The 142252-nt window shown below is 43.5% G+C and overlaps 10 protein-coding genes and 1 long non-coding RNA gene across 11 annotated transcripts in view; 5 read left to right on the forward strand and 6 right to left on the reverse strand.

Moving 5' to 3' along the window:
* The first annotated feature begins 13127 nt into the window (after positions 1-13127).
* On the forward strand, positions 13128-18341 carry LOC144898520 (uncharacterized). The gene is made up of 3 exons (XR_013627405.1): positions 13128-13200; positions 16405-16764; positions 17885-18341. It is a non-coding gene; the product is annotated as an uncharacterized LOC144898520 (long non-coding RNA).
* Positions 17844-18961, reverse strand: s100a1 (S100 calcium binding protein A1). The gene is made up of 3 exons (XM_078790726.1): positions 18799-18961; positions 18144-18304; positions 17844-18021 (listed from the first exon to the last, which is right to left on the reverse strand). Exons 2-3 carry the CDS (start codon positions 18282-18284, stop codon positions 17866-17868), a joined length of 297 nt encoding a protein of 98 aa, XP_078646852.1. The 5' UTR covers positions 18285-18304; positions 18799-18961; the 3' UTR covers positions 17844-17865.
* Positions 18962-19649: 688 nt separating this feature from the next.
* Positions 19650-31511, reverse strand: tlr18 (toll-like receptor 18). The gene is made up of 4 exons (XM_078790724.1): positions 30706-31511; positions 22807-23808; positions 21438-22620; positions 19650-20452 (listed from the first exon to the last, which is right to left on the reverse strand). Exons 2-4 carry the CDS (start codon positions 23796-23798, stop codon positions 20024-20026), a joined length of 2604 nt encoding a protein of 867 aa, XP_078646850.1. The 5' UTR covers positions 23799-23808; positions 30706-31511; the 3' UTR covers positions 19650-20023.
* On the forward strand, positions 19934-86701 carry ctsk (cathepsin K). Its single transcript, XM_058052784.2, has 10 exons — positions 19934-20263; positions 39826-39940; positions 80543-80758; positions 81736-81859; positions 83813-83935; positions 84007-84159; positions 85571-85789; positions 85974-86139; positions 86216-86324; positions 86399-86701. Exons 4-10 carry the CDS (start codon positions 81737-81739, stop codon positions 86496-86498), a joined length of 993 nt encoding a protein of 330 aa, XP_057908767.2. The 5' UTR covers positions 19934-20263; positions 39826-39940; positions 80543-80758; position 81736; the 3' UTR covers positions 86499-86701.
* Positions 33502-49933, reverse strand: LOC131105059 (semaphorin-7A). Its single transcript, XM_058052781.2, has 14 exons — positions 49688-49933; positions 46769-46908; positions 44543-44605; positions 42372-42467; positions 42190-42295; positions 39798-39905; positions 39452-39591; positions 39182-39360; positions 38960-39068; positions 38682-38889; positions 36754-36869; positions 36339-36511; positions 35949-36004; positions 33502-35106 (listed from the first exon to the last, which is right to left on the reverse strand). The coding sequence occupies exons 1-14, from the start codon at positions 49776-49778 to the stop codon at positions 34760-34762; spliced, it is 1932 nt and encodes a 643-aa protein (XP_057908764.1). The 5' UTR covers positions 49779-49933; the 3' UTR covers positions 33502-34759.
* Positions 55084-64151, reverse strand: lingo4b (leucine rich repeat and Ig domain containing 4b). Its single transcript, XM_058052783.2, has 3 exons — positions 63885-64151; positions 57670-57779; positions 55084-57571 (listed from the first exon to the last, which is right to left on the reverse strand). Exon 3 carries the CDS (start codon positions 57557-57559, stop codon positions 55748-55750), a length of 1812 nt encoding a protein of 603 aa, XP_057908766.2. The 5' UTR covers positions 57560-57571; positions 57670-57779; positions 63885-64151; the 3' UTR covers positions 55084-55747.
* Positions 86702-87480: 779 nt separating the features above from the next.
* Positions 87481-94956, forward strand: LOC131105414 (cathepsin S-like). Its single transcript, XM_058053491.2, has 8 exons — positions 87481-87924; positions 92832-92956; positions 93018-93140; positions 93242-93388; positions 93451-93675; positions 93771-93939; positions 94096-94198; positions 94564-94956. Exons 2-8 carry the CDS (start codon positions 92837-92839, stop codon positions 94712-94714), a joined length of 1038 nt encoding a protein of 345 aa, XP_057909474.2. The 5' UTR covers positions 87481-87924; positions 92832-92836; the 3' UTR covers positions 94715-94956.
* A 2174-nt stretch (positions 94957-97130) lies between these two features.
* onecutl (one cut domain, family member, like) lies at positions 97131-105581 on the reverse strand. Its single transcript, XM_058053487.2, has 3 exons — positions 105323-105581; positions 103927-105042; positions 97131-99026 (listed from the first exon to the last, which is right to left on the reverse strand). The coding sequence occupies exons 2-3, from the start codon at positions 104912-104914 to the stop codon at positions 98716-98718; spliced, it is 1299 nt and encodes a 432-aa protein (XP_057909470.2). The 5' UTR covers positions 104915-105042; positions 105323-105581; the 3' UTR covers positions 97131-98715.
* A 23192-nt stretch (positions 105582-128773) lies between these two features.
* On the reverse strand, positions 128774-133698 carry hormad1 (HORMA domain containing 1). Its single transcript, XM_078790462.1, has 14 exons — positions 133487-133698; positions 132959-133103; positions 132792-132855; positions 132499-132535; positions 131850-131870; positions 131698-131724; positions 131559-131626; positions 131145-131296; positions 130200-130357; positions 130058-130126; positions 129915-129972; positions 129790-129839; positions 129557-129640; positions 128774-129059 (listed from the first exon to the last, which is right to left on the reverse strand). Exons 1-14 carry the CDS (start codon positions 133517-133519, stop codon positions 128979-128981), a joined length of 1047 nt encoding a protein of 348 aa, XP_078646588.1. The 5' UTR covers positions 133520-133698; the 3' UTR covers positions 128774-128978.
* Positions 133699-134212: 514 nt separating this feature from the next.
* On the forward strand, positions 134213-139347 carry ensab (endosulfine alpha b). The gene is made up of 3 exons (XM_058052959.2): positions 134213-134418; positions 135810-135932; positions 136579-139347. Exons 1-3 carry the CDS (start codon positions 134362-134364, stop codon positions 136747-136749), a joined length of 351 nt encoding a protein of 116 aa, XP_057908942.1. The 5' UTR covers positions 134213-134361; the 3' UTR covers positions 136750-139347.
* Positions 139348-140769: 1422 nt separating this feature from the next.
* mcl1b (MCL1 apoptosis regulator, BCL2 family member b) overlaps positions 140770-142252 on the forward strand; it is a 2062-nt gene continuing 579 nt past the window's right edge. The window contains exons 1-3 of the mRNA XM_078790727.1: positions 140770-141389; positions 141676-141926; positions 142038-142252. The exon at positions 142038-142252 is cut by the window's right edge and continues 579 nt beyond it. Of these exons, the coding sequence (XP_078646853.1) occupies positions 140900-141389; positions 141676-141926; positions 142038-142154 (858 nt within the window). The 5' untranslated portion in view covers positions 140770-140899 and the 3' untranslated portion in view covers positions 142155-142252. The remainder of the gene's footprint in view (positions 141390-141675; positions 141927-142037) is intronic.

Consider the following 142252-nt stretch of genomic DNA (forward strand, 5'->3'; position numbering starts at 1 on the left):
TACACCCTGGACTGGTCGCCAGCCAATCACAGGGCACATATAGACAAACAACCATTCACACTCACATTCATACCTATGGACAATTTAGTGGCGGCAATTAACCTAGCATGTTTTTGGAATGTGGGAGGAAACCGGAGTACCCGGAGAAAACCCACGCATGCACGGGGAGAACATGCAAACTCCACACAGAGATGGCCGAGGGTGGAGTTGAACCCTGGTCTCCTAGCTGTGAGGTCTGCGCGCTAACCACTAGACCGCCGTGCCGCCCTTAATTGGATTCTTATTTGTCAAATTATTAATACGGCAACACTTAAGGTACACAGAATTACCGTAGTTAATGCGGAACAAACTTGTCAAACCCTAATGTTATGTTTCCCCTCCCAAGTAGAACACAAACTGGTGTTTGGTGTTAGCAAAGGTTGCTAAGGGGGAAACTAACCTAAACTGCATGTAAATCAAAACTGGGTCTTGGGTTCTAAAAGGTGGCACAGGAATATTAATTCTTCCTGCCTGTCTATCAAAATAATTGAAAAAAAAGAGTGGAAATCAGTGGACCAGGGTTGAAGGCCAAAACACAACTTCCAAAAAACGAAACAAAACTCATAACACCTCCCCGCTAAAATACAACAAATCTAACAAATTTGTTGACAAATACAAAAACAAACTTCCACTCCAATATCTCAAAAATAATGTTGGAGGAGCATCCACGTGGCTCAAGATGATTGAACGGGCACAAAACCATATCAAGTCCAAATCATCAACTTAAATAGCAAATACTCTAAACACAAGAATCTATAGGCCACTGTGCTCATTGGGACCTTCAAAGCAGCAGAAATGTTTCTGTATCCTTCCCCAGATTTGTGCCTCAAGACAATCCTGTCTCGCAGGTCTACAGACAGTTCTTTTGACTTCATGCTTGGTGTTTGTGCTCTGACATGCACAGTCAACTGTGGGACCTTATATAGACAGTTATTATATTTCCAAATCATGTCCAATCAACTGAATTTACTGCAGGTGGACTCCAATTAAGCTGTAGAAAGATCTCAAGGATGATCAGTGGAAAAAAGATGCACCTGAGCTCAATTTTGAGCTTCATGGCAAAGGCTGTGAATACTTATGTAAATGTGATTTTTTTGTTTTCTATTTTTAATAAATTCAAAACATGTCAAAAAAAAACTTTTTTCACATTGTCATAATGGAGTATTTTGTGTAGAATTTTGAGGTAAGAGATTAATTTAATTCAGTTTGGAATGAGGCTGTAACATGACAAAATGTAGAAAAAGTGAAGCGCTGTGAATACTTTCCGGATGCACTATATATAAAGATGCAGCAGATCCATTGATCCTTTGAACCAAGCTCTGTTAAGCTTTCCTACGCTTTGAGCAAAACTTTGATAAGCTTTGTGACGCTTTGATAAGCTTTAATACGCTCTCCCCGCTTTACGCAATTCGTGACAGATTGGCTCAAATTTTTAAACAGTTTAAACATTTTTGGCGCTCTTGCCGAATGTCCCGAATTGCTCAATCCTTTCTTACGCTGTATTACGGTCTTTACGCTTTCATTAAGCTTTGTTACGCTTTGCCGCCGCTTTGTTCGCCGATTTAATTCGCCATCGATTCGGCGTCGGTGTGAACGTAGCATAAAACAAAACTCCTAACCACTACTCATTAGTTCCTCAGTAACTATTGTATTTTTGTGTACCTTATTTTAAAGTGATACTAATGAATGAATACTAACTTTACATGTAAATAATAGGAGAATATGAGAAGATGCTACTTCGTTCACTATTGTCATGACGTTTTCAATTACTTGTTTTACTTCTTTTTCTTTAGCTTGCATTGCCAATTGCAGTATTTGTCTTGGTTGGTATTTATAGGTTATCACATGGTTTGTCTGGTATCAGGCCAGGTATCATGCCCCCAAGTGTCAGTATCTGTAGTAGTAGCTGATACTGGCACGCGGGGGCATGATACTGGGCCTGATACCAGACAAACCATGTGATGATCTTATTATAGATACTATTTAATCAAAAGACCATTTTGTTTCCAGAAAATGTTCAGTTTATTACATGTATTATATCTAAACAGTGTAAACACAACAATTGCATAAATATTTCAACAATAACATTTTATCAACAGTCTTATCTTATCAATGTCTGACAAAGTTCCATTAATCAAGTTTGGATTTTTGGTGACTGGAGAAGCACTAGGCACTAAGCACTCGTGCGCTGTTCTCTGATTGGTTGTTTCACAGGCACGATACCAGAGCAGCGCGCTCTGAGTGGACAGCTACGGGGGCTGATACTGGACATGGTTAAACTCTATATTTTATCAGTATCACTGCCCTGGGCTTTGACACAGTATCATTTCGGCCTTTTCCCGTATCATTTCTAGGTTTCTAGGGTACAGGGCCAATTAACACTGTAGTATGTGATAATGGTTGATATTGGTATCTATAATGAAGTGCTGGCCAATATCGGCTATTAGTAAGAAAGCCAATATCGAACATCTCTAGTTGAAATGCAATGATTACTTATCCTTTGTCTAAAACCAAAGTGTAAACAATATGAATTCTTTGTGTGTGTTTCTGACTGTGTGGGCCTCAGTGGTCAGAGTGGTGGTCACATGACTGACAGCAGCAAACACGATCATGTCTTCTTCTTTGTCATTAAACATGTGTTTGGTTCCGCTGGTCTCTAATGTGGCTCGCTCTTATTCTTTCCAGCTCGGATCAATTTTCTCTGACGCCGGAGTTCAAATGTTTGAAGAAGTCCAACGTGATTGTTGTTTAACTACTCAGTACTTTTGAGTACTGAAGAAACGTGACTTGGGTGATGATTCTAATTAGGATTATAATTAATTTGTGGAGTTTGGATGTTCTTCCCGTGCACGCATGGGTTTCGGTTTCCTCCCACATTCCAAAAACATGCTAGGTTAATTGGTGACTCCAAATTGTCCATAGGTATGAATGTGAGTATGAATGGTTGTTTGTCTATATGTGCCCTGTGATTGGCTGGCGACCAGTCCAGGGTGCACCCCGCCTCTCGCCCGAAGACAGCTGGGATAGGCTCCAGCACCCCTGCGACCCTCGTGAGGATAAGCGGTAGAAAATGAATGAATGAATGAATTAGTTAATTCTGCAGCAGCTTAGTTTGTCTCTTCCCCTTTCAAAGATGTCTGCCTGAGCGTGACTCAACCTGCGGCGCCGTACTCGACATCGCAAATTAACTGTGATTAGCAGAGGAGCGGCAGGCACCCAGACAGGCGACTGCAGGTTGGAGGACACACCAAGTTTCTCCTCATCTGACTCATCGAAAAAAAATGAATACAGTTAACCACTCCAAGGCTGTGAAATGCATTAGTGTTGATGGAGGACAACATCATGCAGGGACACAGTCATGTGGAGGCTGCGCTGGTGTAAGATGGTTTAGGACCTAAGAGGAACCTAGCAGGAACTTGAAATCTTCCACTTTCACTTTCCGAGTTTATCCAACGCTTTATCGGGTCATCAAAGCTTTCATCACCAGCAAACGACCACATGTACTTTTGTCTGTGAAAGGACCCAGACCAGTTTGATGTTGACGTCTGTCCCAAAGCCAGTGGACACACCTGCTGGGTCAAACTGACCCTGCAACACACACACACAAACACACACTTCAAAGCATCATGACTACAGGGCTGAAGCAGTCTAAATACAGTTTACCTTCAACTCTACTGACTGATCAGCTTCCTCTGCACTCACACCAGCGGAAACACAAAAACAAAACCTGCATCCTCATGCTTGAAAGTGATAATGGTTCTAAGAGTAAATGAAGGCCTGCAGAAACATACACAAGAGTTGCTTGTTGTTGTGCTGACAGCGTTTGGGATGTGCAACAGTCCATCCATTTTCTATGCCGCTTATACTCACGAGGATCGCAGGCATGCTGGAGCCTATCCCAGTTGTCTTCGGGTGAGAGGCGGGGTACGCCCTGGACTGGTCGCCAGCCAATCACAGGGCACATATAGACAAACAACCATTCACACTCACATTCATACCTATGGACAATTTGGAGTCACCAATTAACCTAGCATGTTTTTGGAATGTGGGAGGAAACCTGAGTACCCGGAGAAAACCCACGCACGCATGGGGAGAACATGCAAACTCCACATAGAGATGCTTGAGCGGGGAATCGAACCCAGGTCTCCTAGCCGTGCGACCTGTGCGCTAACCACTTGTCACGTACTAAAATGTTTTTTTGCACCACAAGGGATTTGGCACATTCTTAGAACAAATTACTATTAAAAATGCAGCAAAAGTGTAAAAAAAGGGTGAAGTCGAAAATGACTAACACAGAGCTGACAAGCAGGTTCTTTGTTTTTCTTTAAAATTAAAAAAAAAAATTCTAACTCTTATCGTATTATACTTCACATACAGTATTGAGCCCTGTGGGATCCCACATTCAGAGGAGCGGAGGAAGTTTCAGTATTGGCAAAATGAACTAAAAGCTTCTTTCTGACATGAACCATTTGCAAGAGGAGCAGTGCCACGAATGCCCACCTCGTGCTGTAAGCGGTAAATGAAAACATTTTTGAAAGCAAAGCAGTTTGGAAACAGGCCTAAAACGAGCCACCATAAAAGCATCCAGACCATGTTTCTTAATCAGGAGTTGAACTACAGCATGTTTACAACGTGTAGCAGCCACACCAAAAGACGGGCTTGTTAACAACGGTAAGAAGTGACTGCCATATGCAAGGGAAACCTTGCCTAGACTGGCATGCCAAACTAAGTGACGGGGGTCTGCCTTCAGTGAAGGTGGGCTGAGGGATGCCACACTCTTCAAGTGCATGAAGACTGGACCTGGTGAACGGGACTGAAGAACCAACATGGTCAATGGCCCAGATGGCAGCGGCAACAGAGTGTGTGGCACAAAAAAAGAAAAAAACCTATGGTTGGCTACCATAACGTGGTTGCTAACATCACCATGTGGACCAACAAATGCTATCAGAACTGCAGAACTGCTGCAATAAAGAGTGAACACACACACTCACAAACGCCCAGCTTTCGATTTAATTCGACCATCCTAATCATAGAAAACATAGCGATGTTTTTGTTCCTATTTTTCATGAGCTGAACTCAAACATGTAAAACTTTTCTATGTACACAAAAGTATTCTCCACAAATCTGTCAAAAGCTGTTTTAGTGTGGTATATCAAGATCCTCCTTAGCCAGGATGATGTTTGCACAAGTGATTTGCCTTAGCTTGGCCACAATAAAAGGCTACTCCAAAATGTGCAGTTTAACTGTAAAACCAGTAATTACCTGGTGTGACCACCATTTGCCCCAATATAGTTAATCTGCACATTGGAGTGGCCTTTTATTGTGGCCAACATAGAGTACACCCGTCTAGTCATCATATACAGTATATGATGGGAATTGTACCTTTTGTTTTGCCTATCAATTTGCTGATTATTGCACAACTGTGCCTTACCCTAGGATGGCCACAATAAAAGGTCACTCTAGACTGTGCAGTTTGACTGTATTGATGCAAACGGTGGTCACACCAGATACTATCTGTCCCCCAAATACAGTACATTTGGAATGTTTTGAAATGTCATTTTTTTCCTACCTCATTTAAAATATGAGTAAAAAAATGCGGAGATTGTAGATAAACGATGAGCTCACATGATCACAGTGGTGCAGCACTTGTCCCGTTTTTCCATCTCACTTCCTGTCTCATTTTACATTTCAAGACATCTGTGCTACTTCCTGTTTATGATTGACTTTCCTTGATCTTGTCATTCCTTTTGTGCTCTCATCGTGGTGCTGAAAACAAACATGACCAAGGTCATGTCGCGCCTCCTCATCGATGCTGCTCTTCTCATTCGTCTTGAAGTCATGTAATCAGAGGCTATACACGTGTGTGTGAAAGAGTGGTGAGTTACGGCGTTCCTAGCGGAGATGCGTCCTTGCTTGGAGATGAGTTGTATAAAGCGATGAGAATTGAGCCCAAAAAATTGCTCAGGAACCTTCATGGCGGGGTCATGGCGATGCCTGATGATGATGATGACGATGATGACGCTCTCTCTTTCTCGAAGGGTTGATTGACAGTGAGGGATGAAGGAGGAGGAGGCTGAAGGGTGAAACAGAAATGTAAAAATAACACACAGGTTTTACATTTACCTTCTTCCAAATCATGCTGCACAATAGTGTGATTCCCTGTCGCCTCCTGTGGTCTGATGTTGTATTGCAGGGGTCTCAAACACGCGGCCCGCGGGCTAAATGTGGCCCGCAGGTCACTAGTTTGAGGCCCCCGCCTTGATATGAAAGTTTAATGTTAGTGCGGCCCACGCAAGTTTGATATGGATGCTGTATGGTATCATGTAACCACAAAAAATATAACGTTTGATTAATGTTCATGTTAAAGGTTAAATAACTGTTAATAGTTATCCTCCCAATCCGTGTGGAAGTGGTAAGTTTTTGGCTTTTTAATTTTAAAGGAAATAACTTGGAGGCTACCGTTTAGGTCGCTAGCTCTCTAGTTTGCGAGTTAGCATGTGTCTCAAGACCCTGCAGTTGCGCAATATGTTGTAAATAAAAAGAGTATAAATGTGACTATAGTCGTGTTTTGTCATGTCTACAGGGCTCTAATAATGCTTTGTTCGTTTTAATCTGAAAAAAATAAGTTGTCTACCCACCAACTACATGTGGTTTCTTAATTTTTAATTATTTGCCGTTTTATTATTATTATATTTTTTATACTGATTGATTGATTTTCTTTATTCTTGATCTTATTTTGTGTAGAAAAATAAAAATGAAGATATTTGAGAACAGTGGAATGTTTTATCAGAGATTTTCTTGTAGAAAATCGGAACACAAGCAAAGTTTATTCATTTTCTGTTTTTAATAAATGCGGTCTTTTTTTTTTTTTTTTTGGAAAACCTGATGCGACCCAGCCTTGCCCAGACCCGAGCTCCAGTGGCCCCCAGGTAAATTGAGTTTGAGACCCCTGTTCTATTGTGGTTTTTTTTTGTTTTTTTGTCTGCCAACATCACTTTCAATTTCACAAGGCTTGCCAGCCAGACAGTCAGTCAGTGGATGGCAGCAGGCGCATGGTGCTTGATATCAGCTGACGGCATCATGTCTTGATATTAATGACTCACACACACACACACACACACACACACACAGTGAGTCAGGGCAATGGAGCAGACTTAAGAATGTAAACATCACAATGTGGGAGAACACGCTGTGTCTGTGTGGTGTTGCTACATGGACACCCTACACATGACACACAACGCATTTTCACCTGACTGACACACGAGTACACAAAAACACTTTTTTATCCTTCGCCCACAGAAAATGTCATAAAAACAAGTTCTTGTATGCCTGCTAATGATGCAGTTGTTTAACAACTGTAAACATTACAGCTGCACTTTGCGTGACAACTTTGTATCACCAGCCTCAAGAGGAACACGATCGGAGATGCTTGTGGTATCTCCTCAGGTGCAGGAACACTTACTGATTTCAACAATAGTAATAACAGTTGTTGGTCAACTTCCTGTGTGTGTGTGTGTGTGTGTGTGCGTGTGTGTGTGTGCCCCAGCAACATTGCAGGTGCTTCATTCATGAAAACAAGCTGCGTCGGAAAAACACAAGGAAGGATGTCGCACTTGCTCGCACAAAAGAATGGACGTATTGTGTAGCGCATGTGTGACACTTTTTCATTTGAAAGTGCTCCTCGGCCTCGCAAAAAGCTGACAATGTTGGGAAATGATTGACCGAGTCATTTCCACGGAAAACACAGCTTGAGTTTGCTCACAGGGTGCACACATGTCGTCGACAAGACTTTCTTCCACGGCAAGCTTGCCTTGATGCACTGGGAACAGAAAAGGGTCTTCCCCAAGTTGGAATTGTCCAAAATGCCTTGCTGGGAGTGACGGACAGCTAAGGACTTTGGTTAAATTGTGTATTTCTGTCCACACAAATATGCAATATGTATAAGTAATGGCGGTGCTGCAGCCATGTTTTTAACCAATCAAGCATCATGTCTGTAGACCACGGCTTCTCAAATACTGGGGCAGGTGCCCCTGGGGGGACGCAGTGAAGTATCTGGGGAGCGTGAGAGTGCTTTCAATGTTACTGCCGACCTGCCAGCATGTATAAATGTATCATACTCAACATGCAACTCGACTCTTGAATATGCTTCACAGCTTTCTATTTGGTTGCATTATCCTGGTTTCGGTTTCAAGTTCAGTCTGTACAGTACAGATAAATAAATACATATGATCTGTGTCTCAATAGTATTTCAAATCAGGGGGGAGTGAAAATATTTCTGTCCTCAAGGGGGCATGACAGAAAATAAATGAGAACCACTGCTGTAGACGCACCATAACAAAAAGACATCTATCAAAGATACTTTTCAGGAGTTTATTTCATTTATTTGTAAGCAAAATGTATTGGCTATAAAACTCAAAATGCATGAAACATGTTCTTTATTAAAATGTAGCCGATGTTACCTCCACAATTCATGCAGCACAATACAGGCATATACATTATATAGCAGGCAAGCTTTGGAAGTGTTAGGAATGGAATATTTTCCACTGTGTTCTAGTTTCATTAGGACCCACCGTTCTGTCTACCGGCTGAGCCGCCCAGCCTCTAAGCCATGATTTGGTTTGAACCAGATTAGACCAGTACACCAACAGTTAAGATTAATTTTTCCTGATCCTTGTGACCGCTTTCACAGCAGACATAAGAGTCATAGGAGCTCACTTTCACTTCAGAGACCGCTTGGACCGTGCCCTGTGATTGGCTGGCCACCAGTCCAGGGTGTACCCCGCCTCTCGCCCGAAGACCGCTGGGATAGGCTTCAGCACCCCCGCGACCCTTGTGAGGATAAGCGGTAGAAAATAGATGGATGGACCGCTTGGACCTCGCTAGACTTTGGCTGTGGGGCTGACCGTTCTCTCCAGTGCTGGCATTGCAGTTGTTTGTAGTATCTTGTATCTAGTTGTATGTATCTGTATAACAGTAACCAACAAACAAAATATGCCTTACTCTGGTTAAGATACAAAACTTGGAGATGCATATACGTAAATGAAAACATGGATAAGATAAAAAGATTTGAACCATACACATAAATCTGAAAAGTAGGACGTGACTCACAGTCTTCTGAATGAATGTGCCAATCAGACCTCAGGTGACTCCTCAACCTCACACACCCTCCCCATGATGATCATCAAGGTTTTGAGCATAAGTTCAGCCCGTGGCTTCAGGTGGCATGCCACCTAAAGCTATGCTAAGCTAACAACAGCCTGGAGGATTACAATGATGAAGCTGTAATATAATGCTCATCCACATGGTTGTTGCTTTTGGTTGGCTCCACCTCACTGATATACGTACACTGACTCATGTGTGGCGCCGCCACTAGTTTTCTCTCACAGCTGCTTCATTTATGTACTGTATATATTATTGGTGTGACACGCACTAATGGAATTATATTATTAAGAAACACACATACGCAGACACACACTCATGCCTCGCATGTCTAATAAACTGTGCTAAAAATAAGACAAGCGGAGACACTGAGTGTTACTATTATGGTTTATTGTTGTGTCGTTAGAAGATCCTGCAGACGCACAAACATCCCAGCGCTAATTACATCCTTTGTGCTCATCGACGACAGACAAGCACCTCCTCCTCCTCCTCCTTCTCCTCTTCAGCATCCACTGTGCATCTTCATTCCAGCACCTTCACCAGTGCGAGACCACATCCTATGAGCTTCTCAAAAGTGACCCGGATTGCTATCTGGGCCTGAGTGGGACAATGAGGGTCACGTGTTGCTTTGGCAACCTGAGTGGAGGAGACGCGTTCAATGACCTCCTTGTTTATGAGCATAAACACAAAATATGCTTTCATCTCTTTGACCGTGAAGAAAACAGACCTCAAAGTGTGCTTGTGTGTGTGTGCGTGGGGGGGTGCGTGTGTAAAGTGTAAGTAAAATACGCAAGGAATAAAAGCGGCATAAGTAGTCATGGAAGACTTGATAAGCAAAAAATATCACTTAATGATACACAAAAAACACGTGAACATGAATGTGTACATTCATGTGTGTGTGCGCATGTGTGTGTGTGTGTGTGTCAGTGCTCTCAGAATAACTCTGGAGCAGGAAGTCTAAATCCAGCCGAGAGCAGGAAGAAAAGTGTGTGAGAGGAACTAACAAATCAGGAAATCCTCCAAACCCCCCCATACCCCCCTCCCCACCCACCCCCCTTCTAACACATCGCACACACGTAAACACCACCTTGCCTATGAAGGGGGCTCTATGTACTCCACTCACCTTTACTGTCTTCATTTAATCAAGTTGATGTACTTCTTCTATAATTCAGTTTTCCTGTGTTGAATTGATTTGAAATAAATAAAGAGGCAAATACACACAGCACAAAGGGACAGTGTCAACAACTACCATTTTTTTTGGCTCTACTTCAGATCCTTGGGGTGCGTTCACACGCATACTTGGTTGGGTTTAGGGCTGTCTTCAACTAAGGATTTTCATCGTCAAATCTGATTTGATACATTTTGTCCATAGTCAACTAATGCTCAATACTCAATAGTTTTTTTTTTGTTTTTGATGATGCTCACAAATGATCCAAATATCTGATCTGACTCTGCCGAATCAAGTCGAATATTCTAAGACATTCCTATTTTATAATGCAAATGTTTAAAGGAGACCAGGGTTCAATTCCACCCTCAGCCATCTCTGTGTGGAGTTTGCATGTTCTCCCTGTGCATGCGTGGGATTTCTCTGGGTCCTCCTACATTCCAAAAACATGCTAGGTTAATTGGCGACTCCAAATTGTCCATAGGTATGAATGTGAGTGTGAATGGTTGTTTGTCTATATGTGCCCTGAGATTGGCTGGCGACCAGTCCAGGGTGTACCCTGCTTCTAGCCCGAAGGCAGCTGGGATAGGCTCCAGCACCCCCGCGACCCTTGTGAGGAAAAGCGGTAGAAAATAAATGAATGAATGAATGTTTAAAGGAGGCTACATGGTGGCCCAACGGTTAGCACGCAGGTCACACAGCTAGGAGACCCGACTTAAGTTCTACCATCGACCATCTCTGTGTGGAGTTTGCATGTTCTCCCCGTGCATGCGTGGGTTTTCTCCGAGTACTCTGTTTTCCTCCCACATTCCAAAAACATGCTAGGTTAATTGGTGACTCCAAATTGTCCATAGGTATGAATGTGAGTGTGAATGGTTGTTTGTCTATATGTGCTCTGTGATTGGCTGGTGACCAGTCCAGGGTGTACCCCGCCTCTCGCCCGAAGACAGCTGGCATAGGTTTCAACACCCATGCGACCCTCGTGAGGAAAACCGGTCGAAAATAAATGTATGAATGAATGTTGAAAGGGCTGGACTGGGGCCTGTTTTTGGTCCATTTTGGTGTGCATCAAGATTGTGATAAAACTAATCTAATCTAATCTAATCTAATCTAATCTAATCAAAAATAGCAGAATAAAAAAATAACCAACCTATGTACTGTATGCCAGGAACAGTCACACTGGAGCTGCTGTCAGCCACAACTCAAAGCAGTCACCCTGACACTGTTGGCCATGCTAACTTACAGCTAAATGTGCTTTTTCCAGTTTCCAATTTTGTAGTGGACAGCCGTCCACCCGAAACTGAGCTGAATCGAGCTGACTTGGTGCCAGAATGTTGCTTCAATATCGTCATAGAAATATGCAGCTATTTTTTCATTGGACATAAAACCATGTAAAAAAAAAACATTATTGTGAACACACACTGACACACTTCCTCAGGGAAAAAACCAATCCTACTTCCTCATCCTTTATGTGTGTGTGCATGCGTGTGTGTGAGGCAGCAGGTTCTCAGGCTGACCGGTACTTCCTCCTCCTCCTCCTCCTTCTCCTTGTCTTCTTCTTCTTCTTTTGTCGTTTGTTCCTCCTCCAGCTGCTCAGCAGACAGGAAACAGATGCTCTAACCTTCTTTCTTCCATTTCTCCCTCCCTCCCCCTTCTTTTTAATTCTCCTCAGTTCCTCCTTTTCTCTCCACGTCTCCATCCTTCATCTTTCCTCACTTACTCACCTTCTTCCCCCCCACTTTCTTTTAGCTTTAAACACTGAAATGTCTCCTATTGTGGTGTATGTTGGTTGTTGTTCACAAAGTTGATGAGAAAGTGACGTTTTCACTTGTTAACGTCTGACAGAAAGCAAACATCAACATCACTGAAGTTAAACAGTTTTTAAATCAGAGGTTGTAAAAAAGCTGACATTAACAGAGTGTGCCGCCACCTAGTGTTCATAGCTGTTCCTGCGTCACATCCCTGTTTGTTTTAATGCGTCTTTACCTCCACACAGCTTAAACACGTTCTTGTGGTAGCCAAATTAATTCATTCATTTTCTACCGCTTATCCTCAAATTTTCAACAAAAATAAATACAAGACAGATGTTGAACACTCTGTGATTGGCTGGCGACCAGTCCAGGGTGTACCCCGCCTCTCGCCCGAAGACAGCTGGGATAGGCTCCAGCACCCCCCGCGACCCTCGTGAGGAAAAAGCGGTAGAAAATGAATGAATGAATGAATGTTGAACACTATCCAGCTTATAGTCCACTCGGACAACAAAAAGGCTATCAAAACACTAAACATTTGTTCTGCTTTTAATGTTTTTATTTAATGTAGCCCATGACTGTTTTTTTCTCTCTTTGGTTTTCTGTTAATCATACTGTTTCGTATACTTGTTCTTAACAATTTTCAAACGTTTCTATGGTAGCCCGTTTCTTGTATTTCACCGAGTCAGCACATGGCAGACTGATATGTGATCAAACGTCCATCACGATGTGGATGAAACCAAAGACGTTTTGCAAGAGGGTGGGCCTCAGCCTTCGGGTTATTTGTAAGATCAAAAATGGAACTTACAACAGTAGTTTCTCAATTTAAAAAAACACAAATTGTTAATATTATATCATATTAATTATATTGAAGAACAAGAGTCTAAAACGTGCCATTTCACTTCAAAAATGTGAAATAAAAGGTGGGAATTGTGGGTCGATTTGAATTGGTTTAGCCTTGGCTGCTAGGTGGGTGACGTAGGAGATGATGATAATAGTGCTGTTCATTTGTGTCAACAAAACATGGAAAAGACAAAGTCAGAACCATCAGGTGCACAATTTAGAAAGAAGATGAGAAAGGGGCCAAAGGTAAAGGTATGGCGTTGTAACATCACTTTATGTACACCACATTATGGAATGTATATGATCAAATAAGCTAACGTCACTTGGCGGCCATAGACTATAACTGCTTTTCAATTGAGTTCAATGAGAGCTTTAATTGTATGAATGTGGATTTAAGTCAAATGCAATTTAAGGGGAGCTTGAGCTTGTGAAATAAGCACCTTTCAGTAGTTGGAAAAATGATGGACTACACAACAACATTATAATACAATGGATCCTCAGTTTGTGTTTGCCTCGGTTAGTGTGTTTTTGTGTTAAGATTGAAGATTTATGCCAAAATGCTGTCTTGGTTTGTGTATACTTACCAGATAATAGACAATATGGTGGCCAACTTGATGTGTATATGTATTTTTATCACATAATGTCCTGTTAGCAACCTCAGCTTGCTAACAAAATGGCTTTATTCTTCAATTATTTTTAATGAGCTGTGTGATATTGGTGATTCAATCAAATATGGCCAAAAGGGAAATAATCTGTTGGTCTTGTTGACTGTTTTTTTTTCGTAAAACAACCGTCTTCAGTACTACAGACAGTTCTCCAACTCACTTTATATCACCAGCTAAACCAGTCAAAGCAATCAGACTGATAAAAAAAACAGTCAGTGACTGATGCACGATTGTGTCAGATAATGACGAGAGGTACTCGTTTCATTGTTCATCGTTGACATTTTGTCACACACACGCACGCGCACACATTGGTGGCTGCTGTCAATTAGAGTGTGTGACCTTCCTGCTTTAGTTAAACATGTCAACATATATTCTCGCGACAACAACACCTCAGACACTCGCGTTTATCAGCTGACACTTCGGTTAGAACCTGAAAGTGTGGTGATGTCTGGGTGGCGTCCTCCATGAGAAGAAACTGATTCAGGATTCTCATTCAGGATTCACGTTGGACCTCGCTGGGACGATTCAATCGTCACGTTTAAAGCAAAAAGCCATAATGTAAAAAGAAGATGACAAGACATGATGTTGTATTTGCGTCGCTTGGCAAGTGGTGTGGTGGCGTCGGGGTTACCTGCTGGTCATCTCAGGGGCCGATGGCACAGGTCTCATACATCACGTCTTTATTGGGGGGAAGTCATTAGGCCTGTGAGGCGACCCAGCCATGACCCTGCCAGAGCGGTATTAAAAAACACTGCCCAGAGGTCAGCCTGTGGGGGCGGGGCCTCCTGCATGCGCCAGCCAATCACTGATTACCTGAACCACTGGTCTGCACTTTGGGCTGCTTCCAAGGTTTACTACTGTGGGTGTGTGTATGTGTTTTTATTAGGATGTGTGCAAGTGTGCATACACACTTTCACACTCACAATAAATCTTTTGAGCAAGAACACTGTTGATTTTGCTCTTCTTCTTGCCACTAGGACGGCAACTTTGGAGGTGGGCGGCGCATGTACGGGTGTCTGTTTGAGTGACAGGAGGCGTAATGTGGCGCCCGTTTACCCTCCTCAACTTCCCCTGCCCAGATCCCCTTTCTGAGGGTCAAAGGTCATTCATTAGGATGCCCCCCGGTTCCTGATAACATACTCCGAGTGTGTGTGCGGGTTTTAACCCATGCACCCCGCCAGGGCTTGAGAGCTGGCTGACAGCCACCATCAGTCTTTGCGCACACACACACACACACACAAACAAACTTTTACCCCTGGGGGCTTTGGTGTCCTCGTGTGCCCCATCCAGACGTACACTGAGCGGTCACAATGATGACAGAAAAGTAAGGCTGCTCAGCTTCAACAACCTCAAAGACTGAATTTTACTTACGGGCAAAATACACCCTACAATTTATATGATTGTATATCACTGTGATTGGCTGGACTGGCCATCAATCAATGAGTAAAGGAACCACTGACATCATCTTGCCTAGAAGAAAATAAAGACACAAGCCAAAAAGACTTGATGCAGCTTGAAGTCATCATCAATCGACAATAACAGCAACATAGATTATGCCAAGCATTAAGCAACACATTTCATTCACTGAATGTGTACAATAAGCGAATACTTTGCCCTTCAACTTTTTGTTGAAGTTTTTTTTCAAAATATATTGATCATAAAAAAGTCACTGGTTCATGGTTGACTTCCGTCTATTATTAGTGAGCAATTTAAGCAAATTTTAGGTACTTTACTTTTTATTTTCAAGCATTACATGGTTAAATGAACTGAAATACAAATAGGCACTCAGAAGAAATACTTTACTCCCTAGGGATGAGCGACTACATGACTATCTGTATTTAAGTTCTACATTCTCTGTATCTGTACTTGGAATTGGTGGGGCATAAACTGAAGTGGGCGTGATTTATATTTATTGTTTATTATTTAGCTATGTATATGTGGACTATATGTGCAAACATGGAAATAATCTGTCAACCTTGTTCATTGTAGTTATTTCAAAAGCACTGCCTTCAGTGCTGAGCAAAGTCTTACAACTGACAGCTAAATTCGAAGCAAACAGACGAAAAAAGAACTTGTGCATGAGTTTTCTCCGGGTATTCCGGTTTCCTCCCACATTCCAAAAACATGCTAGGTTAATTGGTGACTCCAAATTGTCCATAGGTATGAATGTGAGTGTGAATGGTTGTTTGTCTATATGTGCCCTGTGATTGGCTGGCCACCAGTGAAGGGTCCAGGACCGAAGTCAGCTGGGATAGGTTCCAGCATACCGGCGACCCTAGTGAGGATAAGCGGTATAGAAAATGGATGGATGGTAATTGTAATTATAGCACAGGCTAATAATCTAGCTAAAACTCAACTCTGAACCCCTGAGGTGACTTCATGAACAAATCCAACATCAAATGGACACAATCTAAAATATTGTAGAAAGTCTTTCCAGAAAAGTGGACACACACACAACACATGGTATGGACCAAGCACTTCAAGTGAGGAGCTAACTAATGCAAGTTAAGTGAGTGTTTACAATGTTGTGTAAACTCCGTTTCTAGGCGCCGATCTGTACAATTCGAGAAACCCTTCGCTAAGCAAGGTTGCGACTCAGTCTGACACTTTAACAAGCTGTTAGTCGACATAATTTAAGTTTGAGTTTGCGGCGAGTAGTCGTACGGCGCTGACGTGCTGATGACCTAAAAGATTTAGTAAGAATGGAAGTTGTAAAGGTTGCGAGAGTTTTTAACGACAGACTCATGTTGTTAAGCCTTCATTGCATTGTCGCTTCTTCCCGTAGGCCCGCGTTGCATCATCGTGAGGAGATCTCCTGGCGAAGAACTTCAGCTGCTCACTGAGGAAACAGGAAGGAGGTTGACCTCCAAGATAAGAAGCACACATTCAATGTTAGCTTATGTTTGGGATTAGCCTTAACCTCTCCGGAGGAGGTTAATGGTCGTTCCTCATCGACATTCCTCTGCAAGCCCGGCCTTCATCGCCGCTGCGGACTTTAACGTAACCTCACCTGTGTTTGGAGTTGGTGCGGTTTCGCCTCCTGCCGCGCGTCGGCTTGCGCAACATAAAAAGGCAATGCTAGCGAGGGGAGCGGCGGGGAGATTTCTGTTTGGGTGGAGAGCAAACTTGCGCTTCGATAAGGAAGGTGAGAGGTAAACATTGACCCGGGCGCTATCGCTGCTTGTCCAGGTCCATCTTTCACTGGGGAAACTATGCAAACAGCTTGGATGCACAGAGAACTCTCTTTCAGCGCCAGCACTAAAGTCCCAGGTATCGCCTGATAACACTGGCAAAACTCCAGCTGGAATAGTTGACCCTCTTTCAGGAACCATTTTCCAAATTTAGACGTTGTTTCTAAAACCCCACAGAATTGCTAACCCGTTAGAAAACATGAACACGACGCTTATCGTTTATCTTACTTTAACAACTCAATCAAGTCAGCCTACACACATTCAATTCAACAGGCGCTTTCTGTGAACAAAACCAAGATGGCTATCGCACTGGACAGCTACTTTTGTTCCTCAAAACAGCAACAACGCCCCTTTGGGCAACTTCAGTACCAAATTTAAAGAAAAGCAATTTAAAAACAAGAGAGGAAAGCAGTAAAACATGTTGACACGCTTCGTCGCACTAACTTTATTAGCTGCTGGTTTCTCTGTGCACACAGTTTGGATATTGAACATGCGAGTTGACCCACATCCTATTTCTTGTGCCCGTGGTTGCCCACCAACAAGGAGCATGATGGCGCCGCGGCAGCATCATGTTTGCCATGTGAATATGCCGCCATGTTGTTAAATACTGCATGTGAGGCAATGGGACACGCCAGACATAATTTGAGACGTGCATGCGCTTGCAGCCACGAGACTGGCAAAGTTGGCTGGGAAGTGGAAATTAAACATATTTTATTGTGGTCAAACCAGACAAGATGTCACGTGTTCATCTTTTGAAGAAAAACATCACGTGAGGCTGAAAAAAACACTGGCGTCATCACCTAGTCTTTGTTGCCATCTGCTGGCCAGTTGGTGTATTTCTACTGTAAATCCGAGTTTCTACTTTTACTTTTGAGCACTTAAGAGTTCAGTTTGTTCCCCATAAAGCCCAGTTCTGTTTCCTAGAATTCAAGTGAAAATAGATTGATGATGCAGTTTGTTAAAATACAAAATAATGACTTAACAGTTTAAATATATATTTTATTATTGGGATGAATGGTTATCATTAACATGGTGACCTGCAATTATGTTGACTTCTAGCGTTTGTTCTTGCAGCAACCTTCAAAGAAGTCATTGCAGGCAACCGTCAGCGCCGCGACCAGAACAACAAACTCCTGGAAGTCCAGTTGATGGTCCCCATTTTCATCCAGGTCCGTCATGATCTTGTCAATGGCTGCTGCGTCACTGCTGCCCTGAAGCCAAAATGACAAGAGAACAGTGTGGGTGATCAAAGGTTGGTCCATGTGGTCTCATTCAGTCCAGTGATTGTATTCTATAGTTCATTGTGAAGTCTGCTGGACCCCTATATACTCACAGCCATGAAGTCAGTGAGCTCCTCCTGCAGCAGAGTCTTCAGCTCGGCTTTGCTCAGCTTGTACTTGTCGCCCTCCTTGGACGAGTATGAGTGGAAAACGGTGATGAGGCCTTCGATGGCCTTCTCCAGCTGGGGGCTCATTGTATCGCCACGCTCGGTGCCTGCAGCACACAGAGAAGGATGTCATTATTCAGCAAAGCAAGGGATGAAGATTCACTGCAAATTGAAGCTGCATGTAAATGAAAGAGCATGTTCTCTGCAGCTGAGCTCGATGAGAGTGGTGAGTTTCACATGTGGGACACCTGAGAAGCTGCATTGTGGGGGGGGTGTGGATTCATTTCACCTCCTCATGACAATGTGCAGGATAGCAAAGTGACCCCCCAAACATTGAAATCCACTTTGAACTTCATATTTCATGAAGGTGGACAGTCAGTGGATTTTCAGTGTAATATTGTTTTGATATAAAGTCTAAGAGCACATCTCATTAGCTTCATTGGTTAAGCTCAATCAACTCGTAAAGTACATCTAAATGCTTTGAATGTCCAAAACAAAAAGTCACGCCATATAAAGGTCACCTCCACATAGCAATACATTGTTTTCAACTGTACTTTGAATATCCCGTTTTAAAGTCAAAGACAAGCGAGCATAAACTTACCTGACCAGGAAGCGAAGAAGTGCAAGTGTCTGCTGCTTTCATCTCATCAGGTGAGCCCCTTTCACCTGAGCACATATAGAGCTGAGCGACGCCGGCGCCCCCTATAGTCACTGGTGGTAACAGCAGCAGCACTGTCGCACAGGTGAGCTTCCATACTCAATTACGTAAAAAAATATCTTAAAGTGGCATCGAGCGATGTTATGTTAGTACTTTGACTAGCACTCGTTTGTAACAATGATTAGTACTGATAAGCCATGAGCTTCGCATCGGCGCTAAGATAAGCTAACCATGCTAGCAACGACTTTTAACGTTCACACAAAACTTGAAAAGTGGACATTGTTTAATGTTGGAAACATTCAGACTGATATTCACTCTCGGGTCTGATATATTTGAAGACAACTGTGACGTGTCAACAATATTTTTTTAATTAATTATTACGCACAATTAAAAAAAATGACGAATCTGCGATTGCGTAGAACAAAATGGATGGACGACATGGACATCTGTGAACGTGCACTGTGGTCACGTTTAGTCTACCATGTGTTATTAAAAGTGCTTTACAGTTGTGCTGAATCATGTTGAGAACTTTTCCCAATATTTTCATTGAACCTAATTTGGCTTGAAGTTTTGCTGTTGTATTGCATTTTATTAGATTAGTATGTGATCCGCTGTGGCGACTCCGTAATCGGAAAAAAAGCCGAAAGAAACAAAGTGTGTACCTAATGTTGTGGGAATGAACTTAAATGTAGCCATCATTGGCTATTTGATTTAAGTGATTTTGTGCTGTGATGCGTACAGTTACAATCTCAAACACAAGCATCGACCAAATTATGTAATAAAATTGTCCCCTTTTATTCAAGAATACTATAAAATATAAAAATAACAAATGTCCAGCATTTTGTGAATAATACATGATTTGGAAAATGATAAATGACTGAAAGAATAATAAATATGTATTTAGTGGATGCATAACTCTCTATATAATAACACTTCAGTCTTACGGAAATCAATTTTACAAATCATTGTGAACAAAACTGAGCTCATGAAAATCAAATTAAACCAAGACGATGAGATTAAGTGTGGAAATAATACAAAATGTTGAAGCTGTCACTCTGCTGCTTAAACAGAGTGCAACGTGGGAGTGGAAGCCTTTCAGCTGCAAGGGATCATGTTCATGTCAGATCCTTTGTGATGAGGCGGTCTCTAGGTTACTCTAGTTCAGGCTTCAAGCCACCACAGGGATTTGTCTTCCATTAAACGCTTCATCATCAATGTTCTCTGCTTCTCCAATAGGATTTGGCCTGCTGTTTTCTTTAGAGTACGAAGTCAGAGAATGGCCCCCCACAGACGAGTTCCTGCTGCGGACACTGTGCCTCCCTTGTTGGTCAGGCATGGGCTTGCCCAGGACGCTCCTCAGCTGGGCCCAGAAGAAGGCCTGCTGGTTGACCTGCTGAGGCCACTCTAGGTACGTCTTGGTACTCAGCATTTTCTTCAGCTTGCAGTACTTGCTGGGCAAGGAGCTGGGGTCGATGGGCTCCTTCACCACCAGGATGACGTCGCTGAATGTCTTCCCCATTGCCCGCTGCTGAGCGAAGTACAGCTCATAGTTGCACCACTCGCTGTTCACAAAGTGCCGCGAAAGGACAAATATTACCTGAACAGGGAACAACCACAATAACTATTATTCATACCATCTGTAAAAAGTGATGCTGCTGACAAAGGGGGCACTATGAGACTGCCCACCAGGTGGTGGTAATGCTACACTCATCATGTCATTAAGAAGCAGAAAAAGTAACCACTGTGCTGGCTTCACAGTCTTTGTTTGTGTAGTCAGCATACTTTAGGTGTTTTTAGCCACCCCTGACATTTGGGGGACAGAGGACAAGGCTGTGTTTCAAACCAAAATAGCTCATCTGTAGCATCAGCTCTTGTAAGGACCCTTACACTGCAACCCTAATCAGTGTGGCCACATCAGATACTTTCTACAGTAAACCTCGGATATATCAGAAATTCGCTCAGAACGGACAGATAAAAAAGAACCAAATTTTCTGTAATGCATTTCCAATAAAAATTCATTGCATATATTGGATTTTTTATAACGGATTTCGCCTATTTCGGACAAAATCTCCAGTCCCGTTCCAATTTCCCTCGCATATATCGGATGGCCGCATCGTGTCTTTCTCCTGGCTCCAGATTTAGGACAAATATAAAAGTGAGTGACGTCAATAATACTAGCACAGCAGTGAATGAGATCTTAACCTCACTATTGGAAATAACGTAGGCCTGACGGGCGTAACAGGGCCTAGCTTAATTAACAATTTGTTATGCTCAGAGTCCAATAAAGTTAAATTCTCATTACCTTACGTCTCTTTTCATTGCCCAGTCCAGGTACATTGGAAACATAGTCAAGAAAGTGCCTTTTAATAACGGATAAAATCCGATATATGCGTAAAACAAACATTTTCCGGTATACACATATAGCGGATTTCGCTTATATCGGACAAAACCAGTGGGAACAAATGAATCCGATATATCCGAAGTTTACTGTACTACTACTCTGAGTTTGCACATGACTGATGAGCACCACATTCAGACTATTCTTAGACTATTCTTAGATTGCCAAACAACAGAAGTGTTACCTTGTGGCTGTTCTCGATGTTCTCAATGATGTTGTCGATGATCCACTTTCCTGGCATGAAGTCCCTCTCATGTATACACAATCGGTAGGGGTTCCTTTTGTTCTCCAAACACGGCAGGAGCTGCTCTCTCACCCAGTCTGCATCCCAGTGACTGTAGGAAATGAAGGCGTGATAGTTGAAAGGTCCAGGCTGTCCCGCAGTTTTCTCCTTGTGAGCTCTGTATTTAGCCCTGATGATCTGATAGGTGGCCTTGGTGTACCACGGGAGGTCGAAAATGTAACAAATGAGCATCAGAATCAAGATGACGACTGTGGTGACGGCGACACAGATGATGATAACCAATCTGACGTCACAGGACACCTCACTCGGGAAGTATTGAGATATGACCGTGTTTAGAAACTGTTCTGGATGGTAACACTTGTAGTTCCATGGCCAGTCTGTCAGATTGACCTGACCTCTTTGCTTGGTGTCTTCAATGAAGGCGTGTAGCTCACAGGTGCAGTGGTAGGGATTGTTCCCAGCCCTCAGGTGAGAAAGTTCAGGCATATGCTGGAAAGATTCTTTGCTAATGAGACCAAACGAATTGCCATCCAAAGCCAGTCTCTGCAGTGATGGACTCTCCCACATGGATGGGATGAACTTGATTTTGTTGTCACTCAGCAGCAGCACTTTCAGATTGGTGGCCTTCTCGAAGTACGCCACGTCCAGCAGGTCCAGGTTGCAAGAAGACAGGTCCAAGAAGTGCACTGTGGTGGGTAGACAAGAGAGGGCTTCAGTCTTGAACTGATTGTGGTGAGCAATGATCCTGGTAATGTTTTTTTGCCAAACACAGTCCCGGCTGCTTTCGACAGAACCCAGCTTGTTGTTGCTTAAATCCAACACTTGCAGATTATGAAAATGTCTAGTGAGCAACGACAAGTCTCTTAAGCTGGTCAGCTCGTTGGTGCTCAGGTTGAAGGTGTGAAGGTTTGGCATGGCACCGTTGTAGTCGCACCGCTGGTTGAAGATGTAGTCGTTCTGAAGACGGTTGTTAGAAACATCCAGGAACGCCACACCTGCCATCTCTACCCAGGCGTCACAAGGTACTGAGTTGAAGTAAACGTATTGAATGGACAGCTCTTTGATCTTGTTGAACCAGGTGAAGCGCCAGTCAAAACGCAGTATATCGGGATTGCTGATATACCTGAAAGACACCACAGATGTTAATTCATTCAACAAATGTTACATATCTCAATGGAAACAGCATAAATCAGGACATAACCCTTGTCTTTGTCATACTTTATCCATGGTTTTTCCTAATTTGATATTTCCGTTTGGGCATCAGCAGGAGTCCATCATGAAAACCATGATAAATAAAAATACTCCTTACCAGAGATCCAGCTTGTCCAGTTTCAGGTCTGTGATGCGCGATTTGACCCCGCTGTCAATAAAGGTTGGCGAGCGTGCAAAGTCGATGTACTGCAACCTGACTGTATTGATGGTGGCGCCTTGTAGGTTGATCAATGCCATCCTAAGGAGATTCTCATTGAACTTTCCTCTGTGGAAGATGATCTTATAGGCTTTAATCTTTTTTAGACTCTGAAAGATGTCCTCGTCCCCCATGTAGTACATGAACTCAAAGAGGTTGCGGAACTGGATGGCAGTGAAGGTCTTGTTGGAAAGGTCGTGCAGTATGTCAATAAGGGCACCGGGTCGTTGGTCTATGGCCATGTCTAAGCCCATCTGCAGAGTTTGAATAATGTGGAGACTTCCTGGCTCGTAGTAGCTTAAGTTGGAGGAACACTTTATTGCGAAGCGTTGTAACTTGATGTTCTTCAGTGGCTGAAAATCCTCTCTCTTCAGACCCTCTACCAGAGGCCCACCCATGGACAGAACCTGCAATTTGACCAGCCTGGAGAAGCCCTCAGCCAGTGTCGCATGTTTGTAGAGGTTGTTGGACATGTACAGCTCCTTTAAATTTAATAGAGACGTCAGCACAATGGCTGGAATTTCCCGCAAGGAGTTGTTGAAGATGTCTAGATGTTCCAGCAAGCCGTTGTTTTTGAAGGCATCACTGTCAATGTGCGAGATGTTGTTGAACTGCAGCTGAAGGACGCGCAGGCGAGGGAGGCGGAGAAAGTCATCCGAACGGATAGCTTGAAGTTTATTGTAGGATAGATCGATGTTCTCCAGCGTGGACGGAAAGTGCTTCCATGGGACGCTCTCCAGTTGCCTTCCCAAGCAGTCTGCCGAGCGACCCGAGTTGAAGATGTGGCATGGTTCTTCTTCCATACTGGCCATAGTTGGAGCAAATGTACTCAAGATTGACGATGTCCGCCCTCCAATGAAGACCACGCTGAGGATGATGAAGGTCCAAAACATTGCGACACACCTGTAAAACAAAAACATATCAAGACTTGTTAATAACGAGTATCCGGCTCATCCCTACCCTTAACCCAGTATGCAGAATTTCACTGCCTTCCATAGCCCGCACCCTAAACAGCAGCTCAGAACGACACAATACACCCATAGCTACAGTAACATTACTGGCCCCTAGTGACCAGTGTACGTTACTACATGTCACATCTTAGATGCAGTTTCTGAGTGCCTTATATTTATTCATTCATTCATTCATTCATTTTCTACCGCTTATCTTCATGATATTTTCATTTATTTAACCATTTGCATGTTTGAAAATGTTTAATTTAAGCCAAGAATAGGTCGCATTTGCTTAAATATGCTATTTGTTTGCTAATAATATGCCGTATTCAACCCCATCACAGTGATCATTTCTTAATACATTCATTTTGGAAAAAAATGAAGCTGTGACATTTGAAACATTAAGAGGCAAAGCACGACTGTATTGTGGTATATATATTTTTGTCCATATCCCGCAGCATTGTTAGTGATAATCTAGAAATAAGATATCCAAGACAGAACAAAAAGCATCTTTTCATATTACAAATTCATATTAAAGAGAGTGTCATTGACAAACGCATAAAGAATTCTTACCCTGTGGCTTTCAGCTCCTGAATATAAATGCACTCTATCAGATGTTTCCTCATACTTTATTTATATTGCTCGTCTCGACGCTGACGAAACTCACGTGCAGAAGTTTTACAGCCTCTACACATCAACCACATGTCTCAGTTGTGTGTGTGTGTGTGTGTGTGTGCAGACAACTTACAGTGAAGAAAATAAGTATTTGAACACCCTGCTATTTTGCTATTTCTCCCACTTAGAAATCATGGAGGGGTCTGAAATTTTCATCGTAGGTGCATGTCCACTGTGAGAGAGATAAACTAAAAAGAAAAATCCAGAAATCACAATGCATGATTTTTTAACAATTTATTTGTGTGATACAGCTGCTAATAAGTATTTGAACACCTGAGAAAATGAATGTTAATATTTGGTACAGTAGCCTTTGTTTGCTATTACAGAGGTCAAACGTTTCCTGTAGTTTTTCACCAGGTTTGCACACACTGCAGGAGGGATCTTGGCCCACTCCTCCACACAGATCTTCTCTAGATCAGTCAGGTTTCTGGGCTGTCGCTGAGAAACACGGAGTTTGAGCTCCCTCCAAAGATTTTCGATTGGGTTCAGGTCTGGAGACTGGCTGGGCCATGCTAGAACCTTGATATGCTTCTTACGGAGCCACTCCTTGGTTTTCCTGGCTGTGTGCTTCGGGTCGTTGTCGTGTTGGAAGACCCAGCCACGACCCATCTTCAATGCTCTGACAGAGGGAAGGAGGTTGTTCCCCAAAATCTCACAATACACGGCCCCAGTCATCCTCTCTTTAATGCAGTGCACTCGTCCTGTCCCATGTGCAGAAAAACACCCCCAAAGCATGATGCTACCACCCCCATGCTTCACAGTAGGGATGGTGTTCTTCGGATTGTACTCTTCATTCTTCTTCCTCCAAACACGCTTATTGGAATTATGACCAAAAAGTTCTATTTTGGTCTCATCTGACCATAAAACTTTCTCCCATGACTCCTCTGTATCATCCAAATGGTCATATGCAAACTTAAGACGGGCCTTGACATGTGCTGGTTTAAGCAGGGGAACCTTTCGTGCCATGCATGATTTCACATCATGACGTCTTAGTGTATTACCTACAGTAACCTTGGAAACGGTGGTCCCAGCTCTTTTCAGGTCATTGACCAAGTCCTGTCGTGTAGTTCTGGGCTGATTCCTCACCTTTCTTAGAATCATTGAGACCCCACGAGGTGATATCTTGCATGGGGCTCCACTCCGATTGAGATTGACCGTCATGTTTAGCTTCTTCCATTTTCTAATGATAGCTCCAACAGTGGACCTTTTTTCACCAAGCTGCTTGGTAATTGCTCCGTAGCCCTTTCCAGCCTTGTGGAGGTGTACAATTTTGTCTCTGGTGTCTTTGGACAGCTCTTTGGTCTTCGCCATGTTACAAGTTAAAGTCTTACTGATTGTATGGGGTGGACAGGTGTCTTTATGCAGCTAACGACCTCAAACAGGTGCATCTGATTCAGGATGATACATGGAGTGCAGGTGGACTTCTAATGGGCAGACTAACAGGTCTTTCAGGGTCAGAATTCTAGATGATACACAGGTGTTCAAATACTTATTTGCAGCTGTATCACACAAATAAATTGTTAAAAAATCATGCATTGTGATTTCTGGATTTTTCTTTTTAGTTTATCTCTCTCACAGTGGACATGCACCTAAGATGAAAATTTCAGACCCCTCCATGATTTCTAAGTGGGAGAAATAGCAAAATAGCAGGGTGTTCAAATACTTATTTTCTTCACTGTATCTAACATGAGACTATAAGATTGTTTTAATACATAAATTAAGTAAACTGAGGTGTCCTCATTCAATGCTCTTAATTGTTTCCTCTTATTCAATTTTTTGCCCAGATTTGATTTAATTTGTTTGATTTGTCCTCCTTGTCTCAATGTTTACTGTGCCGCTGGCAGGAAACAATGGACACAGTGGTTGTGTTGATTGTTCCTGTCACAGGATGAAAATCGAGTTCAAAGACGCTGTAAGTATTACCTGGCCACAGACAAGCTGCAAATTCCATTGATTTTTTTTCCATTCACATTTAGTGTTCATTGTATTGTGTGATTTAGGCAATCATTGGATAAAACAACAGTCTTGATTAGTCTGTGTTTGCTGTGGACCACTTTCTTTTTTTTATTTTCCCACCATGCTCCTTCACCTGTAGTTGCCATGGTAACCTCCTTCCTGCTTATTTATTTCCTTAGCTGCATTCACCTCCATACTGCTTGCTTTATTTTGTTGGCCAGAGATGGCTGATTCCATTTAATATAGTACCCGACAAGTCTTGTTTCTTATCCAAGCTGTTGGAACAAAAAATGACTGCACTTGTAGTTGCTCATTCAGATTCAGAAATTGCGTGAATGAAAGGCAAAAGCTTCTATATTATGCTTATTACAACAAAATAAAGTGTTATATCATTCATTGAGGTTTATCATTTAATTAGGACAGAAAGGTCCGATAGACAAAAGTCTTGGACAAAAGTCTTGTTGCGTACCAAAATAATGTACAGTAGAAATTAGGGCTTTAATAACGGATTAATCAGTCAATTATTAAGTTGATTAATCGATTAATTAAAAATACATTTTTAATTTCCATAGATGAAAGTAGGAACGGAGATCGACTGGAAAATTGAGAGTTTTGCGTTTCGGCTCAGCTCCCTCTGACCCACAAAGGAGCAATATAGAGTTTGCATCACTGCAGTCGTCGTACCAATCCACCTGTCAATCTCGCATTCCAGTCTGCCTTCACTGATGAACAAGACCCCAAGGTACTTAAAGCCCTCCACTTGGGGCAGGATCTCATCCCCATCAGCTGAGATGGCACTCCACCGTCTTGCGGGTGAGAACCATAGACTCTGATTTGGAAATGCTTATTCTCATCCTAGCTGCTTCACGCTCGACTGGGAACCGATCCAGTAAGAGTTGAAGCTCATGGCCTGATTGTACCAGCAGGTACAAGATGCAAACCTGCAGCCACCAAACAGGATCCCTGCCACACGCTGGCTGCGCCTAGAAACCTGAACATTTCTTGGATCTCTGTAAGTGCCATCAGACTTATCATACGTATCACACCCATCCAAAACCTGAGAACTTGAGGTAGTCCAACTTTCATTCTGTGGTATGTTTTATATGAATACTGCGGATTACTAAAGAACGAAATAAGGTAAGATTGTCCCTTCCGGTGCCCAGTGCTACATGCTTACCCTGCCATCTCAGGGGCACAAGTGGTTTCAGTTGTGGTTTGATTCCTGTAGCTTTGTCCTTAAATGGTCCCACAGAGTCCAAGATCTGGGAACATGGGGAGTGTAGTTCTGAATAGGGATGTTCCGATTAGGGTTTTACGATCATCCATGAGTTAAATCGGGGACAACATTGACAGCAAAGGATTTTCCTTGTTAAAAATTGTGGTTACTGAGAATTTACAATACCAATCAAATGTTTGGACGTACGTGCACTTCTATGAATGAGGTTTATCCAAGCTGTGTGGACATCAATTTGTAATGTGATGAGAAACATTCAGGAAGCTTGAACTTTATGACCCTGGCATCCAGCTATGATGCACGTGAACATATTGACTGGGAAACAAACACAATGGCCCCTGTGACCCACTTTTTACAAGCTGACGGTCGGTTGACTGAAGCACAGTGTCAATGTGTCACTCAGATAAAGCACGACCAGGCCTATTACTGATTAGCAGCATGAATCACAGCGTAGGAAGGTGGAGACGTAAGAAAACTCCCTAATACAGACTTTACTACTGCTGCAGATATGCAGGGTCATAATCAAACTCAGCCAATGCAAGGACACAAAATGTAAATGCTTATTGAGACAGGAAACACAATTTGATAGAAGTACTTACACTCTCAGATTACTTTTAAACTGAATAACAAGGGAAGTTAAAGGGACTGTATACAACTGGCTCAAGATTGCATTTTTTCCAACCAAAAAACATACCACCACCACCAGCTGGCATGTGTTAACTTTAATAGTTTAAAAGATGATTGAGAAAAAAAAAGTCTATATTCTTCACAATTATGAGTTATTGTTTTCGTTTGGCTGCTAACGTGATCAGCTAAATTATGTAAAATCGCTATCTTCAGTTGACAACTTGTGTGTGACGCTGGGCTTACTTTGCATAGGATGGATAGAGGGTGGGATATAATGATTACACAGCACGTTCAAATGTTGGCAGCCAAAGAACCCGTTTCATTCAAACTCATAAGCTACAAATATATACAGTATAACAGTATCAAGTTCAATATATCAATATTCCCAGTCTAACCATTCATTCATTCATTTTCTACTGCTTATCCTCGTGAGGGTTGCGGGCATGCTGGAGCCTATCCCAGCTGTCTTCTGGCGAGAGGCGGGGTACACCCTGGACTGGTCACCAGCCAATCACAGGGCACATATAGACAAACAACCATTCACACTCACATTCATACCTATGGACAATTTGGAGTCGCCAATTAACCTAGCATGTTTTTGGAATGTGGGAGGAAACCGGAGTCTCCGGACAAAACCCATACATGGGTAGAACATGTAAACTCCACACAGAGATTCCCGAGCGGGGAGTCGAACCAGTCTAACAAGCTGCAGAAAGACCCTATCTCAAAACAAACCAAAACGAAAATATCATGTCTGCCGTGTGGCACTTAACGACCAATACAAGCCATGAAAACCATCTTGCGGGGGTAGCACATTAAAATGCTTAAATTTAGTACAGCATTTGAAGAACAATTACTTTGACAGATGTGACCAAACGACAGCTAGCGCAGCCATGTGGACACTCGTTTGTATGTGTGTGGCAGTCAGATGGCTAAGCTAATAACCCAAATAATAACTGATGAGATAACCAGACTTTCTCAGTGGTGGAAAACACCGGCTTTGCTGAGTGCTCTCATTCACCCTGAAGTCCTGTTAGAGCCCCACCAATGTGCATCCAAAGTCTCCTTAAAGAAGCCGTTTCATCCTCTGTAAGTTTCATGAGTGATATATGTTCTCTTGAAAAAGAAAGAAATATGTTTTGGTCTAAATTAAGGTGATTTTTTTTTCATATCATATGGCCAGTAGGACTTATAAATAAATGGAGAAATGTACAATTAAACCAAGTGATTGGTATCTGTATCTGCCGATTTCAGTCTTGGATGATCTGTATCAGAATACCTGAACCTGATCGGAGCATCCCTAATGATAATTATAGGTTATCACATGGTGATACTGGGCCTGATACCAGACAAACCATGTATGATCTTATTATCACATACTATTTAATCATGAGCTTATTATCACATACTATTTAATATTTACTATTATACTAATATTTACTATACTATTTACTATTTAACCGCTGACATGTTGACAGAGCACAGACGGCAGCAAAACAAACGCTGTGTGTTCACGCTTGTGCGCTGTTCTCTGATTGGTTGTTTCACGGGCACGATACCAGAGCAGTGCGCTCTGAGTGGACAGCTACGGGGGCTGATACTGGACATGGTTAAACTCTATATTTTATCAGTTACACTGCCCTGGGCTTTGACACAGTATCATTTCGGCCTTTTCCCGTATCATTCATGGGTGGTTTCTAGGGTACAGGGCCAATTAATACTGTAATATGTGATAATCAAATATATGAGCAATTGTGTAATAATATCGTGAGATAAATGTTTTATTTATATTCATATACACTGACAGTTCCAATTGTCACTTTGAGGGCAGCCATAACTGCGATGTGGCCCTCATTGAAAACAAGTTTGACACCCCTGTCTTAAAGGTTCTTGGACTCCAGTGCACCTTTGGAGCTTGGTACAGGAGTTAACCAATTATTAAATATCTTAAATAACCCTGACTGTGGCTGCCGGTAATGTGTTGTTGTTGCAACAGCAGTGAGTCACAAGCTATCCTGGGCCAAGCAGCACTTGATAACAGAAAGCTTCCTGTTCATTTTGGCTGTTAGAGTGCTAGATCGTTTCTTACAATCTCCTATGAGGTGTGTGTAGTTTTTCGTCAGCTTAATGAAACACAAGTTGAGCCCCTCCCCCCCCAGCTCTGCGTCAGGACATTGTAAAGCAAGCTGGTAGGATGCAGGGGAGATAAAAAGCGGCAGTCAGCAGTTGTCGTCACTTTTATCTCTGTGTTATTTTGTCCCAGTGTGAGTTGTGCTTACCTCATCGAAATCTCCATCACATGAGCAGCACAATTAATGGACAGAAGACATCTTAGAAAGAATAATAGTAACAACTCACCTGCAAAGGCTCTCCTCTTCTTCTGTTGTTCTTAGTTTGACCCGAGTCAGTCAGTGTGTCTCACTTCACCAAGCCTGCTCGGTTATGTGCTGACTTTCTCTCTTTTCGTGTGTGTGTGTGTGTGTGTGTGTGGCTCAGGAATGTGGAACGGCCTCCAAAACCTTTTTTTAACATGTTGACTTTACAGAGAAGACTTGAGAGAGGATTTGTTTCAGTTCAAAAGGCTGTCCAGAGTCTCTTTTTAATACATACCAAGGTTTCCCATGCATTCATTAATCCGCGGTGGGTCCACCACAGATACTACTTTGAGGCATCTACTGTTGTGCGATATTAAATGTACTTTATCTTTTTTAAACAGTGCACAAACAGAGCTCAGGAGACAATCTGAATGTTTTTGTTAATCACTCATGCGCGTTATAAGGTGCACCTCCCCTGAACCCACCACCAAAATTAAACAGCAGACTTGTGGGAAACACTGAACACAATAAACCTCATTAAATCTTCTTCCACCACTAACACACGAATCAACAGTCTCTCTGTGTTTCATCATCAGCGTTGAAAAGTAAGTATATTGAAATGAACGGGTTTCCTTACAGGATGTGATTTTAGGGTTTATTTGATTGTGGGATGATGGACGGATGCTGATAGTGCCTGAATGATGCAATGTAACATTCCTCTGAAGTGAGACAAGTCTGTTTTTTGGTGAGCTTTTTTGTGCTACTAAGATATTAGGGTATTCAATTTCACGCTTTTTATTTGTCTCCACCCTGCCATGATGCAGATCCAAACTGGGCTTGATGAGAGGGTAAAAAACAGAATTAAGTCACATGACCAAATCCCATTTTGACTTCCAGATTTGAAGGAATTCGCCTTTTTCCATAGTTACTGCTTGTGTTTTTGTTTCTCTTTCCTGACGTGACTCATGAGGCTGCTCTCTTGTTTCCACATCCAGGTTGTCTGACCGGTTGTCTTATTCTGTTAACTCTTTTGTCTCAAATGCACAATGGAAACAAGCTTTTGTTTCATAAACTGAACGGCAATCAGTGCAGATGTTTGTGTTGCTGTTCATTACCTCAGTTAATTAGCCTGTGACATTCATAGTTTCTGTGCTAAATGATTTAAAGACGAGCTAACAGAAGTGGTTTATGGTACACTATACTCTCTTACAGCTAAAAATGAAATATGGGGTACGGACTGAAAGGTTGGGTTTGGACATAATGGGCAGCCTTAAAGGCCAACATATTCTTCCGTCCAAGGTATTTGACAGAGATGTCTGACCTTCACCGACCTTTTGCTCCCGCCTCCTCTGGATTCGTTCAGTGCAACCATGTTGTTATAAAAAGTAGAAAATACCGCAAGATATTCAGAGTGTTCATCATCCATCACCCTCTCATGAGCATACACGTGTCGTCTGTGAAATGTCAATTCTCAAATAGTCAGCTCTCATGTCACATGACCTGAAAGGCTTTGCAAAATTTAGCTCGATTGCTCTGATTCCAGTCAGCGGGTGGCGATGTAACACACTCTTGCATGACGGGCAGCTCCCTAAAGACGGCGGCCATTTTGTGACCTCAGTCTGTATATTTTCTTCCATTCCATCTTGATGTTAATAACGATAATCAGAAAACAAATGTCAAAAATCCATTTGTGAATCATTAAAAAAAATAAATGAAAGCTTAGTGAAAAGAGAGCATCTCAATTTGGAATATTAATAGAAATGTAATTCATACAGATATCAGTCAAAGAAAATAGTTCTTTTTCTCCTGTTTTATTGGTTTTCAGCGCACATGTGTTGAACACGTGCGGATTTGTTACATGAATGATTTGTTACATGAATATCTATTGCACCAGATACTGTATATGACCTTCAAAAATAATGACATTATTAATATATTATGGGTATAATAGTGTTTGATTCATGACTTTTTAAATGACACAATGGCGGGCACACGTCATATACAGCACTCGAGACCTCAGAACGACACGACAGCGTGGGGCGGCGTTTGCCTTAACGGTTTCCTCAAGGCAACGCGCCCGTTTGCTGTGAACAAAGATGGCGGGCTGAATGGCGGACATATTGGTTTTCCGATAAGGCGACCGTTTGAAGGCCCACTTTAGGTTGAAGAAAAGAAGACAGAGGATGCTATTTTGCACGCGCCATAGTTGTGACGCAGGCCGCTTGGTGTGTAAAATCTTGTTCACCTAATCTGTTGTTTGTGTAGCAAATGTTTGTATTTAAATAACATGCAGGTCATGACTTGACGCTTCTTCCTGGTTGGAAAAAGCAGGAACTGAGCTGTGATGCTCTGTAGCTATAAAGGAGGTTTTATCAAAAAGTTTACGGTGTATATGAAGTTAGCTATAGGCAAGAAGGCGGCAAGTCCTAGTGGTAAGATGGCGGTTAATACGATGGTTTACTGGCTGCTGTAGTGTGCATGCATTGTTGACAAGGAAGGAAGATGTTGGCTCAAATCAGCTTTGATTTTGACATCTTTCTTGTTGTTTGTATCCGCTTGTCTGTGTTATCGCCTTGCAGAAAGCAAGCAGATCTGCAACCAGCAACGCTTGCCTTTCAGCTCCTTACTGCTCGTAAAATCTAACAGGACCACAATGAGCTGGATCCTAATTAGCTATTAATGATATGTGGGCCACAGTGGACAGCCTGACACTTCCAGATTGATGTCACATTACTGAATGATCATGCCGGAGCTCTGGAGAACACGCTAATCAGCTACACAGGTCAACGCTACAGAGTCTTCGGTTTTCTCTGGAATCCGCAGAAAAGATTATGTTGACGTTTTTGAACCTAAATATAAATTAAGGGAGACAGTCGGTTGTGAATACTGTTGAAACGTGATCTGACAAGTTAGTTTGTATCACAGCTTTGAGACTTGGTTAGAAAACATGGGTACATATCACATTCTAAGTATGGCATTAAAAATCCAAACCATCAAGACAAATCGTCACATAGAGAGGCAGCAATGGTAGAAATCAGCACTGGCAGCAATTAAATACAGAACATCACAAACCAAAATACAAGCATTTTTTTTTTTCTTGTCTGCCCGTGCGCTAATGTCTGCATGGCTTGGTTGAACTTATTAATGAGACACCTTGTTCACAACTTTATGCAGCGTTTGATGCTATTTGCTTTGCGTTCTGTGGCGTTCTACTAGTAACATACCGTCGTTATGATGCTTGGTCCACACCAGTTTTTCTTGCCTCAACGCTGACCCAAACTGACATTTACCAAAGATTCTAAGCAAGGCTCATAAAAGGGCAGTCTTAATTTGCTGCTTTCTGGTCCAGCTAACTTTCCAAAGGTGCTGCAGTTGACGTGTTTGACCTTTTAGAAGGAGGACAGATGGTGACGGCATGTAGAAAGCTAAAGCTGTTAACAAGGTGTAATGTCTGATGTTAAAGAGATGCAAGAAACTGCCTTGTCTGAGGAGGACGTGCTGAGACACAGTGATGGTCAGGAATAGGCTCTGACTCATTCTCCTACTTCCTGTCAAAAAAAAAAATTCTCACTTCCTCCTAGCAATGTTGCCCAACCTCACCTGCGCGACTGTTAGCGATGAGTCGAACAGAATGCGCAGTATTCTGCAGGAACTGCAAACTTGTGCTTAGGAGTTGATGTCCCAGAAGTGTTAAGGCTTTGAAAATCTCAATACCAGACATGTTTTCAAACGACTAATGAGATGGAGTGATGCAAGACGTAAGAGCAGTATTAAAGCTCGACATATCCACAAAGAAGCACAATCTAGTCAAAATAGTTAAAGAAACGGTCATAAAGAATCGGCCTGGTATTGGTGTTTTTTGCCTAACCCTTAGGATATGTTTAGCTTTTACAGTTAGAGAGGGAAGGTTCACAAAGATCTTCAGGTGTTCTACTGAAGTTTGAAGCTCTTAGAGCCAAATTTAGGCCAAATTTTCACTTTTTTGGATACTTATTTTGTTATTTTGCTGACTTTAAGACTTGAATTCTCTGTGAACCAAACCTCTACTCAATTTCCTGTCATTAAGGGTACGTGGTTAGCATTAGCATTAGCTGCAGTTAATGAAGCCAAAGAGTGGCCATGGCAAGCAGGAGTGACAGCCCCAAGGTGGAGGCAAAGGAGGCGGCCAGGAGCCCGCCGTGGTTCACGAGCTTGAAGGAGATGACCTCCACCTTGAATCCGTCCTCCGTGGCCATGCAGCGGAAAATGCCCTCCTTAAGGGGCGTGTCCACCACCGGTCCCAGGACACAGAAGTCACCAGAGAAGAGACAGGGGTAGTTCTTGACACAGTTGTCCTTCTCCCAGCGGTACGTGGCGAGGAAGGAGCGCACGGGACACGGTAGAAAGACGGAGGTGTTGGACTGCACCACCACTTCTCTGGGGGAGGTGCGGCGCAGCTTCAGGGCTGTTGAAAGACAGTCAAAGATATCTACTTGTTTCATTGTTTCTACGGCCATTTACTGACTCAAGTCCTGACAGCTGCCTTGAGGAGACCACTGAAACATTTCAAAAGGTCACGTTAGCTGGAATCGCCATCTCAACCTTTGAGGAAGAACACGACCTCCTTTTAGAGGTACATGCAGTGTTTCAGCAGAGGTGATATACATGGTGGCTCAACCGACTGGCAGCTAAACACCTAGGGAGCTTAAGCTAATTGCTTTTTTTTCATTACTTATCACCTAAAAACAGAAACAACATTCTTTCCCTTTAGCGTTAACAATTGTCTACAATTCATAAAGACTTCCTTAATTGCTGTGCTCTGAATAGACTTTACAGGCATAGTAAAATGAATGTGTTGAATAATAGACGTAAGTAAATAAGCGTCATTGCCACATAAACAAATGGTCAATCACGTCAATCACGGCAACCATAATGCATCATGATAAAATATAAGGACTAAACATTAGTAAAATGGGGTGTTAAGCTGTAAAATGGACGAATGTGTAGAAATACGATGGTGCCGATGTACCGCACAGTTACAAAACATCCAGTAAGAGAACCGAACAAGTTGCTTGTGACACTAGAACTGGTTATTATTAAAAAAATTCAGTCAAGAAATAAAGGTAATGAGAAGGACTCAGATGAGAAGGGTGATAGTGGCTTTTGGGCTCTGAATCAGGGTTAAGCCTCCATGTGAGGAAAATATCAGCCTGTGGGTTTTTGGACTCTGCAATTAAGTGATAATCATCTTGTGACTGCTGTTTTCATTAAGATACAGAGAGCAGCAGAGAGCAGATAAGGGCTCACCAGCAGCTTCCCCACAAACTGACGAGTTGGATTGGTCCAGATTCTGAACGAGTGTTCTGTTAGGAGAAAGAAAAACAGGATAAATTACTCGTAAACCCTCTCAGGAATGAATTAGGAGCCTGCAAGTGTACTTAAGATAGAAAACATGCAGATGCGATTATTCCCATGTGTATTTTTCATATATACTCTATACACAGTTGTTCTAAAGAAGACATTAAGTGTTGCATATCCATGTTGAACAAGGTCAAAATGTACAAAGTACGAACTTATCCTCTCTTGGGAGAGCAACAGAAAGGTTTCGTAACAGCAAAGTGTTCCATAAATGTGATTATTAGACATCCAAAATGGACTTATAGGCAATGAGCAGCGCCATCTAGTGTGCCATCATACCCAGACGTGACGTTGTATCCTGGCGGGATGGCGATGCATCTCCTCCTGGTCTTGTCCCAGCCGCAATATGGGTCTCTGGAGAGGATGCACTCTCTGCATGTGTTGCCATAGCGACCGCAGTCGGCCAGTGGGAGTCGCTGGACCTCCATCGCCGTGGCAACGTACAAGTGTCCCTAGGGCATAACGGCAACCTCATTTACGAGATGCATCCACGTCTGGACAGGATGAGCCAATCACGGGAAGAGCTGTCTGTTTCTTAGCTGTAATATAGGTGACCTAATAAAGGTTTGGGAAAATCTATAATGGAATACCGAGTAACCTCATCCATCTCTAGAGCCATATGAATTATTAATTCCCTAATCCATAAGCCAAATAGTTTATGGACACTGGACATTGCTACCGATATTCTGCATACCTTTTGTGGGTCGATGGCCATGTTGAGGACGGGCCCCTCGTTACGAAACATGGAGTACTGAGAGATGATGAAGACACCCTCGCTGCTGTGAAGAACTTTGAGGACTTTTCCTTGTTCTGTTGGGAAAAGGCACATTTAATAAGGGCTGATGGGACATGGTTTATGTCTCTTCAAATGCTGCATTTTTCCAGGGTTGGACATCATAGGATAAGTAACTGTTTTGTGTCATGATGTATGAGCTGATCTGAGGGGGTAGCCATTTTGGACCTTCACTATCGAGACGGCATAGTTACTTATGACCACAATAAAAAATTTGAATTTGTAGGCTGTGATTCAGATCTGCTTTTTACATCAATCGATTTTCCTCTTGCAGATCCCAGATCCCCAAAGGAATATTGTTGTGGTCCGTCATATACTTTGTGGCAATGACGCCTTTCATCATTTCCTGATGCTGCGGAGTTCTTACAGCAGTTGTCCTGCTTTCTTCTCAAACTTCAAGCTTTTGTCATTCTTTAGTTAAAGATAAAATGTCATATTCCATCCAGTTTATCCATTGAGCGGGTCTATTTTGAGCTCTTCTATCAAGGCGGTGGATCGGCACCATGTTAGCAGCACGACACTGAGGTGAAAACGGGTGACATTGCAGAACTTCAGTTGCTGAGCGCGCACAATCTTTTACTGTATCGCCTTTTGCTGTTGGAGAAAAGACAAGTCGTATTCCAGCTCGGAGTTATCTTGTAGTCATTCCCCAACCTCCAGTTCATTTCTTCTGAGAGAAATGTATGAAAGGTCCTTCGAGCAGCTCGGTCCTTCCATGTCACTTGCAGTGAAGCAAATTGAAACTTGCTACTTTTGTCACTCAGATGGTGCGATGTCTGTGTCAATTCTCACCCTCTGCGGTTCTGCTTTTTTTTTTTTTTACCGGAGATGCTTCAATTTTACAGCTCGCTAAGAAACCTGAAGTTTTCTCACCTGGCCAAGGTACAGCAGTTACCTAGGAGTGCAATAATCAGCTGTGTAGGGCACTTGATGGAGATTGGACCTTGAAGGACACCAGTAGATTCCTACTTCTATTGACTCCTGTTGTTACCCATGTGGCTGGGTGTTGCTTTATTGTTTCCTGCAGTCACAATCTGCTGCACTGTCCTTATAGAAGGGAACATTCCGGAAGCACTGTCAAAGAAGCAGTCACTGATATTGACTGTGAGCTGACAAGAAAGAGTTAAGAGTCAAGAAGGCAACCAGAGAGCACTGTCGTCCTCCTTCAGACGTGAATGTGCTCCACTTTCTTTTTTAGGCCATCACTGTCATCCTCTGTCCTGTCCCTCCTGTTGCTTCCACACTTCATTCCGCCCCGAGCAAGAGGCCATCACATTGTTCTTGCTAAATTGTTTTCTGTCTGCTATTTTTAGCTTCCACCTAATCCCTAACATTGGACTGACGACACTGGCAAAGACTCTATGCTGATAAATGTGACATCTTCTTGTGAATATGAGTGCGGCGAGACAGTCGTGCACACATATGACTTGTGATGGTTGCCATGGTAATCTCCCTCAGGCGCGAGGCAATTTTTGGAGGACCTTCTCTCAGCAATGGCAGCGCCTCAGCATGCATGTTTGATCACTTAGAAACGGAATATGAGAGTGCGTATGTTGGAATTAAATATGAAAAGAAATGCATTCATTTTTTGACTACTTGCCCTTTAGTAAATGTTTCTCCTTTTCCACTGCTGAAATGAAATGAAAAAGCACTATGGATGAATTTAGACCGTTTTCCTACTAAACTAGTCTTCAACCATTTACTTTGTGCTATTGTCAAAACATGAAACCAGTTGTGAAATGTGTATTTGGGAGTTAGACAGAAAAATTCAAGATCGCAAATTCCAGTTAATTCCATTTGTTCGCCCAAAGACTCAACTGAAGCGTTACCTGTTCCGAGGTAAAGGACGCTGTAGTGCTCATCGTTGACAGCGAGGACGATGTCTGCCACCGTATGCGTGATTTGGTCATCTGTCGGCAGGTCAAGCGGAGCCACGCCTACGGGCCGGATCACGTCCTCAATTTCTGGGTGGTATCGAATCACACCCAGGTTTTTAATGTCGTTGTGACCTCCTGCCGTGGAATTTCTCCGCCCACACTAAACGAACAAACAATAGATTAGAATCAGAATGGCGAATCTTTTTGGCGTGCTTATTGGGACTTCTTACCATTCCGGGGCGACTGCCAATGAACGAACTGCTGTAGCCCTTCAGTTTAGACGTGGAGAAGGCCTGGTCAATGTCTTCTATGGAGTAGGCACAAATCACAGTTCTTCCCCTGGAAAAAAAAATCCAGAAGATTAATTGACTGTTTAACTGACAGATGATCAAACACGTGAGATGTTTGTGCCACTCGTCCTCTCATGAAGGTCTCATGATGTTCCGGCTCACCATGCGTTGGAAAACAGGCCATACATGACACCGGCCCGCTTGTCCTGAGCAGTCAGAACCACCGCCTGCTTCATGTTGTTATACTGCTGCTGAGTGTTTCCGGCACCGCACATGACCCGTGCTTTCATGAAGGTGGTCCACGAATCTGCCAGTAGGGCCTTGATCCCACCCTCGTCCACCTGTGAATCAAGATGATGGATGTGTGAAGGTCAGTTCTGGTGATAAAATGAAATCATGTGACAGAGAATCCTGATTGCTCTCTGTTGTTACCGTGCAGATCCGGCCGATGCGGGCCCTGTACGGCTCTTCGTCCACTCGGGCCGTCTTGTTGAACTCACTGAAAAAGAAATAGATCTCCTCCTTGTACTTAAGGGAAGATGGGATGATTGCAGCTCCAGCAAACTGTGGATCTGAGTGGTAGAATGTAAAGATGAGGTGCAGAGGAAACCATAAGTGGAAGTTTTGGTTCTGGCAGGAAACATTTTATGGATGATTTGGACCTATGAAAGTCCCAAGCATTGAATTGATGATTTTGACTGTTTTCGAATTGTGTTGAGGGATGGAGCCAAAGCATATCTTTGCATTCATCATTTGTTGCCTGACACCTCCCACTTACTCAGCAGCCAAATGTTCTCTGTCTTCAGGAGCTTCTGGGATCCAAACGTACGGCGGATAGAACCAGCATGACCTCCCACTGACGACATGGCGGAGTACAGACTCCCATCTGAGTGGAGTAAGAGAATGGTCGGTTGATAGAAGGTAAGAAAAGGCCACACTTGAGTGTGATAGAGGAGGAGGATTGACGGAGGCAGGGAAGGAGATGAGGATGCAGACGGAACATTAAACACAGAATAAATGCAGAAGCCCAGGAGGCTAAACACTCAAAGATGAAGAGGATGGGGATGAAGATGAGGATGAGGAGCAGAGCCAACATGAAGGCTGGAGGCTGACAGCCACCAACACTCCTCATCCTCCTTTGTGCACCGTCTCCATAGTGATTGTCATTAAACCTCAATGCTTGGTTTATGCAGAGAGTAATTATGACATCGTTCCTGTTCAATCACTAGTTTATCTGCTCCATGTCAAGGACGCTGTTAGACGTATTCTGTAGGTGTGCTATACGCTCTTACGTGTCTTACCTGTAGCAACATGGTATTTATTTTTAGATGATGATGTCATTATCTAATTTGCATGACGCATGCAAATGTCGTTTTTATGGATCCCTCCCTCCCACTCGCCTCATGTGTTTATGAGAACAGTTAACAGGTCATTTTGAATATTATGCTCTGAAACTGGTGTATGGAATTATTGGCTACTCCGCGGTTCCGATCAGAGAACACAAAGTCATCAAATGGACTAGGAGACACCATTCATGCTTCAAATATTTCTCTTAAAGCATAAAAAAACTGACATCAGCAATGGTTTCTGTACCCATAGATCATGGAAAGCAGCCAAAAGAATAGCACTACCGAGTGGAAGCGGAAGTCCCACTTTCAAAGTAAATGATTTAAAAAGAAGAGTCTCCCCATAAAAAAACAGGCAGAAATCTTAACAGGTTGCATCAAATTGATTAACATATGGTGGTCCAAATTAATCAGTGGTGGGCCTGCATAAATAAATAACTGTATGGAAAACACAAGGAGTATCACAAGATCTTGCAAGATTAAAATATGACAAAATTTCTTGTTCTAAAAAAACTCCTGTGCATGAGGCCAGTGATAAATTAATCAACTAATCACGCAATTAATAAAAATGAAGTCAAATATTTTGCCAGCCTCAATATATTGTCTGTTTTCCTCGTCTCCCACCTCCATACTGGCAGGAAGAAGGTTCACAGTGCATTGGTTTCAGCACCATGGCACGCTTGTTCCATAGAACAATGGCATGAACCGAGTGAGCCCTTTTGTCAGTCATTCAGTCTCTTTGTCTCAGTGGGTGGAGGTGAGGCTGGTAGCATACACACAGTGCGCAGACGTTACATAGAAATGAAATAATTAGATTGCATTATATTGTCAAATATTTTTTAGTTTATTATTTTTTTTTACTAAACATGATGTTAAAATCACAGCCAGGAGACCCGAGTTCAATTCCACCCTCGGCCATCTCTGTACAGAGTTTGCATGTTCTCCCCCTGCATGCATGGGTTTTCTCTAGGGACTCCGGTTTCCTCCCACATTCCAAAAACATGCTAGGTTAATTGGCGACTCCAAATTGTCCATAGGTATGAATGTGAGTGTGAATGGTTGTTTGTCTATATGTGCCCTGTGATTGGCTGGCGACCAGTCCAGGGTGTAACCCGCCTCTCGCCCAAGGACAGCTGGGATAGGCTCCAGCACCCCCGCAACCCTTGTGAGGACAAGCGCTAGAAAATGAATGAATGATGTTAAAATATTTGTCAACCCAATCTCATGTCTCGTCTCTCTCATGTCGTGACACACATGTAAAACACTGTGGTCACTACCTGAGTGAGTGTGAATGAAACCGGTCAGCACTTGGTTGTTTAGCTCCGTCAGGCTCCACAATGCCGAGTCATCACTATTCACAACAGTAACATCTTAATCAGGAGGTCATTATTAGAACCCCGCTCAAGCTAAGCAAAAACACTCCAAACCATCAATCTCTGTCTCTCCAAGTATACTGCAGTGCAAACTCCTTCATCTGCATGAAAGAGTCCCTCTGTGTTCAGATGGTTTAACAAACGCTTTGTGGCGCCATCACAGAAGGTTGCTTTCATTTCCGTACATTTCTTTTTACTTAATGACTTGGGAAAATGACTGAGCTCGGAGCGCTGGGCCTTAAAGGGACAAACAAGGAACCAAAAATACGATGTGGTGGCCTTGGGCGACTGATGAAGAATATCTGTTATTTATTGGCTTCAGAGGCCCTCTATTGGAAGACAGTAATGTTATACGAGCTGGGTCTTGTTCATGTGATGCATGCTGACACAAACAATATGGCGGAGGACAACGTGGCTACCATTAGTGCTGATGAAATGCACACTCTCTCACCTGCGGGCAGGCTGATGGACCGCTGCGAAGGGTAAGGTGGGGAGATGTCGGAGGGCGACGCTATCTGTCCGACCCCCTGTACGTCAGTCAGCACTGTGTCATTAACCTGCCGAAGAAGAGAAGAAGAGAAATTTCTTCAGCTGTGCATTTTAAAGACCAATCAACAATTGTGCCGCTCTTACTAGCATCCAGCAGCGAGGACTCCCAGCGTTTGTTCCACATACAATGAAGGTGTCGTTGACTTTCTCAAGGACTGTGATGAAATTATCACACTCCAGCTGCAAGACAGAGAGACGACACCAGTGAGACGAGGACTTGGCAGTCAATGAAGAGCAAGGATGCACCAATGGACACAAATCACGACTTAAATCGAAACTTAAATCCATCAAATCAGATTGTCGTGTGTTCTTATGTAGGATGTAAATGAGTGACCGGTAGGATTGTTTAAAGGGGACCTCATGCTTTTTCCACTTTTCTGACCTATAAAGGTTGTTAAAATGTTGTACTATTGTGTTAATTGATGCCAAAGTTACATATAATGAGCTTTGTGCATTTGGGAGTGAGCCCTGAAAAAGGTTCGAGATGGCTCTGAACGTTTGAGAACGTTCTCTGTTTTTTTTCAAACACCGGTTCACTGTGACTTCATGGTGAGCCTTGTGAAAAGTCACCTTCCGTCCAACTAGTAATCTCCTTATATGGGTCTGCTTGGGTACAAGCGGGAGAAGCTTTTAGCTGTACAAGCTGAGTGGGACCAATCGCAGCAGAAGGGAGGCAGCCCATCGGTGGAATTAAAACAGTTTTGGAAAAAACAAGGAAATACAGCTGGAATAGGTGCGGACTGTGGAAGATCTAGAAAGCTTTCTGTTCGGGTTATTGTGTGTAGCTACTCTCTAGGAGTTCACAATACAAAGGTCCATAAATGAGCATAATAAGTCCCCTTTAAGCCGTGGTGGAGGTCTTTGAGTGGTTATGGAACGTTTGCGTTTAGTCTTCAAAGAAATACTTTGTCAGGCAGAGCCAGATGAAGTGTTGTACAAAGACCACAATGACCTTATTTAAAGCCGCGTTTAGCACTACCATGTTGCTGGACTGAGCTGCTGGGGGTCATGATCTTAAAGATCACACATTTTGAAGATAAAGATTCTCAAAGGCTCTTCTTCTCAAAGAACCTCTGGAGCAGTGCCAGTTTGCTCCTGGTCTGGATTGTTCATTTCTGCTCCTACAAGTTTGTTCTAGTAAGTTGTTGTTCTCTGAACCTGCTGCCATGTTTGTCATGGGTCATGCGACGCCCACGCCGTCAGCTTATACAATGATGAGAAGATCCAGCTTTTGCATGGATAACGTTACAACAAAGTGAATCATCTGGATGCATTTTTGGCTTTAATGTGTTTTTGCAGCAAAATCTCATCAAAAAACCTAATTCTAAAATAGGGGATGCTGCATTATTCACGTTAGTGAATAGTTTTGATCATAGTTTGGCTGGCCCTGCAACTTATAGTTGGACAAAATGTAAAAAAAATTTGACGTGTTAATTCATGCTGACTGACATGAACCAAGAAGTGAATATTACTGTCAACTGCTGCAAGAGGGCGCCCTGGGCTTGCAACAACTACAGTATATGCTGCACCTTTAGGCTACCCCTGGAAAAAAATAAGTCAAACATTAACTGCAACACAACTGCGAAAAACAAACAAACGTAGATGTTAGCAGAGTTGTTCAGAATTGACACCGATCATGAAGAATTCATTGGATCCAGTGATGTGGAGATGTGATATGATATGCTTTAATATTTGGCACTTTCTGAAGATTAAGATCATTTTTTGTCATTAACATATTTTTACATTGCTTTCAATTTGATCATCTGCATATGAAACTTGGAGTAATGATACAGCTTCTGATCAAACAGGTTTTAAGTGATGCATTTGTAATATTTGCTCATTGAAAAGGTATTTATAGGTGTTCCGAGAGTTTCTTCTTACATTGTGTGGATTCTCTGCAAAATTAATAGGAACATCCTCAGCAGAATACCTGCCTCTCATGACAAATCAACAACCGTACACAGAAAATTGCACACATAAAACCATGCTGATAACATCTCCTCCTTGGCGGACGCCATTAATTTGAGAGTGATTGGATTGCAGCTGTTGGCTTTGAGGCAATTACATCATTTCGGTAATTTCCTCTCATTTCAGTCTTAATGTTTATGTCTTTAGTTGTGAAAGGTTTTGGCAATAAGCAAAATGTGGCACAAACCTCATGCTGGATGATGATTGTGATGATGATGATGATGATGGTGGTGATGCAAACAGGGTGATGTTGATGAAGATGCTCTGAGTGGACAGTGAGCTTCTACCTCAAGTGGTGCTGCCTTGGCCTTGCAGGTGTCAATGGCTGTCTGGTCTGAGGGTGCTGGGATCTGTGGGAGGAGCAAGTGCTGCGGTTAGTTCAGTCACACCTTCACAGCTCCAACCCGACACTTTTAGTCGTTTGTTGCCTCCTGGTGCTCATCCACAACTTCTTTGTTCTGTACAGTACATCCTCCACACCGCTCTGACATGAACTCTCATTGTATACGTAGGCGGCCAAGTTTCTTACCAACAGCCAAATGTGGCTTGAATCTAGTAGGCCTATCATGATAATGCATACGTATATCGATTTATCGAATGATTTTAAGGTCGGTAATTATGAGCCCTCAATAAATTGACATGTCAGTGTATGCGCGTCTGCACCATCTGTTCATTTCTCTGTGCCACAACGGTTGGATGACAAGAGGGCTCACTCTGCATGTGTCTGTGTGCATTGGCTCTATAAGAAATGAACAGAGCACAAAGAGTGAGCATCTTCTCACTCGTTGTGCCAGTAGCGGGGCTACACGAGTGCTAGTATTTAGCAAGGAGACCCGAATATGAATGAAGGCACAAAAGTCATAGTTCCTAAATCAGCAGAATGCCACAGTTCCATTGCAGTACAGCCACTTACTGAGGATTTTGATCGGCCGAGTAAATATTAAACGCAACAGCGCAAAATGGTGAGCGTTCACAGTGTCTGGCGCTGTTGTCCAGCTTGTAATGCGCAAGCAGTGCTGATGTGCCGTATTGTATTCAAGCACAGGGTGGATGGCTACCGTCTAAACTAACGCAAGTCGTGCAGTCTGTCATATCCATTATTTTACATGGCTCAATTATGACCCTCTATGATAGTTTAAAAACACACTATATAACTTGTGTATATGTGTGAAGAAACGATCTTTAATGTAGCGTCGCTGGGAGTACTTCCTGTTTCCCAGAGTACTTTGCTGTCCAGTTTTTGTAACATAGGCTGAAAAGCACATTGTTAGAGCTCACATAGTATTTGATTTATATTCTGCATTATACGTTGATGGTGTATTGCCTGTTTTAATACACCTATTGTGTTGCTGTGTGTTTGTGTGTGTGTATGTGTAGTTCTTTTGACACCAAAAGAAGGAATTGTGGGTGACGTGGTGACGCTCCGCAATTCGTAGCTCACAGTGTCTCACACAGGTACACTACACTTCAATACAAATATAACATGACACAATTACCTTTGAATGATAATTGTTCAAGTCAAAATTAATAGCACATATATATCGACCAGCAAGATTTGTTATTGTGCCAGGCCTACTTAAATGAGTTGCTGGGAAAAATTACCTCAAGGTTCAGAACCAAGAAATACTGTATTTATTCAGTATTTACTTTATTCATTTAACAATATGTTCATTATTTTATGATGTCGTCCAAGCCAACGTTTCTAAAAGGCTCATTACATTTCCTTCCGATGATTCAATCAGTCATTTTTTTGTGCTTCCACCCTCTCTTCCCACCACAGTGTTGTCACACGTAGATGTATTCATAGCAAGGTGTGAATACTTTGGTAAATGTCCACCTTTTTTGATTGACAAGCGGATGGAACTCCTCTGCTGCTTCTATCGCTTCAGCTTGCCATAGCCGAATTAATAACGCTGTCAGACCTGCCAAACTTGAAGACATTTTATGAGTCCTCACTCCCGCCAACTTGACAGAGCAACAACCTGCGGTGGGGAGGCTGGCTCTGTGATTTTGTTGTTGTTGTTTCTTTAACCGTTGTAACATTATCACATTATGCCTATGTTTACGTATTATTACTATTATTTAGTTCAATTTGATTTCTACAATGTGCCACGGGCTAATAGACATCAATCCTGCAACGTCTCTTGCTGGCCATTTTGCTTGTTAGCATCCCACGTTGCAAGCGAACAATGGCAATGAAAGAGAGAAGCAGAGTGTTTTTTGAAGCTGCAATTAATCAATGTGGTTTCAGAGTCATTTTAATTGCAAATGTAGATCTAAAATCGGAGGAGGCATCATGGAGGCGGGCTATCCGCTCTGTGAACAAGTGGAAATAATGTAAGACAAGCCATAATGGTTCGTATTGCCACAGTCAAAGGATTTTGGGGGGGATTTTTCTCAAAATGTGTGCCATGTACAAAAAACGAGTAATTAATGGATGCTAGTCAGCTCTGCATTTTCGAATGTTAGTAGGCTGTGCATGTTGTGTGTACTGTAACAGACAGTGCCAGTACCTGCAGGTCGTGTACGCCTCTGTTGTTAAAGTTGAGCACGTAGATCATTGCCTGGCCGCCTACGTACAGCGTGTTGCTTCCCTCCTGGTGGTACATGCTGATGTAGTTCTCAGGCTTGTCAAAGTGGAATCGGGAAGGTTCTGTGGGTCAGGATAAAGTTGTTTAGACACACACAGGAACAGGTACGTGATACTGATGCAACATCTTGGAGTGAGCCGTATCACACTAAAGCTTCCACTGCCTTCCTCTAATGTAACACAGTCATCAAATCAAATCAAATCAAATCAAATCAGTATCAGTATGACCCAAAGTTTGTGATGGTTGTAAATTCACTAATTTAATTTGCATGTTATGAAATCACCCTGATATGTCAAGCATATTATTATTCATCCAGGTCATTATATTCTCAGGTCTTATCTATATATTAGCAGTTCATTTTCTGCGGAGGACTCTCCCGCTGATTTTTTAACTTGGACTTGCTGCCGCACGTACACGGCCGTTAAAATGCTATAGAGTCCTTCACTTTGGATAAAACCACGCACACAAATATTGCTGGGATTAAGGTTACAGATGTCCGCCATCTCCTGGTGTAAGGTATTACCTACATGAGGCACCATATTTGCAGAAATAGCTTGAAGCTTCTTTTTTTTTTAAGTACGGTAATACATATGTGAGGCATTATGGTCCTATTAACGTGGTAATGACTCAGACATTCATGTTGTGAATTCCTTCAGGCTTGAAAGGAGCATTTTAAGAGCTTCAACCGCAAAGGTGATGAGATCGTTCATGAACAACTGAGCGAGCAAATGGACAATTAATTATTTCTGTCTTGTGAATTTCTACTTAAGGAGCAAAAAAAAAGATCAGCAGGGGTGCATGTTGGCCTTTATTAGGCTAAATACTAACAGGCTAAATAATGACTGTTACTACAAGTAATTAATATTAGTATTAGTTTGCTAAATTTGTATTCGTTTTCTGTTTTAAAGGAAAACTGCAAAGAATTTTGCCCATCATCCACCACCATTATGTGAGACATGAACACAAGTTTTTCTCTTTTCTGTACATTGTAGAGATATAAAAACAGCTAAAAAGAAGCAGATAAGAATGCGTGTAATGGGACACCTATAACCGCCTATAAAGGCTTAGGAAAAAGATCTCCAAAAACCGCCAACACCGCATCATTTACATAATGTGACCTGCATATTAATTCATTGTTATTATTGTTATTAACACTGTTACGCCAAAGAACTACATTATTCATGTAGTGACACCTCAGCACACCACGCCGGCTAGTGACTAGCTTCACCACACACATGCCTCAGGCTACTACCAAAAGCTAACACTGAATATTGGAGCGGCTGACTGCTGGGTTTTTATTTTTGAGTTTGGAAAAGTTAATGCTAGTTGTAGTGTTTGTTTCTATGTTGTTATGTAAAATCAATGCACACAGGAAGGAAGTTCCAGTAATGCTTCAAATTACCACAAAATTGCTAAATACTACAAGTATTACATGTTGTCAGGAATGTGCCTGGTACTACATCGTTAGAGCATGTTTATATAATGATAAAACATTGTATGTATTTTGAGGTGTTTCTAGGTGAAATAGGTGTGTCCCATTGTGTGCATTAATTACCTGTCTCTTTTTTAGCTGTTTTTATATCTGTAGAATGCACATAAAAGACAAAAACGTGTGTGTTTGATCATGTCTCATCGGGATTGTCCATGATGGGCAAATTTCCCCCAAGGCCAAAAAGTGCAGTTTTCCTTTTTAAAAAAAACAATAAGGCCTAAGTAATGTTGTTCTGCCTGCTTCTCCAACCAGGATATGACTTTATTTTCACGGGTAGCACCCTGTCATATGGTAGTAATCTGTACCCGCTGCCTCTGTCGTACTTGAGACTTCATATCTCCAAGACAGCGAAGCGGTGACGTCAGCCATTTAAAAAGCTTCCAAGATTACATGAAAGACTTCTTAGAACCCTACAGGACATCTTCAGGTGGTCAGACGGATCAAACGAGGACGGTTTACGCGATGAGGACTTGAGGACACTGTGAATTTTGTCTGCGCGGTGTGTGTGTGCGTGCACTGCATAACAATGACTGTTGTCATCTTGTACATTTTGTGCCACATTTGTTCATTATTGAGTGTGTGTGTGGGGGGGGACATACAGATAACATACACACACCCCTCCACCCCCAAACCCCATCGACTGCATACATTAAACAGAATGTTTGAGGTGTAAAAAGTGTGAGTAGAATAAATAATGATGAGTGGGCTGGGAATTTTCCACACAATCCCATTTTCCTCTTAAAGCACCCCACCCCCAATGTCTCCTTGCAAATACATGCACCACACGGACACGCTGATGTGTTGTATGCCTTTCATGGGCTGCAGCCGCCTCGTCCCGCATTGCAGCCCTGCACAGACGGCGGGGATGCTCAGCCTCCACACGGCCGTATTTCACAGTGCACGAAAAGTGCAGCGTGTGTGCGCGCGTGTGTTGAGACTCCTTAATCGTGTGTGTGTGCGCGTTTGTGTGTGTGACAGAGAGTGACAGCATCTAAAAACGCCAGCCTGTCTCTGCAGGTTCGGCCCAAATTCAACCTGTACCAAGTCACACAAATGATGATTAGCGTCAAATGAAGTCAGAACACTAAAAATGTACGTGCGTCCTCTTGCGACAATTTAATTAATTTAATTCACTACCTCAGCAGCGAGGGGGGGAGGGGCCATTTTAACGGCCAGTCCAGATGTACCCCAGCTGTACCCCCTACCGTTCGGTATTGATAGCAAATGTACAATACATCCATCAGGTTGCCTTGGATGCAATGTGATAATAAAACATATGTAAAGTGAACATAATAATATGTTGGGGGTTAAAAAAAACGAAAAAAAAACGACAAAGCATCAGTGCTTACCGTGCACCACAAATTTGAGTCTCGGAGACTTGGCGATGACAGCGGCGGCAAAAAGCCACATGAAGAACATACACTTCATCTTGGTACTCATGGTCTCCAAACAGAATCCTAGACTGTAACAATCCCAGTGTTGTTCCTCCTTCCCTCCTCACGTCCCGACTGCCTCCTAACTGCCGCTGCTGAGCGCTGCTGGCCGGGCTGCTGACTTGGATGAGTCCGCCTGAGAAGAAGCTCCACCTCGCAGCAGCTTTTCAACAATTGGCTGCAACACACACGCACACAGACACACAGACACACACACACACTAAGTGTGTGTCGACATGCACTTGTTGATTGTGCATAAAGACCAATTCCAGTGCAGCTTTATCCTAAAGTAGAGCAATCAACACTAAGAAATTTACCAAGCAGGGCTAATGGCAGACATTTCAAGTCCCATTAAAGGGTCCTTGACATGGTTCATCAACTTTGCTTAAATATGTTATATATTACTTGTGATTATGTTTTACATTGGGGGCGGCATGGCGGTCGAGTGGTTAGCGCACAGACCTCACAGCGAGGAAACCAGGGTTCAATTCCACCCTCGGCCATCTCTGTGTGGAGTTTGCATGTTCTCCCCGTGGATGCGTGGGTTTTCTCCGGGTACTCCAGTTTCCTCCCACATTCCAAAAACATGCTAGGTTAATTGGCGACTCCAAAATTGTCCATAGGTATGAATGTGAGTGTGAATGGTTGTTTGTCTATATGTGCCCTGTGATTGGCTGGCCACCAGTCTAGGGTGTACCCCGCCTCTCACCCGAAGACAGCTGGGATAGGCTCCAGCACCCCCGCGACCCTCGTGAGGAAAAGCGGTAAAAAATGAATGAATGAATGAACAGGACCAAAAGTGCATATAAAACGCTGAGTTTAATGCGATAATGGCAGCAGCAGGATAACAGACGGCAACTACCAAACAAGCCAAACCAAAGACAATGAAGCCGCAACAGAACGAGCACACAACTGAACTAAATAGAGATTAAGAAATTAGAGGCAGGTGTGTGAAAAGAGCAGGGATAAGGAAAATGGACGGGAACAACAAAGGAAGTGTTTACAAAGTAAGGGCATGGACACCGGAACAGAGGCAAAGAGGAAAACTAGGAGAGCCATCACAAGGGGGTGAAGCTCGATTGTGACACATTTCACTGATAACTGCATTGAAGGACCACCTTTACAAGAAGCATTTGGCTTGAAAGTATGGTATAAACGCATTTTGAAAGGGATGTTATTCTGCCGGTATACAAGAAAAAAACAAGACATTATGTCTTCTAAACACTATGATGGCAACAAGGCCGTATTGCATTATACATGTTATTTCACAGCGATATATTTACTCTGGGGGGCAGGGGTGCCGGCGTATGCAATCAAACAGACTATAAAAACCTCTTTACACACAGATTATTTAAAACAATAAGCAACTCCAAAGTAATTTATACTTACCATTCTGTGTTATCGGTTAAGGCAACCGATCGTCATCTCCTTGTTTTAAGGCTTATGTTAATGTTTTGCAAGTTCTCTATTTCTTCTCCAAATGTTTCTTCCTCCTCAAAAACTCAAATCTTCGCTATAATTACTGTTAAGATCCTCTGACTCGTACATTGCTATGTTTGTTTACCTGAGTGAATTTTGCAATCATAACGGTTTCATTTATTTTGAACATGCATCCAAGTTACAGTGGAATATAGCCACATTCATTCATTCATTCATTCATTCATTCATTCATTCGTTTTCTACCGCTTATCCTCACGAGAGTCGCTTTCAAAATGCGTGGTCCTTCAGTGCAGTTATCTGTGAAATGATCAGTGTAATGATCACTGCAAAGAACGTTCTCTGCACTTTCTTTGTCCATTGTTGTCTTAACCTTCCTCTTTTGGTAACAGACTTCCAGTATCACTGATGTGTGAACATCCAGCAGGAACACAACATTTTGGCATGACTACTATTTTGATGAAAAATTGCTTTATGGATGATTGTAGCTGTTTGAAAGTTTACCAGATCAGTAAATTATAATAGTGATTTTCAGAATAAATTCCTCCCACAAAAACATGCTAGGTTAATTGGCGACTCCAAATTGTCCATAGGTATGAATGTGAGTGTGAATGGTTGTTTGTCTATATGTGCCCTGTGATTGGCTGGCCACCAGTCCAGGGTGTACCCCGCCTCTCGCCCGAAGACAGCTGGGATAGGCTCCAGCATGCCCGCGACACTTGTGAAGATAGGCGGTATAGAAAATGAATGAATGAATGAACTAGTGTTACCAATGTATGTATGATCCAATGTTATAGTCTGTTGTTCATTTCTTTTGATTGTGCAGCATTCTGTTTTTACAACGCTGACAACTGTTTCTAAAAGGCCTAATGTAGCGGTGGAGTACAGTAATTGAAAAAATTACTAGGCCTGCCTTATTTCTTCAGTCTTTTGTTCATTTTAATGCCTTGTACAACTAAAGGTGCATTTGTTTTTACAAATATAATGATAACAAAAGTAGCTTGTAATTTAAGAGCGTACATATAGACATTACCATGGTTTAAGTTCTGACATCAATACCTATGGCATCCATCCATCCATTTTCTATGCCGCTTATTCTCACTACGGTCACGGGGGTGATGGAGCCTATCCCAGCTGCTTCAGGCGAGAGGCGGGGTACACCCTGGACTGGTCGCCAGCCAATCACAGGGCACATATAGACAAACAACCATTCACACTCACATTCATACCTATGGACAATTTGGAGTCACCAATTAACCTAGCATGTTTTTGGAATGTGGGAGGAAACCGGAGTACCCGGAGAAAACCCACGCACGCACGGGTAGAACATGTATACTCCACACAGAGATGCCCAACCCGAGAAGAAAATTTGAAGAAACAAGGCTAGTGTATTAATGTTTGTCCTGACAGAGGTCTTGATGGTTGTCATTTCCTCCAGTTTTAATAAAATATGAAAAAAAAGATTTGATAGAAATACAAACAATAAAACTCATGGGTCTCTATACATATACATACATACACACACATACATATGTGTATACATATGTATTTGAAGCAGCACAAGAACTACAAATAGAAGAGATAGCTCAGCTCACAGGGACTGTTGGTGAGGCAAAAATGAAAGATAACTGAAACTAGAAATGTCTTGCTGCTGCTGCCATCTAGTGGCTGAAATGTTCACACCCAGTCTAGAAACAAATGACGTTGGTGTTGTGTGGTCACATGTCCAACAGACTTTTAACCTTCAGTCGGTATTGACCTATGTATTAAATCAGCTTCAAAACACACTAAAAACAATAATCAGATTTGTTTATCAACTCTTGGCTACCTAGGCTTTCTCATCCATGTTAGTTTTAATACTTTTGGTGTCGGTCTTTAGGCCCTTTTTGTCAGTATACAACACAATTAAAATTTTTAAAATGGTAAAATGAACCACAAGACATCATATCAATAAATAAAAGGGTTTTTTGTTACCTGACTCTTACCCTATTGCTGATTAGCTTATGTATGCAGGTCAAGGGTCAATGAGCTTACCAAACAAATTCTGTGTTCTAATAATTAGTGTTAAGGTATTGAGATCAATAAAACAACATTATTATTTATTATTTATTATTATACGGGAGCCAGGCAACAACATTTCGTTGGCAATTTCACTGCTGTGTTATTGTGCAATGACAATAAAGAAAGTCTATCTATATCAGGGGTCTCAAACTCAATTTACCTGGGGGCCACCAGAATTAGGTTCTGGGTTAAGCCGGGCCACATCAGGTTTTCAAAAAAAAAACTCAAAACGCATTTATTAAAAACTGGAAAAAATTTAAAAAAAAAACACTATCTTCAATGCTTTTGCTTCTGCTATACCCTACACTTTTTCAGTACTTTGGTTCCGGTTTTCCACACCAAAATATCTGATAAAACATTCCACTGTTCTCAAATATCTTAATTTTTATTTTTCTATACACAAAATAAGATAAAAAAATAAATAAACAAATTAAGAATAAAAACAATAAATCAATCAATCAGTAATAAATAAGTAAAATAATAATAAAACAGCAAATAAAAAAAACGTAAGAAACCACATACAGAAATTATTGTTTTCAGATTCAAATGTACAGTATTAACAGTTATTTAACCTTTAACATGAACATTAATGAAACTTAATAATTTGAGTTAGCATCGTACTCAGTTCCATCTGGGAGTAGCGTCGTAACTTTAACAACATGTTTGATGAGATGCTTTATCTTGACGTGTATTTTCCGTTTTATTTCAAATCATTTCCTGCATTTATTTGTACCCAGCCTTTAGCTTCATTGCTAATCCAAAGCAAAACCGGGCGGGGTAACAGGGTAGGGTAACAGTATGGGCGGGGCAAAATCATGTTAATTGTGTCCGGTGTGCACACAGCTTTAAGCTGTCATTTCACCATTAAACTTTGGTATCAAGATGGGGGCCTCAAACTAGCGTCTTGCGGGCCGCATTTGGCCCACGGGCCGCGAGTTTGAGACCCCTGATCTATATGATATATTTAACAGAAATTGCTGATCCTCACAACCAGTGATTTATAAAGTAAAATTCAATTAAATCACCAAGGGGTGCCCCAACTTTTTCATACAACTGTGTGTATATATACTATGTGTTTGTGTGTGTGTGTGTATGGCCCCTCCCTCTATTTGTCGTCTGCAGGAATGTTGCAGGATGTTTCCGGCCCTGCGGTCATCTGCTAGTGATTTGGGTCACTGTGCTTGTCATTGTAAAGAAGCCTGAGAATAACCTTACAGAGACACAAACAGGCTATAATGTCGTGTGTGTGTGTGTGTGTGCGTGTCCCAAGGCCCTTTACAATCTACTCCTTTACCCCTTTGGTGATCGCTGGAGCAAGTGGTTGTATGAAAATAGATCATGTGAAGGCCAGGCTGGGCCGCCAGACAGACCTATATAACAGATTGAGATATGCAGAGGTAATCCAAAAGGGTTTAAATCTGCGCTCGTACACGTGATCATGTGTTTTTTTCTTTTTTCTGGGTTATTCCCGGCAACTCTCTGTCCACACAATCCGTCTTAGTGGTCTTAAAGGGCTCTTGATTGAAGAAAAATGGAAATGTCCAGGAAGACACACTCTTGTTTGCGTGTTTGCGTGCTCATGTAATCCTTGCATCTTTGTCGTCTTGCAACAAGGCCACTTTGTATCTCCATTGAAGCACAAAGCACAGATTAAGTGCTTTGGTTATGCAAGAATATATGTGCATCTCTTTGCTACTAACAACAGAATAATTTCACCGGAAGATTTGATTTTAAGATGATAAGGGATCTGCTGTTGGATAACATCATGAATGCAAGAAGCACACATTGCAAATTGAAATAACGTCATTTAATAAACTTAAATGAAAGAAAGTTGGCAAAATAAAAAATACATAGTATGTGCATTGTTTGTTGTTGACTCAAAGCAGTTAATAGTGTCCACACATCAAGAGTAACTGAATAAGCCAGCACACACACACACACACACACATGTCCTTGGCCTAAATATTTACAACATGGTCCATATTTATAAAGTTACTGAGGCACATATTATCCAGTGTGGTACAGAATAAAAAAAAAGTTGTCATGCTTGTAGAAAAAGTGATGGAACAAGAAGTCGTATATAGAAAGAAAATATGTCAACAAAGCTGTTGTAAGCTTCAGATGGTACATTCTTATGTACATTAAGGTATCAGTCCCTGCTGCAACTCGCAAACATTCCTGTGAAGTCGCCATCCATGGCTATTCTCCTGCTGTATTTGTTGCTACAGTCACTTACGCTTCACAGTGAGCATGTCTGCTTGTGTTGGCAATAAAGACGCTGCGATACGGACAATGAAACAAGCACTTTTGTTGACCCAGAACAGCTTTATGGATGCGGGTTGATATGAACGACACTAGTTTAGTTGCCAAAAACTGTGGTGAGTTGAAACAGGGCTCTGAAGTTAGGACCAAGGACAAGACCGGCTCTGAAAGGGATGTCCTCAAAATGGAACGGGGCCATCCGGTGATTAATTGGCTTTAAATGAGTTTCATAGTAAACCTGCCGCCGTCCCCTCCATCTCCTCCTCCACCCATGGAGGAGCGAGGAACAAAGTCAATGGTGGCCGTGTGCTTGATCTGGCCTTTGCTCTGGCTCCAGAAGAACATGAAGACAAAGCAGATGGCTACCGAGCTGAGGAACGACAGGAAGCCCATAGTGGTGGCGATGATCAGAGTCTTGGCGTCAAAAGGGTAGGGTTTGGCCATTTCAGCGGAGGAATTGGTGGCTTGGGGTATCGGAGGCTCCAGCCAGTCTTCATCGGTGAAGAATGGGACAGTTCGGTTGCGAGCACCCCCCTTTACATAGAGGCCAACCATCAGGCTGTCATTGCCGGCAGCGTTGCCTGCAAGGCACTGATAGGTGCCGCTGTCATGAACCTGTGCAAACCGGACTTCCAGAGTACCGTTTGTCAAAACTCGGATTCTTCCCGTTGGAGATACCACATTCTTGTGGGAAGAGATCCAAGTGATTGATGGAGCTGGATCACCATCAGCCTTGCAGGAGAAGAGAACAGTGGTGCCTTCCTCCACCCTGGCCTCCTGCGGCCTGCGGTCCAAGATGCGAGTCGGCCGGCAGGTGAACAACCTCGGTAGTTCCTTTTCTGAAAAGTCTCTGAATTCTCGCTGCTTCACTGTGTCGGGGGACGAGCACGTGGGCTGATGTCCATCAAAGTTCAGTCGCAATCGCCGACGTACCACCCACAGTAGACGGCAGTCACAAGCTAGGGGATTCCCATCCAGCCTCAGCACCTGAAGGTTCCCCACCGAGTGCATGGTGCTCTCCTCCAAAGTTGTGAGCTGATTTGATGTCACATTGAGCATACGGAAGTAGGTGAGGCCCCTAAAAGCCCCTGGCTCTATACGTAACAAGTTCCCCCCGGCAAGGTGTAACTCTTGGAGTCTGAGGACGTCCCCCAAAAGATTACCTTGAATAACAGTGATTGGATTGTAGGACAGGTCCAGGAAGCGCAAGTAGGCCAGGTGACGAAGAGCTGAGTATGGCACAGCGCTGAGGTTGCAGTTACTGATGACCAGAGCAGTCAGATTGAGTCCGATCAGACTGTTGCTCGCTATCGTGTCCAAAGTGGGCCAGCTCGCTATGATGAGGGTACGCAGACGGTGCAGCCGACGGAAAGCGTTGTTTGGCAGAGTGGAAATGGTGAGGCGGAGCATGCGAAGGCGTGTCAGGCTCTGGAGCTGAGACAACGCTTCAGTGGGAATGGATGTCAAATTGCTACGATCGATGTTAAGTTCCTGAAGACTCTGCAAACCGACAAAAGCACGCTGCGAGATGAACACCAAGTCGTTCTCATCAGCCTCAAGCGTCTGCAGGTTCATCATCTCTTTAAATGTGTAGTCCAGGAAGACTAGAATCTCATTCTGGCTCAGATCCAGAAATCTTAGACCAGACAGGCCTGTAAAAACCCCAACAGGAATGATCTTGAGTCGATTGTTCTTAATCCGAAGTGTTCTGAGATCCTGTAGTCCCTGGAAGGCTTCCACCTCAATCATAGAGATGAGATTGTCACTAAGGTCTAGATCTTGAAGTTGCGGCAGGCCAGAGAACTGGCGGCGCCCCACAGTCCTAATCTTATTGTAGGATAAATCCAAATGCCTCGCATCGCCGGAAAAGCCCTCTGGGATGGAGTTCAAATGTTTGCCCGAGCAGATGACTTCCTTTGCCTCGTGTCGACACACACAGCGTGGGGGGCAACTGCCTGCTGAAACCTCCAGTCCTGCCTGGAGCAGGATGCTCCACGCTGCCCATCGAACAACAGACTCCACGAACATCTTACCCCCTTTCTGAAAAGACACACACACAGACAAGAGGTCAGATGTTGGACCTAAAACTACTACTTCTTCTCATGGGATTCGCTTTACAGACAACAGAACAAAAGTACCGTATCAACGCCAGAGCCAGAGTGCCGATGACCATAACCAGGGCCAATCAAGTTGGGAGTCAGATTTGGATCTGGTCTAGTCCTGTATGTATCATCCCCTTTAAAGTGGCCTGGATGAAACAGAGAGAGACATGTCTGCATCAACCCAAGTTAATGTCACAAAGTAAAAGAGGTCAAAGAAGCCCAAACAGACAACAAACATCAGACAAGACTTGTAAAAGATTCATTTTGTCGCAGCCTCCCTTGTTTACTTTGCTAGTATGTGTTATCGGCATACTCGTCCACATTTAAATTCTGCAGCTTGTTTCATTTGCGTAGTGAACAAAACATGGACATCTAGGTCGAATACGAAGCAGATGTTGTACTAGTGAGAACATTCTGCATGTGTGTGCGTGTGTGTGTGTGTCAGACAACCAAATCCCTACTTCAATGATTATCAAAGGAAATATCTCACTGCTTTGAGCATATTTCATCCTCACAAAGAGGGTCAAAGTACTTCTATGAGAACTTAACACCCTTGGAGGCGTCCATGTGGACTCTTCTTCCTGCTAAACCAGCGTCGCCTCGAACAACACACATGAGACCTCGACGGGGCAATGGCGGCTCATCTGCATACATGCATGCCACCTGGAGGGTGTCACTTCTGGAAAGGCTTTAAAACTAAGTGTCTTTTGTTGTCGCATTTGTATTCTTAAAACCCTAGTTGTGGAGCAAGACTTGAACTTTCAAAATAAGAGTAGAACAGAATGGATCAATCTGAGAGCTGTGTCTTCACTGAAAAGATAATGAAAGGCCTTGGTAAACAGGCTTGAGGACACATTGCAAGAACCCATTCTTGTCTCAAGTTTCAATGTTAAATGTCAACTGCTGGGATGCCTGTGGAAAATTTAACCGAGAGTAACTTGGTTTCAGTTTCCTAATGGCACGGTCTCCAGATCCCATCATGAGTCCAGGAGAACACACCTGAAGCAGCTGCACAACTTAACACCAATGTACATGTGGTGGCTGCACGGCGATAGAGTGGTTAGCACGCAAGGCTCACAGCTAGGAGACCCGAGTTCACTTCCACCTTTGGCCATCTCAGTGTGGAGTTTGCATGTTCTCCCCGTGCATGTGTGGGTTTTCTCCGGGTACTCCGATTTCCTCCCACATTCCAAAAACATGCTAGGTTAATTGGCGACTCCAAATTGTCCATAGGTATGAATGAGTGTGAATGGTTGTTTGTCTATATGTGCCCTGTGATTGGCTGGCGACCAGTCCAGGGTGACCTGTCCGCTTCTCGCCCAGAGACAGCTGGGATAGGCTCCAGCACCCTGTGACCCTCGTGAGGATAAGCGGTAGAAAATGAATGAATAAATGTACATGTTGCCAGGTATATTATGTAGTTAGTGGCACCAAAGGGGGCATGCAAAGAAGCCATAAAAGTAAAACCATGCACACGCAGTTGAAACAACAAAATCTAACCTTCAGCAGCCTCTCCTCGCAACCATCAGAGTTCTTTCCCCTCTGCCCAGCATCCCACTTCTCTTAAATGAGTTGTAACAGCGCCTCCTACAGTGCAACACCGGAAACAGCCATTGGTGGGAATATGAAATCAATGGCTACGAACTGCTTTGTTTTGTTCTTGGTTTCCATCTCCAACCAGATTTCCAAATAAATAAATGAGATGTCGTGTGTGAGCTTTAATATCGGAATGATCCAACACTCTGCCGCCTGCCTCAAGTTCTGATCCAAGCTGATCCGGGGATAGTGAGAGACACAGTCTGGCAGGTGTGCGGCATCTCAGGCACTCGGTCTGTCGCTCTGAGCAGCCAATCAGAAATTCCCATCAGTCGACCCCCCCTCATACTCTTAGCCTCGCCACGCTGCAGCCAGGGGTTGTGACCCCCAGAAGTTGTGGCCAGGGTTAATTACAAAGTGAGAGAATCAAATGAATTTGTCGTTTTGCAGTCACAGGCGTATCACCTTACTGTCTTAATTACATCCAAACTATTTTCTATTACGCAACGCCACCTTTGGCTGTGATGCACTCTCACGTTAGCGCACGTACGACTCATTGCAGCATGATCGATATTCAGCATGTTCAAAATTAATAGCTGCTCTGCTAACATTTAGCTGAGAGATTTATGCCTTTCTCAGATGCCTATGAAGCCTCTTTGCAGCAGGTGCACCAAATTATCTAAACTAGCATCTTTGGTTTTGTCCGAGCTCGACGACGGCCTGGTTGTCTGACACTTGTCTCACAGATATTTTTAGCTGATCGCAGTGAGAGTGACAAGAGCCTTAAATCCCCCAATTAAAGTGGCTGGAACACTGTATGTATGTGCGTGTGTGTGTGTGTGTGTTTGTGTGTGCCTATTTTTTATGGGCTTCTGGCACCTGCCGCAGTGTGGCGGCCCCTGAGACTTCCTGCATGCAAGCAGCACATTTTAAAAGGTTTGCCTGCAGCAACAGTACCAAACACAAGAGAATAAAACAGCTGCTGGATGAGAAAACAACATTCCCTCTGGACTTTTTTTTTATTAGTCTGCCTGACTGTTTGCAGCCAGGAAAAAAACCAACAAAGCCTTTGTCCAAAATGCTAAAAACAGTTTGTGGCAGAGGACATCTGGTATGACAGCAGTTTGTTGACTTTGTGTTGTCTTTTTTGTGATTTTGACTGAAGCCTATCCCAGCTGTCTTCGGGCGAGAGGGCGCCAGCCAATCACAGGGCACATATAGACAAACAACCATTCACACTCACATTCATACCTATGGACAATTTGGAGTCACCAATTAACCTAGCATGTTTTTGGAATGTGGGAGGAAACCGGAGTACCCGGAGAAAACCCACGCATGCACGGGGAGAACATGCAAACTCCACACAGAGATGAACTCGGGCCTCCTTGCTGTGAGGCCTGCGTGCTAACCACTCGCCCGCCGTGCAGCCATAAGGAAATATGTGGGAAGTAAATGTTAAAACACAACTTATATGGGGGGAAGCTGTGCTCCGCCCCTCTTTTTATCAGCAGACTAATCAATACACAGGAAACAGAAGCACCTCAGCTAAAATTTTCAAAATAAAAATGAAACAGATGTGTGTGAGCGACATCGACATGATGAAAGTGGGTCACTGTCAGATCCGCTCATGATGCGGGCCGAGCTCTCCGGCGTAATTCCACATTCTGACAAGCGTACGTTGCGTAAAAGTGCAGCATCTGCAATATTAATAATAGCACCAATAAATGAAGGGAGGGAATTAGTCTCAGCACAGCTCCGGTGCGACCTGACAAATTAGGTCGTCTCCGCTGACAGCTGCCATGGGAGGAGAGCGGGGGGTCATGCTCTCTCAGAAGAAACTGGTGGCTCTTAACCTGGGACGGGTCATAGGTGAAAGGTCGATCACGCTAGCTCAGAGCAACAGTAGTTGGAAGTGGAGTACTGTACATACAACATGTTGTTGGGGACCTTTTTCCCGCTTATCCTCACAAGGGTTGCGGAGGTGTTGGAGCCTATCCCAGCTGTCTTCAGGCGAGAGGGCACCAGCCAATCACAGGGCACATAGGGACAAACAACCATTCACACTCACATTCATACCTATGGACAATTTGGAGTCACCAATTAACCTAGCATGTTTTTGGAATGTGGGAGGAAACCGGAGTACCCGGAGAAAACCCACGCATGCACGGGGAGAACATGCAAACTCCACACAGAGATGAACTCAGGCCTCCTGGCTGTGAGGCCTTCGTGCTCTCCACTCGTCCGCCGTGCAACCGTAAGGAAATATGTGGGAAGTAAATGTTAAAACACAACTTTTGTGTTTTGGTACATAAAAATGGCACCAAGAATGGAAAGTTTTTAGGTTTATAAAGACGGAAATGTTTACACTTGCACCATTGTCTGAAAAGAAGTAGGAAGAAGCAGAGTTTAGTATAAAAAAATATGTTTTTATGTACACCCGGCTGTGAATCACAGGGCGGTTGCTTCCCCAAGCTTCTTGGTGTCACCATGGCAACACGTGAAGCAGCTTCCTCTTTTGCACGCGTTTAAATCCCCTTTAAAAACAGATTATTCTAACGTGCTTTTGCTGGGATCTTTTTTTTATAATCTATTGTTTAATCATTTCAGCGTATTGCTTTTTGGAGAGCGTTTCATAATCCTCTTATTTCATCGTTGGTTGTCCACCTCCTGTACGGTGAGAGAGATCACCACGAGCGTCGCCGCCAGCCCGCAGGCCTCCTCACACTCACTCATCCTTGTAGGACTATGACATCATCACTTGGTTTGTACTACGTGAGGTCCTGGTCCCACCGCCCAGCCAGTGCCATTGTCGTCCTTGACTGAATGGTTGGAGTGGAAATGGAGTTGTGAGTGAAGAGTGGACGTGGTGACCTTTAAGAAGAGTTGACTTGCACTGAAAGGAGGCATGCAGAATCAAAGAATGTCTGTCATGACACGTTTTTTTTTACGACCCCCCCCCCCCCCCCCCCCCCAGCTATGTTCCTTTCTTCTGGACCACAAGTGACCGTGTGTGTACTTTTTGTCTTCCGGAAGTGCCAAACTTTTTTCTGCAGACATGACCTCCTGGTGGGCGGCACAGCGGTCGAGTGGTTAGCACGCAGACCTCACAGCTAGGAGACCAGGGTTCAATTCCACCCTCGGCCATCTCTGTGTGGAGTTTGCATGTTCTCCCTGTGCATGCGTGGGTTTTCTCCGGGTACTCCGGTTTCCTCCCACATTCCAAAAACATGCTAGGTTAATTGGTGACTCCAAATTGTCCATAGGTATGAATGTGAGTGTGAATGGTTGTTTGTCTATATGTGCCCTGTGATTGGCTGGCCACCAGTCCAGAGTGTACCCCGCCTCTCGCCCAAAGACAGCTGGGATAGGCTCCAGCACCTCTGCGACCCTCGTGAGGAAAAAGCGGTAGAAAATGAATGACCTTCTGGTGCACGCTGTCCGGTGACCACCAAGCTGATTTTCACTCGTGCACTTGGATAGAAGTCACAGTTCTCAGCGTTGGGCCTCCAAGGAGTGAAGGAAGCCGTTACCGCAAGCCGGCCTGTGCCTGATGTGCACCTTAATGGTCCGAATGAATCAGCCGGCAACGAGGAGACCAACACGCTTCCTGCTCATAAAGCTTCTGATTAAATTGACCATTTGGCTCACTCCCAAGCGTCACTTCCTTCATGTGGTGTCATCATTACAGCAGAGCCTTCGTGTTCGGGAGATGATCACCATCAAGTGGACCACTCACTATTTCTGCAAGTCCAGTTAGGTTTCTAGAACAATCTATGAGTGTACTTCGCACACACATGAAGTGCCACTACTGTAAACCAAGACGGGAAGGAGTCGTTCAGTGACAAGGATGCAGTATTGTGGTCATCTTGTGTTGTTCAATCGAACAAAGAAGCCTTGAAATGTTCATTCTACGTCTCGCTGGACCTATGTGTTGCTATGGCGATGTTTCTCGAAGTCAAAACATTTGACCAGGATGTAGTAGTCTGAATCGAACACATGATGTGATGCAGCTGTCATGTGAGTCAAATGAGAAGGCGTTGACATGACTTAGCTGCTCGCTTTACTTGTCTCAGTTCAAACATAGATGTCACATTTTCCCAAGTAAAAGCGAGTCTCTTATGAGTCTCGTGTAGACGGGGATGGCATTAATCCAGAAAAAAATTATTTGTGACTGAACATTTTTTCACTCCTTTTCATCATTTGCTTTCTTTTGTGTTTTTTAAGTACTAACAATTGAGTGACGTCAAAAGCCCTTGAATTCCTTCAGGAATAAAACTGTCACCACCAGAGAAATAACTACAGCATGTACATTGATTGGTTTTATAAATAGAGCGTGTAAAAGTTAAAAATACCTCAGTAGAGCCTTGACACTATGGGATGCCACAATGCTTCATACGCATAAGTCAGTCGCTCATTAAAACACCAAAGTAGGTTGTAACGTTAAACCGAATTTTATTCAATAACACAAACAGAGCTTTAGTTCAACCTTGGCGGAAATAAACTGTTAAAACTATTTATCTCTTGGGATTAAAGCCAAAGTAGATCAAGTAGTGACCGAGTTCAGATTCAATCAGCATCCGAACAATAAAGCTGATTTAAAAACACGGTGAGTGTCCGCACCAACACAAAGATGTCAGTTCAGCTCCTGCTGCACGACATGTCAACAACACAACTGCTTTCACGGAAAGTGACAAATAACAAATAAACAAATGTACCAGTTTAGTGGAGAGTCCATTGCAGCTTCAGACGCGGGTGGGCTCATCCGTGCGCGGGACAGGTGACACTTTCGTCTCTAGTCCCCCGTCCCGGTCCACTCAGTCCTCGTCCCGCTTTAGTTCTCTTCTCAACACCTCAGGGAGTCCACATAATTGTAGCACTGGAGGAATTCAGGTCGACTGTGTGCAAGGGAGAGAGAGAGAGAGACAGCTGCTGATGCTGCATCTTCACCCCTCCTCTCCCCACTCCCGCATCCTCCCACTAATGCACAGCAGCAGCATCGGTCCGCAGGTTTGAATCGGGAACCACGTGACTCTACTGATCCACCAGGAACAGCGTGCAATAAGCACTTTGCAAGCCTAAGAACTTGCTGGCTGTGAAATGATTGGCAGTTAACTTGTGCCAATCAGGTTTAGCGCATGTTAGCGGGGAGGGGGGGGGGGTCTAATTGACGATATGGCACTTCAAGCACCAATCAGGAAGACAACTTCAGCACTGTTGGTTTACAAACTTGTCAGCACTTTAACTCTACTCATCATCAATTATGTCATGTCAGGTCATGTGACTGCTAGTCTCCACGCCACACCCCTGATGCTCTGCCAACTGGGCCAACCAAACCTAACGGGTAATCGTTCGCACAAGCAGCGCCACTGAGCGTCACAAAGCATCCACGCCGACAGAAATAATCATAATACGGGTGGCAAAATCCCCAAGCTGTCAGCTCTGAGAGGATTTGTAACTTTTTTTTTTTATGTTTTGTTTGTGTGCGCTGGCGAACCGCCTGGACGCTACATTACCTCCACGGCCCGCAGCGACAGTTGGGTCAGCCAAGCCTTGGGATTGAACAACGGCTTGATGCCATTGAGACCAATGTGTCCTGCCAGGAAGACCTCACACACACAATGCTAACTAATGTTAGCTTGACATTATGGCTGTGTGTCAAATGGAATACTTCCATGAGGATACTTCAATAAGTATATTGTGCACACTGGGTACTTGTTTGCTGCTCAAATCCATTACGGTCATTGAGCACAATGGCAATGTTTACCTGCTTGTTCTTTATCTTACTTTCCACTGGCAACATCTGGATACTGGCAGTGCCGTTCAAAGTGGTTCATTTTTCAGCTCCACACGATAACCCGCACAGAAAGCTTTCTAGATCTTCCAGAATTTACACCCATTCCAGCTCTATTACTTTGGATTTCCAAAACGGTCGACCCACAACCCTCCTCCGGGTGCGAAGACTTCACGCTTACACGAAGACTTCCGGACTACTGCCGAGCCCCACTTTTTAATTTTGTCTGTATAGGAGTTGATAATAAATGAATAAACCCTTTGGAGAGCTACTGAAAGGTGGTTGGTAGCCACTGGTAGCTCATGAGCTACTGGCTGGAGACCCTTGACTTTCCGTGTATGAACTCAAAGAGCGGTAATGGTCGTAACTCAGTGCAGACAATCTTGACATCAGTAGTGGAAATGTGGTCGTTCCATGTTTTTTTTGCGGGATTACTCAAGTAGACACACTGAAAACTGTGACGCAAGTCCTCCAGTTGTATACACTGTTGTTCTCCCCACCTCTGTCGACACCTAGCAGCATAGTGTGTCCGACATTAATGCACTTTTCACGGCAAGAACACACTGCTTCTGGCTTCAGCAACAGTTTGGTGGATGTTTCACATTCATGTTCACAAAACCAGTCCCATGTGAAAGGCCGTTGACACATGAAAATATTTTTCTCTTGCTGGGACTCACCAACTCCAACCACTTCTGTTTCGACTTGTCTCTAAGAAAGATTTCCTGGGAGCCATAGCTACCAACCCCCTAAACAGAGCTAAGCAGAGCTGTGGGGAGGGCAGTCCTAGAGTGTATCTGGCCTACAGCGCATGCCCATATAAGGAAGCCTGGCTCATTATGACTTCACAAAGAGCAAGTGTTAGAAAAATTTCTCTGAAACAGAGCATTCATAGCCATCCCAAACTTCTTTCAGAGCTCACTTCCAAATGCGCAAAACTCATTACCTGAAACTTTGGCATTGTTTAACACGAGAATTCAACATTTAAACTACATTTATAGATCAGAAAAGTGGAAAATACATAATAGGCCCCCTTTAAGTGATTATATTTATTATGAAACTTTTGCAGAGTTGCTGGAAATGTGAATTTCTCTTGGAGATTAATAAAGTATCATTTTGCCAAGTGTGATAGTATGACGCTGTCACACTTTTGCACATACTGAGTGTCAATACGCAAGTACACAATTGAACGCCCCTCAAACATGTGCTATAGCTGCTTGTCATTGTGGAACCTTTAGAAGTGCGGTGCCGTCTCCCAAATAACACCACATGGTACCGCCCTTGAGAACTGACCTTCCCTCCGCCAGCATCATCAAGAAACACTCAATAGACGCCATCAGGGATGTTTTATGGCAACGCACGCTTTGTCTTGGCCCACTAGCAGGTTTTCAGGGTACTTTGAGCTTGTACAGCCCTCTCAGAAGGTCCCCACCTCACTTTACATTTGAATGGATGCTCATTTGCTGATTAAAACAGGCCAGCCTTCAACTTCTTCTTTTCTCCCCAAAGCACCATGGAGCGCAGCTGCCAGGCGGCAGCGGTTGGGGCTTACATGCCCACAAGCAGCAGTTGGGGTATGTCAGTAGACTAATTCATGATTACATGAATTACATTACAGTAATAAATCATAACATGGGCCATGACAGCATAGAAGCAATGTGTTTGATTCCATATTTAGTCTACCTACAAGGATACAGAAACGATACAGATAATTCACAGTTTGGTACAATTCAATACTTGTCACAGTTCAATAGTTTTCCAATACAAAAAAAAGCTATTTTTGTTCCTTTTTTAACTTTTATTTTACTGAAATAACCAACATGTATTTCAAGAGCAATTTTTTTAATGAAACATATCTGATGCAGCCTCATTTTCTGCTGTGCATACTCAGATGATGGAACCATACAGCTCATTATAAAATAGCAATAATATAAATGAAAAATAAATCATTCACAATTCAGTTCAACATGGCAATAAAGATAATTCCACATCACTCATATATCGTTCTGTTTATATATTGAATATTATTTCAAACAACCTAAGTAGCATTCATTATTCATGTCATGTCATGTTCATGTCACATCCACTTTGTTATTAAACATTCCAATATAAAATAAAAACAATTATCGAAATAACAACTCAGTTGACGAGTCAAGTTAACACATTAAAAATTTAAGCCGGAAGGCTTTTTTTGAATTCATCATGAAATAATCGCAACAATAACAAGTAAAAACACATTTCCGCAATGGAGTTCAGGGCGTGCATTTTGGCACTTGGGTTACTGTCCCAAACTGGATTCATAGTGGTATTGAACTGATACCACAGTGAATCGAGACCACAGTATCGAACAGTTTGATACTTCTAGGTTATCGCATGGTTTGTTCGGTCTCAGGCGCGCTCTGAGTGGACAGCTACGGGGCTGATACTGGACATGGTTAAACTCTATATTTTATCAGTATCACTGCCCTGGGCTTTGACACAGTATCATTTCGGCCTTTTCCCGTATCATTCATGGGAGGTTTCTAGGGTACAGGGACAATTAATACTGTAGTATGTGATAAAGTACAAAAGTAACCCGGTCTCGGGCTGATACTGACACTTGGGAGCATGATACCTGGCCTGATACCAGACAAACCATGTGATAACCTATAAGTACATCTAATGTTGCACCCTAACTACTTACAGTATAAAACAATACAATAGTCCAACTTCAAATCCAGAGAGGCTTAATTAGACGGGCCTGGAATGAGCAACAAGAGTCCAGTTTGACCTTTCACCCCAGGAGTTTCTGTCAGAATGCTAAAACGAACAAGTGAAGACATGATGGGTCAACAGGGAGCCAATTAGTCTCAATGTCTGCATGTCAGCATTCTTCTTGATGAAAGGAACCACAAAAGTTAACTTAACTGGGAATGCAAAGAGGATCCGTGTTGGAGCCCCCATGCCGGTGTAAAGAAGTGTTTCTGCATAATTGAACCATGCTGTGACCCAATTCTCAGCAGAATGTAAGACCGTTATACACCGTACCCCTCCCCAGACCCCCCACTCAGCCCTGTTCTTCTTGCACGCCACCTCTGTGTCCATCAAGCGGGCATGAGCCGTGTCTTAATGAATCACTGATGCACCACGTCTGTGTAGACCAGTGATTTTCAACCACTGTGCCACGGCACACTAGTGTACCTTGAGAAACCGTCAGGTGTGCCGTGAGGAATTATCCATTATCACTTTTTATAATTAACATTTATTAATCATCATTTGCAAATATTATGTCAATCGCCATTATGTCAATAGTATACATGGACCCAAATATTCCAATTGCATTTGGTTTATTTGCTCAAACGGAAAGAATTGAACAGGGATGGAATATTCCTTTAACCAATCCGATTGAGGTATCTTGTACCCGCTCAAATGGAAATTTGTCAGGGTGCGTTCTTCTTTGTGGTGTTTTTCTTCTTCTGTTGTTTATTGGCGGTTGGCAAGCAGCTTTTGTGTGCATTAGCGGCATCTGTGGAACAGAATCTAAACCCTTCTATACGCCATTCACAAGTCCCGTTTTATTAAAAAAGAAAATACATATCTATATAAAACATGTCCTGAGTTTAATTATAAAATATTAGCAAGATTGAATGTGATCTTTTCCTGTTTAAATTGATCCCGGGTGCGTTCTTTCAGCGCATGCTCAGATATGACGTAACACGCAGATCCAGACGTTCTTCACTTTTAAAAATGGAGGCCAGCAATCGGCACTGGACTAAGCAAAGTTTGTTTTTGATTCAAACTAAATTTCAAGACTGGACAGATGAAAAACTGGCAATACGGAGTTATTCCAACAAGTGTAAGAAGAACTTGGGGTAGCCGGTATCACGTGATGTTGATGTTTACGTTTTACTGGGCATGCCCTATTGACTATTCTGGTTGATTTTCACAGCGCATGTAGACAAGAGATTGGAATATTCCTTTCCATGGATACCATTGTTTCCTGAAAGGTCATTTGGAAAGAGAAAAAGTGGTGATGTAAAAACGTGGCTACTGTGGAGTGTCTGTGGTGTAAAGACTGGCAGAGCAATGTAATATTGGTCCGTGTGGCAACACCTACCTTGTTCCTCCGATAGACTTATTGATGCACGTGTGAGGTCGTGGTGACATTCTGTAACATTTTTGGTTAGTGGTGTGCCACAAGATTTTTCCAATATAAAAAACGTGCCGTGGCTCAAAAAAGGTTGAAAAACACTGGTGTAGACCTTGTCAGCATGCCGAGAGATGATAGTAAGACCTCTGTGCTTTCCAGGCTGCCAGGCACATGTGGCCATCCTGCTTGCCATGTGTAGGCTCCACCCACTAAAGAAAGATGAATATTACGTAGGGATTATTTCCTGTCAGCAGACCTGACTCTTCAAGAGCCGATTGAAATGAATATTCCGGCGTGGTCATCTTAATCCTGCTCTTTTTCAAGAGCAGTTTGACCTTCAGAGCGCCATTAAGGTACAGAATGTAAATCCCGCCTCCATGAATGGAAGCATGTTGATGTCAAAAGTAGTGCTAATGCTGCTCCATTGAAAAACAAACAAACCTTTTAGATTTTAAATCCATGCTCAGGCCTCAGCAGCTGTGTCCTCCAATGAGGGTCCTTCTAATGCCCCCCCCCCCTCCTCCCACACACCCCAGTGTTAATTTGCACACGTCAGCACTTCGACTGGTCTAAAAATATGAATTAAAGGCCAGCAGTGTAACGTAGCCATTGCATGCCGACTGCTAATCCTTACAGAGCGGACTTGGAGGCGGATCAGCATGTGACGGATCAACCGTCGGAAAAATTCTGAATGTGTGTCGGCAGCTCGTTTTGTGACTTGGCTTGGCTGTGCGTGATCGGGGGTGTTTTCTCTTGCGGATCCGTATCTAAACTAATCCAAGCAAACATGACGCCGCATGGGGCTCACCGATATGAAGCGATTAGACAGCAGGAAGCATGAATGGCTTTACTTTCATCCATCATGCATGTTTTGTCCTGCTTGTGGTCTGAAGAGACCTGGACCCAACCATGTGGACACATCATGACACATCAGGAACCATCAAAGCAAAATCCCAGTTCAGGTACTCCCCAGTGAATATGGATGGATGTCATTGGTACTGTTGGAACACTCAAAAGAGGAAAGTTAATTAGCCATAAAACTTTTAATCCAAGTTATTTCCCTTGGGGTGATCTATAGTCTCGAAAAATTCTAGACTGATTACTTTCCGATGACACTGTTGGGAGGCTCACTTTGAAAAACTGAACTGAAATACTTGGCAGAAGAACATTGGTGGTACCATAGAACTATCCCATCCCTCTACCTCCACCCCAGTTTCTCCAATTAAATCGAATATCCTGTCCCTACTCTGTACCTCCTGATGCACAATCTCACCTTCTTGACATCACCGGCTTTCTTAAAATGTTCAATATTTTGACAGGAACAACATAAAATGAAGCGGCACGGCGGTCTCGTGGTTAGCGCGCAGACCTCACAGCTAGGAGACCAGGGTTCAATTCCACCCTCGGCCATCTCTGTGTGGAGTTTGCATGTTCTCCCCGTGCATGAGTGGGTTTTCTCCGGGTACTCCGGTTTCCTCCCACATTCCAAAAACATGCTAGGTTAATTGGTGACTCCAAATTGTCCATAGGTATGAATGTGAGTGTGAATGGTTGTTTGTCTATATGTGCCCTGTGATTGGCTGGCGACCAGTCCAGGGTGTAGGACTGCAGGAACGTAAGCTTCCCGACTTAAGAATACGCTGAGGGGTCTTTGGAGGGTTGACTTGGAAACAGGAGCCGATGTTGGCGCTTTATATGTTAAATAGCTGCACGCAGGCACGTAATTTCCACAGGGGATAGTGGGCCAATATACTGTAACCCTATATAACCCTATACGAATATAATCACATCATTCCGCTTCAATAAAAATATACATTAGCTTGTTTTGTTGATTTTCTTTATTTATATAATTTTCCAGCAAAACAGTAGCATGTTTCATCATCTGGTAATGTAACCCCATTCCCCTACTTCATTCATTCATTCATTTTCTACCGCTTTTTCCTCACAAGGGTTGTGGGGGGTGCTGGAGCCTATCCCAGCTGTCTTTGGGCGAGAGGCGGGGTACACCCTGGACTGGTCGCCAGCCAATCACAGGGCACCCCATACTTCACTAGTTAGGTGATTTGTGACTGGAGTTGGCTCTCTCGTCGTTGGATTGCCAGTGTTCTGTGAGGTGAATGTCAGGTTCAAACTCCTGTGACACTTGTAAAAACACTTAATACAGAAGAGACAGACAACAAAATTCAACGTTTCTCGCAGCGAGGAGAGTGAAACAACATACCCAGTGACATGCCGCTCCACTCTGAGTATGCCATTCATGCTCCTCTCTTTTTATTTTCTTTAGGAGGTCCCTAATACATGGTCGTGCAACTTTCAGGGGAGGGGGAAGCAAGCAGTTGCACAAGCTGTACTTGTTGTCTATGTGTGTGTGTGTGTATGTGAGAATAATTACTGTTTGTGCATGTGTTCTTGTCTTGGCACATTTTGCATGATGAAACTTCTTCAAGGTTGCTGCTGGCATTCCCAGGCACCTGCAAGATTAGTGGTGTTGGGAGTAGCTGGTCAGCATCTTGGAATGCTGCTTCAAAACACTCAAGACTATTGTCTATATAAGGATGATAACTTAATATTATAATAATTGAATTTACATTTTATTCTAACATTAACTAGCACTATAATAATTGCATTTACATTTTATTCTAACAGTGAAGACGGGGGGGGTCAGGGATGTACTGTGTAGGACCAATGTCAGTACTACTAACTTTGCTCTAATACACATTGTTGGCTAGCGCCGTCACTAGTTCATCTACATTTCTCCTTTGAGGGAGGGATGAAGTCTTCTTTGTGTCTGCTGAAGCTCTGAGATAGCAGCGATACTTACGGCTTAGTTCCAGCAAACCCATTTGATTCTCTGCCAGGGACTGAAGTGGTCTTGATTGGTGTGTATTCACCTCTCATCCACCTTCTGGTTGCAGGACGTGCTCCAATTAAAAACTGCCATCAGGGAAATCTGTCCAATTGTAAATGATTTGCTTTCTTTCTCTCGTGGACTTGAAGAAAAAACTAGATCCGGGAGAAAATCCATACATAAATAGATTGAAAGATGTATGATTTACCATGATTGGCTGGCGACCAGTCCAGTCCACCGCTCACCCGAAGACAGCTGGGATAGGCTCCAGCACCCCCGCGACCCTCATGAGGATAAGTGGTAGAAAATGACTGAATGAATGAATGAATGAGTTATAGTCATCCTTTTCTAGAAGCAACCAAACACAACACACACCAAACACTGTGTGATAGCAGTGACGATCAGCACAAACATGAGCATGTGAACACAACACAAAAGAGCCAGCAGACACAATAAAACACAATAAAACCTATCAGCAATGCAGCATCATTGTTGTCAGGCATTGTCATTGTTGTCAAATTTTTTTGTCAAAAAAATGTTTAATTCCATTACAGTGGCCGTTTTTTTTTCCAGCAGTGCTGTTGGTTAACTTACAGGTTAAACTGCATCATCAGCTATACAGTCTGTGGTAATATGTGATTGTGTAGCAGATTTGGCAACATTGTGTGTGTTTGTTCATTCATTCATTCATTTTCTACCGCTTTTTCCTCACGAAGGTTGCATGGGGTGCTGGAGCCTATCCCAGCTGTCTTCAGGGCAAGAGGCGGGGTACACCCTGGACTGGTCGCCAGCCAATCACAGGGCACATATAGACAAACAACCATTCACACTCACATTCATACCTATGGACAATTTGGTGTCGCCAATTAACCTAGCATGTTTTTGGAATGTGGGAGGAAACAAGAATGTGCAAATTCCATTCCAAAATATGCAAAGAACATGCAAACTCCACACAGAGATGGCCGAGGGTGGAATTGAACCCTGGTCTCCTAGCTGTGAGGTCTGCGCGCTAACCACTCGACCGCCGTGCTGCGTGTGTGTTTGTGTTAGTTTCTATTTTGCGAGTCAAGATACTCATTAAATTAATGTGAGTGTGAATGGTTGTTTGTCTATATGTGCCCTGTGATTGGCTGGTGACCAGTCCAGGGTGTACCCCGCCTCTACCCAAAGTCAGCTGGGATACGCTCCAGCATATCCCCACGACCCAAGTGAGGACAGGCAGCATAGAAAATGGATGGATGGATAGATGGAAGATGTAATAGCGTCAACAATCAAGAAGACCCGGGTGGTACAGGCTGCATATAGGACCGCAAATAGGACCGCCTGTGTATTGCTGGTCACACGTTCAAGCAGTTTGGTCAAAGTAGACGTAGACTCACCTAACTGGCCTCAATCAGAACATCACCATCTTGTTATTTAGTTTGCTGTTTGTACAAAATGCCCTTGATGTGTTAAAGTTGTTTTCATGCATCAGGAATATTGACTTGATCTTCTTTGCTTTTCGATCTGGACACTCAGCAAGCCGAAATGAACAAAAAGTCCAGTTTGTGCAGAAATAATCAGATTTGTGTGCAGTGGACACATCTAATTTTTAGCTCACGACAAGCTGATGAGGCTGTAGAGGACCACCCTCACTGCACCAGTCTGCTCCATATTTAAAACCAGACTTCAAACATTCCATTTTTCATCCGACTTGTCTAGACTCATACTAGGGGGAAATCCCATCATGCACGTCTCTCTATCTTCCCATCTCAATGATGTTACATTGATATTTCATTTTCCGCAGCGGAAAATGAATTAATATTATTATATGAATATTATATTATATGAATATTATATTATATGAATATTATATTATATTATATTATATTATATTATATTATATTATATTATATTATATTATATTATATTATATTATATTATATTATATTATATTATATTATATTATATTATATTATATTATTATAATGAAAATTATTGTCATAACAATAATAGGAATTATTTGTTGATGTTTGGCTCCAGCACCCCCGCGACCCTTGTGAGGAAAAGCAGTAGAAAATGAATGAATGAATGAATGTTGATGTTTGGATATATGTACGTAACATTGGGACACTATCCACATTGAAACGTTTTCAGGCTAAAACAGCAAAGTGTTTTATTGTTCAGCCTCTCATCTACCAGGAAACGGCGTCCAGGGTGCCCTGTAACTGTATTTTTCATAGTGGGAAAATCAGAAAACGCTGGCACGTATAGACAAGCAATCCGCGTTTTTTTTTTTTTTAATGATGACGTCAGCCACCCATCCCTGTGACATAATGAGAAGTGAGCTTTGACGACAAGCCACCATGATATCTAAATATTTCGAGTGTCATGACTCATGGTTAGCACGCAGGCCACACAGCTAGGAGACTCGAGTTCGATTCCACCCTCGGCCATTTCTGTGTGGAGTTTGCATGTTCTCCTCGTGCATGCGTGGTTTTCTCCGGGTACTCCGGTTTCCTCCCACATTCCAAAAACATGCTAGGTTAATTGGCGACTCCAAATTGTCCATAGGTATAAATGTGAGTGTGAATGGTTGTTTGTCTATATGTGACCTGTGATTGGCTGGCCACCAGTCCAGGGTGTGCCCCGCCTCTTGCCCGAGCACCCCCTGTGAGAATAAGCAGTAGAAGTAGTAGTAAAAGTAGTAGTAAATGAATGAATGAATGACTCACTTCAGTCCACTTTCTCCGGATATTTTCTACACCCAAAGTGACACATGTGTAATTCCAGTTTGTCGTAAATCTAGACTAGCTATGGAAAGCAGGCGACGACAAATTCATGCACCAGGGTCCTTTCTTTTGCTATAGTATGATGGGTCTGTCTGCGTGTCTGCTCACAGCGCCACATGGAGGTGTGGCTTGTGTATTACATCAGTTTCACTCAGTGGTTCGGCCCCTTCTGGATGCAGCTGTTTACTAATCTGGGACAGTGTGGACGCAATTTTTTTTCAACCGACCCAAGAGAAAAAATCTCAGGATCATTCCCATGTGGACGCGGAATAATAAATTGATTCAGTTAAAGTAGGCATGGTAGGCATCTCAATTACTGCACTTGTGTACTATCTGGTTCCGGGTCGCAAGGGCAGTAGTCAGCCAGGAAGCTTAGATTTCCAGTTGTTCCAGTTCCACCGGGAAGGTAACCAAGGTGTTAACTCCAACGTGTCCTTGGTCTGCTCCTGAGACTCCTCCCAGATGGGCATGGCGGGAACACAGTAAGTGCACAAAAGCAGCACTACATTGTCAAGGTGCTTGCACTTAGGAAATAAGCACACATATAAGCACTCTATACAGTATACTTATTTAAGTGTACTGAACGAAGCATTCCATATGCGATACAGTTTTATGTCATACAGTGTCATCCATGCTCTGGTGTCCGTCAAGGCCAGCTATCACACAGGAAGTCATCCAGCCCTGGCTTTATTTGTAATCAGACTTTTCCGATCAGTGGTCGTGTAACAAAGAGTCATTTTGTTCTTTGTCCAATCCTGTTTTGTGGAACATCCCGCTGCAAACAATCGTCAACGGGTCAAAGGGGGAAAAGACAAACGGCTTTAATCCGCTGAAGTCCAAACAAGCCTTAAACCCTCTTTGGTGTCTGCCATGTTAATCTGGCGAGCGGGCAGCCAGTGAAAAGTGCACATCGACCACATGGCCATCGGAAACGTGGATACGCCATTGGTCAGCTTATGTAAAGTGCAGACGGACATGTCTGTGGATCAGGCTTGAATATGGAAGACTTGCTTTGACTGGTTCTTTGTGGACCAGGCTGCAAGGCGGTGATGTAAGAGACATTCATGCACGGCCTTTCACGTGACGCCATTAGCGTCAAGAACTAAAGCAGATGTCCCAACAACAAAGTCACCAAGTAGACCTGACCTCCATCTGGACGTCCGCCATCAGGGCTAAAGCTAAAACGTGATTTATATGAAAGCAGCCCATCGGATGATAAATATATCAACACAATAGCCACGCCCCTTTCATTAAATCCACACAGAAGTCATGACCTCTTGCCCCACTGCATGTTCACCGACCGATCAATGGAGGCCTCCATGATCTCATAATATTAAGTGCTCATGCAGGCCGCCGTCACCTCCAAGAAGCTTAGAAAGCTTTCACAATCCGCAGTAGACCACAATGATGAAGATGAGGCACCATCAATCAACAGCGATGGCAAGCTGGCGGCGCTTCGGGCTCTTACTTAGCACGCCTCGCATCATCACACTGCTGAGGGGGTTTGTGACCTTGACGGGCAGCAGGCTGTGTCACGCATACTTAAAACCTCCATGGAACCAGGAAGCTTGGTCCACCAAGAACGTGTCTGCTCTGCTTTGTTAGGGAGGAGGCCACCATTATACTCCTCATATACACACTTGGCACACTTATTGATGTCCTTACGCCCTTACTTACTCACATCCTCTACCGTAGGTTTTCTAGCACAACTTTTGAAGCAATTACTGCAATCAAGCTCACATGCTCATGGATTCATATCAGTGCCCATAGAAGAACACTTCAGAATAATCCAATGTTTGGCCTTATTCATTCTTGTTTTTAGTTGTGTGTTTTGGCTCATTGTCCTGTTGGCAGACCTGCAACTGAGACTGAGCTTTCTGACACTAGGCTACATATTGTACTCTAGACTGCCTTCATAGTCTTGATATTTCCTTTTATCACATACTACAGTATTAATTGGTCCTGTACCCTAGAAACCGCCCATGAATGATACAGGAAAAGGCCGAAATGATACTGTGTCAAAGCCCAGGGCAGTGATACTGATAAAATATAGAGTTTAACCATGTCCAGTATCAGCCCCCGTAGCTGTCCATTCAGAGCGCGCTGCTCTGGTATCGTGCCCGTGAAACAACCAATCAGAGAACAGCGCACGAGCGTGAACACACAGCGTTTGTTTTGCTGCCGTCTGTGCTCTGTCAACATGTCAGCGGTTGACACTCCCGGCGAAAGACAAATAGGGAAAATAGCAAACAGAATATTAGAAATGGAACGTTTTATCACCATTAATGAGGAGGACACTCTCGAGCTTTTTTCTGAATGGCTCATCAACTGCAAGAACAAACGAAGACTGGTAGAAAGTATTCCCCCGCCTGAGTTAGACAAATACGTGTCTATGTTTAGTTTATCAATCAGAAAAGAAAATGGGGATTAATACGAGCCTGATTCTCTCAAATCAAAATTCAACTCTCTGGCACGTGATAATAAGCTCATGATTAAATAGTATGTGATAATAAGATCATCACATGGTTTGTCTGGTATCAGGCCCAGTATCATGCCCCCGTGTGCCAGTATCAGCCCGAGACCGAACACTTGTGATAACCTATAAGTAAGTGTGGTCCTTTGTTTACAATGTTCCAATGTTCCCTGTTTGTTCCCAAAATTAATTAAATATGTAATTTTGACTTGCTTGATAAGTTACAGCGAAAGAGTACACTCACGTTCTGCTCCACGATCTCAGCCCATGACTGTTAATATGCAAATATCACGAGGGATAAACAATGCATTGTGTCGACTAACTCACAAAGACATGGCAAATCAACAGTTTTTTAATTTCAAAAATAAGACGTGTTACCTTTCGTCTGGACCGAGCCAAAACAACATCAGCAAACTCAACTGCCATCGTCCTCCCACATATACACACACAGACACACACTCAGCCAGTCAAATTTACAGACAGTCAGAAATCGCCAGGATGCTACAGTATCCTTGAATATGTTAAAGGATCTGCTCGTTTTTTTTGTTGTTGCCATTATTATATTTTACTCTGTGTCCTTCCTGTGTTTTGTGTACAGTGTGCGTGGATTAAGTGTTAATTTAGGTATGAGTTCTGATACTAAAGTACCGATACTTGTTTGTAACCTCGTAACCTGTCCCCCACACAGGTTACAGTATCCTTAAACATGTTAAAGGATCTGCTCTTGACAGTAATAACTAGGCAACGTATTGGGATTTTTTTGTTGTTGCCATTATTATATTTTACTCTATGTCCTTCCTGTGTTTTGTGTACAGTGTGCGTGGATTAAGTGTTAATTTAGGTATGAGTTCCGATACTAAAGTTCCGATACTTGTTTGTAACCTCGTAACCTGTCCCCACACAGGTTAACGACACTTGTACTGCATTCAGCACAGTAGCCGTTAAACATAAATGAGTCCCCTCCGTGTTATTGGTAAGCAGTTGTAATATTGAGCCAATGTTACAAATATCTCCACATTTGTCTCTCAGAAGCATTAAATGCTTGTCAATATGCATTTTGGCAAATTCCACAATGTTTTTATGATGATTATTGTTGTCGGTTTCAAGTTATTTCAGTGGCCATTGTGTTTTTTTGTTTCTTTCCAATCATATGTACCATGTGTAGGTGTCCCAAATGGAGTTGTGTGTGCGTGTGTTTGAGCGAGCGCCTGGCAATGTGTCATCACACATATGACCTGGATGTGATATTGTTATATTTAGACAGTCGCATGACATGTTCATGTATAAGTCGGGCTGCTGAGTAACCACCAGGAAGCAACACGCTAACTATATATACATGTATTCTGTATATATGTGTACATGTTGTCTTCCTGCTAAATGTGCTGTTTCCGAGACGTGACCATCACCTGATGTCATTGTCACATACTTTCAATGGCCACAACATAAGGTACACCATCTAATGAGATACAAAACAACATGTTTATTATTGTGTGCCGTATAACATACTCATTCTACTCATACTAATTGTAATATTTTGTCTTTCTCATAGAAATAAGGCAACCAGGTTATTTCATTGTACGGCTGTACCCAATAAGGTGGCCAAAAAGTGTACAGTACATAAAGGGTGTAACCTGTAACCAGTTTTTATTGGCCTGCAGCACACAGAAAATACAAAAATATCAAAATCAATCATATGCCCACAGCACATTCTAAAGTTTATTTTAAAAAGAAAAAAAAACAAAAACAGTAAAAGTGGCAGATAAAGTCAAATATTAGGAGAAATATTTAATGTTACCTAATAATGCAATGTTATGAAATAATGTTACGAACATACTATCATAATATTATGAGGAAAGATAAATAAAGTATAATAAACATAAATATATTAAAGAAGGCTGTTTTGGTTGTTTTTTTAAAGTCCGTTTTTTAATGTCCAGATTGCTGTCTGGTCCCTTCTGCTTTACTTTCACTGCTACAGTGAGGCCTTTAGATCAAGGGTATACAAAACTCAGCTGAGGACTATTTGCGGTCCATGGCTGGTTTTTTTGGGTTGGGGGGACGTGGAACTTTTTGAAAACCCAACTTAACAAGAAAACAAAAACAAAAAACAACAGCAAAAATTAAAAATTGAAAAGTCAACATTCTTTTTACAATAACAAAGTAAAATTATTGAAATACACTATTTAACAAATATTATTAAAATATTTTATTAATTACATCAATGAAAAATATCATTTTAGAATAATGTTGAAATATAAAGAAAAAACACTCAATATTAAAAGTATCAATATTGTAAGGAAAGAAAAAAAAACATGTTATGTTTGGAAAAATTAGGTTGAACGGAATAGTTATGATATTATGGGAATAAAGTCACAAAGAAAATGTACAAAGATTATTTAAGAAGAAAGTTTAAATTGGAATGTTGGAAGTAAAAAATAAACAGCATGACAGCACACTCGCTAGTGACCAGGAAAGATTTTCAATAGTACAACATACGTACATTATAGCATTCTAGTTCATCTTATTTATTATGTATTTTGTAAAATTAATACAGGAACAACATCTGTATATTATTTTTTTGTAAAATAATGCCCCATATTTCCTAAATTGATATCCCCTTACATAAAAATGTATGTAGTTGTCGTTGTAGTTGCGTATCAAATCGTTTACGACAAAGATTTAAAGTTTACCACATCACTACTTCTTCTTCTTTCTCTTCCGGCTTTACCCTTCAGGGGTCGCCACAGCGAATCAATCTCTTCCATCCAACCCTGTCTTCTGCATCTGTCTCTCTCACACCAACTACCTCATGTCCTCCTTCACGACATCCATAAACCTCCTCCTACCTGGCAGCATCCTTCTACCAATATATTCACTATCTCTCCTCTGGACATGTCCCAACCATCTCAGTCTGGCCTCTCTGACTTTATCTCCAAGGCCTCTAACATGTAATGTCCCTCTGATGTACTCCTTCCTGATCCTATCCATCCTGGTCACTCCCAAGTCATGTGTATGATTTGCATAGTTGGTTTGGCATAATGTTTACGTCGGATGGCCTTCCTGACACAACCCTCTGTATTTATCCAGGCTTGAGACTGGCACTGGCTTGTATCCCATTGAGGCTACATTATTTACATCCCTACTTACTATAGATAAACACTCATTTCTATCTGCAGTTAAGTGCAATTAATTATGAGTTAAATGTGGACAAAATGCGAGTCATCACAATTAAATTGATTGGCAGTTTCCAAACTGAGAATCCTGCACGTGTCATCAGATATTAGTAAACAACAAAGTAGCTCCATAGGGAAGCAGAACAATCCTTGTCTTCCCCCCCCCCCCCTTCCTTCTTGTATTTTTCCAGCCCCGTCAGCAGCCTCCCGCTTCCTAACATCCTGTGGAATCGGAACGCTGACATCACGTTGGCCCTCAAAGTGAAACCAGATGTAATTCTGGTCTGCCTCTTTGTGTACTTCCCCAAAAATCCGACCCATATAAGTCCGGTGCTGACCTACTTGTGTCGCAGACGAAAACCCAGACGACTTGAAGCAACGCTGACTGATCGACTGCTAGACTTGAGGTGAATTAACTTTATTTTTTTATGTCTTTGACTTGTAAGATGATGTTTTCCTCACAAGAACATTAGGAAGCTTCAGCTCAGTTCCATACAAGACAACGCCTTTAGAGTGTTGCTCTCCTGCTAATTAGCACTCTTAGCATTAACGCGAGGAGGGAAAAAGTTGGCTTGTAATAAAAAAAAATAAGATGATGAATCTTCTCCAAGTGGAATCAGCATCCCGTGACTCATAAAGTACTCTTATTGTTTACATGAACTTTACACAAGTTATTTATGTAGCACACGCTTTCCATCTGAATCATCAGTCAATGTGTGTGGGACGCTCATCAGGGCACAGAAAACATTTAGTAAGTTCATTTCAGGTGGAGGCGGCACGGCGGTCTAGTGGTTAGCGCGCAGACCTCACAGCTAGGAGACAAGGGTTCAATTCCACCCTCGGCCATCTCTGTGTGGAGTTTGCATGTTCTCCCCGTGCATGCGTGGGTTTTCTCCGGGTACTCCGGTTTCCTCCCACATTCCAAAAACATGCTAGGTTAATTGGCGACTCCAAATTGTCCATAGGTATGAATGTGAGTGTGAATGGTTGTTTGTCTATATGTGCCCTGTGATTGGCTGGCGACCAGTCCAGGGTGTACCCCGCCTCTCACCCAAAGACAGCTGGGATAGGCTCCAGCACCCCCGCGACCCTCATGAGGAAAAGCGGTAGAAAATGAATGAATGAAGGATTTCAGGTGGAAGAGACAAATCATCATGAACGTTTTTTTTCCTTTTTTTGTTTTTTTTGTGCTTGGAAAAGTTGAAGTCAACCTGCTGTGAACGCACACTTTGTCTCATCTGCCCTTGTTGCCATGGTAATGCTAAAGATGCCGTGCTGTGATGGAATTTGCATGCACTGCTATGATAAATAAAGCTGCTAACGTGCGAACCACTTCGCCTTCGTCTAAATTCATATGGACGCTTTTTCCTTTTTGCTTTTGCAGGATGTGGCTGTGTGTTTACCCGTTTCTGCTGGTGGTGTCGGCTCTGGCCCACATGGATCAGGTGACCCTGGACGGCCACTGGGAGCAGTGGAAGATGACCCACGGAAGAGAGTACAACGGACTGGTCAGTTCTAGGACGTCCTCGAACATGTGACTGAAATAATGCCAAAGATTTTTGGGCTTCCTTGTTTGACAGTGGGAGAAAGATGGTGGTGGTGGTGGGGGGCGGGGGCGGTATAGGCAGAAAAGAACTAAAAGTAAATCAGGACATGCATCACTTCCTCTTAACATCATCTACAAATAGCTACAGACTGCTTTGACTCACACCCACCTGAAAGATGGCTGCCGCTGCTTTAATCACGACTCGTAGTCAACACACTCAAAGTATTTTGTACAAGATGAACAGGATCATGTGATCTGCTTCCCATCGGCCTGATTAATGAAACCAGGCTTTGTGCCCAATTAAAATGTTACTATGACCTATTTGCCCAGATTGCTGTCTGGCAGGTGCTACTTCACTTTCACTCTCACTTCAGTGAGGCCACCTTTCACTTAGATCAGGGGTGTTTAAAATGCAGACTTGGGGCCATTTGCTGGCACAACATTTTTAAATTGTAAAAAATATATATATTAAAAAGTAAAATATTAGGGATTGCCAGGAATCAACACTAGTCCGCAAAACCTGAATAGTTTCAGTTTGACAGCTTGACACAGGGTGCCAATCCATGCTAAACACATTGGTGTTCGTTCGACTACTCTTGCATTACTCTTTCATTACATGCTGTCACATAACTGTCACTGGCCACTGCTAACTAACTAACTAGCTAGCGAGCTCTTCTTCGGACTCCAAATGTGACTTTTTACCACAGTGACATTTAGTTTTCAAAACAAACAAGCAATATAGTTAGTTTGGAGCTCATTTTTGTCCCACAGGTGGGTGGATATCACATTTATGGGGTACGTACCAACTTTTTCAAGTGTCACTGAACTATTTTGCTATCTTGTTGACATTGAACTAATTATGTTTTGTGCTCAAAGCACTATTTGTGCGTGGTTGTTGAATGAACACAAACACATAGTGTGCACTGCCTTATATGGTCATGCTATGGTGATCGTATTTTGAAGCTGATGCTGATGCTATTATTATTATTATTATTATTATTATTATTATTATTATTATTATTATTATTATTATTATTATTATTATTATTATTATTATTATTATTATTATTATTATTATTATTATTATTATTCAATTCAGACTTTATATACCATTATATAATGACAAATGATGGCCACACTGTTTGAGTGGAGATGTGCTTGGTAAATAAGTTAGTGTACTGTAAGTTAAGCAGGACAAATTTCTATTTCACAAAGATATTTATTTGTATTATTTTATTAAATTTTGATTTTGTGATCTTGAACAAAAAAAATGATTTAACATATATTTCACATGTATTTGTATTACTCTAAAACATGCATCAAATTATGTAAATTCAGGTTTGTGTCAAATAATACGCAAATCATTTCCCGCACGCAAATAAAGGCAAAAATCAGCCGTAATTTTACAAGAATAACTTCAAAATATTAAGAGGAAAAAAGTCTTAATAATAATAAAGAAAGAGGGTGTTTTTTTAAAGTCATATTATTATGAGAAACATAACAAAGAATAAAGCTGTAGTTTTTGTGAGGTTGCAGAAAAACTCATAATATTACCAGAATAAAGTCAAAATATTCTGGGAATAAAGTCATAATTCTGAGAAGCAAAGCTACTAGAAGAAAATTTTAATATAAAAAAACAGCAAAAATGTAATAAAAGACTAACGTCCATGCTATTAGGCTATAGGCTTTCTACCTATATCACAAAGCTCAGACGTAGGATATTTTTTCTTCAAATATTGTCAGCATACGTAGTTCCATGTGTTTACAATATGAAAGTGGTCCCTGCATCCTAAAGTAAAAACATTTTGGACACTTGGTGACACAAGCTCATGAGATACCACTTTGATGGTCCATCGCCCCATTCAGCGGGAAGTATCACAAATAATAAACAAATTGTTACTGGGCACTCCTGCAGGACGAAGAGGGAATCCGTCGGGCCATCTGGGAGAAGAACATGCTGATGATCGAAGCCCACAACCAAGAGGCGGCGCTGGGCATCCACACGTATGAGCTGGCCATGAACCACTTAGGTGACATGGTGAGGAACCAGCATCCCACCTCCGTGACACCACCAGCGCAATCATCTCAGCCGTCATTGTTTCCCTGCAGACGTCAGAGGAAGTAGTGGACAAGATGATGGGTCTGCAGGTCCCCATGAACCGTGATCGTGGCTTCACCATGGAGGTGGACAAGCAGGACTACCGCCTCCCCAAGTCTTTGGACTATCGCAAGAAGGGCATGGTGACGCCTGTCAAAGACCAGGTCAGATTTTTATACAATATTTCTCGGTTCTAAGCGTGATCATGAAAGCAACGTGCTCTCGCTGCAAATGTTCACTGATTAAATTATTCAGTCTAATTAGTCCTGACGAGTGCAAGCAGGAAGCTGCTTCACGGAGCAACATCTGTGCTTCCTGCTGACAGCGGCAAGACGTCAAACCATCTCATGACCATCAGAGCGCACACAAGGCTTCATATGTTCTCTTTTAATACACAATAATTAATATGATGAACACACACATTTCCTGACATACATCGAAACAAGGATGAAAAACTATTTTAATAAAAAGCCAATTTTATTGAAAAGTATAATTCAGGATCTTAAAGTGAGAACCTATTATGCTCATTTTCGAACCCTTTGTATTGAGTTATGGACTCCTATAGAGCAGCTACACACAATAACGCACAGAAACTTTCTAGATCTTCTAGATTACGACCCTTTTTCTGCAGTGTTTCCATGGATGTCCTGCTTCCGAACCCAAACAGTCTGTTTAATTTCCTCCACTCCTGGCCTTCCTCGTGGCACGCCCACTCTGCTGTGATTGGTCACACCCCCAAGCGCTCCCAAGGAGAAACTCAGAGCCATCCAAAACTTCTTTCAAGGCTCACTTCTAAATGCGTAAACCTCATTATCTGACGCTTTGGCATCGTTTAATACGAGAGTACAACATTCTAACTACATTTATAGGTCACAAAAGTGCAAAAAGCATAATAGGTCCCCTTTAACATTACGTCCTTTAATGGTGAACTTCCGCATCATTTTAACAAAAAATCTGAATTAGTCAAAAAAAAATTAACTTAATAATATGTTGATAAAATAAGAAAAAATGTGGCTCATTCATAAACTGTGCATCCACCACTTAGGAAAATGACTTCAAGGGTTCTACTGAGGATTCTGTCGCCCAATGCTAGACAAAAACAACACACAAGTGACTTCACTCTACATAGTCGATATGTGATATAAAAATAAATGTATAATTAAATGTATTATCAATTATATGTAAATTATAAATTAAATTATATGTATTAAATGTATTATAAATGTATTACTTTTATTTATCTTGATATACTATATCAATATAAAACGGTTGACTATTGTATGTCTAAGATTTTAAGTTGACCAAGAAGAATACACAAACATTTTTTAATGCAGAACATACAAGGTTTTCAAACTGATAGGGCATATTTAAAGTGGTGAAATACTGCTCTCTAGCGGACAAGTAGAAGAATGCATACACTTATTAGGACTTCTTGTTATTGTTAAAATGAATATGTTTAGCAAATATGTTATGTTTGGTGACAAATAGAATACTTGAGTTAAGTTTGACTGTGATTGTGGAGTTTTTGTGTGTACTTCTATGTGACTTTATGGCACCATGTCCTGGGGACCTCAGGGCTCGTGCGGCTCCTGTTGGGCGTTCAGCTCTGCGGGGGCCCTGGAGGGCCAGTTGGCCAAGACCACGGGCCAGCTGAGGAACCTGAGTCCTCAGAACCTGGTGGACTGCGTGACAGAGAACAGCGGCTGTGGGGGAGGATACATGACCAATGCCTTCAAGTACGTGCAGGACAACGGAGGCATCGACTCGGATGAGTCCTATCCATATGTGGGCCAGGTAAGGACCGGGACCCAGAGCCACAATGTTTTGTCATGATGAAGTCACTTCCTGTCCGGGATTCCCTCTCAGTGCTCATTCATGATTGCTGGACTAATCTTTTCTTTGATTGATCACATAACTGCTTGGTCACGCTGTAACCACTAACCGTTTTGAACTCCTGCTTCTCTTGCTCCCCCTGCAGCAGCAGATGTGTCGCTACAACTCCTCGGGAACGGCGGCCGAGTGTCAAGGCTTCAAGGAGGTTCCAGTTGGCGACGAGCACGCCCTCGCCGTGGCGCTCTTCAAAGCGGGTCCTGTTTCTGTCGGCATCGATGCTGCTCAGGGAACCTTCCAGTTCTACCAGAGAGGTCAGCAAACGCAGCACGGCCCTCCTGCCTGCCCCGTGACCTGTATAACCGTGTCTCTTCCCTGTCCAACGCCCAGGTGTTTACTATGACCCCAACTGTAATAAAGACGATGTCAACCACGCCGTCCTGGCTGTGGGCTACGGTGTGACCCCCAGGGGGAAGAAGTACTGGATCATCAAGAACAGGTGTGGCATCGCATGAACACGTCACAGGACCACATCACACGGTGCGTTAACTTGTCCATATTTTGTGTCACCAGCTGGAGCGAGCAATGGGGCAACAAAGGTTACATCCTGATGGCTCGTAACCGTGGCAACCTATGTGGCATCGCCAACCTGGCCAGCTTCCCCATAGTGTGATGGATATTTGGTGTCTCCATGGCAACGTGCCTCCTCTTCTTTTGTGGGCTGACGTGGGTGGCCGCGGTGTCACTGTGAGCTGCTGGTATTTGTGTTTTAAGCACGCACATAACGAGCCGTCGCTGGGCGATGCATTTCAGCACTTTTATGATGATTATTCAAGTGTAAGATTATGTTTTATAGGAAATTAAATAAACTTGTTGAAGGCACTTTGACTGTGGGCATTTTTGGAACGACATTGTAATACACACCTCAGCCGCTGGAGGCCGCTGTTGGCCCTCCACACGATAAACCCGAAGTTTATTTATTGTTTTTTATGTATTGATGAAAGGTTTTAGCACGTGACAGTTATAAAGCAACGTCGAAGACTCATGTTTTAACGTAAATATTGAAATGCTTTGTGGTAGAAGTTACATTTAAAACGAGCAAAACGATTGAAGGGCATTCACACAATAACGTTCAATTTGTGAAGCGAGAATATATATTACAGGCCACAACATCGAGGTTTTAAGCGCCATCGTCTAATTACGGAAGCTACTACTCTTGCTGAAAATGTTTTTAAGAGCAAAATCAATTAACCTTCAAGTTCGTGGGACCGCGGGAGCATCGATTCAGAATAATTGTATTCGCACATGAGCCAGGTAAGAACAGGGAACCAGAAACACAATGTTTCCTCCTGAGGGAGTCACTTCCTGTGATTCTTTGAAGCAAACTTCCTGTCTGTGACTACAAGCCCCGCCCCATCTCAGTACTCATGCATGATTTTCTGCAAGAAGCTTTGTTGTCTTTTTCTTTTATTGATTACATGACTGCTTGGTCACACTGTAACCATGGCAACCTTCTTGACCACCTGTCTGCCTGTCTGAACACCCCCTCTTCCCTGCCACGTGACCTGTATAACCACGCCTGCTCCCTGTCACATGACCAGGTGTTTGCAACGACCCCAACTGCAAAATATACAAAGTCAGTCAGTCATGTGTTGCCAACTGGAACAGGAAGTGAGAAATGTTACATTGTGGTGGCCCAGCTTCCTCATGGTGTGATTGATATTTGGTCACTGGGCGATGCAGAAGATTATTTTTATGATGTTTATTTAAGTATAAAATTATATTTAACATCAAATGAAATATAAACTTGCTTAAGATTCTTGGGGGCATGTCAGGAAAATGAGTGTAGTATATAGGTCAGCCGCTTGAGGCCGCTGTTGGTCCTCTACATGATGAACCCATGGCTTAAAATTTTCATTTATTTTTATTTTTTGCTTTGACGACCGGAAGTTGCGGTTTTTGGCGGGGATTTGACTTTCCAAAAACAGAAAATGAAAGTGTAAAGTTTGATTTGTGGCGTGTTAATGTTTGAGGAACTTGAGCAACGTACGCTCTTCATCATCATCTTCTTCTTCTTCAACCAGGAAGCTTTAATAAAGGTAAGTTTCAAACTTTCAACACATAATTTACAACGATAAGTCTATTTTTACACATCATTTTGACGCCTCGTGTTAATATATTTTTTCTGACTTACTTTCGTTCTAATATTATCGTTTCTTTCTGACTGGGAGGGAAGTTTAATTTCATCGGTGACAGTTATGAAGCAGTTAAGAATAAGGTCTAGAATGGTAATTATTGAAATGCTTTATGGTGGAAATGAACGACTATCGACTACTACTACTAGCGTTTAAATTACATTGCATTTGAGAAGACTACGACTTTTGATTTATTAATCAGTACAGTCTGAGACGCAATACCAATAATAATGAAGTACTTTAGGAGAGTTTACCGATACAATGCGCTTAAACCATTTAGAAAGCCATTTTTTGCTTCCTAAAACGTTATGAAAACGTTTTTGTTGGAGAACGGTTTTCTTTGTTTGATTGTGGTCTGGCCTTCATTCATTCCAAGTTGACCTAAAAAGAACAAGAAAGACATTTCAGCACAAGTTCAGAAAAGGCAATGCAATTGTCCTACTGACCATGAAGTGATTGAAAACTTGATTAGATTCATTTGAACATTCCGAGTCTGGCTGACACATGATTTATAATAATATCTGTCATATCTAAAACTCCAACTGGGCTTCAGTTTGGTGTGGAAATGTTGTTGCAACTATAGCGCTGGATTGGAAGACAAAAAGAAGCATAGATACACATCAAAAGCTCATCAGTCAAGCATAGCATAAAACATCACACATGCTCCCATTTAATTTAGAGGAGACATTTAATTTCCACATAAAATATCCATCCATCTGTTTTATATGCCGCTTATCCTCACTGGGGTTGTGGGTATGCTGGAGCCTATCCCAGCTGTCTTTGAACGAGAGGCGGGGTACACTCTGGACTGGTGGCCAGCCAATCACAGGGCACATATAGACAAACAACCATTCACACTCACATTCATACCTATGGACAATTTGGAGTCGCCAATTAACCTAGCATGTTTTTGGAATGTGGGAGGAAACCGGAGTACCCGGAGAAAAACCACGCATGCACAGGGGAGAACATGCAAACTCCACAAAGAGATGACAAGCAGAGAATCGAACCCCGGTCTTCCCAATCTCCTGACTGTGTGGCCTACGTGCTAACCACTCGTCCACCTTGCGGCCTCACATAAAACATGACGTGTGTGGAAAGCACTTGCTTTTCTCCATCTTGTCAGTGCACCCATCTGCGTCTATGGAAACATTTGTGGTTGAGATATTTCAGTTCAGTTTCAACTTCATAGAGTGGAAAGTAGTTACTTCTCTCTTCTTAGCAAAAGCTGAAATCTGCCCCACAATAAAATGTTCTTCCTACTGCCTGAACTGTACTGAGTAGTTCCATGGTGAATTACTGTATGTACCAACGGAAGCAAAACAGTGAGTTTAGTTGAACTTTATTCTGTTGTTTAACGATACACTCGCCATATTTTTAAATTAATCAAGTCCTCATCTTCTGTATCTGAATTTAAGAGCTGGGTAATTTCACCATCAAACATGCCGGGTTCCCTATCATTGTCGGTGTCAGTTTTGTTGTCAGTTGGCTGTTCAGCAATGATGCTAAAGCTTTGTTTTCGAGGGAAAAAGGTTTGGTACTAGCTAGTACTACATCATAACAAAACTTAACTTATAGTGCACATGTCATAACATACAACATTCTAACAACATATAAATAAAAGCAAAAAAAGCATAATAGGTATTATTTTGACCATGTGATGCTATTAATACACGTCTTTTATAACCCTAATATGATGTAACTCCTGTCATTAGATTAGATTAGATTAGATTAGATTCAACTTTATTGTTATTGCTCATGTCACAGGTACAGGGCAACAAAATGCAGTTAGCATCCAACCAGAAGTGCAATTTTATAAGTACCTTAGTAGTAAGTATGGACAGATCTATGTAAATAAAACTATAACAGGCTATGGCTATAATACAGTGAGAATATGTACAGGGATATAAATGACTATAATATGGCTATTATAGATTATACAGATTATAAACAATATGGATATGACAATATATAACAACAGTAATATGTACAGTATTGCAGTGAAGTGACTAGAGTAGAGTATGGTTATTGCAGATTATATAAATTATAAACAGTATGATCAATGAATCAACAAGATGGTAATATGTACAATAGTGCAATAGTACAATAGTGCAATGAAGTGATGGGGAGGGCATAGATCAGAGGGGGGATGTAAGTAGTGGAAGGGGTGGGCAATGGGGGGCAGAGTTCAGCAAGGAGACAGCTGTTGGGAAAAAGCTGTTCCTGAACCTGGTGGTTCTTGTCCGTAAACTCCTATAGCGCCTCCCTGAGGGTAGGAGGGCAAACAGTCTGTGTGCTGGGTGGTGTGAGTCCTTGGCAATTTGTGATGCCCTCCTGAGACAACGCTTCCTGTAGATGTCCCCGATGGCAGGAAGTGGGGCTCCGGCAATGCGTTGGGCAGATTTGACTAGTCTTTGCAATGCCTTCCGGTCCGCGACAGAGCAGTTCCCATACCAGGCTGTGATGCAACTGGTTAGGATGCTCTCGATTGTGCATCTGTAGAAGTTCACCAGGATGTCTGAAGAGAAGTGGTTCTTCTTCAGGGTCCTCAGGAAGAAGAGGCGCTGGTGAGCCTTCTTGACCAGGCTGGAACAGTTGGTAGTCCAGGAGAGGTCCTGTGAGATGTGGATCCCCAGGAATTTGAAGCTGGCCACACGCTCCACTGTCTCACTGTTGATGTAGATTGGTGGATGCATGGCAGCATTCTTCCTGAAGTCCACAATGAGTTCTTTTGTTTTTGTTGTGTTGAGTCGTAGGTTGTTGTCCTCGCACCACGCAGCCAGGTAGTCCACCTCCTCCCTATAGGCAGACTCATCGTTGTTGTTGATGAGGCCAATCACTGTAGTGTCGTCTGCAAACTTAATGATGGCATTGGAGCCATGTTTGGGTTTGCAGTCGTTGGTGAAGAGAGAGTAGAGGAATGGGCTTAACACACAGCCTTGTGGTACTCCGGTGTTTATGGTGAGGGTGGAGGAGCAGTGGTGGTCCAGCCGAACATGTTACGGCCTGTTGGTCAGAAAGTCCAGTAACCAGTTGCAGACAGCAGCTGTGATGCCCAGGTCTGTGAGTTTGGCTACTAGCTTGGAGGGGATGACTGTATTGAATGCTGAACTGAAGTCTATGAAGAGCATTCTGGCATATGTGTCCTTATTGTCCAAGTGTGAGAGGACAGTGCAGTGCTGTGGAGACGGCCTCCTCTGTACTCCTGTTCTTACGGTAGGCAAATTGGTGGGGGTCCAGGGTGGGGGGAAGGCAGGATTTGAGATGTGCCAGGACTAGCTGCTCCAAGCACTTGGAGATGATGGGGGTGAGCGCCACTGGACGGTAGTCATTTAGGCACGTTGAGGTGGAGTGTTTTGGTATTGGCACGATGGTAGTGGTTTTGAAGCAGGTTGGGACAGTGGCCTGGGCCAAGGAAAGGTTGAATAAGTCCGTAAGGACCCCCGCCAGCTCACCAGCACATGCTCTGAGAACACGACCAGGGATGCCATCAGGTCCTGCAGCTTTGTGTCCGTTGATCTTGCGCAACACTGCTTCAACGTCAGTAGTGGAGAGTGTTAGTGGTTGGTGATCAGCTGTCCATTTTGCCTTTATTGCAGATGTGTGGTTGTCCTTCTCAAAGCGAGCGTAGAAGTTGTTGAGCTCATCTAGGAAGGATGTGTCAGAGGGGGGGGGGGTTATGGTCTGTGATGACTCGGATGCCTTGCCACAGGCGTCGGGGGTTGGAGTTGGAGAAGTGCTCCTCAACCCTCCGCTTGTAGCAGTGCTTCGCCTGCTTGATGCCCCGTTTCAGGTTAGCCCTTGCTGTACTGTAGGCTTGTACGTCTCCAGATCTGAAGGCGGTGTTGCGGGCCTTCAGCAGTAGACGGACATCCTTGTTCATCCAGGGCCGCTGATTGGGGTACATGGTGATCCGTTTCTCTGTGGTGACGCCGTCAATGGTGGCAGAGATATGGTCCATTACAGAGGAAGCGTAGCGCTCGATGTCAGTATGGGAGTGAGTGGTTGCTGAGGTTGCAAACATACTCCAGTCTGTGTGCTTGAACTGGTCCTGTAGCACAGAGTCTGTTCCCATAGGCCACACTTTTATTGTCTTCACTGTGGGTTTCACACGTTGGATGAGTGGTAAGTACTTGGGGGAAAGAAAAAGGGATAGGTGATCAGACTGTCCTATGTGGGGGAGGGGTGTCGTCTTGTAGGCTCCAGGTATGTTTGAATAAGCATGATCCAGTGTCTTGTCTCCTCTGGTGTGGCACAAAACATGCTGATGAAACCTGGGGAGGACTGTCTTCAGGTTGGAGTGATTAAAGTCACCCGCAACAATAAAAGCAGCCTCCGGGTGTCTTGTTTGCTGTTTGCTAATGGCTACATGCAGTTCCTTCATTGCAATCTTAGCGTTAGCATCCGGTGGCATGTAGACAGCAGTGACAATAACCGATGTGAGTTCTCTTGGGAGGTAGTAAGGTCTACATTTTACCATGAGAAACTCCACATTGGGTGAGCAGTGACTCTCTGTGATAACAGAGTTTGTGCACCAAGCATTGTTTATATAAATGCACAAACCTCCACCTTTGGTTTTACCAGAGTCCGCAGTCCTGTCTGCCCTAAGGATGGAGCGTCCTGTCATCTACGTTGACACCTATGTGACATGCGTGACATGAGGAAAGGTAGTTTTAGAAAGTACTTCAGCGGAAGACGCAACTGAAAGTGTCCCGACTGGACAGGCTTTGATTTAAGGTGATAAACCTCACCTGACAAGCTCCCGTAAGTAGTTGGAAGTAGTGAAATAAACTTATGTTGTCAATTTTTAGGTGCGATGCTAACTAGCTTGCTGCTTCTCTCGCTGCCAGTCATGGCGGTGGCCATGTTGGACAGCAGGTTGGACGACCACTGGACCATGTGGAAGAAGATGCACAAGAAGTGGTACCGCAGCGAGGTTTGTGCGCGCCTTCACGAGGACGCGTCGTCTATGCCTGTCTCATGGCGTCTTTATCCAGGAGGAGGAGCTTCACCGCCGAGGATTGTGGGAGGAGAACCTGATGATGATCACGCTGCACAACCTAGAGGCCTCCATGGGCACCCACACCTTCCAGCTCAGCATGAACTTCATGGGAGACATGGTGAGACCTCCTCATTTTCCCCCTAACACCTAAGTCTGCGACTTTAGGGTTGGATGTTGATGTAGCAATCCAAACCTAGCATGTCTTGGTGTGTCCTTTAGACGCCAGACGAGATTCGTAAGTCAATGGCTACCTTGACTCCTCCCACTGACCTCCAGAGGTCTCATGAGTCCATGTGGACTAGCAAGGACGTTCCAGGATCTGTGGACTGGAGGGATCACGGCTATGTGACGCGGGTCAAGATGCAGGTCAGCTTTGACATCTTTGTCAGCTTACCGTCCTAGTCTTCACATATAAATATTGTTTTTAGGGCTCTTGTGGTTCCTGCTGGGCCTTCAGTGCAGCGGGGGCCCTGGAGGGCCAGTGGGCCAAAACCACAGGGACGCTGGTGGACCTCAGCCCTCAGAACCTTGTGGACTGTTCGGGCAAATATGGCAACCACGGCTGCAACGGCGGCTTCATGGACCGTGCCTTCCAGTACGTCATTGACAACCACGGCATCGACTCGGACGCGTCCTACCCATACACGGGCCGGGTGAGTTGATATCGTCCTCACCTCAGCAGATATCTTTCTGTCAGTCAAAGGTCACCTTTATGTTATTCTATCATCTTAACGCTGTCCTCTGGCAGCAATCGGAGCAGTGCCACTATAGCCCCGCCCACCGCGCCGCCAACTGCTCCTCTTACAACTTCCTACCTAAGGGGGATGAGGATGCACTGAAAAGAGCCCTCGCCTCCATTGGACCCATTTCTGTGGCCATCGACGCCTCCAGACCCAAGTTTGCGTTCTATAAGAGCGGTGCGTTCACTGTCATCCACTTAACTTGTAATGTCAATGTAGCAACACAAACACAGTGATCTAATCCTGTGAGACAAACCATGTTCGGGCAGGAAAAGCCCCCTGACTGCACTTTGGCTACCCTGGCTGCTAATCCAAGGTTTGTACTCCTGACAGGAGTGTACGACGATGCGTCATGCACCCAGAAAGTCAACCATGGCGTGTTAGCAGTCGGCTACGGCACGCTAAGTGGACACGACTACTGGCTGGTGAAGAACAGGTATGTACGCTAAAGTACTTGTATACACACTGGAGCCATCATTATGTACATAATGAGATCAAAGTCTTCAGAAAGATATTTTATGTTTATTATCATTCTGATAGGAGTGGAGGGGTGGAGCCTCCCTATTTATGTCCCTGCTTGTTGTGTCACAGTGGGATTGTTGTTGCCAGGTGTGGCTGGTGAACCACCATATCAAGAGGTTGGCAGCATGTTAGTGACCACTCTTCCCATGGAATGACACAATCCTTGGGAGAGGGCTGGGGGACACGTCCACCAGGGACATAAATAGGAAAATCCCACACCTAAACAATGTAGAACTTAAGATCATAACAATCATAGCGTTTTACATCTTTGTCCTACAGCTGGGGACGTTCGTTCGGAGAGGAGGGCTACATTCGCATGGCTCGTAACAAAAACAACCAGTGTGGCGTGGCGCTTTTCGCCTGCTATCCTGTCATCTCATCCCACTATGAAGCCGAGCAGCAACCAAAGAACATCCTGCCGTCACATTAAGTTCAAGCAGATAAAATGTCCTCACTGTTGGGAATTGAATGTGCTAATGAACATTGGAATCAAACAGCCATAAAACTTTCATTAAAGCTACAATAATAACTGAGTTGTCCATCCTGGAGACTTTCTCTCTGTGGCCAAATAGGAATACTATTGTTTTTGGGGTTTTTTTTAACAATGCAAGAACCCAAATGAATCCTGTCTGTGATGGAATGTGACTGCATCTGTTCAAGTCTGTTTAAAACAATGACTTTATAAAGCATTACAGTTGTTTTAAAGTTGTCCCTCGCTACAGTCTGAACCGAACCTAGCTCCCTCACTATGGCGGTTTTTCGAATATGATTGCTGGTTGACTGTGGACTATTAGTCAAATACTGAAAAACAAGTTATAGTCTTGTGGCCACTAGGTGTCAGTAGCGCTACATGACATTAGATTACCAAAGTGTCAGTAGCGGTACATGAGATTAGATTACTTTAACACTGCTTGTTGCCAGGCATGTCATGTACGGCAAATGATCTCATTCAAAGTGGTAAAGTTTTGGCTTCTTTGTCCCAACAACACCTAACTTTAGACTAAATAAATTGGAGAGGCTAGCTAGTTAGCTCGGTAATTATGCTAGCGGCAGCTAGCATAGCAAGTATCTTGTGTTCCTGCAAGTGATCCTGTAGCCTGTACCTGAAAGGTGAGTAATTTGTTGTAAACGATAATAGTGTAAAAGTCTACTACATGTCGAATAGGTCTTAATAATGGTAAAAATCGTACTTAGAAAGTTAGTTTTTTAATGCTGTAAATACAATATTAATTTAAACTAGTTCTACTTCAAGGAAATCACTTCTAAAGGAACCAATAACTGCGATAAATAATTCCCTAACCTGATATCAATAATTTAATCTGACACAATAATTAATTGAAATAAAAATACGTACAGATAAGGGCTTTTTGCAGCAATTTTTGGTTAGATTAATTACACATTATGAATTAATTGTCCATTTTTATAATCTATTTACACTGTGTTTGACGTACTTCTCAGTGCAAGCACTTGCACTCAGAAGGCTTGAGTGTAAGTACCCAAGTACACAAAATGTATCAGACCCAAGATGGCCGACATCATTGGGGTCAAGGTTCAGAGCCATATGTGTCAGGAGCCAGAGTTTAGCAAGAATCGTATTGATTTTGACTACTTGATACTGTCAATACGCAACAAGCGTATTGATTGTGGATGATAGTTGTGGGGTGGAAGGTCAGTACTTCTGCTGGAAGAATGCCGAGTCATGCTGGTTTACAAATGACTTTATTGTTTTAGTGCAACATGACAACAAACAACATGAGGTATTCAAAGGGCTTTCCCACCATGATGGACCAGAGTGGCAGCAGGAAGCGTCTCGGCAGGACAGGAGCGTCCGCGAGGCTTACAAAGGTGTAAAAATAGTGTGTGTGGTGGCGAGCGTGCAGATGAATGCTTGATTGGTTTGTGAGGACAAGAACAGGCAACGTTGATTACAGCAAGATCCTCCTTGCTTGGATTGTCACCTCCTCCTTTTTTTGGTCTGGACTATTTATTTACACACATCACGGGTCGACAGGAGCGTACTGGACTAAAGCTTTGGCTGGACACGGGCCCGCTCGGGCTCCGGGTTTGGATTGATTCCAGCTTATTTGGTTTTTTGGACGTAAAGGCAATGAAGACGGATGCAGACACACCCTGACAGCATGGAATCTTTGGTTACACAATATCTTCTCACACAGTTGAGGTAGATGGCTCGAGTCTTCATGTTCACAAAGACTGGGACACACATGGGGGGTGGGGGGTTTCACACAGTCAACGTCTCAGTTCCACCATCATAACACTGGTGCTTTCTCGGACACAGCACTTTATCATCTTTGGTTCTTTCTTCTTTTTTTTTTTGCTTATCAAAAATGTTTTTTGGTCTTTTTTCTATACCCTGAAAGTGTTTTTGCTTTCAGTGGGGGGCGGGAGGGGGGTCACTAGGGGATTCTAGAATGTAGACAGAATGTTCACTTATCAAGGGAAGCTCAGCTTTGATCACATGACAAAAGTTGTCCAGCAGGGGTCAGCACAGTGACCTCTTTTAGTCTGGATAATAGCCCCCCCCCTCCCCGCCACCCCCAGCATGCTTCTTGCAATTGTTACACATTAAAGTTTAATACATCAGCCCCTTCCTGCCTCTCCTACACTCAGCACAACCTTCATCCTCGTTCTGCAAGGTTCCACCTCCTCTCTGATCCCCCCGCCCCCCCAACACCCCCAAAGCCCACAGGTCTGACCCAGCACGACCTGTGGACCAAGTACCCTCTGAGAAAGACTCCTTTCAAGTCAATGACCCCCCCCCCCCACTCCCAATCTTTCAAGCGCTCGCTGTGAAGGACGCACAGTCTGTCCATGGAAACACCCCCCACCCTTCCCCACCCAGTGATGAGTTCAGGACAAAAAGATGAGCATGAGCCTCTTGGAGGAAGGAACTAAGATCCTTCAAGGATGCTCTTGGAACTGAGACCACTGGCAGAGGACTTGATGAGGCGAAGAACACGGGGTGGGGGGAGGGGGGTGGGGGTGGTTCGCAACCATGCATGACCCCCGGGGGACACGAGCATGTGACCTTGAACCTTGAAGATACCCAACAAGGCCTTCAAACGAGCTCATGAGAAAGTGACGGGGGGCACAATGCCATCACGTTGTCATCATTATTATTCTTATCATTATTAATAAGAATTATAATGTTATTAATTCACGTTACTCGTTAATATCACGACATTCAGAGAAGCTTTGGCCTCAGCGCTAAGAGCACAAAGAAAGAGGAGCAGGCCTTAAAGATACTGTACGTAACATCACGGGGAGGGGGGCGGGGCTTCGGGGATCGGTACATTCAGGGAAGCAATGTTCATCTTTGGTATTACGATGGGATTCTACAGCTAAAAGTGCCCATCAGAAAAAGGCTTCACACAAACAGACAAATAAATAGTTACATCATATAGTTAGCGTCAATAAATAAGCAAATAAATTAAAACAATAAATACACAAAGAGTAATAAATAGTATTGATCGCGTCAGTCAGCTATTGGCTATAAGGAGGCGTATCAAAGCCTTTCCTTTGTGGACCAAAACAATGACCTTGTACCTGCATGGGCGGGACTCAAACAAAAGCGCCCCGCAGTGCCACCGTGTCGCTAGGAATCCAGCTGTGTGCTTGACATCTGTACAAAAACATCAAATTCCTTCTTTTTGCTCCTGTAAAAAAACATTTAGAGTGTGGACAGTTTGTATAGTCGGGTGGAGCTCCTCCCCCTCTTGATAGCTAGCTGCTCCCCTTCTGATAGCTCCTCCCCTTAAGGAGCTGAGATCTTCTTTGTTTGGATTCTTTTTGGTTTGGAATTCTGTCCTGGCCCCTGTGATTCATTCAAGGCCGAGGGGGAAGCCGGTGGGGGGGCATCAGTTTGTAGGAATGATTGACAGCTGCGAGTCAGACGTTCCATCACGTAGTCCTAGAGCCATCGCCATGGAAACACATGCTAAAAAAGTAATTCTTAAAAAAAAACAAGAAAAACATCCCTTTCTTCCTCTTCCGTCTTGATTCTCGAGGAAAGACAGGACACCAACAAAAACAGGGGGTTGTCTTTGGGTGATGGCGTTTGATTGAGGAAGTCACTCAGCACATGTGAGCAAACAGCACCTCCTGATTGGTCAGGAGTGGCGAGGACTTGAAGGCGCACCAAAGTATGTTTGCTCCTGATTGGCGGAACCTTCAGCCTCTCTATACTACGTCATCAACAGAAAAAACAAGATGGCGTCATGAAAGGACTGTACAAGCGGGACCTCCCGCCCCGCCCTCGTATCACTCTGGTCCCTCCCACTCCGAGGGAACCACCCACTTTGGTTAAATCACGGATCACGGCTGCTTCCGTCCCTCCGACCGCCAGGAGGACATTTATTTCGGCCGGTCTCTGCTCAGACCCGTCTGGCGCCCCCTACCCGCCGCACCACACCATCATGCCGTGCTGCAGGACACGGCCGAGGATGAGGCGCTGGAGCCCGAGGACCCCGTGGAGGAGGGGCGGCCCTCATCGGCCCACTTGTTGAGGTTGCGGCGGCGAGCGTTCATGAAAAAGTTGCTGACGGTGGACAGCTCCAGGCCCAGCTGCTGAGAGATGGTCACCTGCAGCTCCTTGGTGGGCCGGTGGTTCTCCCGGAAGATGGCCATGAGCGTGCGGCGCTGCAGGTCCGTGAAGACCAGCCGGGTACGCTTGGGGCCCTGGTTCCGTTCCAGCTTACTCTGCTCTTGCTCCTTACGCTTGCAGGCTGCAAACACAAGCAGGAAGACGCGTGAAACACAGCAAAGGTGGAGGCCGGCTAACAGGGACAAATGGATTAAGCAGAGGGAAAGTGGATTTGTTGAAGGAAAAGCGATTAGCTCAGCAAACTTGACGACTTAAAAGAGATGAATCAGCAGCTTGTGTCAGTGAACGCATCACGGTGTTCCTCTGTGAGATTCTGACCAGACTCTCAATTCACACAATAGTCCACTGACCGACAACACCACAGTGAAATAACACACTGCTGACTCAGCAACAATCACTAATTGATCTTTTATTAGACACTTGGGAGAGGAGGGGGAGGGTAAAACATTTGGGAAAGTTGAGCAATTATCTAAATGTTCACTTAAACTTGTGTTTCTATCTACACGCCACATGTTTTGCTGACTATTGCACTCAGACACACACAAAAGGATCTGACCTAGCGCTGCCAATCCCTACATGCAGAAAACACACCGTGCGAAAAGCTAAGCTCAAATATTTTTAAAAATATATTAAAAACTGACCATTGAGTGCATCACACTACTTCCCCACTTCTAACCTGATAATAATGAATAATGCTGAGTAAGGCTGACACATGTTGGATGATGAATGTCTTACAAATTATTGTGGATAATCAATATCATCGACAACAATTTTTGAGGCAATTTTTTTCTTTTCAATTTATATGGCAAAATAATGAGTGCATCCCATCAAAAGCAATAAACTTCGACACAATTTCGACACATTCATGTCAAGCGAATGTCAAGCGCTTTTCAATAAATTAAACAAAAAAACTTCAATGAAAATAAAATAACAAATTGTTAAATGCAAAATTAATTCATTAAAGTGCTCGACCACTTCTTTCACTCGATTATACAATTGAGAAATTACTATTGATGACACCTACATGTACGTTCTCGCAGGCAATTAATACTGTCTGTCAAACATTTCCAACATTTCCCATCATGATGTCTTTTCAACCAATTTACAAGTTGCATTTCTTTTGCAATGTAGCAAACGACACTGTCTGTGAGAATGCAAATTGTTTGTTTTATATTTACTTGGCTGACTGTCAGGATGAAGGCTCTGCTGCACAGCCAACCCGGGGCTGTGGCATTCGGCTTGCTAACTGCTGAGCATTTGCTAGCTGCTAACACCCGCCTCCACATACTGGGGGTCAAAGAGGCTGACGGGAGGGTTCACTCTATCCATTCATTCCACTATAAACCAATACACACAGACACATGCAGAGTGAACCCTCTTGGCATCCAGCCTGTGTGGTACAGACAGACGCGGAAAACATGTCAGTTTATCAAGGCAGCAAAACGATCAATGTTTTTTTTAATCATTGGATTAACTAATTTATAAATTATCATGACAGGCCAGCCGACACAATTATATTATAAAATGTTGCAAAGAATTAAAGCTACAATGGAAATTTCAGCTGATTGGTTGAAGCTGAGTGTGACCTTGAAACACACACACACACACACATCAAACTAAATACATTTTGGGGGGATAGCTAGTCTAGACCTGGTCTATTCTATACAGTACTGATGTGATGACATATATGGGGGCGTGGCCTGTTTAATACAGTAGTGATGTTTTTGAGGGGGTGTGGCCTGTTCTATTCCGTAGTGATGTATTGTGATGATAGCGGCTGGAGGATTTATGGCCCGTTGGGGGGGGTGCTCCTTCCCTCACCGACTGGCCGTGGCGGCGGTGGCGGCCATTAAGTAAATGCTTCTTAACACTGTAATGGTGCGTAAGAGGCTCACAATCATCGTGCTATAAATCGGCAGCGGTGGGCTGACATAAATACCCCCCCCCCCCACGAGCGTCTTATGATCGTGGGAACGTGGTCTAATCGGGATGTATGCTGCGTCTCGTGTTGCTCCAACGTGATGTAGATCCCTTTTGCACCCCCCCCCCACCACCACCACCACCACCTCCTCCACCGCTCCCCTGCCCCCACCTCAGGGCGGCTCAACCCCTCCCCCACCTCCCTCAGCTGATTTGTGGGGCCAGCGGCTGATAGAAATTATTGATTAAATGTGTGCAGCTCAGACTCGTCGACCCCGCCAGGCTGGTTAACCCTTCCAGGGCCGTGCTATTGAGGGTGGTGGGGGGGCGGAGAAAAACAACAATTCGGTTGGTGTAATTTCCCGATATGCAAATGCGATCGCCGTTGACCTTTGCGGGGCGTGCGTGAGACGCGGGCCATCAGAAGCCACTCCAGTTAAAGCGCGCTGACCTTTGGCGGCCATTGAGAAGGCGCAGACCTTCGTCGCCAACGTGCTTGATCCCTCCTCCACTTGGAGACTCTCGTCCTGATTGCATCCTCCTTGCGCTGGAGGACGCCATCACGTATAATCCACGCCGTGCACACAAAGACACTGCGGATAAATCCCAGGATCAGTGCCTACGTGTTTGGCTAAATGTCTCTGCAGATAAACGCTCGTTTGACCAGACAACATGGCCGACAAATTGTGGTGGCAGCAGCATGTTGAAGCCATTTCTGCTTTGGTGGCTTCAAACGTGAGGTGAAGAGTGTTTCGCGGAATTCTAATTCCTGTCTGGAATGGCGATGGAGGTGTGTGTGCGGCGAGCCGCTCTTTCCCATGGAAATCAATAGACGCTTGTAATTAAACAAAAAGGGGCTCGGCCAGGAGGGAACAACACCCACCCACCGACCCCCCCAAGGAAATAGGCTCAGGTCCAAAAGTGGCTCGCTGTCCAAGAATGCTTTCATTCTTTACGACGGTGATTATAGAGAGGAAGTGTGTGACCACAAGAAGGAACATCTTTGACCAAACACAGCCATCAGTGAGCACACGTGCATGCACTCCACGCTCATCAATCAGGGATCAATAATTGTTAGGCAATCATTATGTGTGCACGCCATTGTCATGGTGGCCTTCATCAGCCACAGTTGTGTGTGTGTGTGTGTGTGTGTGTGTGTGATCCCTGCAGAGGACACAGAGGTGAGCTGATGCTGGCCGCCGTGTCCTCCATCCCCAAAGACTGTCACGTGATTTGAAATGTGAGGAGACGATACACATTTTGGCTTTATGTTGTAGCTGATGAAACTAATTTGTGTAATTTCTAATAATATATCTAATTGATATTTACTTTTTGTGGATTTTATTTTTACAATATGTGACGGACAATTTAAAAAAAAAAAACAGCTGCAGACTGAAAATGGCCCCCAGACCGCACTCAGGACATCCTTGACCTAGAACTACAATGTCAGACCTCCTGCTTTAATCAACAGCACCTTTGCTGGTTGTAGCAAGTACTGCACAGCGTTTGGACTCAACGGCTTCAAAAAAGATGACATGAATCCAAAATCAACATAATAGATCAACATAATCTATTTATAATAATCAATTATTAGGCTTGTCACTCTAATGCCGGATACACACCAACATGCACTTCATCACACATTCCACACTAGTCCATTGTTTAATGGTTCACTAGTTTATGTGGAACCCCGCTAATTACCCGACTAGCTGAATGTGGTGGAAACAAAAGTCTAGATCCAGACTTGGCTCTAGCTACGTGTGTGTATGTGTGTGTGTGTCTGTGTGTGTCCAACAACACCATCATGACAGCTCACTACTATTTGTTTAACTAACCAGCAGAACCTCATACTAATTGTTTCAATAACAACAGAACTGCATTCTAATTTTTTAACCTCAAGAACTCCATACCAATTGTTAAAAAACAGTGGAACATCATACTAATTATTCAACTAAACAGTGGAACTTCATACTAATAGAACCTCATACTAATTGTTTAACCAGCAGAACCTTACACTATTTTTTAACTAACCAGCGGAACCTCATACTAGTTGTAAAACCAACCAGAGGAACCTGATAGTAATTGTTTAACCAGTGGAACCTCATACTAATAGTAACTAACTAACTAACTAACTAACTAACTAACCAGCCAAATCTCTTACTAAATAACCAACCAACGTATGCGTATATAATAACTGTATGCTAATTGTTTAACCAGCAGATCCTTACACTATTTGCTTAAAAACAGAACCTCATACTAATTGTTAAACTAAACTGGGGATCCTCATACTAAGAGTTAATCTAACCAGCCAAATCTCAGACTAATTGTTAAACCAAGCAGTGGAACAATATACTAAATGTTTAACAAACAGAACCACATACTAATTGTTACTCACATACTAATTGTTACTCACAGACTAACTAACCAGAGGAATGTCATACTATTTGTTTACAATAAGCAGCGGCGCTTCACACTATTTGTTAAACCAGGCAGCAGAACCTCATTCTAATTGTTTAACCCGAAGCACCTCATACTAATTGTTAAACCAACCAACGGAATCTCAATTTTTTGACCAACCGAAACCTAACCCAGTGGAACTACATACTGATGACCAAGCAGCGGGACGGCATACTAATTGTTACACTAACCAGTAGAAACTCGTAGAATTGTTTGACCAACCAGAAGAACCTCATACTAATTGTTTAACTAACGGAACCTAATTGTTTGACCTACAGAACCATAAACCAACAGAACCGCATACTGATGGTTTAACCAAGCAGCGGAATGGCATCCTAATCGTTTCACTAACCAGTGGAAGCTCATAGTATTTGTTCAACCAACTAGCAGACCCACCAACCAGAAAAAACGCATATCAATTGTTTACTAATAGAATCTGGTCAGTCTCAAAGTGGAAAAGAACCGAACTGTCCCAAGAATCTTTGTTTTTGTTTTAAAGAATGTACTTTTTTCGAGCCAGTAGAGTCAACAGTAAGGATGTCTGCACCCACAAGGTTGGGAAGGTTCTAGTGAGACCATAGACGTCTGTGAAGAACATCTCTGTGTGTCTATGTGTGTGTTTGTGTGTGTGCAAGAGGTCTCACCCTCCAGGCGTAGTGAGGCCATCCTCTGGAATTCGGGCTCCTGCAACCAGCGGGACATCCTCTTGAAGGTCTCTCGGCCCGACTTGAGCTTGGCCCAAGGTTTGGGGTTCCTCAGGAGGTCAGAGAGCGTTCCCTGCGAGCGGCACAGGACTCGCTCTGCGAAGATGGCCTGGGGGATGCTGTACCTCTTCAGCTCTGTGATGATCCGCTGGGCCACGTCACGTGTGTTGATCTCCTCACCACCACCCTGCGACCCGGCCAGTGCACCCTCACCCGGCGAGGATGCGGCGGAGGACAGGGAGTGCAAGTGGTCGGCCATCTTGGAGGCCTGCTGGCTGTGGTGGTGAGCCTGGTAGTGCTGGCTGTAGATGTGAGGGTGGTGGCCCGCTGGGTGTTGGTGGGGGTCCATCTTGTTCAGCTGATGGCCCACAGACATGTCAGTGCCGCCGAGACCCGGAGGGGACATCTCGCGGCTGAAGTCGGATGTTCTGCAGAAGAGACTCCCCCCGTGGACGTCGTAGCCGCCATGGAGCATCTGGCCGCCACCACCGCCATTGGGGCCGTTAGCCAGACCACCGTAGCCGTGCACAGATGAGCTGAGGCCCGATGCGGCAGAGGGCGGCGTCAGGCTCTGGGTCATGGCGAGGTCTTTGCCGTAGGGGTTGTAGAAGTTGGCACCCAGGCCTCCACGCTCCTCCCGCATGAGCGTGAAGCTGCCGATGACGTTGCTGACAGGCAGACAGGGGTGATGATGATGATGATGGTGGTGGAACTTATCGTCAAAGGGCTGCAGGGGAGTCAGCGTGGTGTAGGTGCTGCCTGAGCCCGATGGAGAGTCGCCGCTGTAGCCCAGCGCCGACATGGAGTGCTCGAAGGCCGGTGCCCTGTGCTCGGGTTCTAGTGGGGGACCGCCCAGGGGGGGCCGGGGGAAAGCGGCCGAGAGGTCCGAGTGAGCGTGAAGGGACATCTCTCCCAGACTCCCGTCCATCCTGGAGCTTATAGATTTATTGATTGATTAGCGCCGTCTAATTAATGATGTCACCACCTTAAGTACTTCCTCAGCACCAATTGGACCAGCTGACACTTCCCACTGGAGGGGGAACCTTCTCTTTGTGCCTACACACACACACACACACAGGAATGTTTCAGCATGCACAACTTCCAACATCCGGAATCGAACAACGAACCGTTCGAGTCGTGCACGTTTGGATCCTTCCACCGCATTTGGGCATTTTATCTCACGCATGCGCTGTTTTTTTTGTTATCGCGTTCTGATTTGTGGCGCGTGCACGGTTCTAATGATGTAAAAATGAGCAATTGTAGAGAAAAGATGATAAAATCACGGAATGGTTGCTTGGTTTAGTTAATAAAATGAGAGGATGATCCCACATCTTACCTTCACTGGGCGCCTCTCTGTGCGCGTCCACGGCTGCTGCGCGTCCTGAGCATCTCGTGCACACCATCCGAATCTCCGCGAACCTTTTTTTTTTTGTTGTTGTTGTTGTGTTGTTTTCTCCAACCAAATGCTCTCGGCTGCTTTTCTTCTTCTTGTCTTCTAGCAGCAGCTCTGCTCTTTTTCTTTCATTATCTCCTGAGATTGTCCTCCTCCTCTTCCTCCTCTTCCTCGTCCTCCTCCTCTTCCTCTGCTGCTACTTCATCGATCTGAGCACCAACTCTTTCTCCTCCCCCCTCCCTCTGCCTCCCCCGCCCTCCCCTCGGTGCGTCACGGCCTTAAAATCTGACAGATGTGCGATGAAATTCCTTCTTCAATTAACCCTTTCTCTCCAGGGTGGGGGGTGGGGGGGTGTAGGTAGGTGGAGATGCTTTCTTTCTCACCCACACCCCCACCCCCCACCACCTTCTCTTCATCATTTTTTTACTTACTGTGTTTGTTAATGCCAACACTGGACACTTCATTAGGTACACCGTCAAATGACATAAATAATAATAAATACGAATAATAATACGAAGGCTGACTTTTGATTATTATTGCTTTTATAATATATTTCAATAGATTGTGTGCCAATAATCTCAAAAAAAGGTTAGTGTATGTACAAAACTAGTAAAATCATTAAGCATGTTTGTTACATTTATTTTATTTATGTATTTATTTTATGCTTATTTTATGACAACTAAAATGTGTTTATTTCGTGGTGTGATCTGTGTGTGTGTGTGTGTGTTACTGATACTAAATGCTAAAAAGGTTCTGCTGTTTGGGCCGAGCCGAGCGTGCACAGCAGATGCTGCACGATCGATGCGCGTGCACGCAGCAGCCAGCAGCAGAAGGTTCTAGAAGCCTGGGTCATATAGGTCTCCTCTGGAACTTTATTACAATAAGTTTACTGTCATGAATTATACTGTATTTGTAAAGTATTTTAAGTACGTACATCCCTAACAATGATGACAATAATGGTTATTATTCTTGTTATTTTGTGTGAAACATGAGTTTTGTGTTCTTTCTTCAAGCAGAAGATCCATCTTCGTCCGATGGGGAAGTATCCTCATGGCTGCAAGGAGCCTAAAGGTGAAAGGTCAGAGGACGTCCCTGTGGCCTGGCGTGGACCACGTGCCCATGACAACCAGGAATAGGTTTGATTTCTATTTGTATTTACATTGTCTTAACACTGGCCTTTTAACAGACGTGACGATGATGATGACAATGACTGGCATTCAAATAAACACGATTATAATATTCATAACTAGCTAATATTTCACATTCAGTATTAATAAATAGAGCCCCATTTTACACACACAGAAGAGAAAGACAAGTTTAGCCATTTAGTCATTTTATTGTCGTCAGCCGTCAAACACACATTTCAAACATTTCATTCCAGAACTTCCTTTATTTGTACATTACGGTATATATTTATATATATGATTGTATTACAACAAATCTCATTTGACAATTCAAATCCTTTACAGTGAAAATAAAAGTCATGTTTCTTGGTTATTAAAAAAAACAAGTATATGCAGTACAGAAACACAATTCGTTGAATTTAAAAAAAATATATGAATCCTGCAACACTTATTTAGTTATTTCGATGCCTTTAAATGCAATATTTTTAGGAGCACGTCAAATGTTTCATGGTGAAAACAACAACAAAAAGCATGAATCTGATATTTTTTAAATGCTGAAATTCTTCACAGTGAAATGTATTATCGTTGAAATGTTCTTTCATTTTGCTCAAATTCATTTTCATCAACGAAAATTGGTACCTACTCACTGAATATATTACAGATACCGTATTTAGGTTTTCTTTTATGATATATTGAAATATAACATTATTCAAGTGCGGGGGGGGCATGATGTAATATTATTTATTGTTTGTTTCTTTGGGGGTTTTTTTGGGGGGGGGGTCTGTTTTTAAGTTTTTCTGCTTCACTGAGAAATCGATGACATGACGCGCACATGCTAATCAATACGTGCATTCATTTGGATTAGACGTGTGAAAAAAACACCATAAAATTGAACCTTTCTTTAAATAGCAAGACTAAAATTTCATAATTATTCATGATTCTATCCGGAAATATTTTAGAAATCAACCACAAATATGTAAGTCGAATAAATAAATTAAAGTATAAGACAGGAAACGAATATTTCATTACTTCGTCAGCACGATAGAAGTGTATTACTATTACACTCATTAATGCTATTCTTTTTCTTCTTTTTATTATTATTGTTATTAGTTGCTCATGCGTTGATTGCCTTCCTTTTCTGTTCAATTGAGCTGATTTCCGTTTCTATACTTGTTTTATTTAATTTTCTTTCCACCTAAATATTCCGCATTGCTGTTCTAATATGAAATATGTATTTTAGCAACGCGCCAACAGAAAATTCCAGTATGACGCGGTGACAACCAGAAACAATAGATCATAATAATAATATTGTTAAATGACATTGTCGTCATTATGGTGTACCTAATCAAGTGCCCTTTATATATATATGTGTGTGTGTGTGTGTGTGTGTTGTAAGCTGTGGCTATTGATCCATGCATATTAAACAGCGTCTATTTGCCCTACAACTGTTTTCATATAAGATGCAAATGCATCATTAACTGCATGCTAATCAATGCATCATTTGGCTGGAGGGAGCTTTAATACTCATTATGTTCAATCTTACTCGTGGGGGCATGCTTACTTTTTATTTATTGCATTTTTTAAAAGCTCTAGTCATTAGTTCAATCAAAAAGTTAAACAGGCCAAATTAGCAAAGCTTGCAGACTTTATTTTCTTGGTGAGAATTGAAACTCCGTTTTTGCTTGATGAGAAACTCATCAGACTCATGTCACGACAGATGAGAGGAATGAATGAATAAAAAATGCTAAAAAAATACACACATATATAATTTTGTGTGTTATTATGTTTCATTTTAACCTTAAAATATGATTTTGTAATGATGAATTTTCTTGGGGACACACTTCACATGATATTAAATATGTCTAAAAATCTGGAAAAAAAATACACCAACCATTCATTATGTTATATGAATGTTGTTTGTGTTCATGATAATGAATAAAATATGAGCGGAAATAAAAATCCAATAGTGTTGCATGCTAACCATGCAAGCTAACTAGTTAGCAAGTACTCACCAACTAACAAGTAAACAGCGTGACCTTGACACTGCCCGCTCAGGAAGCCCTGGTGTATGTATTCAAGTACCCCTGAATGGTAAAAAAAAATAAGCAATTGATAAAGACGCTGTGTGTGTGTGTGTGTGTCAAAGTGTGTGTCGGCCTCCCCGCGTCTCCCCTCTGCCAGCCCACCCCCCTTCCTTCTACTCCTCTCCCACCTTTTCATGCATCCTCTTCCTCCTCCTTCAGCCTCCTCATTCCCCCCGATTCTTCTCCGATTCTTCTCCGATTCTCCCTCCAGCTCAGCCGTTAAATCCTCCCTGCGTGGTCGTGCGTCCGAGGCGAGAGGAGGTGAAGAGTGTGTGCATGTAGCCTCCTGCGCACTCCCTCTCTTGCTCAGCCGCCCGCCTCTCTTTAATCAGCATGTTAATAAGAAAGGTAACTGATCAATAAGCTCAATGGCTGGCCGCTGCCATTGATACCATCTACATCCACCTCCCCCGCTCTGCAACACACACACACATACATGCATGCACACACACAGAAAAGTTGACAGAAGGGTTACATGGAGGGGTTTGAGGAGAAAAGAAAACAGAAAAAGTCATATGACCTTTGAACCTGCAGCCAAGACACACGGAATACAGCGTTCAATCGGGTTCAATAGGGTTCTCACTTTTGACATTAAAAGTGGAAAAGGATCAGGCGGGTTCCCTTATCCCGCCTCACACTGAGCTGCCATGGCTTTTGTGGTTCCTAAGGCCGTTCCGGTCAGGAAGGTGAACTTCCTCTGATTTCCTGGACTATCATCAGGATAAAAGCGACTGTTTTGTTGTTGTAAGTGATTTTGGGAAGCGGACTTCCCCCTCGCTGTTGAAGGATGGAGGTCTTTCACACAGGCCTTCAGGCCGAGCCGTGCTCACCCATCACAGGGAAGAGAATATTTAAGATCACAGCTTAGGGCGGCAAACGCAGGAACATCTGGGCCGCAACTCAAGCAAAGAGCCCCCCCCCCACCCCCCAGATATTATTAATAGACAGAGGGAGGAAAACACACAAGTCCTCCCTCCTCGGGATATGGAACTCCAGCAGACTCCCCGTGAGGCCCACATGAGAAGCATGGCACGGGATGAAGGCGGGATGAAGAAGACGGGAGCAGGAAGGTGGCCTTCCCGGGATGTTCCTCCCTGTGACCCCCACACAAACATCCGCCCCCTCCCGCGTTCGGCTTTGTGCCTTCTGGTAAGTTCTCTGGCAGCGTACAGTGGGATGTAGATCCTTTTACATTCATCTCCTACTTTATATCCCCCCCCTGCCCCCCCCCCCCCCCACCCTTTGCTGCTTCTTCTGGATCATTTTTCAGTGGCGGCCCAGCGATCGATATGTAGACGAGCGCGGTGCAGGCTATATCATGTATCACACTGGAATATGTGCTATAGATGATGGCCACTTCATGTTTACACAATTATTCTTTTCTTCTTGGACGGCCTGCTTTTACTTTGAAAGGCCTTGTGGGTGCCATGCATGGATGCAGATCCAAATAACTTACTGTGGAGATAGCATCTTTTTATTTTACTGAGTGTACATGCTGCTGTTTGAGATCAATACTTCCATATGTGGCATCATAAATATTTTCAGACTATCTTTTGGGGAGGTTGCATCCATAAAAGCTCATGCTTTTCGCTTTTATTCTGTTGTAATCGGAGTCGTAAAATTGAGCGCAAGGCCGCAGAAAAAATGGCGGGCTCCGTTGCAAGTCCGGGTCCAGCTTCATGACATTATCTGCATGTCGGCAGAATCCCAGAGGGGGCTGGAGAATGACCAGTGCCCCCCTGACCCTCGGTGCTGCTGTCACCCTCCATCACCCCGCTCTCCATCTCGGACGGTGTGGTCACCTAGCAACCAGGGCCAGGGTTCGCCGCTCGTGGACCAGAGGCTATTGGGAAATCAATCGATACGCCTCAGCCCGAGCTAGCTGGCTGACTGGCGCACCCCCACCCCTCCCCCCTGCCTTGTTATAGCTAAATGAAGGCGATGCGGTTTTCTACATGTTATTTTATGCAGATTCATCTTCTCTACCATGATGCTAATGAGCATGTGTTGAGAAAATTACTCAATAAAGTAATTATAGTTTCTAGTTACTTGCCGAAAAAGTATAGTCAAACCTTTTTTTTTTTTTACTTTTCATCAACATTTTGCCTCAGTTTTATACAGTTGTACAGTAATTGTTCTCTAGAAAATATTATTGTTACAAAATAATATTTTGTATGTTTACAATGAATTACTTGAATTTACATTAGGGATGTCGAAAACTGATATTGTTGGACTCTCAATTTCCTACACCGATATCAGCCGATACCGATGCTGATGTGTGTAATATACATACATCCTGTGGTGGAATGAACACATGTGTTGTATACAGCATTTTAAAAATATTGGTTTTCATGATCGGGAAAAAAGGCTGCACGGCGGACAAGTGGTTAGGCCTCACAACAATTCCACCCTCGGCCAGTTTGCATGTTCTCCCCATGTGTGTGTGGGTTTTCTCCGGGTACTCCGGTTTCCTCCCACATTCCAAAAACATGCTAGGTTAATTGGTGACTCCAAATTGTCCATAGGTATGAATGTGAGTGTGAATGGTTGTTTGTCTATATGTGCCCTGTGATTGGCTGGCCACCAGTCCAGGGTGTACCCCGCCTCTCACCTGAAGACAGCTGGGATAGGCTCCAGCACCCCCTGCGACTCTCGTGAGGATAAGCGGTAGAAAATGAATGAATGAATGAATATATTTTTGTATGTTACAATGAATTACTTTAATTTACATTAGAGATATCTGATATTGGCTTTTTTTGTCGAAAACCGATATTGTCGGACTCTCAATTTCCCCTACCGATATCAGCTGATGGAATGAACATGTGTTAGAATAACAATTTAAAATACAGCATTTTAAAAATATTGGTTTCATGATTAGGAAAAAGGGCTGTACGGAGGACGAGTGGTTAGGCCTCACAGCTAGGAGACCAATTCAATTCCAATTCCACCGTCTCTGTGTGGAGTTTGCATGTTCTCCCCGTGCATGCGTGGGTTTTCTCCGGGTACTCCGGTTTCCTCCCACATTCCAAAAACATGCTAGGTTAATTGGTGACTCCAAATTGTCCATAGGTATGAATGTGAGTGTGAATGGTTGTTTGTCTATATGTGCCCTGTGATTGGCTGGCGACCAGTCCAGCGTGTACCCGAAGACAACTGGGATAGGCTCCAGCACCCCTGCGACCCTCGTGAGGATAAGCGGTAGAAAATGAATGAATGGATGAATGATCGGGAAAAAATCTTATACCGAAATCAACGGATATTGCATTTTTATGCTAATGTCGGGACGATAATTATCTGTACCGATAATTATCGGATATCCCTAATTTATATGATTTCCTATGGGAAAAATCTTTTCAACGGCTCTTTTGAGTGAATGAGGAGAAAAGATTCCCAGTTGCATATGAGAACTTTAAAAATCTTATATTCTTGTATCCGTCAATGGGTTCCCATCGTTCTCTTAAAAGAGCCGTTCAAAATACTTGCTCGTGAATGAATGCTAGCGGGTTAACTTAGTTTGCCTGTAAGGCTGTGTGTGTGAGATACAGGCTGCATGAGTGTGTTTATACACATTTTTGTTTTTCCGCTTGTTAATACAAAAGAGGGGCAGCACGGCGCTCGAGTGGTTAGCATGCAGATCTCACAGCTAGGAGACCAGGGTTCAATTCCACCCTCGGCCATCTCTGCGTGGAGTGTGCATGTTCTCCCCGTGCATGCGTGGGTTTTCTCCGGGTACTCTGGTTTCCGCCCACATTCCAAAAACATGCTAGGTTAATTGGCGACTCCAAATTGTCCATAGGTATGAATGTGAGTGTGAATGGTTGTTTGTCTATATGTGCCCTGTGATTGGCTGGCGACCAGTCCAGGGTGTACCCCGCCTCTCACCCTAAGACAGCTGGGATGGGCTGCAGCACCCCCGCGACCCTCGTGAGGAAAAAGCGGTAGAAAATGAATGAATGAATGAATAATACAAAAGAGCATTTTACCATGCGTTGGGAAGCGGACTTTGTTGTGCAAGTTCTGAGCGAAATAAGTAACAAGAAGCACTCATTCTTGCTCTCAGCTTGTCTTATTTGAGTCTGAGTCTGGTGGTACTGTTCGTTTTGTTGGTCTGAGTAGTCATCTTCCTCCATGAGTAGCATCACGAATTAACAGCGAGCTGGTTGGAATATGTGTAAATAACATGGAAGTCTGCAGTTCCAGGACATGGCTGATGTATCAGTCCTGTCAAGTGGTTTCTACTTCCAACAGTGTTTGGATCAGGAGGCGGGGTTCTTGTGATTAATCAAATTTCACACGAGGCTTTTTGAGTCACAAAAAAGTGCTGAGCATACATCAGACCCGACTATAATGTACATTTCTGGAATTTTCAAGTGCTTTTTGAAGCACTTGAATGTCCTCTAACCCTTTGGATTATTCTGCTCAGGTCCAAAGGAATCTTATTACAGACCGATCCGACATGAAGGAGAAGATTTCTTTTATTAGCAAACAATGAGAAATGTTCAACGCCCAAAATAAATGCATCAGGACGTCTGTTGGTTTTAGAGATTCTCCTCCTCCAGCACGACAATGGGCCTGAGGTCAGCAACCTCCGCCCACCCCACCCCCCACCCAGTGAGGACAGGGACAATTGTAGCACCTTAAACAGCTGAAGACAGAAGGCTTGAGGAAGAGGCAATGAGGATGAAAGGACTGGGGACTAGGAGGTGAGCAAACCAGTGCTAATCTCTTCTTCGATCAGAGCCATCAAACTGAACAGTTCAGCTGGAGGAGGGGTCACCTGACCCCCCCCCCCACACCCGCCCTCCTCCATTTACAGACACCTTTAACCTTTACGAGACTCCATTTTACGTTCTCTTATAAAATGTCATTCTCTCTTTTGTCTAACAAGCTGAGAGGTGCAACTCATGGATGGACCCTCAGAAACATCAGACTTCTCCAAGACCTTTTTAATCCTAATCACTGCACTGGTTGTCAGAGTGAAGATGAAGATGTCATATTTCCGTATAATGCCAACCTTTGACGTGAAAGCTGCTTCCTGAAGCTCTGAGTGATCGGAAAGCCATCACATGTATAGATTCCAAATAATCCCACGCTGTCCAGCAGCAATCTTTCCTTCAATATTCCACACGTGATGCAGGAATATTCCAGCATCACCTGGTGGACTCATGTCATTCAGTCAGTATCAGTATCTGAGGTGGCAAGGGGGGCGAGGGAGAATGTGCCCCCTGCTAACAGATGCACCACACTTCATGCCAGACAGCTGCAGTGCCCCCCCCCCCACCCATTTTAACATTAGGCTCACAGATTTTTGTACTTTTGTTGCTACCCACTAAACATGATGCCCCCACCCCAGATGGTCATCTGGCACGTGGCCAGAGCCGGGCTGTGACGCGATCCCCACCCCCCACCCCCCATCTGGAGACTGTGGCCAGGTCACTGATCTCTGAGCCTTCCCTGACCCCCACCGCCCTACTTGTCCTTTTTAGGGCCAGCTGCCATCGTAACATCCTAATGGTGTTGGACACCCCGCCACCCCCACCCCTACATGCCAGGCCACGGGGAGTGTCCAGCTGCCCTCCCTGAGTCCACTGGCCTTTCACTGGACACAGGAGACCCCAAAGGGGTGGGGGAAGAGTGTAAAAGGATGGGCCGTGTCCCCGTCACCCTTGTAAATGGGGCGGGGGGGGGGGGCATGGCCACAGAAGCATGACATCGACACGCACGACAGAAAAGAAGCTTTTAAGCATAAAAGTGGAACAGTCGCCTGTGGAAATCTGAGGCGACAGTGAATGTATGTTTCCCTCATTGTCCCTTCTACATGTCCCACAGAGTGCGAGGCGGTCCGGGGGAGGGTAGTGGGGGCTTGAAATTAGAGAACAGAAGGAGGAGTCACGCAGGAAACAAGTGTGCAGCTTGGACAGTCAGTGCTGTACAGTCAGATGACTTGGCATGAGCCCCCCCATGTGTTTGTGTGAGGGGGGCGAGAGGGTTGTGCGCCTTTGCCTGGCTGGGGCCCGGCTGCCTACTGAGAGAAGGGGCTTCTGAGCTGGCTCGCCTGGAGTCAAGTCGATAAATCAATAGGACACACGTCACTGCAGGCCCAGAGAAGCCACATGAAACTGTCATTGATCGGCATAAGGTGGGGGTGTCGGTGTTGGGATGGGAGCCTGTGGGGGAGGCAGAAGCAAGCAAGAAGCCCAGGGGGTTATCAATTCACGCCACCACCACCCACTCCCCACCCCCGTTTCAGCACCACAACCTCTATCTTCTGTTCTTCTAAGAATGAGGCTTTGCACAGACAAGGGGTCCGAGGTCATCCGCCCATCAACATGTAAGGTCCGGTCTGCGGGTACACTGTGTTGCCCTCATCCACCATGTCCATCTTTAGCGACAGCTCTTCTGGATGAACGACACAGACGTGTTGCAGGGTGGCTAGCGAGGGTCTTCAAGTGAACCTGAATCCTCAGCCCAACAAGAAGCCAAGGCTGATTAGGTTCCACCCTCTCTCCTTCACAGTCCTGCGTCTTCCACTGCCGATCAATACCACACATGATCAACAAGGGCTCCACATCATGATTCCATTTCATCCGGCCCCGCTCCATTGGTCCGTTTGAAAGAGGGCTAGAAGTTGAGTGGGCGCCAGGTTCAGGTGGACTGCGTGTCAAGTTTTCCTGTTTGCCTAGCTCAGCCCGCTTGATGTGGCTAACCTTGACCTCCAGCCCCCCCCTTCCTCGGTACCGTCTATGGACCTCGGTTGCTCCACTTCTCTGCTCTGCAAGCGTTAACAGCGGGCTAATTGCTGGCACATTGATCACGCTTACTCGACCTCAAAATTGGGGTCAACCACAAAAGAGGCCCCCCGCCAAAGTCAGGAAGCAACTGCTGATTTCACACCGTTATCGACGCATGTTTCCGCCCCCCCCCCCAAAAAAAACTCAGAACCCCAGCACCCGGCCCGGATGTGCGTCCGACGTGCCACTACCCATTTGGCCTCTGAGAGTCCTTCATTCCACTCAAGGGAGCGAGGGAAGAGGTCACAGAAATCCCGATCTTTCCCGATGAGTTATTAACCTTTATGTAATTTCTGTAATAATTACGGAAGTTGATGCCGGTCTGGAATCTCCACGTGGACTTTGCATTCATTTTCCTGACACTTTCATTAGCACAATAGGCGCACCAAACGGACAGGTGCAGAATACATGGCAACCCTCTGTCCTTCCCCGGCCAGTTGCCATGGAAACGACTGATAGAGTAGGGTTATCGATCGCCGTGTCCAGTCCCCCCTCTGTTCCCCCCACTCCCCGACCCGACTTTTTTTCCGCTGTGATGGGCGTGGATCAATAGTCTGTATATTGTACGCTCCTCTCACCATTCGTCCTCCATAACGGGGAGGAGGGGAGGGTGAAAAGGATTGTAAAAATGGAAGTGATAGTATTTAACATGGAGAAAAGCTGATAAGGATGTCTTGTAAATCGTGAAAGAAAGGAAGGAGGGAAGCAAAGAAGCCACAATCCCTCCCAAAGAAGCTTTTTGCTTGCATGTCACAGCGCATTTGCTCGCCCGTGTAGCTTTTTATGTCGCTTTATCCCAAATTACCTTCTTCAATTCAAATACGCTTCACAATTAACCATCAGAGAGGGTCAATTCACTGCTTAAAAAGGTGGCCAACAGTGAACAGTGGTGGGGGGGCACCATCGTGGACCTGGGGGAGCTCGTTTAAATCTCGCCTGAGGGTTCCCTCCAGCGAGAGGTCATGGTTGAAGTCGAGGGGCTGCCGATTTGAAGGTGGGCTCTCCTCCAGGTGTCTGTCGCCCCGAGGCACGGTCATCACCATTCCATAAAAGTGCGCCGCAGACACAAAGGCTTTTGAACACGTGTGGAGAAATTAGCCCGCCAGCTCAGTGATGGTCAACAACATCGGACCCCCCCTTAATGCCCCCCCATCCAAACAGCTTGATCTTGTACATCACGAGTCATCTCCGTCATTTCTCCGTGTTCTTATCACGCTGCTGATGAAAGCCGCAGATTAGTTGTGAGCGAGCTAACGATAAAAAAAAAAGCACATCATCTTGACTGCACTTAGCCACACAATATGCCGTGATGGTCCGAGCTGTGCATTTGTCTCACACACACATATTCTATACAATCTCCACCCGACACACACACACACACACACACAAACGTCAATATGTTTGGTCTTCACTGGGAGGAATGTGCCCTGAGGCTCCCATATAAAATTAGCAGACCATTCCCATGTTGGCTCCCTTTCATGCCCCCACTTGCAACGCGCCCGACGCCACTGTATCAATAATTCAGCCACAATTTAGCCGTTGTGGGCCCACATGGTCCGGGTCAGTTGTAGTCTGTACCGTTGCCAAGGGATCGGTCTCGTTGGAGCATTTTGGTCAAATGACACATTGAGTGTCAGTGACATGTTGCTTTCCAAAACCAAAACTGTACACCTGCTGCACGTTAGCACCTAAGCAAAAGGTTGCCTCAGAACACAACAGCATATTTAATGACGGGTCCTGTGGATTCATTCATTCATTTTCTGCCGCTTATCCTCACGAGGGTCGCAGAGGGTGTTGGAGCCTATCCCAGCTGTCTTTGGGCAAGAGGCGGGGTACACCCTGGACTGGTGGCCAGCCAATCACAGGGCACATATAGACAAACAACCATTCACACTCACATTCATACCTATGGACAATTTGGAGTCGCCAATTAACCTAGCATGTTTTTGGAATGTGGGAGGAAACCGGAGTACCCGGAGAAAACCCACGCATGCAAGGGGAGAACATACAAAGGAGGAATTGAACCCTGGTCTCCTAGCTGTGAGGTCTGCGCGCTAACCACTCGACCGCCGTGCCGCCCGGGTCCTGTGGATATCAAACAAATTTAAATATTCGTCAATGACAACATAACTGAACAGAAAATGCTGTTTTTTTATTTTCAAGCGGACCTATTATGCTTTTTCCACTTCTGACCTATAAATGTTAGAATGTTGTATTATCGTGTTAAACAATGCCAAAGTTTCAGATAATGAGGTTTAAGCATTTGGAAGTGTTCCCTGAAAGAAGTTTGGAATGGGGGCGGCACGGCGGTCTAGTGGTTAGCGCACAGACCTCACAGCTAGGAGACCAGGGTTCAATTCCACCGGGTACTCCGGTTTCCTCCCACATTCCAAAAAAAAACATGCTAGGTTAATTGACCACTCCAAATTGTCCATAGGTATGAATGTGAGTATGAATGGTTGTTTGTCTATATGTGCCCTGTGATTGGATGGCGACCAGTCCAGGGTGTACCCCGCCTCTCGCCCAAAGGCGGCTAGGATAGGCTCCAGCACCCCCGCGACCCTCGTGAGGAAAAAGCGGTGGTAGAAAATGAATGAATGAATGAAGTTTGGAATGGCTCTGACCACTTGCCGAGTTTCTTCTAACACCGCCTCACTGTGGCGTCCTATGGGCATGCCCGTTTACAAACCTGCTGTTTGTCGAAGATTTCACCATGTTAGCACAGAGCAATGGCTTCCAGGAAATATTTGTTCAGGTCTGAGGGAAGGCTAACTTTCCTAAAGAGGCAAACGTCAGGTAGAAGTGATTGGAGTTGCGAGAGAAAAACATGGGATTGTTTTGTGAACATGGTGGAAGCTGGATTATACGCAAACTGTTGCTGAAGCCCAATGCCTTTCAAACATTACTTGGTCATGTTGAAGAGTCAGAAGCACGAGCTGTAAGTAACAATTTCATTGATGAGTGTCCTAACTGGGGTCATTTTGTATAAGTAAGCGGTTGTCGGTGTAGCATTACACATACGGGTAGCGTCTTACCTGCATGCATGCAAATTACATACAAGCTCAACGATGTCTGAAGTTGCTAATAGCATTTTTCCCACCAATCGGTGGATCTAACCGAGTTTTTCAAACACAGGTAGTCCCGCAAAAAAAATTCCACAATAAATTTCCTGCACTCAAACGCTGACCACTCTCACGTTCCCGCTCTTTGCGTTCATACATGGTAAGTCAGGAGTGGCATGAGCTACCGGTAGCTCCTAACCACTTTTCCAGTAGCTCTTCAAAGGGTTTATTCATTTATTATCAACTATACCAACAGAATTAGAAAGTGGGGTTTGACAGTAGTTTGGAAGTCCTCGGGAGCGCTTGGGCGTGTGACCAATCACAGCGGGGCGGGCATTACCCAAAGCGGGCAAATTAAAACAAAATGTTTTGGAAAGCCTCGAAAATCTAGCTGGAATAGATACAGATTCTGGAAGCTCTAGAAAGTTTTCTGTGCAGGTTAGCTGCTCTATAGGAGTCCACAACTCAATACAAAGGGACGAAAACAAGCATAGGTCTGCTTTAAGGGAGAAAAAAAAATACAAACTTACATGACCCTAAGGATGAGAAAACGTTAAAACATAACTTGGATGAATTGAGATATATCAATCTGGCAAAGGTTATAAAGCCATTTCTGAAGCTTTGGGACTCCAGCGAACCACAGTGAGAGCCATTACTACAAATCCCAAAAACATGGAACAATGGAACAACCTTCCCAGGAGTGGTTGACCAATCAAAATTACCCCAAGAGTGGAGCACCCACTCATCCAAAAGGTCACAAAAGACCCCACAACAACATTCATTCGACTCTCCTTTTGCGGACCCAGGTTCACCACCGGATGGAACGTGGGGCTGGCTCAACCAGGCATGTTAGAGATATATCTTTTATTCATCTCCAAGAGAAATGGACAGTTCCTTGGTTGTATGAAAGTACAGATCTCTGTGTCTTTAAATTACACACCAAGTCTGGAGTCCGTGTGGATTTTAACCGTGGAGAAACTACAAGTGCAGCAGGAAGCAACCACGTGAGTCCTTCGAGTTGACAATGAACACTTGACAATTCAGCTCCTTCATCCAGGATTCATCCACGGAATCCTCAGCAGCCTCAAACACGTCTTGGGGGGCTCGCGCTCGCCCGCACTCATCCCACCAACACTCATGGACGTCTTAGAGCAGCCTTGGGCTGCTGGATCTGCTAATCTGCTGCGCTGCAGCTGAAATGGAAATGTGCACGTTGATGTGCACGTATGGGAGGAAGGGGCTGAGAGAGGTGGCTGCCCTTGCACCTTGGCTGCATGGAAAGGCCCGGAGACGAGAAAACGCTGCGAGAGCAGAAGTCAACCTCCAAAGGCCATCGGAGGAGCGAGAAAGAAAGTTTGCCTTGTGGCCTGCGGCGGCTTCCTCGCCTGGTCAAAGTGAAAATGCGCTCCAAATGGATGTGCTGTATATGAAATATACATTCAGCGCCACAGAGGACTTGCTGAAAAGGATGCAGTGACCTTCTTGCGATGTACACAACTACAGCGCTTATTTACGCGATTGTGGAGCTCAAGTTTTTTTATTTTATCTAGTTGTTTCTCTCTGGGAGGCACTAAAGATCAGAGTTGCAAAAAAAAACAGTGCAAGGCCAAACCATTTAGAAGCCATAAACACATCAGCTCATGATTTCAAATATTAATCATCACATGGCATGCAAGCTCCACAGTATCACTTGACAGCATTTCCCAAATTACAGCAGATATCATCGAGATATGTCTCATCATCTATTACAGTGTATAATTCCTTTGGATGAAAGATGAATCGTGGAACCAAAGTACTCTGACTCAAACGCATATTTAGTTGCTGAGATGATTTGGCCCCCCCGAATAAAGACATCCACACCAAATTGCACAATTCTACATGACTTGCATTCACCAACTGTGGAATTCTGAACAGCAACATTACAACACAAGCGGGTCACCAGAATGGTGTATCAATTATTAATTTTTAGATATGTCATCGGGCTGCTTTTTGCCTTTTCTATTGATCGGTGCTATGACAAGGCAGTAAACTCCTTCGGGGGAAAGAAAACAAATCTAAAAGAGAGCAAAAAGGCAAAGTGGATCACTGAAAAGGGAAAAATTGTGGAATATTTACTGCTTTGGACGACCAGCTCATCTCTGTTCCTTCTTTGAGAATGAACTTTAACCATAAAAACTGGGCTGTTAAAGTTAACACATGAATGCATTCATGGGAATTTCCCTTCATGACAATATTTTTGTTGATGAGAGAGTTTTGTTGACCCTTGGCCACTTTGTTGACCACACCGTAGTTTGAGGAAATGTGGTAATTGATGGTATGCAATATGAAATGTGGTAATTAATTCACAAGTGGGAACAACAGTAGCAGAAATGGACAAAGACAAGGTCATTTTATATGGTAGATTTAGCTTCAAAACCTTGGCAGATGGATCTGCAAACAAGACCAAAGTTCATTCATTCATTCATTTTCTACCGCTTAATCTCACAAGGGTTGCGGGGGTGCTGGAGCCTATCCCAGCTGTCCTCGGGCGAGAGGCGGGGTACACCCTGGACTGGTCGCCAGCCAATCACAGGGCACATATAGACAAACAACCATTCACACTCACATTCATACCTATGGACAATTTGGAGTCGCCAATTAACCTAGCATGTTTTTGGAATGTGGGAGGAAACCGGAGTACCCGGAGAAAACCCACGCATGCACGGGGAGAACATGCAAACTCCACACAGAGATGGCCGAGGGTGGAATCGCACTCGGGTCTCCTAGCTGTGTGGCCTACGCGCTAACCACTCAGGCCGCCGTGCAGCCTCGAGAGGATTATTGTCAACATTTTGATTATTGTCAGCTGGGTGGAACATATTGGAGGTGGGCAAGTTTGTTTTGTTGCTACCACTTTTGAACAAATTCGGTATATCAGCTCATCCGTGTTGATGGGCTCACCTTGCTCAGTTTGAAGCTGGAATATTCCCACATGGAGGCTGTGGCATTTGGCTTTGAAAGCATCTTCCCCTTCTAATTTCTACCTTTGCTCCGCACAAGGCTACACTGTGAGGCAAGAGGTCTCACTCTGTTACATGTGGAATGCCAATGTTCTTGTTCTATGCATAGTGAACCCCCTTCCTGCGTATTTAGAGGCATTCATTCATTCATTTTTTACCGCTTTTCCTCACGAGGGTCGCAGGGGTGCTGGAGCCTATCCCAGCTGTCTTCGGGCGAGAGGCGGGGTACACCCTGGACTGGTCGCCAGCCAATCACAGGGCACATATAGACAAACAACCATTCACACTCACATTCATACCTATGGACAATTTGGAGTCGCCAATTAACCTAGCATGTTTTTGGAATGTGGGAGGAAACCGGAGTACCCGGAGAAAACCCACACATGCACGGGCATGCAACATGCAACATGCATGTGGCCGAACCCTGGTCTCCTAGCTGTGAGGTCTGCGCGCTAACCACTCAACCACCGTGCCGGTATTTAGAGGCAAAATGATTAATTTCATTTTCACTGAACGTGTAATTAGTTATTAATTAATATGTTATTTTGCATGAAAAATGTCATCATGTTTTAATCTTGAGAGATTTCATGACACCGGATCTTCAAATACTCCAAATTGGAAGAGTAAACCATGAAAAGTGTGCCGAGAAAGGTTCCTTAATTCCCACGTTATTCCCCTCTTGCAAATGACGGTATAATAGTTCACATAATCTGGTGTTAAGATCCACATTTCTAAAAGGGTGCTGGCTCTTGCAGTAATGGCAACAATAATTCCTTTCACCATTTTCAATGTTTTTCAGACAACATGTTGAAGTCGGCCATTTAAGAAGATCAATAATAGGTCAGAGAAGAAGTCTGAACAGGTTAAGTGTTCCTCACAGACAAATGTGTGCTAAAAAAGGACATAAAGCACAGAAATGATCTATGTCCTTAAGCACCTCGGGGTGCTCTGCTTGTGATGAGTTGCAGCCGCCACTGGGTGCAAAAACAAGCCAAAGCAACAGTGACGGTCCACGCCGCCAGCTTGGCGTGTCTGCCATTGCCGGCCCGTGTGGCACGTGAGGGTACGTGAGTGTATTGCGGAGGACTTCTTCATCATCTATAATGTTCCCGATTACAGTATGTCGATAACAACGCGAGGAGTTAAATGAGTTGGTGCACTCAGCTAGGCCCGCGCCTTGGCGGTTCAAGGTCAGCGCTGACAGGACGGATGATTCCCTGCAAACGCACACATCTTGCATCAAGGTCAAGCGTGTCCCTATTTAGAACAAATAGATACATAAAACACTCAATCTGCTGGCTGAGTAAAGAACGTGCCCGGGACCTTGAGCCGGGATAAAGTTGGCTGGCACCTCGTATATTTGCTTCAAAGGCTTGTCACTCAATCAATTCGGTGCTGCTTAAATAGGAACATGCTACAATTTTAATGGCTGCCAGGGATAGTGTGCATGAATGCTGTACGGTTGCATTGTTCCACTCCTGTCCTGTGGGTGGCAGTAATACTAATGCATGTTTGAAATAGTTTGACACTGGCAAACTTAGTGTAGGTTTACGTCAAACATTCATTCTTTTTCTACAGCTTATCCTCACGAGGGTCGCGGGGGTGCTGGAGCCTATCCCAGCCGTCTTCGGGCGAGAGGCGGGGTACACCCTGTACTGATCACCAGCCAATCACAGGGCACATATAGACAAACAACCATTCACACTCACATTCATACCTATGGACAATTTGGAGTCGCCAATTAACCTAGCATGGTTTACCCGGAGAAAAACCCACACATGAGATGGCCGAGGGTGGGATTGAACTCAGGTCTCCTAGCTGTGAGGTCTCGACCGCCGTGCAGCCCTTTATGTCAAACAACTATGAAAAAAATACAAAAAAAGACCTTTTCAAGTACAGTAGAACCTTAGTTGCCTTTCAGTTCCGGGGGAATCGTACAATATGGTCATGTTATCACCGTCCCTGTTATCAGCATGTAAGCATGGAAAACTGGAACCAGTAGTCATTGTTCCCCAGCTTCATGACCTCATCAGAAGTTGACTCCGTTGTTCTTTGCTAACTAACACAGTTACGCTATAAGGCGCTATTTTTTTTCTTGACCATGGCTGCAAAAAGTGCAAATGTGAAATAACTCATAGCAAAACAAGAAGGTGGTCCCTCGTCCATTGCAGCTGCCCCATAGCCATCTTTGTCAACAATCAAGTCTTCAATTAAGGTTCGTTAAATGTTCATTTGTCCCTTTCAATCATAATTTATATACATTTCTGCATGTACAATCAGAATAATATTTCATGGTGTCCTGAATGGATTAACTGCATTTACAGTATTTCTTATGGGAAATTTTTATCCAATCCAAGTACATTGATTTATTGATACCAACCGAGGTTCCACATTTCCAAGCACTCCTCGCTCACCCATGAACACATCAGTCATCCAACTCCAGATTGTCACGGTGTACGAGACCAAGCACCAAACCTCGCATTGATTTTTGTCTGAGGAGCAGAAGGACCTCCACATGGAAAGTGGCGTGCATCATCAAGCCTGGTGGCCATCTGAATGTGGAGCCTTCAGGCTTCTCCGTCAAACAAAGCGTGACCAATGGCCCCATTCAGCGCCTTGGCTCAAACGGAGAAAACACAAACGGCCTTTGTGTGCAAGCGAGAGCGGCACAAGGCCGTGGCGCGTGGCGAGAGGATACACTCCACGCGGAGTCAGTTAGCGCCTCATGCCTATCGCCACGGACAATGGGGCAGGAGCAAGTTTGTCCCTCCCCTTAGCTCTCCTCTCTCCCCGTCCCTCCCCAGGAGACACGAGCCGGGGGCAGGGCGCTCTAATGGCCAAGCGTGACATTTAAACCCCTGCCCTGCGGTAGCTTTAGGAGGGCTTTGTGGGGGGAGCACAGAAGTCCATCTGAGCACAGCAAAAGAAAAAAGGGTGTACGGGCATAGGATCACCCAATAAAGCCCCCTTGCACACGCGTGACCCCCCCTACAGAGTGTGAGTGAGGTGGGGGCCCCATTGTGCCTGTCGCTGAAAAGAAAAGAACCTTTTGGTGGCAAACAATTCAACTGTCCACTCTGATCACAATGGAGGCACATCCCATCGCTTTGAGCATCTGTTTGGAGTGGCTCACGCTCCCCTCACCGCTCTCCAGCGAGGTCGGCCATACGTACACCTCGAAACGCTAAATCCCTGATTCTGCTGGCCCACTACCACCTGCTCTCAGCATCATTCCTTATTCGGATCAATAGCGTTGCCTCATTGCCAGTGTCGATCATGAGAGGAACAGCTTTTTAGTGTTTACATCCGAGAGGCCAACTGTACGAGCTGAATGATGCAAGCATGAACAACAACATGCTTTGTGCCATGACAGAAAACAGCAGGAATTATTTGAGAGGGCCCCCAGCTACAGTACAAGTGTCTTCTATAGCGCCCTGTCGCCCCCTTGTGGAGAATCAGGATCAGAGCACTTATTACACTTATTATGTTCAGTATGATACAGTACACAATATTCATATTGCTGAATGAATACCTCTCTGATAGTGTCAGTTAAAAGTCAGCATTTGTATTAATGGGCAGTATAAATCCAATCCAATCCACTTTTATTTATACAGCACATTTTATAAACAGAGTTTCCAAAGTGCTGCACAAACTAGTAAAAATAAAAAGTAATAATCCAAAACTAAAAGATCATTTAAGAAATAAAAAAGTAAAATAGATATTGAAATATTAAAAACAAGAAACAAAGCAATAAAAGTATAAAAAATAAAACCAATTACAATAAAAACGAAGAACTAAAAGACACAGGACCATACGACTCACTCCGAGTTAAAAGCCAGAGAATAAAAGTGGGTTTTAAGACGAGACTTAAAGCTTTCGATGTTGGGGGCCTTTTTTACTTGGGAGGGGAGAGAGTTTCATAGTTTGGGGCCAACCACAGAAAAGGCTCGGTCCCCCCTGGTCTTAAGTCTCGTCTTAGGCACCACAAGTTGGAACTGGCCCTCGGACCTCAGTGACCGCGCTGGAGAGTAAACTTGGATGAAGTCCGAGATGTATTTGGGGGCCACCCATTCCACGCCTTAAAAACAAACAATAAAATCTTAAAATCAATCCTACAACGAAAGACAAAAAAGGCTTTTAAAATAGTCTTCATATTGATATCAGGTGAAAGTTATCTTATTGTGACAACATGAGCTGATTAACAATATTTATTTGTGATTATTTAGCTTTTCCCAATTCATTATGCAGGGAAAATGGCAGTAAATAACTTTTATAGACAAGCCTACGCGTTGCCATATAGACAAATTACAATTCTGGCCAAAGAGTATTGTGAAAAGGTGAAAGAAAGCCAAAGGTATACAAATAAGAACATTTCACAAATTACAGAGATTGCTCACCTGGAGGCAAAAAACTGGAAACTCAACTAATGAAGAATTACACAGAAAACCCAACCAGAGAAGGAGGTTTTGCTTAAAGGGTTGAACTTTGCCATTACACCACAAGTTCCAATAGTTGATCTGATCAGCCCACCCTTCTAACCTCTCCTTTGAGGGGGGAAAAAACCTATGGATTTCCACTGACTTACAACTTCTCAACTTCTCAGGTCAACAACCTGTGGTCATTTGTGAAAAGTGCATCTACTTCCAGAAACAAGAGCAAGGAAAAGAGCAGCAGACATAAGAATCAGGTCTATCTGACAAACTCTGAAGTTTGTTTAACCAACACAACATTCAAATACACTTCAATTCTTTAGACAAAGGCTGTTATTCCCCAAAGACCGGTCACCCCATACCCAGAAATACAATCTGGTGTATGCTGTCCGGTGTAATGAGGAAAGCGCTGCTTTTTATATTGGGGGAAGCAAGCAGCCACGGAGCATGAGCATGCCACAACACACAGGCTAACTACACTCAAAAAATAAATGTTTAGCCTCAACAAAAAAAATCAACGCAACAATTTCCATTAGTCTTTCTTAGTTATGACAACTTAATTTGAAATTGCTTTGAACCAACAAACAATATTGCATTGCACGAATTAGCGTTTCCTCTTCACTCAAAGCTCATTTTAAGTAATGCTTACTGAATAATTGTTTTTAAAGAAAAAAGAATAATAAGAATAATAAAGTTTTTAAGTTCGTAACTCAAAAAAATATGTTAAGTCAACTGACTTTTTAGTCAACTGACTTACTCATTTTATTCAAAGTACTTTAATTTGTTGTCTACTTAATTATAGTAATGCACACAGCTTTTTAACTTAATATATATTATATATATATATATATATATATAATTTGCTAAATAAAATAAATAAATAAAATTTGAGTGTATATGACATGCTAAATTAAGTTCATGTAATAGCCAACATTATTATTTGAACATAACTTAAAAGATAAAGTTAGCAACTTAGAAAGTTTATCTAAATCAATTAATAACTTTTTTGACATTGCATTTATGTTTTTATTTAAAAGAAAAAAAAATACATTGCATTTATGTATTAAATCAAGTGGTGTCAACAGATACTCTGAATTACTTTTTAGAGTGTATTTTGGTCGAGCCTAAGCTGTCTACCTGCACCTCAAACAGAAACAGCACTCATTTGAGGACAGAATGTACGTACATACTGTGGACAGTGAAGGCAGATGCTTTTAAAGGGGAGTGAGGGAAGCCATCTACCATCTCTGAACAAGGGGGAGTCTGCCATGCCACCACTGCCCCACGTTCAATGCTGTCCTTTTCATTCTTCTTCTGGTCCCATGACCGTTGTTGCAACTGAATGGAATACTAATGAGGGTGATTCCACCCATGACTGTCGTGGCTGGCAGAGGTCCCGCCCCTCTGCCTCGTAATGACTATCGTTTTGCCTCCCAGAAGAGTAAAACCTACTAGGTTGCCACACCATCCCTTATGAATAGTGCTGTCCTATCTTGTCTTGAACATGAACTGATGAAGCTTGGATGAGAAGCGAAACATCTTCTAAGACAACCTTAACAGTCCAGTTGTGATCGATGCAATGCCCCGAGAGCTTCTATAAAGTTCTATTAGTTAACTTTAACTTGAAGTTCTGAGCATTTTTCTAGGAGAAAATCTGAGTGACATTTTTAGCGGATGTTCACAAGTGCCTCAGGCCCATTCTCTGACTGTAAAGCGCTAACAGCCAGTGGGGGAGCGCTAATCAGCTCGGAAACATTTGCTGCCCTTCTAGCAAGGTCAAAAGGGTCACGCAGGGCTGGATGTCCACTCCATACCTCACTCCTCCCCCCTCCTGCTGGAAAGCCCAGCGCCCCCTCGGGGGCCTGCAGGCCCTGCAGGCACAATCAGCGCCCATCCACCACGGGCTCGGCAAAGCTGCCTTCAATCTATGCTGAGCTGAGGATGGACTGTGGTTGTCTGTATATCAGTCCTTGACCATAGGCAGGCCACATGGACCTCAGCTATCGACTCAGACAGAGTCCCAACCCAAATTTCCATTGGTCTGCTGACCGCAACCCCCCCTCCCCTTTGCTGTTTGACCAGCTGATTGATCTACTAGCGCTGCCCACTGGATGTGTGTCCCTGAATTTAATTTGAGAATTCATTTGTGGGTGATGGCTGTGTAGAGAAATGAAATGTGTGAGTGAAGGATTGTGGCTGACTCCTGGGACTCATTGACAAGCTATTGTTGGAATTGGCCTAAAAAGAAAGAAAAAACTTGTTTCTTCATGCTCAGCAAAAAGATGCCAGCAAATGCTGTAACTGTGGGTCACATGATCCGGTTGTGTATCTATGATGTTTTGCACTTGACAGGTCATGAAGATGTGAAGAAGTATTTCTTCATTCGATCACCCTCTGCTTTATGCCTCTCCTCCTTACATCATACAAAGAGGGACAATAAAACAAATGCAGTGGTCCACACAATGCCTATGTTAAACTATATGAGTCCCTCAACCCCCCCGCTCCAGACTGAGCGAGGGATGGGGCTGCTTGGTTATGCATCACAAAGGCTTCCTGCAGTATTGATCTTCAGCAGGCTCAGGCAGTCTATCAGCAAATGTCCCTCTCTCTGGGAAAAACAATGGGAGATTAAAAACACACAGCTTGTCGAGCAGGAGGCTGCTGACGGGCCTTATCTGGGCCCAAAGGTCACTGTGCTCACATATAATCCACTTTCACTTAACAGCTTCATTTAATGCACTCCACATGCAAATGCTGACATTTGCTGGGTGTGTTCACATATGAGGGGCGGCTTTAGTTCTCTTGAACTGGCAGAGAGTGAAATTTATAATCAAACCTGAGCAGCTTAGCTTCTATGCTAATAGAAGCTTCCATGCTAATAGCAGCTTCACTGAAACCACTCGGCACTTTGTGTGTCTTTTATTGAAGCTGACTGCCATTCTCTGCAGACATTAAAATATCATGCAAACAAAGATTTGTTAACTAAAAGTTCAAGAAGATGTCTGAACATCATTGGAAAACTCTTCTAATGAAACAAAGTAAGGTATGTTTAAACGTAACTGTTACAAATGAACATTTAAAAACTGACAAAACTCAAGTGCCTGGATGGTCAGAGGTGGTCCTTGGGCTCGCTGAACTTGCGTTTCTTCCGTGGAGTTTCCTGGCTGTTCGGAATATCATACTCAGAAACCTGAGAAGAGAAAAAATGTTAGCAAACATTTTTTTTTTCAAGATTTGAAGCGTGTGCTGCCATCCCACTCTGGAACAAGCGATGAGTGCTGACTCATCAACATAAGTTGCTATGTGGATGCCACGCACACCCTCGCAGCTATCTGCTGCACTGTAGTCGTGACTGTGCTGTTTAGGCTCGTTTGTTTCCCAGGCTTTGTGTGCAACATTTATACATGTAATGGGACAGTAAACATACACTGGACATCTCACTATTTTGTCCTTCATAGCTGCTTCCTTCCTGTTGACAGACTGACACACTGCTGACAGAATCATGCAACGTGAACTTCGACCTCAATTCTTGCTAGCATCCTTCCAGACTGACATGTAAGAGAGGTTTAATTCTTATATTTGTCTTTATAAAGCTGATGAGGTTATTTGTGTTGGCATACAGGGCTGCTGACTAACCACTATAGGGTGAAGAGAATGGGTGAGGAGAATGGGAGGAGTCAAACTGACCGTGGTGGATTTAATAATACGTCCGCTCCTGGTGGTCATCATCGTTGTCTCCATGTCAGAGGTTCCCTTCAACGCAGCACCCACCTGGAAAGGGAAGTTGTGTCAGTGCACCTTCCCGGGCTAAAATGAATAATTGATCATTCGTCCTGCCCCCATAAGTGTCTGTCAAACTAAATTCTGAGGCTCGCTCCAAAATAGACAAGATGTCACACTGACGCTGATGTCACACTGACCTTGGTAACCTCACGAGTCGCCATCTTCTCATGGCACGTCAGCTCTATCTCTTGAAGTAGACGGAAAATAAAATAATATTAATAATAGCTTGTTCTGTCCTTGTTTGTCTCTTATACAATCTTACCATTGTTGTTGTTGCTGATGTTGTTGTTGGGCATGTCCGCATCTTCAATCGCATGACTCTACAGGTGGAGAGATGCTAACTGACTGGCCACTTCACAAAGGTGATTATTTAATGATGATGTTTGAATTTGTGTCCGTGCTCACCTGTGACACCACACCCTCGTCCCGCACTCTTAGAAACCACTTATCTTTACCACCATCGCTCTCCTGCAGCTGTGGACGAGATGCACCCCCTGTGACTGTCGATCAAAACCATATGTGGAAGTCGTGTGTGACGTGTGCTTACCGGCTCCAGCCTGTGTCTCTCAGTGGTCATGTCAAGCTTGATGGTGTGGAAAGGTGTGATGACCTCACCCATGGTCAGTTTGACCGGCTCCTTGTCAAACACTAGCGTGTCTCCATCAGCTTCCTTAAAGCCTGGCGGCTGATAGTCCTGAGGCGTCACTGAGGTCAGTAACACACACACAGCACTTAATCAGAGACTTTGCACAAAGGGACTGTTATACTGCTCAATGTGAATACTGCAGTGGTGTGTAAATAGTTTATTATTTGATTATTCCAACAGACAATTTAATATAACTGCAGATTCATAGATAGCTATATGAAACTTGGAATGTTTAGCATTTGTTGACTACCATCATGCGGGCTGGTTGGGTAATACCATTTTTGCCCTCAGGTGGCGATAATGAGGCATCCACACATAGGCGGACTTTCAAGGAATTTATGCTGTTGCAGTAATATATACACTTTCATCTGGTCATGTGTCAAATGTATGGAGCCTGTTTCTGCCAATGAAAAAACATCCCAATGATAAGAAATAATTATAAATAAAAAGTCAAAATAATGAGATAAGAAAGTCGAAATTATGAGATAAAAAGTTGTAATTATGAGATACAAACTGGCGACACAACTGTGGGTGGGTATACTACAGTATGTGTTTTTTGTAAATGTTCGACGTTTGCTTCATGTGTGATGGGTTGCCCGCGGCCACAGTCTTGTTCAGTAGCATACCCAACTTGCTTACAATTGTGTCACCATTTTTTGCCAAGTGAAGAAGTCGTCACCTATAGCACAAGCAGTTTGTATATCATAATTTCGACTTTTTATCTCATCATTATGACTTTTTATCTCCTAATTTAATTTGACTTTTAACTCATAATTATGACTTACCACTGGGATAACTTTTTTTTTCCAGTGGCGGAAACGGGCTTCCATAGAAATGTGACTTTACCGTCATCATAGTAGGCCAGCTTCATGTTGAGGTAGACAGTCTCCGGCAAAGGACCGAGGTTCTGCATGAGAGTGTAAAGCTTCCTGACCAACAGGATGCTCGCCTTCTTGGTGCTGCCACACAACATTGTCGACATCTTTTTGTTTTGGTTGCTGATGAAGAAAGGAGGCGTGGTTATAAAAGATTGCAGTGGAAGTGTGACCTTCCTCATTTCCACCAGTGGTGGGCGGTGAAAGCCAGCCAGGCCTTCTGGTGGCCTAAACACTATCAGAAGCACAGACCTACATTTACAACTTATATTGTAATATTCATATATTTTGTTTACTCTTGATGGCTTGTATAATGACAGTGGTGGTATTAATATGGTGAATTAGGTTGCTTAAATCCCCGGTCATTTCAGTGAAGAGACCGCACCTCTCAAAGTCCATCCGAGCCCCGTCAGAGTTGTACTGAATCCTGAACTGATAAAACTCTGTCACATTCTGAAAGACAGACACGTGTTGATTGTTTACTGTGCATACGTCCATGTGTACTTAATGAATTTGCATGTTACCTGCGGGTTGTCAGGTTCTGTGTAGACCTGTGAAAGTGCCACGTGACTTAGTGTACATCAGTATTAATTTGCATGTACTGTGTTCCAAAATAGATCATTTATGGCAGTGATCATATTTGTGAAACATTGCACAAAACAGCAGCCATACTTACAGACATAATGACGAGCCGCAGCTGGAGAACAGAAAACACAAGTTTATTGTACGTCCTATTTTGTAGCTTTGCTATGCAATGATTATAATGTGTATATTCATGTGCTACAGCGCTGAACATCAGGAAGTCATTCTTGTAGCTGAAAGGTGCCAAAGTGTGGCCCGTGAGTTATTTTCAGCTGGAAGCTTGTTTTTTGTCCCTTGAAGTATTCAGAAAATGTACTTAAATAATTACTACTAAGATACATTATTATATATTATACATTCCAAAAACACGAATGTTATTTTAATTTGTGACTCAAAATTGTCCATAGGTATGAATGTGAGTGTGAATGGTTGTTTGTCTATATGTGCCCTGTGATTGGCTAACGACCAGTCCAGGGTGTACCCCGCCTCTCACTCGAAGACAGCTGGGATAGGCTCCAGCACCCGCGACCCTCATGAGGATAAGCGGTAGAAAATGAATGAATGAATTGATATAACACAAACGCCAAATAGTTTCCCATATCGCTCACATAATGGTTGATATTAGCATCTTTGTGCAAAATGTATACACATGACCCCCCTGTATCGTTCAATTTTTTGTATGCAAACCATGATGGAACAAGTTTGGACACCCATGCTGTGTGTGGTAGAAATTGTCATCTTACATATTTCATCTGGATGGCATCAAAGCAGCCTTGCATCCTTAGAAAGGAAGACAGGAAATAAGTTATTGGTAAAAGCCATTTGGAGATTACAAAAAAACTTATAATGTTGATGAAAGTGAGGATTTACTACACTGATAGGACCTAATTATTGATGAATGAGTCAAAATCGACAATTAACAGATTGTGTGGAATTGATTGTTGAGACAAAGCTGAGTGCACTACTTGGTGATGTTATATAATATTTTCCAACAAGGCCTTCGTCCGTGAGTGCTTATATGAAGAAAGATGTGTACCACCGAACAATCTGACAGGCGCCAGGACAACTCTGCTCCTCTCTGAGGATCATCACTTTCTGATCTGTGGAAAGAAATATACAGTGAAATATACATAGTTCACATGGAGGATGCAACTGTTGGGTCCTGCTTTCCTGAAGAAAGAAAAAGAAAGCAGGTCATCTAACCTTCTACATATTTGTTCCCGTAGGCTTTCTCTGGAAAAAGTCCTCTCAGGTACGTAATGCCAGACACGGCAATAGCCAGAAGTTTCTTGATAACAGCAATGGACTGCAGCTCTGACACTACCTGGTTGGGCAAAAGTTGAGTGTCCTGGACAACAACACAAACACAACACAGGCTAATAATGAACACAAACACCTGGTCTAATAGCATCACATATGCAAACGTTTACAATGTGTAAAACATACATTTTATTAAAATTATACTACAGCACTCCTTGAGTGTCTTTCAACCCATCATAATTGTGCAATACAGGCCAACATGTATACATAAAAATGCACTTTACTGTATTATACTTGTGTTATAGAACATTTTAACTGTATATATATGCAAACATACAATGTACATAGATATAACTTCTTATTTTATATTTTTGAATCGAGGTGAAACTTGCGCTGCTGCTGAACATTTGAAGGGCAGGGCATCGTACATTTGAACCTAATTGTGTTAAATGTCTTATTAATTCAATTTACCTGAGACGTTCGTACTTGCTGTACACATGCCATGTCTTGGGTGACAAACCAAGTAAATCTGTAAAGAAAACAATATACGAATGAAGGCAATAGTAGTAAGATTGATTTAGCAAACAAATTAGCGCATTGAAAACAGAAGCTAAGATAGCTAACCACTGTAAGTTGTTCATAATAATGTTCCTTTTAAATATAGCAGCAATGTCTATAGCTCCAAAACCGTTCTAAACACGTTTAGTACGTTTAAGAATCAGATAGGTTATGTTACCAGAACAGAAAGCCGATCTATCTGACAATTAATCGATGAGCTAATTGTTCATTAGCTCATTGATTTACTATTCATTTTGAACAACGGCTCCCGCTAATGTGTTTGATTGACAGGCAACTGGCTCAACAAGTAGCCAATCAAAAGGGGGGAAGCTACGATCTTAGGGTACAACAAAATAATGACATATACAGCATACACAGTTTCCTCACTACGTTTGTTTGGACGCGTTCATGGAGGAGATAATATTAACTGGCAAGCACAAATGAATCTTGGTATGGCACATTGATCTTTTTATATCTTGTGTTGGTCATGTGTTTGTGTGTTGACGCATCTCCTGGAGATTCAAAGTCGCTCGCTGATTGAACAAAGACGCGGTCAATCATGGTGACCTACTGGGTGAGTGGGCGTATGCTATTCTGCCATTGGTTACTGTATTAGTCTGTCACTAGCAGGCAACGCCCCCAAAGGTGACGTCATTTCTGTACACGCCATTTTTGTTGGGGAGCAGTCGTGTCTGAGAAAGAGAGGATTAGATTGAGTACAGGTGCATCACACGGCAACTTATTGTTTCACTCTATTGACTTGTGTGTCTGGCCGTCACACTCAGAGAATGTCGTCAGAAAACCTGGACTCGGACACTCAGTTGGACTACGAGGACGAAAAGCAGGTGGGTTGACGGCAGCTATCTTGCTGCTTGCTAGCCAGGTGTGGCTAACGTCACTTAGCTCAAGTGACATTTGTAAGTACTATATAAGATACTACGGGTTATAAAATGCCGCTTATTATCAGATGCTGTTATTCACTATGCTGTAAAATGCGTCGTGGTAGTTGCTGCACCTCGTCGTTGTTTCAATGGCTGCTCAGGCCTCTTGGCTCCTGAAGACCCTCAAAGCAGGTCAGCTTGTCTGAAAGTTGTTGATTTCCAAAACACACTGCGAATTAACCACTCTATCAGCCTTACATGACAACTGCCACCTTGCAATAGGAATGATGCAGGTAAATAGTCAGATTGCATTGGTAATGGTAGTGCATCAGTACACATCTGCATAATACCATGGTAACTACCCAAATGTAGAATTTATTCAGTTTCCCATCATTTATCCAACTGAATGACCACAAAGCGCTCCCCCTCCTGAAGGAATCTGTTCATCGCTCCTGTGTCCTCCTGAGTCACATTTTTTTGCACTCAGAGTGGGCCATCTTTTTGCAGTGCCCAGGTACACACTCATATAATGTATTCCTAGAGTACATACCGTCAGGTTCCGCGAAGTTAGACCGTGTTCAGCCTATCAATGGCTTCTTTTACTTATTTTAAGTCTGAAACTAGATGGCACCTGGCGAATTAACCTCGGTCAGTTGCCCAAATAATTTAGCCACTCGACACATAAAAGGTACTGTTCATAACAATGCTCTTGCAGGAAACCAAGCACACTCTCCACAGTTTGTGTGGCCTTGATAAATTGCAAAGATTTTTTGTGTTGTGTTGCCAAAGCACCCGGTCTACACAAGGCGTGCCCTGCTGACCCAGATTACTGCTGTCATTTCTATGCACCTGAGACTTGAACCATGCTTAGCAAGACTTGTTTGACCTGCGTGACAGCCACTAAACTAAACTGTTTATTCACACATAAACCTCTGTTGTCTTGAGAAACAGTTAAATCAATGTTTGCCTAATTTATCTCCAACCTGGCCACATTACCCAAAATGAATCCCATTGGAGATGGAAAGTTCTTGATCAGTAAGTGTGTTGATCAGTCATATTTACGAGGGTCAAGTCATGAAGGAAGCAGGAAAGAATTCAATTTCATTTGTAGAAGAAACTTTCTGCGGTGCTAGTATGAGGTTCCCCTGTGATTCCCAAAATGGCTACTCTGCACTTTGCATTTAAGGAATGGGTTTCACCATAAATGTTCTCCTGGCACATAGCCAGACTGTTACTGCCTTGCTTAAACGGCTAAAAGTCTGATTTTTTTTTTTCTTTCTTTGTGATTGTACTCCGGCTGGTGTTTGGGGCAAACATGTTTTCATGCAGATGTTGATGTCGACTTGTTCACACAGGACTCCCAGGAGAAGAACACCAACCCAGTGAAAGCAGAGGAGGCCAAACTGAAGGCCAAGTACCCCGGCCTTGGCCAGAGGCCTGGGGGCTCAGACTTCCTTATGAAGCGGCTACAAAAAGGGGTAAGCCTGAGAGACATGTACTGTATTGTGGTTGGAATTAGGTATGGGGACGATCTGATCCAGTTTTGCTATCGGGCACTGATACCAATGTAATTAACAGCATGCCTGTGCTTTACTGTTGTCAGCTAATATAGCTACAAGAATATCAGCAAACGTAGCTGTCTTGGCCAGCTCTCTGTGAAGTCTTGAACACATCAAGCATGTAACCACAGCATGCTAAAAATGAGAAGCAGACGATCACCGGAGATATTCTAGCATCACTCTGGGAAATCATGAACGCGGACTCGCTGAGGCAGGATGAGAAGTAACAAATGAAACTGCAGTGCCTCATCATAATAGAATTCCCAGAATGAAGGAAAAGTGATGACGATGAGCACAATCTTAGAAGGGAGTGTTAAACTAAATGAACCGTGTTGTCTTTCAAGCTTCACACACATTGAATGTCTATGATTTTTGGCTGGTTTCTTTGTCCCACCAGTCATTTCATTAGGTATACAAGAGCCACAACCCTTTATTGCTGTGTTTGGAGTCTGCACCGCATGATACAGTCAGCTGTTACTAATTTTCACATCCTCTTATATGGCCAAAATATTAAAAACTGCACATAGCCTGCTGTCATACTTTAATGGCCTCTTATGTCATGCAGCAAAAATATTTTGACTCTGGCGACTACAACATGGCAAAGGCCAAGATGAAGAACAAGCAGCTTCCTGTGGCGGGCCCCGACAAGAACCTGGTGACCGGTGACCACATTCCCACGCCGCAAGACCTGCCGCCAAGGAAGTCGTCTTTGGTGACCAGCAAGCTAGCTGGCTAGCCTTCATCATCCCAGATGCATACCCTCACCCTCGGGGGGTTCCCAGAGAACACGCCCACTGTCTTCCTCACCCCTTATCCCCGGTTGTTCCACTGGTCCCTACCACCCGCCTCGCCCCTCTTTTCCCGCTCTCATCCCCAAGCACCACTGGCTTTAACACATGGGGCAGACTTGTTTAAGTTAGGTAATGTGCTTGTGTGGGGGGGTGGAGTGGATGGAGATCTCCTCTTGTGTTCCTACTGAGCTGTGCACTCTGCTCCACTGCCTCCCTCTTGTCTTGGTTTTCTGTGTTCCAAGATGCATCACAGTAGGTTTTGTCATACGGTGGCTTTGCTGGGGAGTCCATGCACTTTGTATCGTATGGTTGGGGATTTTGTATCCTGAGTGAAAGCACATTAATGTGTGTAAGGGATCCATCTTTGAGCTTTGTGTCACCCTGTCTGTGCTGTTGGCATGGTGAGGTGTGGAGGTGGGCCGCGTGTGTCGATACTGGCTTGTATACCAAATTTTGTGACACGTGTTCACCATCATCTTACTGAGCGACAGACGCTTTCTGTCACTGTACATGTTGCTGTGATTGGTGACTCTCTAAACATGCTGCATGAATGCAACCTGTTACCAGGAATCTTTGCATTGCTGTCTGGACAAGCCACAGTCAGCCGAGTGCTTCTGCACTTGTTTTGTAAAGGTTAAGTAGTAGCTGAGCTTTATTCAATGTCAGCTTTAGTGTTCTCCAACGTCCATGAAGCACCATGCACTGGCTGCATGCTTTCCTCACTGATGCTCACACAAGCATGCATTTGTGCACTTGAGTTGTGTGCTTTACAAAACTGAAGAGGTTGTTTTTTTTCCTTTACTGCGAGTCAATCACATACATGGTCTTGGCTTAGTTTTTGTGACAGATGTGCTTCCTGACACAACCCTGGCCGGGAATTAAACCGAATTAAAACTGTGCCCTCTGCCACGAACGCCCCACCACAAATAAATCTGGACCGCCACAGACAGATTTGGCGCTACCTGTTCACCCCTCGCTCACAAACACATTATAATGGGACTGTCTGTGTACCTTGTCGTTACTGAGATGTATTAATGCACACATCCATAGAAAGCCCAGGAAACATCATGAGGCATTATGTTATAAGGCGCAAGCACGCGCGTCCACTGTTGCATGTAAGGAAACCAACACCTTTAAGTAAATAACTTCATATTCAGTTGTTAAATAAGATTTAAATGTTGCGTATTTCATATGAAAAAAAATCAATTATACCTAGCCACACACAGACACACAGTCATGGTTGTTGGGAAAATCGCCACTCTGGCCTGAGTTTTGGCTAATCATGGGTGATTATGCATATTAGATGGCATTGTCAAATCGTGCCACAGATAGATTGTGGTCCTTCAAGAAACACCGGACACTTGCGTTTAAATTTTAACTCTTCTGAAGGAAATTTTATCTCCACCCTGCCTATCCTCTTTAGACTTCAGTAAATGTTTGCATGGGCGTCAACGTGAAGTTTGATCCCAGGTGTGTCTGCAACCTGATAAGAGAGGCGCTCTTAAAGTGGGACGCTGCGTGCCTGCAGGGTACGCTCACTCCTCTTCTCGGCTACGCATATAGAGACATAGCGAGTACACCGTGTGCACAGTTTGAATCTAACACTCATGCTGTTGAGGAAACCTTGACACGTGCACGTGTTGCACGCTGGCTCAGCAATCAGGTGCATGCAACACACATTGTCAGCCTATTTGTTGATTTCTCAGTTGTACCTGTAGGGTGAAGGTGTGCGTGTGTATGCATTGTAAATAGAATTTGACAGGATGGGATTTTTTTATGTGGGCTCCCTCCTGCCTCTCGGCTGTGTTAAACACCGCTTCTGCTGTATCTAATGAGTGTGTTTGGAGGGACTATGTGAGTGTGTATCATATGAAAATATGCGTAAATGCTGCTGATTCACTCCCAACACAAATCCTTGTGAAGAGAGCCTGTCCCATTCTTTTTCCTTCTCAACTTTTCAAAGTTTCAGCATCTTCTCACTTTTTTGACACAGGCCAAAAAGAAAACAATGCAGATGTTTAAATGACAGCAATGCATTGTGCAGTTTGCCTACGTGTCACTTTAAATGCCAACTAAAGATCTCGTTGTTGTGGGTGATAAGCTTGCACACAAACATTAGAGGACAGGAGTCATGATGTGTAGCTTGGTACGGAGCATTTGACCGAGAGGAAACAGACGGGCTGCTTGGAGGCCCAAACACACAGGGTCACTCTCGAATAGCTAGAATGACCACGTGCCGGAATGTAAATGTAACGACAAACGAGTACTTCATCTCCTTTCTTGTTGTTTTCGTTGTGTTCTCCTCTTGTTTGACAAGTAGAGATCGCTGCAGGGAAAACCAGAGGCATCCAGGCTTCTTGGACACAACTATCAAAGGTTTACATGACATAATGGATGGCTGGAGAACACAGGGATAAGAAGAAAGACTTGACAAAAAGAGTACTTGGAATGTTCAACTTCTGTGGGTGTCATTTAGAGGTTTTTTGCCAGTATTTGAAATAAACTTTTACATTAATAAAGCCACCTTTGTGTTCCCTCATCTGATTCACAGGAAGTAGTGATTAGCATATTCACCATCAGGGGGCAGCAAAACCATTTCCAAACTTACTAACCGCAGGAAAAAAAATGAATGGAATGTATTTACGGTGTTAACCAAGAACCCAAACATTTTTTCCCTTGGGTGTCTTGAAAAATCCTTGATTTTTTATTCTTTAAAATACCTTCTGTTTGAAAACATTTTGAACCATTTCTTTCTAGAATCGTTTACACGATATATAGTACATTTCGTGATACTTCGTTAATACTTAACCCTCCTCTGTTAAGGTCGGCACCGACTCGTTTTACGTTTTAATACATGAAAAGAATCACATAACATTTGTTCATTGCATCAAGGCTTTTTGGCTTTGTCAGCAAACTCTATTTCAACAAAATAAAAACAAAAAAATATTTTTTACTACATTTTAAAATGGTCTTGTTGAAATTATGACCACTGTATTGTTAGGGTCGGTTTCGACCCGGTTGTAATAATATGACTATAAAGCAATATTTTGAGCCACAACTGAAGTCACAAGTGTACAATTAGCCACATTTACAATTTGGATCATGGAAAGAATGGCAAGAAGTACAGTGAACCAATATCTGGACCTGTTCTACTTTTTGATTTCAGTTTATATTAAAGTTCTGTTGCTGAAAACAATAACTTATAACTTTTAACTGAATAACTTTTTTACCTTTTCTTGACATTAATATACGTATATGGGTCAAAATTCACTCGAGCACCATAGATGATTCTTTAGTGATTAATACTAAAATGAGAAAATAAATAAAACTAATTGATTCATGATATATGTTCTATAGCCCTCAGTAATCGCCAGGTAACAAAAGAACCTTCAATTTATTAATATGATTCTTTTGAGGTTCATTTTACCATTTTTGGAAATTGAAATTGAGGGGTATAGTGACAAAAAAAGACCTACATGCCTACACCAAAAGTATTAAAACCAACATTTTCATGGATGAGGAAGCCTAAGAAGGTAACCAAGACATGATAAGCAAATTTGATGGTAACTTATTGTTTTTAGTGTATTTTATAGCTGATTTAATACATGGGTCAAAACCGACCCGGTAACAGAAGAGGTGATACCAGAAAGCTAACACAGGAGGAAGGTTAATGAAATAAGACGCTTCCACCGTCAATGTCCAAATTTGTACTTAATCAAAGAGAGCATTCCCAGTTTGAAGGACGTTCCCATCGTCATTGTCGGAATTTTTGTGTAATAATTCTTCAGAAACAAGTTTGAATTGTTTCTCTTTTTTGAGTATGTCATTAGTCATCAAATACTTTTCTGTTATTTCTCGAAATACCTTTAACCGTAATTCCATTTGAGTGAATGTGTTCTTTCAGAGTACATACCGTCCAGAGACGGTATGTGACGTCACGCTGACGTTGTCTATATAGCCGCCACTGCACGTTTCCCCCTGCCCAGTCGCGAGTGTCATGGCGGAGGAGTGAGTCTTGCGAAGGATAAGTAAGACGAGCTTTATTGTGTGACTATTTCTGACGTGAACGCGGTACAAGAGGAAGCGACTTTCAAGATGAACATGATGCAGACGACCAGGCGAGCCGCACGGAACGTCACTACGGGATTTATTGGCACTTGCATGTTCCCTCAAAATGGAGTCTTGGAGGGCTCAGTGCTCTACGGCTCTGGAGCGTCGTCGTCGCCGCAGCTCAATACAGCCGCGGCCTTCGACAATCGCAACGGTAACATAGACCCCAGCGGCGCTGCCAAGCATCGAACCAGCGCCCTGGAAGTGAGCTCCATGGGCGGTTTCGCCACCAAGAACCACCGCGCCGACAGCGACGACATCGACGACTCTTTGCCGTGCACGCCCGAGCTACAGAGCCACGACGACGTGCACGCTGGAGACGACGTCCTGGACGCGGACACAAGGGAACTCATTAGCCGCTTTCTCAGTGACTATACAGGCACAACGACAAGTTCCTGGACCCAAAGCAAAGCCCAGTCTACCATGAAAAGGGTCGTGAGCAACGTGTTGGAGAAACACAGATATAAATACAACGGTGAGGCTTTTCTTTGCGTACGTTACTGCCTTTACGTAAAAGACGTTAACATCGAAGCACTAACGCTTGGTCGCCATTTTTTTGGGCCGCACCAGGAAATGCACGTAACCGTTTGTTTTTGAAAAAAGCAGTTTTTAACTGATGTTATATTTGAAGGAGTGAAGCTAGTAAATAATATAGGTATTACAATGTAAAAATAATTCGATGGGGGGCAGCAGCGGTAATGTAACAGAAGGGTGGAGTTGTACAAGTGAACTTTAGTAAATAAGGTGTTTAATTTTTCAAGGTATCATCAACACACTTTCTCTGGACAACCACGGGGATGACATGGACTTTGTCAGTGCAGTGGCCAAAAGCCTTTTCTCAGATGGGACCACCAACTGGGGCCGCATCGCCAGCTTGGTGGCGTTCGGGGCGGCGGTGTCTCAGCACCTGAAGGAGAAGGACAGGGGACACTGTGTGGAGCTGGTGGCCCAGGAGATCTCCTCGTATCTTCTGATGCACCAGCGAAACTGGCTTGTGAAAAACAACTCTTGGGTGAGTGAGTCATGGCTGGATGACTGCAGCGTTTTGTTGGAGGTTGTGTAACATGGCAAAGTCTACGTGTCACACAACTTTAACCCACTGTAATTTTTTTTGCCCCTTCAGGATGGCTTTGTTGAGTTCTTTCGGGAAGCAGATCCAGAGGCCACAATGAGGAACACGCTCATGGCCTTTGCAGGATTCGCCAGCATTGGGGCGACACTGGCCCTGTTGATCAGGTGAATTTGTTGGACATTTAAAAGACTCAAGCAACATTGATGCTGGATCAGTAGAAGTCCCTCGTTGCCCCTAGGAATTAAACATGGAAATGAAGGCTGCGC

This window comes from Doryrhamphus excisus, linkage group LG5, assembly GCF_037039965.1.
Source record: "Doryrhamphus excisus strain RoL-2023G ecotype Guam linkage group LG5, RoL_Dexc_Guam_v1.1, whole genome shotgun sequence".
Taxonomy (NCBI): domain Eukaryota; kingdom Metazoa; phylum Chordata; class Actinopteri; order Syngnathiformes; family Syngnathidae; genus Doryrhamphus; species Doryrhamphus excisus.

What these genes read in the sequence shown, in the direction of transcription:
- lingo4b (XM_058052783.2), bottom strand. Translation starts at nt 57,559, where the DNA reads ATGTTCGTGGAGTCTGTTGTTCGATGGGCAGCGTGGAGCATCCTGCTC.
- ctsk (XM_058052784.2), top strand. Translation starts at nt 81,737, where the DNA reads ATGTGGCTGTGTGTTTACCCGTTTCTGCTGGTGGTGTCGGCTCTGGCC. An exon ending in GAAGAGAGTACAACGGACTG is followed by an intron (nt 81,860 to 83,812) that starts GTCAGTTCTAGG and finishes GCACTCCTGCAG; the next exon opens with GACGAAGAGGGAATCCGTCG. An exon ending in TACTGGATCATCAAGAACAG is followed by an intron (nt 86,325 to 86,398) that starts GTGTGGCATCGC and finishes TTGTGTCACCAG; the next exon opens with CTGGAGCGAGCAATGGGGCA.
- onecutl (XM_058053487.2), bottom strand. Translation starts at nt 104,914, where the DNA reads ATGGACGGGAGTCTGGGAGAGATGTCCCTTCACGCTCACTCGGACCTC. An exon ending in GGCCTCACTACGCCTGGAGG is followed by an intron (nt 99,027 to 103,926) that starts GTGAGACCTCTT and finishes TTGTGTTTGCAG; the next exon opens with CCTGCAAGCGTAAGGAGCAA.
- hormad1 (XM_078790462.1), bottom strand. Translation starts at nt 133,519, where the DNA reads ATGGCATGTGTACAGCAAGTACGAACGTCTCAG. An exon ending in TGCGGCTCGTCATTATGTCT is followed by an intron (nt 131,725 to 131,849) that starts GTAAGTATGGCT and finishes GCACTTTCACAG; the next exon opens with GTCTACACAGAACCTGACAA. An exon ending in GCTGGCCTACTATGATGACG is followed by an intron (nt 130,358 to 131,144) that starts GTAAAGTCACAT and finishes TACTGACCTCAG; the next exon opens with TGACGCCTCAGGACTATCAG.
- s100a1 (XM_078790726.1), bottom strand. Translation starts at nt 18,284, where the DNA reads ATGAGCCCCCAGCTGGAGAAGGCCATCGAAGGCCTCATCACCGTTTTC. An exon ending in AGCTCACTGACTTCATGGCT is followed by an intron (nt 18,022 to 18,143) that starts GTGAGTATATAG and finishes TTTTGGCTTCAG; the next exon opens with GGCAGCAGTGACGCAGCAGC.
- LOC131105414 (XM_058053491.2), top strand. Translation starts at nt 92,837, where the DNA reads ATGCTAACTAGCTTGCTGCTTCTCTCGCTGCCAGTCATGGCGGTGGCC. An exon ending in TGAACTTCATGGGAGACATG is followed by an intron (nt 93,141 to 93,241) that starts GTGAGACCTCCT and finishes TGTGTCCTTTAG; the next exon opens with ACGCCAGACGAGATTCGTAA. An exon ending in CCTACCCATACACGGGCCGG is followed by an intron (nt 93,676 to 93,770) that starts GTGAGTTGATAT and finishes GTCCTCTGGCAG; the next exon opens with CAATCGGAGCAGTGCCACTA.
- ensab (XM_058052959.2), top strand. Translation starts at nt 134,362, where the DNA reads ATGTCGTCAGAAAACCTGGACTCGGACACTCAGTTGGACTACGAGGAC. An exon ending in ACTACGAGGACGAAAAGCAG is followed by an intron (nt 134,419 to 135,809) that starts GTGGGTTGACGG and finishes TTGTTCACACAG; the next exon opens with GACTCCCAGGAGAAGAACAC. An exon ending in TGAAGCGGCTACAAAAAGGG is followed by an intron (nt 135,933 to 136,578) that starts GTAAGCCTGAGA and finishes TATGTCATGCAG; the next exon opens with CAAAAATATTTTGACTCTGG.
- tlr18 (XM_078790724.1), bottom strand. Translation starts at nt 23,798, where the DNA reads ATGTTTTGGACCTTCATCATCCTCAGCGTGGTCTTCATTGGAGGGCGG. An exon ending in CTGGACAAGCTGGATCTCTG is followed by an intron (nt 22,621 to 22,806) that starts GTAAGGAGTATT and finishes GGTGTCTTTCAG; the next exon opens with GTATATCAGCAATCCCGATA. An exon ending in ACATCGAGAACAGCCACAAG is followed by an intron (nt 20,453 to 21,437) that starts GTAACACTTCTG and finishes TTCCCTGTTCAG; the next exon opens with GTAATATTTGTCCTTTCGCG.
- LOC131105059 (XM_058052781.2), bottom strand. Translation starts at nt 49,778, where the DNA reads ATGAGTACCAAGATGAAGTGTATGTTCTTCATGTGGCTTTTTGCCGCC. An exon ending in GGCCTGTTTTCCAACGCATG is followed by an intron (nt 39,069 to 39,181) that starts GTGAGCCGGAAC and finishes TTTTTTTTCCAG; the next exon opens with GGGAAGAACTGTGATTTGTG. An exon ending in TGGCCATCGACCCACAAAAG is followed by an intron (nt 36,512 to 36,753) that starts GTATGCAGAATA and finishes GTTATGCCCTAG; the next exon opens with GGACACTTGTACGTTGCCAC.